The 144,179-nt window shown below is 40.1% G+C and overlaps 1 long non-coding RNA gene across 5 annotated transcripts; it reads right to left on the bottom strand.

Annotated features, from left to right (window-relative positions):
* Positions 1-51,933: 51,933 nt before the first annotated feature.
* Positions 51,934-105,298, bottom strand: LOC108352794 (uncharacterized). Of its 5 annotated transcripts, XR_005493409.2 has the most exons (8): positions 105,196-105,274; positions 104,105-104,208; positions 102,663-102,891; positions 66,313-66,450; positions 59,920-60,068; positions 56,200-56,279; positions 54,183-54,342; positions 51,934-53,139 (listed from the first exon to the last, which is right to left on the bottom strand). It is a non-coding gene; the product is annotated as an uncharacterized LOC108352794 (long non-coding RNA). The 5 variants fall into 5 exon arrangements; XR_005493410.2 differs by lacking the exon at positions 54,183-54,342 and having other exon boundaries at positions 105,196-105,298; XR_005493412.2 differs by lacking the exon at positions 59,920-60,068.
* Between the last annotated feature and the right edge of the window lie 38,881 nt (positions 105,299-144,179).

Here is a 144,179-nt window from a genome sequence, read left to right as displayed (position 1 = left end):
CATGCACTACTATGTCCAGTGCCAAAATCCTCTTTAATAACATCTAATTGTAACAGATGTAACAGTTTCCTTAAAGTTTGGATTAATTTGAGGAGTTTGGCCTGAAGTCCCTGCAGGCTAAGTCATTTGCTGAATGTTTGTGTCAATCTGAGGCACTTCAGGCAAAATTTGAATTTCTAAAGGCAACAGAGTAAAGATCACTATGCAAGGTCTTCTAGAATTTCTGAGAAAGGACCTCAAAACCTCACTTTGATATGAATGTAACAAGGTTAATGACAAAAAGAAAAAGGAAGAAAAGAAAAATCAAAGTATTTTCTGGACAGAGGATTAAGATTTTCTTTTTCAAAAAAAAAAAAATCTAAGGAGTCAAGAATATTGAGTCTCAGCACTGACACCTGTAGCAGTATTGAGGGTTAAACCCAGGGCTTTGGGGTGCTAGACAAGCACGAGAATATGTGGTTGTTGTGTGTTAGTAACTTGGTCTGCTTCCTCATTTGTGTCCAAACTCCATTCAAACAGTGAAAGCAGTCATCACAGTGGTTTTGAAATTGAGTAACCTAGCACCCATTGTAAGAACATCATAGCCTCTTGCTTCCCAAAGCCCTATCGTAGGACAAAGGTCAGTTTCTGACCTCTGTAGATGTTCCTTGGAATGCTCTGGACAGGGCTCGTTTTGATTTGGCCTGACAGAATTCATTGCCTGAAAACATTCTTTTTCCTGGACATTGGTTGGAAAACACCCATTGGTAATCGTTTCTTGTCACGTCACCTTGACAGCTGTGGCAGAAGCCTGAGGAGCGAGAGGCTCCCAGACACTTTGCAAAGCCTGACCCTGTTTAGACGTGTTTGGGGAAGTATTGTGCACCATAGAGAGAACAAAATGCCGGAGAACAAAATTGTAGAATGGGACCAACCAGAGCAGTGACAAACATTTGCTGTCCCTGCTACACTAGAGAGTACGACAGGCTGATCATTGGAGCATAGGAGTTTGAAACCAGCCTGGGCAATATAGAAAATGCCTATGTCTAAACGAAGAGTGTAAGATTCTCACTTCCTGCTCACCTTAAGACTCTTCACGAACTGCGTTATGTTCAAACTAAGAGATGTGCTCCAGTGGCTCTGCGGGCTGCAGATGTGATATGGCACGCATTGGCTATCTGAGAGGTACATTGTTTTGAGCTATTTAGAAAATCTATATCCAGTTATGAAGTGACTAAGCTAAGTGTACAGAGACTGCAATGGCCACACATGAAAAAAGCATTTGAAACCTTGAAGAATTAGCTCAGGCTGGGAAACAAAACAGTGCCAATAGCAAGAAAATGGTGCACTAACAAACATGAAAATGGGCGGACAAGGAGGATCTGATGTCCTGTGGTGGAACCACGTGGTGGAAGGCAAGACCTGACTCCTGTAACTTGTTCTTTACATGTGGACCTAGTACGTACATGCCAACACCAGACCTAGTACCTGCATGCAAACCCCAGATGGGCAAATAAGTTTTTTTTAAAAAAGGAATTTTGTTATAGGAATTATCTTTCAATAAAAATTAATTAGGTAACATATTTCCTAGAATGTGACTTTCATGCACAGTGAAGAGCGAAGGTACTAGATGAGATATCATACCAAGAAGCTTACAAAATAGCAAGTCTCATCTGAAAAGACCAAGGCCCTAAGTACTGCAGCCATTGGAACATGGTCTGCCTCTGGGTTCCCAGCTCCTGCCCTCTGGCTTCCATTCGTCCCCTTTGCACATAGAGGCCTGCTGTGCCCAGGTCACTGGCCAGCTGGAGTGCCTGGGAAGAACAGAGCTGTCTGCCCTTGTCACTCATTGGATGTCTCTTCTTTCCACCAGGAAGTATGGCAATGTGAGTTGTACAGCCCGTCAGCCAGAAAGGAAGGGCCACACAGGGAGCCCCTGCTTCTCCAGACATGGCTCTGATGTCAAAGGCCCGAGCTGGAAAAGTCTACCAGCAGCTGGTCCTCAATTTCTTGACTTAATTTATATTATAGTGCTACAAAAGGCATGGAAAATTTCACATTGTGCAGACAATACAGCACCATATAAAGATGAACTTACTAATTTGAAATTTAATTTCTTTGCTATTCCTTGTACATGGTACTATGTTTCACCAGTACATTTCTGTACAGGGGTACAAGGCTCTCTGCACATATCAGTCTGTACCCCAGTGTAGCCCCTTTCTAAACCCTCCCCAATCTCATTAATTACCTCCCATTTCTTGAGTGCTTCCCCTCCTTTTGGTATAGATACAATCTTAAGTATTTATACAAAACCTAGAAGCCACTGCGACAGAAAACACAATCTTGGTCTTTCTGGCCTCACTTCGTTCATTTATTTATTTTTTTTCTTTTCTTTTTTTCGGAGCTGGGGACCGAACCCAGGGCCTTGTGCTTCCTAGGCAAGCGCTCTACCACTGAGCTAAATCCCCAACCCACTTCATTCATTTAAATGCGATTGCCAGCATTTGCACGCTCTTTTCCTACAAACGACATAAATTAATTCTCACTTTCAAGCATGCACACACGCGCACGCGTGCGCACACACACACACACACACACACACACACACACACACACGCGCGCGCACACACACACACACACACACACTGTGTTTTTCTCATTCATTCCTCTGTAGTTGGACACCGAGGTTATTTCTATAACTCACTGTGGTGAGGAGTGCTGTGAAAATTCACGGAAGCAAAGTATTTCTGTGATATGGATACTTGATTCACATTTCCTAGGGAGAGTCCCCAGAAAAGTCAGACTCGTGTTCAATGGCAGCTCTATTTTTAGATATTTTTGAAGAACTTCCATTCTGATTTCCATTATGATCAGGCTATTTGACATCTCCATTAGATACGTCCAAATGGTGAGCTTATTAGAAGACGACCCACAGTGAGCAAGCAGCTTCAAGAGTATGTGGGGTAGAATACACCGTTTACCAGCGAGTCGGGGCAGATCACGTAACACCGGATAGGATGTTCCATTCTTTACGTCACATGTTCCCGGAACACCTGATGAATGAGTGGTCTTTAGCATTCTGCACGTCCCTACTCTGCCTCACTAGGATCCAATTCCATGAGTGTGGGTGTGGGTTGGGGGTTTTATTTCCCTGAGCATTGGACACCTGCTTTCCCTTGCAAGGCTGCTGGCTGCTATGTGCTAAGAGCCTTTCTGCCTGGTGGGGATGGTCAATCTTCTGAACTTAAGCTCTGAATAACCCACAGTGAGGAGAACTGCAGCAGGGAAATCCATCCAAAGACTCTTGAAAATAAAACAGGACTTCAGGAGTAGAGAAAACAGAAAACAGTCATTTTGATACAGCGGCATAGCCAAGATAAACTACACTCTCTTCTCCATTGACGAGATTCCAATGTGTCCAGCAAGAAAATAGATTTCTTTTACATTAGTAGCCTGGAAATAAGGCTAGACATACAGTTCTGGCTATCATGTTATCCCAAGCATATGTAGCATTGTAAATAAAGTTAAGGTGGTGTCCCTCACTCAGCCTTGTAAAACAAGGCTGTCTTTTCTCAGACTTCAAGGCTCTGCTTCTGTTGCATTAAACCTTGTGATTCAAACAGGGATTTTTATTGGTTCCTACCAGAACAATCTGTGTTTGAAACAATTTCCTGGCTTGCATTATAAATTTTGTGGCTCTCTGCACAAGCAATTTGAGAAAAGCAAACTTTAATTAAGTCAGTTGACTGAAGAAATTGGACAGGTTTAAAGGGAAATGGTCCTTCTCTCTCTTTGGGGCCACGGGCTATGGTGTGTGAGCTTTCTGCTTTTGGATGTCCTCCTGGGTCTCTGGCTTGTTTCCTACACCAGAAGTTTGTTCAAAACAAAACAAGACACAGTGTAACATGTTCCTGATCAGTGAATGAAGTCCTATAAAAGCACACCATGCTGTTTCTTAATAAACGTATCTGTCAGTTTGTCTCTCTGTTCTTGTGTGGATACACGTACTCTTGATCTGTGGATGTAGCAATTCTATTCTTTAGTCACAGGACCAGGACAATGGAAATGGCTTTAGAGACACCTGGACCCTAAGCGTTGCTGTAGACTATAACCCATGTTTTAGCTTCTGTTCACTGCCAAGAAAGAAAGAAAGAAAGAAAGAAAGAAAGAAAGAAAGAAAGAAGGGAGGGAGGGAGGGAGGGAGGGAGGGAGGGAGGGAGGGAGGGAGGAAGGAAGGAAGGAAGGAAGGAAGGAAGGAAGAAAGAAAGAAAGAAAGAAAGAAAGAAAGAGGTTCTTTGAAGATGACCAAAGGATTACTAATCTATGGGTCTAATGATAAGTAATTTAGAAAGCAGATAGATATATCAATTTAGCAAAATATTAGCAATAGGTTCTTCTCTTGGGTTTGTGATTTCTCTTGCCCTGAGTACTTGGTCAGGTTTACAATAATGGGCCTAAGTTCTTTTCTGTTGAGGAGGCTGTCAATATAATTAGACAGCTGTTATTTATGCCCCTAAATATTTGTGCTTCAGCGGGCACATCCTGCCAGGCAGGTCATACTGTAGCTACCAAAATTCATAGGGCTCTACCAGCCTACCTTTTACTTTCTGGCACTGTGAGAGCTAGCCAGCAAGGGGGGGGGGGGCTTCCAGAACAGTACCAGCTTGATCTCTTCAAGTGACTGAAATGTGCTGTCTTCAGCAATATGATCTTATCATCAAGTTCTCAAGAAGAGTAGCAATAGCCCGTATTGTTTAAAGGGGTCGCTGGTTATATCATGTCAGTTTAGGCTACAATTTTTAAGACGTTTTCTCTGCCAAACATTGTGTTCCTTAAAAAGTCAGGGAAATACTACAAGCCACTCATTCTGTGTCCTCTGTAGGTGAGATATTCACTCTGGCTAACCCTGAGTGAGTCATGACTCACATGTGATTTTTGAAAGACAAACAGGACTGATGCTTTTAGGACTAATAGACCTAGTCACAGCCAGCTGGGAAGGTCCTTGGCCCCCAACAACAGCCAATGTTCTTCTGAGTGGCTTTTTGTTTCAGAATAGAAGTTTCCTGTATATTAGCCAACACATTCTTAGCTTGTTAGTTTTACTCATGCCTGGGTATTTGGGTCAGTACACAGAAGCCCTTCTCTCCCATGGCTTCCAGGAACTAACTGGAGTCCATAGGCCAGTCACGTGAATTTAGAATGCTGGAAAAGACAGGTAAAGTGCCCAACATCACCCTGAAAAGGACTACGAGGAATGCCAGTATGATCCTCAGTATAACTCTAAAGAAACCTGGAAGCTAGAGAAGAAAGTAAACCTCAGTAATAAACAAAAGCATGGTGAATGAACGCAACTGAGAAGGACATGTTAAACCTTGCAGAATGTACCTAAAGTGTCTGAGGAGCACGTACACAGCACATGTCACAAAAAAGAAAGATTCACAACTGTGTTCTCAGAACCTGTTATTGAGAAGGCAGGCAAATGAGATCAAGTTCGATAAAATAAAAGAGGACGCCCCCCTAAATAAAGCTGAAAGCATCTGAGTACAAAAGTTACCAAGATAAGAAACAAACACAAAAGAAGGATCGATGGAGTGAAGTTACTTTGAGAAGACCAAACTACTACCAAACTCTTGTCAGAATTGGTGACGTAGAGGGCTGAGACCTGTGGTAGTTATTTTTATCTATCGACATGCGTCGCTCATGAAACCCAGGGATCTGGCCAAACATCATATAACATGCCTCTGTGTAGATACTGTTAGATAAAAACTATTGAAAGAGTAAACGTGAGTGAACCATGCCAGGTGGGTTGCATCAAATCAGATGAGGGCCTTAAAGGAAGGAGAGGGAGGCTGTTGAAGGACAGAATGTTGTAGGGCGCTCTGACATCCTCTACTGTGTGGTCTCCAGTCTCTGGTACCCTGTGGATTTCAGAATATCCAGACTGCAGATATTCAGCCAGTTTCTTAATAAACCAGACTGTTCTTTTCCTTTTCTCTCCCTTTCTATCTGTGTCTACGTATTTCTTAAGTTTTGACTTTATGAACACTTTTGTTTTTCACTGCACATACACATATATCCTATTAATTCTCTTTCTTTAGAGATCACAGGTACCAACCCTTAGAAATTCTTCCAAATACGAGTTATGTCAGGTATAATATATGTAATATGTATTCCAGGATAAAGAAGAAATATAAGATACATTAAAAAATTATTTGCCAGCCTTTACACAAATAACAGAATGACATTTTAAAAAGAAAAGTATCTCTCTTCTAATTATAGGCTTAAAAAATTTTAATTACAATTGTGGGATGGTAAAACCATGCCAGGAAGCTTGGTAAAGTAGAGTATGTGGAGACTCGAAGACTCTGTGGGTGCACACCTGAAATTCAGGCAATTCCCTGCTCCCTGCCAGATTCCTGGCCTGGAACACATGCCATATTCCTCATATAAGGAAATGTGCCTGTGGTCACATAGGCCCAGAACAAAGGTCTACATGCCCATGAGGTACCTAGAGGCCCTGAGAGCTTAGCCAATAAGCTTCCCTTCCCAGACATTTCTCCCTGAAAAAGATATGTAATCTCAGGCCCTCCCAGAGCAGTGGGTACGGTTAAGAATGCATCCATTTTCTGCCACGAACAGCCAATAAACAGCTTATGTCTGTGGACTGTCTTTTTCATCTACCACCACCAGGAGGAATGTGCAGAAGGCCTAGAGAGCCACAGCTAAATCTCCCACAGAAGGCTTCTCCTCACTTGCAGCCTTCCTTCTCTGAGTTAAGGACAATCACCACTGGGACAAGCCAGAGCTCCCCTTTCCCCCAGCCCTTGGGCCCCTAACTCTCTTCTTGTCTCTTCCTTGACTCCCAGAGGTGCCTGGATGTCCAAGAGTCAGAAAACCCCATGACCCTGGCCTTGTCACAGGCCTAGGGACTCCTGTATACAATAGAATTATTGTAACTCAGTAAAGATTATTATAAATGAAAATACAGCAACAAATATTTATGGAACTCAATTAGGCAAAGTTGCCCTACAAATGAATTTAAAATACCCCAAATCAGGGTTGAAATGATGGCTCTGTTGTTAAGAATGCTTGCTGTTCATGCAGAAGACCTGGATTTGGTTCCCAGACCCACATAAAGGTTCATGATCACTTGTAATTCTACTTCTTCTGGTTCCCACAGGCACCAGGCATGTACACGGTACACATACATGTATTCAGACACACATACCACACACACAAATAATAATAATAATAACAACAATAATAATAAACCATAATAATGAAAAATACCTCTGAATAGTTTCTTGACAAGACAAGGACTTACAGCTACCCACAGAACACTGACAGCTCTACAGTATAGGTAAATTCACTATACAACTTGTTGGTGGAAAATCTGAGTCATGGAACACCAGATGTAGGTTATAAATGTTCCAACCATTTGGAAAATGAAAGGCAGAACTCTAAAAATATAACCTTTTAAATGTGACAGCTTCAATGCTTCCTGTTACTATGATAAACCATTATGGCCCAAAGCAACTTGGGCCTTCCCATGGGCTAATCTGGCTTATACTTTCAGGTCCCACAGTCCATTACTGAAGAAATTCAGGTGAGGAACTGAATGCAAGAACTTGGAGGTAGAACTGAAATGGTGGCCATGGAGAAAAGCTGCTCACTGGCTTGCTTTCCATGACTTGATCAGCCTGCTTTCTCATACAACTCAGCACTGTATGCCCATGGATGACACTGCCAACGGTGGTCCAATCCCTTTCACATCAGCCATTGACCAAGAAAATGCCCTCACATACTTGCCTACAGGCCATCCTGATGGACACAATTTCCCCATTGAGGCCTTATCTCAGCTGACAATAGCTAGGGTCAAGTTTGCAAAATTTTAACAAGTTCAGTCGCTAAATAGATAAAGAAAATGAGGTCCGTGAAATAATATTCATAAGTAAAAGAATGCAGGTTATATATATATGTATATATATATATACATATATACACACACAGGTATGTATATATATATATACATATATACACACACACATATACAAACACACACATATATGTATATATACACACACATACATATATCTATATATCCTGCAGAATCTTGAAATCATTACTCGAAGTGAAAAAAGATGTAATTCCACTCATATGAGCAAATGACCTCAGCAGAGGAATCATTTCCATCAGATTAGACTGTAGCCATGTCTGGGAAAACATCACAGCCCCTGGTAGGTTGGTCTGCACTGTATGAGAAAGCTAGCTGGGTATAAGCCTGTGACTAAGCCAGTGAAAAGCATCCCTCCATGGGTTCTGCTCTGAGTCCCGGCCCTCGCTTTCCTCAGTGATGGATTGTGACTTGGAAATATAAGATGAAATAAGTCCTTTGGGATCCAGGTTGGTTTTGATCATGGCGTTTATCATAGCAACAGAAATCAGAGTAAAGCATGGATCCTTGTCTCGTTATTTCTCCTCTAAGTGTTAAGTAATAAAACTGTGAAAATGTGTAGCAATGTGGACAAGAGGCACGTGTGAGTGTGATCAGAGTATTGTTCAGAGGAATTTAAGCTGTTAGCAAATCACTTTAGATTGTTAGATGTGTACGTTGTGTTATATTGATATTCATGTAAAGAAAAGGACAACCACATGTAAAAGTTAGAGTGAAGAAGTCACAAAACTGTGAAAAAACACCCATCATGAAAAGTCTGTCATGTAGTCACTTCATGTATAGCAAGAGCCATTGCAGGAGAATGGTGATTAATTTAAAGAACATTCAATTTTTCTGTTATGAGAAAGTGATGACTGCCTGAAGTGGAATAACAAATTAACCATGGACTTTTCATGGATATATTTTAATCTAAATATGTCATCTACATTTGTAAATCTTCTTTTCTGAATCCCCATATTCCCCAACTCTATATTTTTTCTCTTTAGTTTGCTGATCCAGCCATGTAATTCAATATCTGTTATTGACAAATGTTTTATCTTTTAAAACAACTAAAATAAAGTATTAATGATATCTTCAAAATTTTAACAAATAAAAATGGAGGGTCAAGTGTTTCATTCATTTCAACTTGAAGGTCTACTGGCTCTGCAGATGCCTAGCATCAGCCTGTAATAAATTTGACATGCAAATCGAAAGAGTTTAATTTATTTGACCAGCTGTATTTCAATGTCAGAGAGAGAGAGCGAGAGCGAGAGCGAAAGAGAGAGAGAGAGAGAGAGAGAGAGAGAGAGAGAGAGAGAGAGAGAGTTTTAGAGAGAGGGGGTATATTCCAGCTAGTTATAACACGGGAAAAACATTACTAATAATACTTCATGTGAAACCACGTAACTTTTCCTTTCCTGTTATATTGTGTGTGAGGCTTCAATGATAATTTTTAATGTATAGCATATATTTTTAAATAGGCATTTTATTTGTTATTTATTGGGTGGCCATTACCCGTGGGTGCATTCATTTCTATTGATAAGCTCAGTTCTAGGTACTAAAGGAGTCATAAGTGTAGATTGCATATTATAGAGGAAGCAATAATAGTCATAAAAATTAAGCAAGTTGCCTAAGAGCTCATAGTGAGTTGATCACCCAAGTCCATGGTAGAGTCAGAGTTGTAAGGTCTATGGCAGCTGCACAGCTTCTCCATGTAAGAAACCATCATGGAGTATGAAAGGATAGTAGCATAGGGAAGTTGGCCAACTTCCAACTAGAATGGTCATGGTTGTCCTCGACAGACTAGAATGGAGGGCGTTCAACACACCTTGGACAGAGAAGACTAAGCAATGTGCTTCTTGTAACTGAGGCACAGAAACAGATCATGAACTTGGAAGGCCAAGTCAGCCACCTGCACATTCCAGTTTTCCTGTCTATTTCCCTGCCTGTGGGACACCTCAGATGTAAATGTTCACGACCTGAGGTTACTTGTACTTGAGCCCACTTACATTGCTCTTGAGTTATGGCTAGAAGTGACAAAGCAAATCATGCTGCTCTTTCTGGAGAATGCCACACGAGGAATATGCAATAAGTTGAGCATAGACCTTATTGGAAAGTTAAACCTTCCAAACTTCCTATTAGCTTTAATGTGTTCAAGATAAGTGGGGAAGCAGTTAGTATATTTCAGGATTAATAAAGAGCTTTAGGAATAAAGACGTTAGCTAGTATCCTCAAATGAAAAAACTATAATTTTATATAACTATTTAGATTTGATTTGATAAACCTGAGTTACCCCTTAGTTAAAAAATAACCAAAATAGATAAAGGAAAGAAGAGCAAGTTTGGTCCTATTACAACTGTGTTTAGCCGAATATCATATTCTCTAAAATGAGCACATCATGGTGCTGGATCCCAAAGAATTCTGGAGGAAGGGGGGAAGGAGATGCTATACATATTGTTAATATGCAGGATTTTGAGAGTTAGAGATGCACTTGAATTGTCCACTGAATCCTGTCAAATCAAAAGACCCTCACAGAGCAGAGAAGCCTCCGAGCAGCTGTGATCCAAGGAGAAGTGACTGAAAAGCAAGGCCAGAGAACTACTGTTGTTGGCCTCAGCCACTGAGGAAAGAACTACAAACCTGAACTTGTGATTGGTCTCTCGAATCTGGAGGAGGAAATGATGCAAATTCTTACTAGTCTTTCCAGAAAGGAAACTCTGATTTAACCCACTGAGAGAGACCCACATCTGACTTCCTTAGGGCAGTGAAATAAATCAGTTCATGGGGCCTTATGATTTATAAGACCACAGAAAGGAAGGGCATCAGACAGAGGATCCTACCTCCAGGATCTTTTCTGCATCCTTTAAAGTGAAGAGCAAATACACCAAGCATTGGCTGAGATTGTCACAGGGCTTGAGGGTTCATTGACAGATAGCTAGATGGGATCTAATTCAGTTATGTTAAATGCTTAATAAGCACCATCAGCACCCTATGCCCACAGAGCTCTCATCTTACATAAGAGCCTAGTCAACTGTAGGGATCAGAGGAGTTAGAAGACAGATCTACTGAGGCAAAGATGTGTTCAACAGTCTGCCCAGAGAACTATGTGTACAGAAAAACACATGAAGCCTGTGGTCAGCCGAGAGTCAACAGAAACAAACAAACAAAACCAAAACCGCACTTACTCTGTTTCTTTATAAACAGAAGACACTTACCTTTGGCTGTATCACCAACCAAATTTTCAAGGCCAAATATCAGTCCATAAATAGTGACCTTCATTTTGATCCCTGTGCATTGTGGTTCAGGTTCTGCCTCTCCTCTCGGGCTATTCAGACACCAATGGTACACCAGCTCATGGGGGACTGGGCAAAGTCCGGAATGGTTGAGGTCCATGATCTGGAGTGCTGCATGCCAGGCCAGGAGGGGTCAAGCAGAGTCTGTAAAGGACAGGATCCTGGTCAGGGTTGGGGAAAGAGAGAGAAAGACTTCTCCTAGGATCTTAATGTTACAGCTCTTTTAGGCGAAGGCCTTTTCCAGTAATCTTCAATGAAACAGCTCTCTGAGAAAATAGCATTTGTATATACCTTTACTCAGGGTGGGCTTACATGTATATGCTGTTAGGGTGAACCAAGGGCTATATAGTTTTAGAGAAAAGGGTGAGAATATCCAGAATGGGCAAAAGCAATTGGCTGAAGGCTATGGCTACTGAGATGCCTCATTAGCATGGGGAAGAATTCCAAATGCTGGATGCCGTGACTGACTGCTTGTGACTACCTGGTTGGGAGGTTACGTGCTCTGCCAATACATGCATGGAAACAGGGAGGGAGTTAGTCCTCCTGCTGGTCTTAGGATGAGACTCTAAATCTTAACTTTCTAGGGTCTGGACATGGTCCACCTAGTCAAGTCCATGCTGGTTCCTCTGGTGGCAGAGTCCATGTGCCCCACAGTGCAGATGCAACCGTCATCCAGTTAGGTCAGAAGCCCAGGTTAACAACAGTGATAAATGATTTAAATGAGAATCAGGAGGGCATAGAATTGACATTGCTTAAAGAAAGTATTGTCATGGGTGATCATGCTCTACAGAAAAGCAGCCTCACTCGTATAAGCAGAGACTCAATGCTGTGAAGCCCAAGTTCCTGTGATTTATAATCTCTTCTCCGCACCCAGGATCCTGTAGGAAATCTCCTACAATGGGACTGCATGTGAGTGATAGCCCGGAATGAGATTGTAACTGAGGGCTGCAGAGTTGGGCATGGCTGGGTGGAAGATAGATTCAGAGAAGCTAACAGATCCATGTTGGAACATCCAGATGTGCCTTGAATTTGGAACTCAAGTCCAAGAAGAGTAAGATGGACAGGAGAGTTTGGGGTCTGGAGTTGGACCCCATAGACAGATTGCACATGGTTTTAAGGGCACATATACTCTATAGGCTGATGACACCTATGAATTCCAAAATAGACCCTGTCGTAGGAGTAGAATTCCTAATAAAAAGTGGTCTTTACCCTGAAGAGCCATATGCACCAGGCCTGTGGGCTACGTCCTTTGCAATTTGCAGCTGAGCATGACTAGAGACATTAGGGTTTAGTGGCATTACCCTTTTAGACAAGATTTCCTTGATCCATTACCCACATGTGGCATTCTGTTCTTCCATGAGCTGTACTTCCGTGGTGGCCTGTCTTATATTTACCATGATTTATTTATGTGTCTAAATCTCTCCCAAGGGCAGGGACTATGCCTAATCCATCCTGTTTTCCGAGGCTAACCACAAAGACAAATGAGATAAACTCAGTTGAAGTGAGTGATTGAAGTGACGTCACTTTTCAGTTGATGGACTACTCTGGTTTCTAGTTGGGACGCAAGTAAGTACAGATCACTGTTCTCTACCAACAGCAGTATTTAGTCGAAAATTCAGGACATGCTTGTGTGGTTGCTTCTGCCTTGAAATGGCCCCTGTATTAGGTTATTGGTTTGACTGGAGTGGCTAAGAACTTATAAGCAAATTGTGCAGAATTATGAGTTAGTTGCAAGCCCAATTAACAGGTCCCATTCATTGTTTTCCTAATTTGTGTCTCCTCTATTTTGGTGAAGTTTTGGTACATGCTGTCTCTTGAGTTTTTAGAGGTTTTATTTGTAGAACTCTAATATTTGGGGTGGTCTGTTTTCTTGTTTCTAGGCATCCCCCAGGGACAGTATGAGCAGAAATATATAAAAACAAAAAGCACATTTTGGTTGAGAGTTAGGAAACTTTGCAGGAATCCTCAGGCTCGAAGCCTGAGAACATTCTGTGTTCCTACAAATAAGGTCAAGAAGTCACTCGCGTGTGAGGGCATTCAGTTTCCGGGGATACCAATGATGCTTTCAGCGAGTCTCTGACATGCATCTCCAGGTAATCATAAAACTTGAGTTTTCATAGGACTGTTTTCTGAATTAAGATAGATTCAGTCTCTGAAGATAGTTTAAATACCTGATGGAGAGTGACACAATCAGATCATTTCTCTGAGGCCCAGTTCTCTTTGTCCATCTATAAAATGCAAGTTATAAAACTGAACTGTGGAAGCAGAACCTGATATGGCCAACATGATACTGACAGCAAAGAAGAAAATGGGAGGACTACTCTAGCCTACTGCAAAGCTACAGTCATCAACACAACGTTGCATCTGTGAAAAATGTAGACCAGTAAATAGTTCAGGGTAGAAGAGTAGAGAGCTCTGAAACAGAATAGGCCCACAGAACCACAGGCAACTGATTTCTAATAAAGGAGCAAATGCGGCTAGAACAACTATATATATACATCATCAGAGGACCCATGGGCTGGTTTCTCTCCAGGAAATTCTTCTCCATGATTATTTACATTGGCGGTGCTCAACCTTTGTTCTAATGCTGCGACCCTGTCATACAGTTCTTCCTGTTGTGGTGATCCCCAACTGTAACACTATTTTCATTGTTATTTTTTAACTATAATTTTGCTACTATTATGAATCATAATGTAAATATTTGTGTTTTGGATGGTCTTGGGAGAGACCATTTGTGAAAGAGTCGAGAATCACTTATGTAAATCATTGGCTAGTATATGGATAGGAATTTGTAGTTTCATTTATATGCATTTATATCTGTGATCACTTCCTGCCAATTTTGTAAGACGAATGAGATCTGCCTGCCCCTACCTTTTGTACAGTGCCATTTGCCTGAGGATTTATTTTGCATAGGTAAAAGGGATGTTCAGTGATCCAAGGAGAGGGACAATGAGGGGACTAATGGGAAAGAGATTGGAGAAGGAGCAGATGGCAGCCCAGTGTATGGGAGATAGCACTCCTAATGTAAAGGATGTGTTTGGCTGGCTGGCAGGGAAGAAGAATGAGCTTATTGGGGCTCCTGGTATGGAAAGCATTCTTTCCAGGGGATGGCTTTGCAAGATGAAGTCATCAACCTTTGGGGTGTGTGCATAGCATATACTTCTATGGATTGCCTTCATGCTCACTACTAAGGGACGGGGCCAATTTTTTCCTTCATTACGAGATACAGATTGCCATGTTTTAATCTTTCTAGTGGCACCTCTTTTGGGTAGAATATCCAAAGAAGGAAGTTTTCCTCACTCTTTTTCTGAAGGAAAAGATCTCATTATATATACTTGCTTCCCCCCGACCCCCAAACCTACAAGGAATATTAGAAATTCATACAAAGGATTCTAGGGTTGGACTTTGGAGAAATGTCTGTGAAGGGTGATTTTGCAGATGCATTTCACCAGCATTATCCCAAAGGACTGTGTTCTGACAGCAGATAAAAAGTGGGCCAGGCAGGTCTGAAAGGAAGCAGAAGCCAGATAGGGGTGAAAATGTGCTCTAGCAAACAGAGGTTCAGGAACCATCTGCACAAGGACGCAGGATTCAGTACCTTCTCTTGGACTTATACATATGTAAGCCATAGTTGTTATCTTTGTGGAGAGATAATTACCAAGGCCTCTAGCTGGTTTTGATTGACTTATTTGCTCTTTTGTTCTTATGATATTAACTGTTGAACTTCTGAAGAGTTTGTATTTATTTATTTTTTATTTTCTTTTATTGGATATTTTCTTTATTTATATTTCAAATGTTATTCCCTTTCCGGGTTTCCCCTCTGAAAACCCCCATCTGATCCCCCATCTCCTGCTTCCCTCATCGGCCCACCCACTCCCTCCCACCTCCCTGCCCTAACGTTCCCTTACACTGCAGCATTGAACCTTCACAAGACCTCAAGAGTCTCTCTTGCCATTGTTGTCTGACAAGGCCCAATCTCTGCTAGGTATGCAGCTGGAGCCATGGGTTACTCCATATGTGCTCTTTGTTTGGTGACTGAATCTCTTGGTAGCTCTGGGAATGTCTGGTTGGTTGATATTGTTGTTCTTCCTATGGGGTTGCAATCCCCCTCAGTTAACTCAGTCCTTTCTCTAACTCTTCCGCTGGGGACCCCATTCTCAGTTTAATGGTTGACTATGAGCCTCCCCCTCTCTGTTTTCCAGCTCTGGCACAGCCTCTCCAGAGCAGCTTTATCAGGCTCCTGTCAGAACGCATTTCTTGGCATCCACAATATTGTCTGAGTTTGGTGTCTGTATATGCAACGGATCTCCCATGTGGGGCAGTCTCTGGATGGCCTTTCCCTCTGTTTCTGCTTCACACTTTGTCCCCTATTCTAAGGAGGACCGAAGCATCCACACTTTGGTCTTCTTCTTTTTGAGCTTCATGTGATCTGTAAATTGTATCTTGGGTATTCTGAGCTTTTGGGCTAATATCCACTTATCGGTGAGTACATATCATGTATGTTCTTTTGTGATTGGGTTACCTCACTCAGGATGATATTTTCTAGTTCCATCCATTTGCCTAAGAATTTCATGAAGTCATTGTTTTTAATAGCATCTTCTGTAGCCATTTCTCTGTTGAAGGACATCTGGGTACTTTCCAGCTTCTGGCTATAATAAATAAGGCTTCTGTGAACATAGTGGAGGATGTGCCCTTGTTATATGTTGGAACATCTTTTGGGTGTATGCCCAGGAGTAGTATAGCTGTGTGCTCAGGTCCAATTTTCTATGTCCTATGTCCAATTTTCTGAGGATCCTCCAGACTGATTTCCGGAGTGGTTGTACCAGCTTGCAATGCTACCAACAATGGAGGAGTGTTCCTCTTTCTCCACATCCTAGCCAGCATCTGTCACCTGAGTTTTTGATCTTAGACACTCTGACTGGTGTGAAGTAGAATCTCAGGGTTGTTTTGATTTGCATTTCCCTGATGACTAAGGATGTTGAACATTTCTTTAGGTGCTTCTCAGCCATTTGATATTTCTCAGTTGAGAATTCTTCGTTTAGCTTTGTAACCCATTTTTTATAGAGCTATTTGATTCTCTGGAGTCTACTTTCTTGAATTCTTTGTGTATACTGGAAATTAACCTTTTATCGAATGTAGGATTGGTAATGATCTTTTCCCATTCTGTTGGTTGCCATTTTGTCCTATTCATAGTGTCCTTTGCCTTACAGAAGCTTTGCAAATTTATGAGGTCCCATTTGTTGATTCCTGATCTTAGAGCATAAGCCATTGGTGGTGTGTTCAGGAAAATTTCCCCTGTGCCTATGTGTTTGGGGCAATTCCTCACTTTCTCTTCTATTAGTTTCAGTATATCTGGTTTTATGTGGTCTCTGATCCACTTGTACTTGAGCTTTTTCAAGGGGATAAGAATGGGTCAATTTGCATTCTTCTACATACTGACCATTTATTGAACCAGCACCATTTATTGAAAATGCTGTCTTCTTTTCCATTGAATAGTTTTAGCTCCTTTGTCAAAGATCAAGTGACCATAGGTGTGTGGGTTCTTTTCTGAGTCTTCAATTCTATTCCACTGATCTATCTGCCTGTCTCTGTACCAATACCATGAAGTTTTTTTTTTTTAATCACAATTGCTTTTTATACCGTTTGAGGTGTAATGGTGATTTCCCCCAGAAGTTTTTTTAATTGTTGAGAATAGTTTTTGCTATACTAGGTGTTTCTTTATTCCAAATTAATTTGTAAATTGCTTTTTCTAAGTCTATGAAGAATTGAGTTTGTGTTTTTATGAGGATTGCATTGAATCTATAGAATGCTTTTGGCAAAATGGCCATTTTTACTATATGCCAGTTCATGAGCATGGGAAGTCTTTCCATCTTCTGAGATCTTCTTCAATTTATTTCTTCAGAGACTTGAAGTTTTTGTCATACAGATCTTTCACTTGCTTTGTTAGAGTCATACCAAGGTATTTTATTTGTGACTATTGTGAAGGGTGTCATTTCCCTATTTTCTTTCTCAGCCTGTTTATCCCTTGAATAGAGCAAAGCTACTGATTTGTTTGAGTTAATTTTATATCCAGCCACTTTGCTGAAATAGAAGCAAAGTGACATTTTTGAAGTAGCATGAAATCATTTTATGGTTGGGGATCACCACAACATGAAGAACTGTATTAAATGGTGGTGGCATCAGGAAGCCTGAGAACCACTGATATAAAAGAGTAAAGCTGGGGGAAATCCCACATCTCAATCTCAAAACATATTACAAAGCTGCACAATTTAAAACATAAAAATGTTGCTATAAGTCCCAGGTATGTGGCTTCCAAATCTTACCTCTAAAGCACACACCTTTGTATGTGATGTGAGGCCACCTGATTACACATTGTTTTTCTTCATTTTGGCTGTCATACCCACAAGAGTACCACTGATTATAAATCAAAGTAACAAAGACCTCCTTCATGTGTCCTGATAGAAATACTATAGTCTGAGGTTATGTATTTAATTACTTAATTCATTTTGGGATTGTGTGTGTGTGTGTGTGTGTGTGTGTAACACGCGCTTGTTGTTGGATAAGGGTCTATTTTAATTCTTTTATACAGGGAGTTAAGAACTTTTCATTGAAAAGGCTTTACTATAGTCTTGCCATACTTGTCAAAGATGAATTAGTCTGTTGTACAGACTTGTACTTCTGGACTCTTCATTCTGTTCTGTTGAGTGGGGAGGGGGAGGAAAGAGGAGAGAGAGGGGGAAGAGAGAAAAGGGAGGAAAGGAATAGGAGAGAGGAAAGAGAAAAGTGAGAGGAGAGAGAAAGAAAGGAGGGAGGGAGAGAAAGTGGAGTGACACCTTAGCCTTACACTGTTTCAAACATTGTAGCTTTGTAAGACATTTTGAGATAAAAAAGTAGGATTCCCCTTACCTCTTTCAATTTATATTTATACAATTGTTTTAACTATTCATGGTCTTGCCCTTTTGTTTTTCTATTTTTGTGAAAAACGTTATCAAGGGACTGCATTGAATCTGTCCCAAGGCAATACAAATCAAACGCAAATTTAGAGCATTTTAGACCTGTTAGCATAATTTTCATGAGGAAAAAAACTATTATGAAGAAGTTGCACTGGACTCCATTCTGATAGTTGGTGATGACTAGGGTTATGAAATGATCCAGCTGATACAGAAAGCAACATGAAAATTGAACAAAACATGACATAGGATTCTGTGAACCAGCAATAACACTTCTGGGAATTTGTTCAAAACACTTGAAATCAGGATATTGATATTTATGTAAGTGTATTCATGGAGACATTATTAAAAGTAGCGAGGATATGAAGATATTTCCAAAGCCTGACCCTGGACAAATGGATAAGAATACTGTCTATTCACTCCACAATCATGTTCACACCTGATCACACTGTGTTGTACACTTCAAATTTATCCACAATGTGGATATCATATTAAATGTCAGTGACATGATTAAGTAATCCTTGGTGTAAAGTTTGGAGTATAGAGTGCAAACTGTGATATTCTTACTAACATAGAACTGAGGCTGTTTTACTCGAACAGTGTGTATGGAAACATATATAGCAGTTAGTAACTGACTGTAGATGACAGCCACTGACCTACTAAGGGAAATGAGGAAAGTCATGCATGGGGAACACTTAAGAAACATCTAGGCAGAGACTGGTGGATAGACGTAACAGCCAAACTCTGATTCATTCTGGCTTAATGGGGGGCCAAAGCTACCTGAGAATTTTTTATATGAATTCGTTTTGAAAAGATGCGTAAATGACAGTCATTGCAAAGGTTCTAAAGAGATGGAGTAGCACAGATCTTTTTCAAATCATTTATATAGTCAAATGTATGAGGCAATTACCATAGAGTGTCTTTCATGAAAAAATAAAAGTTCATTGTATGTAAGCTTAGAGGAGAGGTCTGTCTTTAAACATGCTAGGATCAGAGACAGTGCCCAATATATGACCTTAGTCTACTGGAGAATATGTCAAACACTGTTTATTGGTCACTTAAGCCAATTCTCACAATATTCCTCTGAAACTGAATGTGTGGTTTTTATTATTAAAGACAAAAGCCTGTATGAGTAGCTTTAATAACGTATCTGTTACTATACCTTGAATGTATGTCTCCAAAATGTTGTGGGATGAATCCCCAAATTTACATGTTTATAATAGTTGAGGATGAGCCCTTGGAAGGTGATTGAAATTAGACAAGGCCTTAAGATTGGAATTAGACAGGGCCGTAAAACCAGGACCCTTTTGTTGGTGTCAGTGTAAGAAGAACAGAGGTCAAAGTCAATATATTTGTCCAACCCATCTATTGTCTTGTTATGTCCTCTGACATGCTATGATACAGGAACAATACTTCATGAAATGCCAAACAGATGCAGACAGCATGGTCTTCCCAGTCTTCAGAATTATAGCTAAATGAACTTCTGGTATTCATAGTCTCAGTTAGTGTATTATAGCATAGTAGCTTATTATGATTATCGCATATTGTTATATTATAACTACTCTCAGTTATCATGCTATGACAATAGGAAAAAAAAACCACTACTCAAGGTGGAGGCCTAGGTGACACGTCTGCAGCAAAGAGCCAGGTCAGCTTGGATAACCTAGGATTCTTCTAGATCCAGGATTAGACCTGTTGGGTCCCAGAAATTCCTTTTCCCAAAGGCTGCATTTAGACAAAAGCCAGCTTTTCCTCAGGGACTTTGGAAGTTAGTCCCTACTTGTTAAAAGGAGTCATTCCTCTGGTCTCTGACAAAAGGGACAGGATGCCTGGCTCTTCCTATAACTGGTGCCTGTGGTGCCTATTAGCGTATGGCGGCTATGCTAGCTTCTAGGCACTCTCAGTCTCTGCCTGTTACAAAGTACCTGTTAGAGAGTCATCCTGGCCGTCATACCCTGCTTCACTACCCTAAACTTTTTCATCCTCTGAGCTTCACCAACCCTTTCCTCAGCTTCTGATTCCTATATAACCCAGCCATTGTGGCTTCATACTCTTGTTTCTCTTTGCCCTCTTAGTCTTCTTTGCCCCCTGTCTTTTCTCTTCCTCTTTCAGGCTCCCATCCTCTCCTCTCATGGTCAGGTTTATTCTGCTGGCCATGTTCAGTCTGCCAGTTGTCTCTGGCTATTCTCTTCCTCATGTCTACAATAAAACTTTCCTCTCAACAATACCTGGGAACAGTCTCTTTTTTGTGTGTTTTATGAAGTATGGTAGTGTAGTGTGGTGGGAGGGAGCATCTCAGTGGACCCTGCTAAGGTGTTCCCCCTGAGGAGTCAGCCACGGACTGATCTAATATGAAGAAATTTATTGGTGGAGGGGAAAGGGACCAGGGAAAGGGGTAGAGCCAGAGAAAGGAGAGAGAGAGAGAGAGAGAGAGAGAGAGAGAGAGAGAGAGAGAGAGAACAGCCATGGACACATGGGGGAGGGAGGGAAGGAAGGAGAAAGAGAGAAATAGACAGAGATGGAGATAAACAAAGACACAAAGAGACAGAGACAGAGAGGAACAGAGGCACAGAGAGACAGAGACAGAAGCAGAGATGAACAATCCTTATATGCAAGCCAGGCTTATACCTGGAAGGTGGCTTTGCATGCTGTTGCTAGGAAACTGTTGGGAGGAGCCTAGAGGAGCTGCTAACGGTCATAACATCATTTTAATTCAATAGCATATTCCCAGAGAATCTTGGAAGGAAGACAATAGACTCGCCAGTGTCTGGCTAGTGTCAAAACGCCTATGTATCATGAGAGAGATTAGGGTGAGCCAGTCTGACATACCATGGTCTTGTGCTGTAGTTGGTGAATGTGGCTATGTCAGAGCAAACCGCAGGACACTTAGGATCAGCAGAGTGCAGTATGGACTGGTTAACAGGTCATCTGGAGACCTATTCATGATTCCTGACACAGCTAGTAAACCCAGGACCTAGACACTCGATCTGCTAGAGTCATAGCAGCTGAAAGCAGAGATTAGCCTTTGCCCCATTTCAGTTAGAGTTATGGCCCCCTAGCTCCCAAACTGCTAACAAATTGGGAAGCAAATAGTACATATTTTAATGAAGTTTTATTGTGATTTATTTAAAGGTCAGGTGATTCAAGAAGCCAAGAACCTCTCCAAAGGAAGAAACTATGAAATTCCTGGAGTTTGAATCCATAGCACCTCACAGAGGGACAGAGGGCCAGAAGCACTTGATTGCAAACTGCTTGACTAGATGAGGAGGTAACCCCAGGCCCTCATAAGAATGTCTGCCGTGACCCTGCTAGCCTGTAGGCACTGTTTTCAGAAAGCACAATTGTCCTTCTTTAAGAAATTGGCTTTTCTGACATTGAATACATTGTTCTTTGGAAAGATTTCAAATCTAACTCTGGATCCATATTCTTAGTAGTTCAGGACAGAGCTGTGTTTCCTGAGATATCCCAGGAGGAAGGGCATGTCAAGACCGAATGCTCTGGAGGGAACCACAGAGAGGCGAGGGCTTCCAGACATGCAGGTGGGTTGATGTTTATAAGACAAAGCTTTCTGCCAGTGTTGGAGAGCAGATTGGAGACCAGTTTCATTTGGGAGTTTTATTTATTTATTTTGTTGTTGTTCTCAAGTAAAAATGAAATGACAACATATTTTTTCAAAAAATATTTTCCAATATTTATGACTTTTTCCCTATATCCTCGGAAAAAAAGATAAATTTAAGCCCACTTTTTTGTTTTGGAATTTAAGATGATTTATATTCTGTAGTGTGTAATAATAACCTGTGAATTTATTATTAATTAATTATAATATAATATTAATTTATTATAAAAATTTATTATTAATAAAAAATGAGTTTTTCCTGGAAAATATGTGTGTTGTTTAGTTTATATTCATAACGGAGAGCTATAATTCTTTTAAAAGTATTTAAAAGAATCTGGAGAGTAGATATATATTGTATTCGAGATGAAATAAGCATCAGGCACCCAAAGCCAATCTCTTCACTTGGCAGATGGAAGCTACAGTTAGGAGTGTTGAGCCCCTCACCAAGGAAGACTAGAGAAACAATGGCAGAGACAAGGGGAAGCAAGGTCTCCCCACCTAGAAGCTGAGGACTCTTCTGTGGGATGCACAGAATAAGCTTAAAGCTCATTTTTCAGTAATTGTAATACTCTTACTATGTATTAAAAAATTGGGAATTGATTCAGTTTATTTTCTAAATATAGGTTAAGATTTTTTTCCATCTGGTTTCTCTTTTTCTAATGCTGAATTCTGTCCCAATTCCTGCCATATGATTATTGCATTTCTCCATGGAAAAAGAAGAGTTTTAACCATCAAGTTAATAAGATGGTTCACGTTCCAGAGAAGTCAGTTTCCTTCCCAGCCCTCTTTGTCACCAATGGGCTTATGAACAGAGTAGTTATGGTGGCAGGGATGCAAATTATACATGGACTAAGTAGGTGGACTTTCAGTCATTGAAACAAATTTGGCTATAGCAATGACTGGGTACCCAATCTATGAGAAGCAGAAGTGAATGCTAAACCTCAGTATAGCTTTATTCTCTAGGGTGATTAGCTAGCCAACTGATAGTACATTGATTATACTCCACTATGAAGGAGACAGTGTTTTGTTCTTAAATTACAGATGTACTAGATACGTAATGCTTTTCCCAAATCTACCACCCAATCCTACAAATATTTTGCCACTTGGAATTGTAGTTCATGTAACCTTACTTTCTGACCAGAGAGCTCACTTCACAGCAATGAAATGTAACAGTGGGTGCCTAAACTTTGAATTCACAATCTTATCATGCTCATTACCATTGGCCAAGATTTTCTAATTTGAGTATATACTCTGATTTAGCATCCAATATATAAGCTTCAGAAGTCCAGGAATCAGGGGTTGGGAATAGGAGGGACCTACCCACCATTACCTCTAGTTTATCTTAGTAAACTTTGGCCAGCCTGCTCCTGTGATCCAAATCTATGACAACATGCAAATTTTAGTTTCCCGAAGAAGAAATCTCTCACCAGGAGATGCAACATATTCTTTTGAATCAAGTGTTAAAACTGGCACTCAGCCAGTTTGGAGTCCGTATGTCCAAGGAAGTTAGTATTGTCTTGGCTAGGCTACCTGATCCAGGCCACCAAGAGGTGCCACTTCCCAGTGGAGCCAAAGAAGAGTGTGTCTGGTATCCAGGTTATCCCTTCCTGAGGTTCTTATTATCTTCTTCCCAGCTTAAGGTAAGTAAAAAAGTACAACTCCATTCAGACGGGACCATGATTGGCCAGAGTCTTAATGAATAAAGGTTTAAGTCATCTTCTGGCTGAAGGGCTCCTTGAAGGCAATTTTTTTTTAAAAGGCAGTTCCCAGTACCAGCTGCAAACTTGTAGAAATGAGAGCTATAGCTGTCATTAAGTGTCTGTTGTTATTTTATTATAAACACATCTTTGTTATCACCCTACAATCTGTATGGGAAACAAATATCTTTGCTCTACTCATCATATAAGACACTTTGGCTTATTTTCATTCTACTCAGCACTGTGAGTTTTACTTTATGACATTTAAGCTGTGGAATAGATATCAAGTGAGACTCTCTCAACATCTTCTCCTCTTGGGGTGGGCTTACTGTGTTTTCTGCCCTGTTCAGGACAGCTGTAACACACTAAGGGAGATTATGACCATATTATTATCCAGAGGTCAATTTTAAGAAGTGGACAACCTTTTGTGACACTGCAGTATGATGCTGTCATCTACAAGTGAGTTGGCGCCCCCTTCATAGCTATTCTGGGATTTAGGTAAGTGACCTGCAGATGGAGCCAGGTGTGGTGTTACCCAGCTATACTATACTTGTATTCAGGAGCCAAAGGAAGGGGGATTATGGTCCAGGCTAGCCTGAACTACAGTCTCACAAAACCAAGTGACAGAAAAGAAAAACCAAGAAGAAATGAATGAAATAGTTAGTTGACATGCATTGACTGAAATTTAGTGACTAGATGAACAGGTCAGTGTTGGAAAGGAACAAACCTTGGTTCCCTTGACAGAGACAAAAGTGAGAATCATGTAGAGAAGGGCAAGCAGATGTGAGCATACACACACACACACACACACACACACACACACACACACACACACACACGCATGCGCACACACACACACACACACACACACACACACACACTGAGTGATTTCACTGAGTAAAATTCTCTAAAGGTCAAACTAACCTACATCCATGATGAAACTAGTGACTGGTGGTTGCCTGTGGCACTGGATGGAGGTAGGAAAGGACATTAAATAGGACCAGGGACTCTTCAAGGCCATGTGGATCTGGGAACTGGCCAAATAGCAGTTTCACTGAGGCATGTTTGTGTCTAAGTTCATGCAGTTGCATATTCTCGACTAGTGCATTATAAAGAATGCATAGGTAGAACCTTCCAAACTGGTAGGGTCAGTTGCACAGCAGGAAAAGAGAGTCCCAGAGTGGCTTAAATGCAAAGAAATTCATGTCTGTCAACCAATGTTGTGTCTCAAGATGATATGAATCATATGAATGCCTTCCTCAGATATGTGGTCCATTTTCTCACTTTGACTCCAGGTAGCTTTGCTACCCACAGGGGCTCCTGTCCCTCTGATCAACACGGCCATGCCTCAGGCTAAGGACAAGAGGAAAGTAAATGACAGAGGATTCACTCTCATCAGAGTGCAGTCTGTAGTTGGCCTTCTAGAAGCTCATCTTGCACTTCAATGCTGCTAGCTTGAATTCGTCACAGCAGTGACCATCTCCAAGGCAGACTGGTGGGCTGGGTAGCAATTGCAATGGAAGAGCAGGATACATTTCAGAGGACGAAGAGAAGACAGGCGAAGAGTTGAGTAACCATCTGTGGCCACAGTTAAATACTTTGGTGAATACCTTACAAGCACACTTACATGTGATGCTAAGAAAACTGGAGATCCAGGAGGAAAAAGGGAAACTGAACCCTTATATTATACATAAAAATCAGTTCAGAATCAATCAAATATCTAACATAAGCCCTGGAACTTCTAATATCTTAGAAGACAACGTAAAGAAAGCACTGTGGCATTCTTTGACAATTATGTTTTCTAGTAGATTTTTGAAATTTATTCTTTAATCATTTTTACAGCCCAGACTTTAGCCCACTCCTGGTCCACTCTCCAACTGTTCCACATACCATACCTCCTTCGCCTGTCTCCAAGAGGATGTCCCCACTCTGCCCCCACCCCACTAGACTCCCCACTCCCTGGTGTCCCAAGTCTCCCAAGGGTTAGGTGCATCTTCTCTGACTGAACCTAGACCAGACAGTCCTCTGCTGTATATGTGTTGGGGGCCTCATATCAGCTGGTGTGTGCTGCCTGGTTGGTGGCTCAGTGTCTGAGAGATCCTGGAGATCCAGGTTAGCTGAGACTGCTGGTCTTCCTGTAAGGTCACCCTCCACCTCAGCTTCTTCCATCGTCTTCCCAATTCAACCACAGGGGTCACGAGCTTCTGTCCATTGGTTGGGTGTAAATATCTCATCTGACTTTCAGCTGCTTGCTATGTCCTTCAGAGGGCAGTCATGCTAGGCCCCTGTTGGTTAGCACACTATAGCTCAGTGTAGGTGTCAGGCCTTGGGGCCTCCCCCTGAACTGGATCCCAATTTGGGCCTGTCACTACATGTCCTTTTCCTCAACACTTCTCCATTTTTGGAGTTCTCCCTACAGTTCTCTCAGATAGGAACAACTCTGGGTCAGAGTTTTTGACTGTGGGAGAGATGGCTCAGTTGTTAGGAGCACTGACTGCTCTTCCAGAGGTCCTGAGTCCGATTCCCAACAACCACATGGTGGCTCACAACCATCTGTAATGTGATCTGATGCCCTCTTCTGGTGTGTCTGAAGACAGCTACAGAATTCATATACATAAAATAATAAGTAAATAAATAGGTAAATAAAAAATAAATAAATTCAATAATACTGAAAGTAAAAGCAAGAGAAAAACAATAGATGAATTAGATTTCACTCAGGCTAAAAACTGTGCTGAAGTATATCAACAGAATGAAGGGGGGGCATACTTACAAAGGATTAAAATCCAGAATATAGCTCCTATAACTTATCACCACTAGCAAAGGGGTGCAAAGAGCTTGAAAACCCATTTTGTCAAAGACATACACGCCCAGAGTTATCTGAGAGGAGGGAGCTTCAATTGAGAAAAGGTCTTCATAAGATTGGCTGTAGTCAGATAAGCTTGCTAGGCATTTTCTTATTTAGAGATTGATGGAGGAGGGCCCAGTCCCATTGTGGGGGCTGCCATGCCTAGGCTGGTAATCCCCCATGACTGAGCAAACCATGAGGAGCAAGCCAGCACGTAGAATCTCTCTATAGACTCTGCAGAAGCTCCTGCCACCAGGCTCCTGGCCCGTTTGAGTTCCTGTCCTGACTTCCTTCCGTCATAAGCTGTGATATGGAAGTGTACACCGAACAAACTCTTTCCTCCATAAATGGCTTTTGTTTATGGCGCTTCATCACGGCAGTCTTGACTAAGACACAATGGTACTGCTTTTAGCTTTGAAATCTTGACTCTACCTTGGTAATTTAAATGCCCTTGGATCTTGAGATTATCTGCATATGAGAATGGAATCCCTGGTCTATGTCTTCAAGACACAAGCGTGAAGGGTGTTTTTTCTTGGAGACAACATAGGCCTGTACATGAAAAGGAAACACAATGGGGAAAAAGGCCATTTATCCTTTGAGAGTCAAATTTTACCTCTGAAGGTGAGCACAGTGACATCTTCTCTCCCTCTGTTTTTCTGAGGCATAAAATTTCTCACCTCAGTGAAGGAGACAGATGGCTTGTGTTCCTGCTTCAACGCTGGATGGATTGTCCCATGTCTGTGGTCATGTGTCTACGGAATGTGCACAAAATGCAGTTTGAGTTCTGAAATCAAGTCAAACATTGATAAAGCTGTGGGGGTGTCAATGAAAACTTCTGCTTAAAGCCCTGGGTATGGTGGAAGATGCCCAGTAGTGGAGAAGACACCTATGCCTCAGAAGCTGACCTCCCAGAGAGGACAGGAGGAAGTACTGTCAGTGACATGTGCAGTCTTTAACTTCTCTCAGGCCAGGCACCCCACACAGGAGCCCACAGGTAGCATTTAGCTCATAGCCCTGGATTCCCCTCTCACCAAGTTCCTCCTTATCATCCCAGCGTGGACCATACAGCATGGACAGGTAATCATGCCTGCTGTGTTTGTTTGAGATCATAGGCCATGGGCCATAAGTAGACCATAGGGTTTGTTTATGTACCTGTTTGGATTATTGCCTTCAGAAGAAAATGCCAAAAATCTCAGAACATCAAAACTGATTTATCTATTGTGGATGGAGAGCATCCTTTGATCACAGATCTTTGTTTTAATGTAGAGCTCTTCAATATTGCAGAAGAACATTAGTTTCTAAAATGTATTTTAGAAATGCAGTGTGAGCCTGTGTGACAGGGCAGTGCTGAGGAGAGCCTGGAGATGTTCATGCATTCCTGTGTGTCAGCAGCTGGATGCTTCTCATGTTTGACACAACTCAGTTCAGTTGAAACATTTGTGTTAAGAGTCTAGCATTAGTGTAAGTAAGAAACAGTCTGGAAAAAACTAGTTGATTTACAGTTTGGCATTTATATTTTCAACACAACAATATATATTTGCAATGCTACAAGGATCTGAAAGTGCTTTGCCTTAATTTTCCCAGCTATCAAATTGGCCTAAGTATAGTTTCTGTGAGTGTAGTACCTTAGAGAGTTTATATGTGAATGCACACTACCCAAGAACTTGAACACAATTCTGAGTGCATAATTGCCACTAAACATGTTGATCACATGTTTGAACCCAGAAAAATCACTTAGGGTAAAAACAATGTTATTAGTGTCTGGCTGGTGGAATTTCAATGCTGATTAAACTTCTAGAACTAATGTTTCCCCATCAGCTGGTCAGTCCATGAAATAGAAAATAGAACAGAAACTAGAAAACAACACCACCACCACCACCACCAACAACAACAACAAAAGCAGTAAAAGTGAGGAGTAAGAAAGAATGAGGTCATTTTGGCAAAATTGAAAGTCTTAGTTCATTCTTCTCAATGGCAATATAGAGTATAATGAAATTAACAAGCATCAGTGTTCTCTTGAATGCATGAGAGCATGAAATGTCAAGGGTCAAGGTTGATGTCATGGACATTCACTCCACAGGAGCGCTGTGAGGTAGAACTGAAGCTCTCAGCTAGAAAAGCTACTTTCTCTTTAATAATATCCAGGCTTTGAAGTTTTTGCTTGTTCCTAGTAAGACTGAATAAAAAGGAAGTTTACGATTTCCTTCCAAGAGGTTATAAAGTTCCTGAAGATAAATACAGCAACAACTATGTCATCTAATTACAGGATGTTGTAGTCATGGCAACGGGCCTGAGGGACTCATCCTGAATTAAGATTTTCTTGTGACATGTAGCGTGGGAAAACCTACATTTTGGGGCAATTGTTCACTAAATTCAATTTGAGGCTCAATGAAGAGTCTTTAAGCACCGTTGTAATTACAAGCAAGTAGTGTCATATTTGGGGGCACATCTGTTTTTAATTTCTATAACTTGGCCAGTAATCTGGAGGGCTCCAAGTGGGCCCAGAAAAGCTTTAGATATTCACATTGGTGGACACCTTTATCTCCTTTGATGAGCACAGATGGGGAACAAATCAGAGAAATGCCTTCTCTTCCAGGTGAGGTTAATCCCATGCAATATTTGGTAAATAAATAATTATGTTTTCATTCTTCAACCATACTTAAAGTATAATGCCCTGTACCTTGTCTGGCAACCCTACTTTGTGAGTGGAGATGGAGCAAAGAGTTCAGCCCAGGTGAATTATTCAACATGACAATCCAGGAGGATGATGCAGGACAATGGCTGTGCCATTTGCAGGACTCTCAACAACTACAAAGAGGACAGGAAAGGCACTCAAATTCAACTGGAAACCTGCTTGTACCTCTGTCTCTGTCTCTGTCACTCTATATCTATTCTCTATCTATCCATCCATCTGTTCATTCATCTATCCATCCATCTACTCATCCATCCATCTACTCATCCATCCATCTACTCATCCATCCATCTATCTATCTATCTATCTATCTATCTATCTATCTATCTATCTATCTATCTATCTATCTATCTATCTATGCACGTGTATGTGCACACATATTTACATGTTCATAATGGTTTGGGATGTGATAGGCAGTGTGAGTTACAGCAGACTCCAATAACCAAATCATGAAAAATGTATACTCTGGTGGTGACGGAGCTTCCAATTACAGACTCACTGTCAATCTTTACTGGATCTTTATATAAGCATAACCACAGCAGACCTTGATCTGGGTCTTGGTGATGGTTGATAGAAAAGGGAATCTACTTTCTGGACTCCCACTGTGAACTGTTTCTCACAAGTGTTCTATATAAATGAGCATGCCTAAGCTGTTACTGTGAGTGATGCTGACCAAAATTTACATCTCCTTCCCATGCGAGTTAGTGGTGTTTAGCCAGAGGATTACATCATCAGTTCCTGATACTAGCAGACTTGAGGCTTTGCCGAACATCTGAGCCATGGGGAGTTCCTATCCCCATGAGATTCGTGTCAAGACTTTCATCAGGCAGACTTCTGGCCCACTCTGAAATGGCCCTGCTATACTCAAAACAATGTGGAGCCTACATATTGGAGAATCTCACCACCTGCACCAGCTTTTACTGAGTCCATAATGGAAGAGCTTGTCCTGTCCTTGGACTTGCAGAGACTAATTCAACAATTCTTAGAACAAGGACTGGTACATGGAAAGATCTTAGAACTTTGTGTCCCTTTGGCAGGACCCAGCATTCTTTCTAGTCAGGGTATAAGAGCCAAACAAGATCACTGTCATACAGTTCTCCTCTTAGATGAGTTTCCTCATGCCCTTTGTTTTTGTTTTTGTTTTCTGTGGGTGCGGGTCACTTGAGTTATAAGTGGTTCTAGAATATTCACACAATTTTTTATTTAGTTTCAGCTGAGGCTCAGGTTACCACAGATTCAAAGTTTCTCAGGTAAATAACATCCATTGGAGGTGACAGGATTGTAGGGGTAAGGTTCGTTTGAGAATAGTTTTGCCTTGATATGCCCTGAGATGGAAATGGTACCCTAACAGTCAGTCCCCACACATTGCACTGAGAAGACCTGATATCTCCCAGAGCTTAACCTCCTGTTCTACCCACTGATGTAAAAAGCCACATGGAAACACATGGGATAAGGTAACTTTAGCTGATATCTCTCTTTGCAGAGGTTTTTGAGTTTATTTCCTGGTTAGAGTTTTAAGACATTTAGGGGGACACTTGCATAGAAAAGGCATGAGTGGAGGACTCACTGTTTTGGGTTGATGATGCTTTGAGATTTAGATTCCCTAGGTCGGTGAGCACATGCTATAGATTTTGAAGTTGTGAGTGTAGTAGACCCATTTGGGGTTCCTGGGTTTCTTTACATCATCAAGATATTCCTTCCATAAGATGGTAGATGGTATGGTTTCACAGGCAATCACATGTTTCCTGGAGACAGTTTGCTTTTAGGTCTGCTGAAGACTCAAGGTCAAAGAAGGAATGGAATGCTGTGACAGTATAACTATGACGCAGTTCCATTGTACTGCATAACTTGAGTCAAATGAAGCCTGTCTGGGATGCTGGTGTGGTCTCGGTATGGTTTGTGCTTCAAATGCTCAACACTAGAATCTTGTTTTCCAATAATCTGTGGTTACAGCGGGGATTTATGGGGAATGATGTCCTCAGAACGGGATATGGTAGTTCTAATGGGACACTGAGTTTTTATGAGAGGTTATTATTGAAGGGTAAGCATACCCTACCACCACGTCCTGCCTCATTGTGTGAAATTTCCCTTCCATGTGCCCTATCACCTCCATGATGATATCCACCATGGCTTCCTGTTCAGATTAGAGCTAAGGCCAGGGCCATGCTTTTGAGTCTTCAGAACTATGAAATAAGTAAGTGTGTGTGTGTGTGTGTGTTGTTTTCAGATATGTACAGATATCTCAAGGTCTGTATGTATAGGCCAGTTGTTGATACATACTCACTACCTTCTTCGTTTGAAACAGGGTATCTTATTGAACTTAAAGATAATGCATTAACTAGACTGACAATCCAATGAAACCACCAAATCCTCTTGTTTCCTCCTCCCAGTGCTAGAATTACACTACCATGATGAGCTTTTTATATGGCTGTTAGGGATGAACTTGGTCCTCGTGCTGGCTCAGTAAGCACTATATCCACTGGGCTATCTCCCAAGCTCAAACCTCTTCTCTTGATAAAGTTACCTACCTTGGTTATTTCATTATAGTAACACAAAGACAGCATCTTTCAAAAACAAGGGTCTTAACAATATAAATGGGATTCCTAGACAGCATTCTGTTTACTTTGGCTTTGTTTATGGGCAAAAACATTTTTATAGAGATGGTTAGGTATTAATACCTTGTAACTTATAGCATGTTTTTAGCAGAAGGGACCATTCACATTTAGCTAGTTCACACTACACACATGTTTATAGCTGATACAAAACATATGCCTTAAATATTTAAGGCAACTCTAGGTACTCAGTTTTGAAAGCAACCCTATTCACTAGATGAGCACAAACCCAGAGCACATAATGGCTTACCAGACAAATGAAGCACAAAAGTGCACCCACAAATGCGTTGTTAAAATATTGGCTTAACTTGACTATATAAAAATCAATCCCACATCTGAGTATTTGAACTATAGACATGCTGTATGCAATGGAATTTTTCTCAGCCATAAAGGGAAACAAAGTTATTTTGTTTGCAGGAAAGTGGATGCAGCTGGAAATAATCACAGTGAGTCAAGAGAAATCTGGGAGACAAATATATGTGTTTTTCTCTTTATGTTTCCTATATTTTAAGTTTTTATTGTAACTTAGGTGTATGTGTGCATCTATGTGAGTATATGCATCTGTGTGTGCAGTGTACATAGGGACTAGAAGAGAACATTGGATCCCCTAGAGCTGGAGTTACAAAGGTTGTTGGGAACTGCATGAAATGGATGCTAGAAACAATTTCACCATTCTTTACCACTAAGGTAACTTTCCAGGCACAAGATTTTACATAGGAACATAAAATCATTCAACTATCTAGAGGGAGATGGGGAGTTATAGGAGCAGGAAGGAGCACTGATAGGAATATGTGATAGTGGGTAGGAGGGGTTATTAGGTATATTAGGTACTAATCACTGTGACAAAATGCTTGGCAAAACCTATGTGTAGGAGGAAGGACTTATTGTGTAAGAAGAGCTTCTCATTGATACCTTTGAGGATTTAAGACGACAACCCATCATAGCAGTAAAGCCATGGTAAAGGACCCTAGTTCTTACTGAAGCATAAGAGCTGTTAGGAGGCTTGACCTGGTAGAAAGTAGGTAGGTTATGAGGACCCTAAGGGCTTTTGACAGCTTTACACCCACCGCCTCAGGTCAAGATTAGGCCAAGTACCAGTTTCCTGACTCCAGTCAAGGCTAGGCCAAGTTCCATTCTCTACACACAGTTGTTGGGATGAGCAGGGACATTCTTAAAAATCTGCAGAATGTGCCAACATAGTCACCTGACGCTCTTGTCCTAGCTAGAGCTCGAAGGCATATAAGTTTAAACTGAAAACTTGTTGATGTAACCTGTAGCTCTAAAAGTATAAAAACTGTTTGCTATAGCCATTCGGATTGCCTTCCAGTCACTTGCCATGAGGGGCTGATTGAAGGTCGACCCTGACGCACTGGAAAATAAACCTCTCACATTTGCATTGAATTCCATTCTCGTGCCTCACTTGGGAGCTCTCCTGGTAGTTAAGACTCACTTCAAGCCTTACAGTCGCTGGAGAAGTAGGAAATAGCTAGTCACATTGTGTCCCCAGACAGGAAAAGGAGATATGAAGGTTGGTCCCCCCCCCCCCCGAGGTTGGTCTTTTTCATTCAGTTTTGCACTGCTTATATTTAGGGTAGGTCCTCACCTCTCAATTATCCCAGGCTAGACAATTTCTTGGAGTGTGTGTGTGTATCTAAAAGTTTGTAATGATAGGTAGTTTCAGTGCTCATTGTATTAAGAATCTCAATATACTCCACGCTTTTGAAATAAACATCATTAATTTACCATATTTTAGGTAAATTGGCCACCTGCTTTGCAACCATGGATTCACTTCCACCTACGTGTAACTGAATATGTATTTATAAAATCATATAAAATTCCTTTAGCCGGTAATAATGGCAATACCTCATAAATGTGACTGAACTACCACAATTCCCCTGAGTCCATGTCTTCCTGACCCTCCAGAACACTTGATTTACTTCCTCTGACGATCCTTGGTAACAAAGTGTTGGGGAATACCCATCAATAGCTCAATGGGAGGTTCCCCATCTTGAGCCAGACAATGTCTTCTTCCAAGGTCTGTTGTGCGAACTTGGTTTTATTTCCTGAAGCCTGGCAGCTCCATTTCTAATTGTAAGATCATCAATCGACCAAGTTATGTTATTTGGGGATGCAAAGGTTATTTTGATAGAATCATCTATAGAAAGATCCTTTCCCTGTCTAGAATACAATTTACATCAGAACAAAAAATAGAGATGTGCGTGATCCTCTTACTCTGGTTGGCTTTTCTAGTGATTCTTAGCGTTAATCAATGAGACCCCCCCCCCTACTTTATTTTGTGTCATTACAGATTCATAGATGCTTACCTGGTCGATGCATTTTAATGGTTTACAGCCATTAAATTTTTTATTACTCAAATCACCCCATTTTTCATACATGGGTCTCTTTAAACTGTTTCTTCTATTTTTTTGATCCACATACATTGAATAACTATTACCAGTTCTGGAACACACACACACACACACACACACACACACACACACACACACACACAGAAACACATAGACACAGACAGACAGACAGACACACACACATATGAGTGGGAGAGAGAGAGAGAGAGAGAGAGAGAGAGAGAGAGAGAGAGAGAGAGGATGTAGGGATTATATGGCGCTCAGGAGTAACCCTAGGCCTGGGCATTCTGTCAGTCACCATGGAGGACACATCTCAGGAAAGACCCCTACTCTTGGGCATTGGGACAATTGGTTACCAGTTTTTACCTCTTTTTGGCTCATGCTTCCTCCTAAGGCCCCTGTAGGCTCTCCTTTCCTCTGGCTGGAAGAGATTATTATGCATTACAAGGGATGGATCAGCCCCAGATGCAGCTGTCTTTCTGTGTTGGTGAGGAGTGTGGGGGTTGGTACCCACAATATCTGCTAGAAAATGTTTTTATTTCACATGCTAACTATGCTTTTTCTCCAAAATATGTTGTCAAGCATCACCAAACTCTAGAAGCATTACATATGAATTAAGATATTTATCCATTATCCAGTAATGAATTTTAATGAATGCCCATTGTTTATGTGATGCATGTGACCTTTTTACAATTCTTATACTTGTTTTATTTTCTATGATTGAGATAAGTCCTGGAAAATTTTATTGTTACTATTTTTCCATAAATAGAAATGACCTTCTACTCTGTTGTTGCCTTGTTAGGTAGATAGACCTAGGGAACTCAGGGTTTCAGAGAGAATCAACATTTTTAAAATGTGTATGTAATTCATTGCTTGTCTTATAAATTATAATTTTGATTATGTTTTCAGTAGATTGGCATGATAGCACACAGAGAAATTCTTCGCTTACTTTCTTCCACTATATTTATAATATCAGAACCATGAATTTAACTCTGTACACAGTCCATGACATCAAGTCACATGTGAGACACAGGATGTTTCAGGCTGTAAAGACACACTTCTCTTCCTTTAGTTGTGCCACTGTGCCCTTCCCACAGGATCCCTTCTCCTTAGTTTTGCATTTTACAAATACTATAGCAAGGGAATCACATGTCATGCAACTCTTTTCTCTTAGTATGGTGCCCCGGAGCACTGCCTATATTTTCAATGATCTCATTTACAGTAATTTATTCTTCGTGCAACAGGCTTGCTTACAGAGTTGGCGGCTTTGACTAGCATTGCCTATTTGCCTGTCTTTTTACTCTTAAAATACGAGCGTTCTTTACATAACCTAAATATAAGAAATTAGCCAGGTGTCTGGCTTGCAAACATTTTCTCCCTTTTGTAGCTTGCAAAAAATCGCGTTTTGCAATTTTCCAGGACAAGGTTAGACTTACAGCAAAGCCACAGAGGCAGTAATGGGTGTTCTTCTGCTTCCTGCTTGCGTTTGCTTCTTGTTAGCATCTATGCTATGATGACACATTTGTCTGTCACATGAATGAACTGACACATTAATGAAAACCAAGACATTATTACTATTTTATATGCACCATGAAGCCCCTCACCTGCTCCAAATTCCAAGCGGTAAGCTATATTATATTTAGTGATCATGGTTCCTTAGGCTCCTCTTGGCTATGACCTTCCTTGCTTCTCATGGCCGTTATAATTCGGAAGAGAATGAGCCAGGTATTTTATAGGATGTTTCTCTGTTGGAATTTATTTTGCTTGATTTTTGTTAGCTGGAGGATGTGGGCTTTGGAAGAAAGATTGTGTAGCTAACATATCATTTTGGTTGTTTCATCTTAAGTATTATATTGTAATCTACTAACTATGGAGTTAGATCAGTATCCACAAACAGAACACACAACCTCCTTCAAGACTCCACTCACTCCGAACACCATCTTCAAGCTTGGGGTATTCAGATCATGTTACTTATGATAGGAGGCTCACTAACTCCAGAAGTTCAGCGACTTGTTAGAATGACTCAGAGCTTAGGAACGTTACAGGTTTATTAAAAAGGTATCAAACTGGGAACAGTGAATGGAAGTGACAGGGTGGCATTCGATGGGTTCTAGATGTGAAGCCTCTTGTCTTAGGACTGGCCTCCCTCTGGACATTGGTGTGGGTCACCAACCAGCAACTTTTCCTAGTGTTTCTGGTGTAGAGATTTGGCTCAAGGTGTCAGTTCCTAGGAACAACTGACTCTATCATGGAACGGGGATCGAACTTATCTCCAGCTTCCCATAATTCCCTGAGCTTGGAATGAAGCCAAATATCCAGGAGCCCTAACCTTCTGACCTCCAGCTGAGATTGTGGACATAGCCTAGCTCCCACACTGCAACTCTCTGGGGCCTACCCTGAGGCTCGTCATTAGAAGGAGCCCAGGGATCCACAGAGGAACCAATCATGAATTACAGCGTCAGTAGACTCTCTAATGAATTGGAAGATGCTTTCCAAGAACCATGAATAAAAGCTAGCCAAGTTCCCTAGAAGGAGACATAAAGTCCAGTGATTAGTGTTGGAGAGCAGAGTACTCCCATGTTGACAGCTACAGCACTGTACAGAACAATATGATCCAAACACTTCAGCACTCTGTGTACTCAGCAGCACTCTTCACCCCCAACACCTCCATGGACTTCGGGACAGCACTGGTCACTCACTGTGATGCAATGCAGTTACAGCTTTTCAGACTGCCACACCTTTGGAGTTGTACACTTCGGGCCCTTTCAGAACAGTTTTCATTTTGTAGCACATACTTAAAATCAACCCATGCTTCATGGCTTGACAACTCACTTTTTTTTTTGTTAGACGATAATATTGTATTGCATAGAGATAAAGTTTATAGTTTATATGACTCTCTGAACATATAGAGGGTGAAATACATAGTTTATCTCATAGTGACGTACAGTTTACAGAGAGAGAGATAGAGTTTACAGTTTTGCCCACTGACTGAATCTAGGATGCTTCCAGTTATTAGAGATTTGAACCCAGACTTAAGTTTTGGAAAGGATCTATGATTTAGGTCAGTTGAACAATTATGAAGCAGCTTTGTGTCTAATTCCTACGCTATGACTCTAGGTAAGTCTGTCACAATGTACTAACATAAGTTCTAAGGTCTTGGACTGGTTCCACGTCTGGCATCTGAGAGAAAGAACTGAGGTTCTCATTCGGGAGCAGCAGAAGCTTCTAGTTTTATAGCAGAAGCATTCATGTTTGATTGGCAGTTCTGTTATGACAAATGCTGTTACACCTTTTTCTCTATGCTTATCTGCCTCCATGGTATCTTCTATTCTGGTGTCTAGTGAGACCTTGGCTCCCTTTTAAATTGTTTGCTTAGTGTATTAATGTGTGAGTTTTAAAGAATCTTTTTGTATTTCTGATGCAATCTTTTATTAGATAAATCTGGTAAATTTTCTCAGTCTATGCCTTAATAAAACAAACATTTCAGTTCTTTCTTAGGGCAACTAAAACTTCTTGTTTGAATTCCTCCTCCTATGATTCTTCTGGCACAGGGTCTCACTGTACAGCCCAGCCCAAGCTTGAAGTCCAGATCATTCCACCACTGTCTCCTGAGGGCTGGGACTGTGGGTTCATACCATCAGGATGGTCTTGTTTCTTGTTTTTATAAAGTTTAAATTATTATTTTTTCTTTCATGGATCACACATTTTCATATTTTATTCAAAATTCATTTTCCAGCTCTGTGTATCCCAGAAGATTTAGTTTTTATATTTTGTATTTTGCATTGTGGTCAGTTTGAGTTAATGTTTTGTGGAAGTTAAAATGTTCATGCTCTGATTTGTACAGATTTGATATACATGTCTGTTAATTTTTCTATACAGGTATCTGGCTATTTTAATATTCATGAGAGAGACTTTGAATTCCTTGCTTCAATATTGGCTTGTCTCTCTCTTCTGCAGTCTTCTCAGGATTTACCTAATGTCTTGAAACCATGTATGTGTATGTTAGGGAACCCTGCACCTTATTGGAAAATAGCACATTTTACTGTTGTATAATGGCTTTGTAAGGTCAGAGAAAGTCCTCCAACAGCTCTTTCAATCCCTTCTCTAATTCTTCCAGTGGGGGTCCCACTCTCAGTTCAATGGTTTGCTGCTAGCATTCGCCTCTGAATTTGACATGCTCTGACTCTGTCTCTCAGGAGAGATCCATATCGACTCCTGTCAGCATGCACTTCTTAGCCACCTTTTAAGGAGGAGTGAAGCATCCACACTTTGGTCAACCTTCTTTGTGAGCTTCATGTGGTCTGTGGATTGTGTCTTGGATAATTTGAGCTTTTGGGCTAATATCTACTTATCAGTGAGTGCATACCAAGTGTGTTTTTCTGTGATTGGGTTACCTCACTCAGGATGATATTTTCTAGTTCAATCCATGCCTATGAATTTCATGAAGTCATTGTTTTTGATAGCTGAGTAGTACTCCAGTATGTAGATGTACCACATTTTCTGTATTCAGTCCTCTGTTGAAGGGTATCTAGGTTCTTTCTAGTTTCTGGCTATTATAAATAAGACTGCTATAAACATAGTGGAGCATGTGTCTTTGTTGTATGTTGGAGCATCTTTTGGGTATATGCCAAGAAATTATATAGCTGGGTCCTTAGGTAGTGGAATGTCCAATTTTCTGAGGAACCACCAGACTGATTTCCAAAGTGGTTATACCTGTTTGCAATCCCACCAACAATGGAGGAGTGTTGCTCTTTCTCCACATCCTCGCCAGCATCTGTTATCACTTGAATTTTTGAACTTAGCCATTCTGACTGGTGTGAGGTGGGATCTCAGGGTTGTTTCGATTTGCATTTCCCTGATGACTAAGGATGTGGAGCATTTCTTTAGGTACTTCTCAGCCATTCGATATTCCCCAGCTGAGAATTTTTTGTTTAGCTCTGTACCCCATTTTTTTTAAAAGGGTCATTTGGCTCTCTGGAGTCTAACTTCTTGAGTTCTTTGTATATTTTGGATATTAGCCCTCTATCAGATGTAGGATTGGTAAAGATCTTTTCCCAATCTACTGGTTGCCATTTTGTCCTAATGACAGTGTCCTTTGTGACAAATGGTTTAGTAGCAAGCGAATGTGGTGCTTTTAATAAAAATGGCCCCCATAGACTCATAGAATTGAAGACTTGGGAATTGCTCTATTTAGACAATTAGAAAGAATAGTCCTGTTGTAGGAAGTTTATCAGTGGGTGTGGGCTTGCAGGTTCTGAAAGCCCATTCCAAGCCCAGCATTTCCCTCTTCCTGCTGCCTAGAGATCTGGAGGTAAACCTTGCAACTCCTCTCCAGCACCTTGTTGGTGTGCATGTGGTCATGCTTCTGCTGGGATAAGATCTTTGAAATGGTAATCAAGCCCCGAATAAATACACTGACATAAGTATTGTCATGGTTATGGTATTTCTTCACAGCCATAGAACACTGTCTATGTTTCTTCTTTGACTATGAGAAAAGTTTTCTGAGTTTCTTCAATGTGTCTCCAAGGTGGCTACATTATAGGCCTTCTTTCTTGCCAGTTCACTAAACATTGCTCACTGTAAATAAAAGGCCCCATATGCCCACCTTAAACTGAAGCCCTTGTAGAAGCCCATGACTGATTTTCCTTGTTCAATTCCAAAACACACTTTAGGTGAATAAAGTTTCCTCTTTACCTTTTTATCTTTAATCTGACTATTGAGTTTTAAGATGGTTTTCTGGTAGGCAGCACATTATAATTGATTATTTTTTAAAAAGTCTTCAGGATGAAGACAGAGACAGAGGGAGGAAGTGTGTGTGTGTGTGTGTGTGTGTGTGTGTGTGAGAGAGAGAGAGAGAGAGAGAGAGAGAGAGAGAGAGAGAGAGAGAGAGAAAGATCATGACATTTGAGCTCTATCCTTCAGGAAGAATAGGGTAAACTATGTCTATATTGTCTTCTAGGAGTGGAAATGTATCATTTAATATCATTATCTTGTTGCATTTACATGTATGAAAACTTTCTTTGTATGGACTGTTTTTATTTACATGTTTTTTGTTTTGCATTTATGGAGAATCATATAACAGATGTTGTCCAATCCTAGACAATGACTCCTTCTTCCAACGTCCTTCACAGAGAAGACCAGGTATCACTATGTTAGCCCCTGTAGGAACAGCCCGCAACTCAGAAGGAATGGGAATAAAGGGTGGGTACAGTAGCTTCCTTACTGGCTCCTTACATGATGGTGTTTTTAGAGATGTTCTGTGTAAATGGCCCAAGGGCCAGCTAGCATTCAGCCAGCCTTGCCTGCCTGCAGTATTAGCATTAGTAGGCTACCGGCACTCTGTCTGGGTGTCTTTCCCACTTACCATCCCCTCCATGTCCCATGTGTGGTCTTTCAAAGATAGCATTCAACTTAAGTTCACACCCCACAGTCAGGTACTCACAGAGGTCCATTTGTGGGGCAAGCCACATCACTGCAGACGTGTCTCTAACCAATGTGTTCGTAACATCCCATCCCCATCTTTCATTGTCCACTGTTGTACTGAGAAAGCACTGGAACTAGTGAACACATCTACTTGGCTGCATCCAAGCTCTTTTAATTTTACCTAGCACCTTTCAGTTAATTGACATAATGACTCATCTCATTCCCCTTTTACTTTTTATTAATTCCCCCTTTAAAAACCATCAGTCCATCCACTGTTACACAATCTTTATCAACTGACATGGTAGTCTTGATGCTACTATTAAACATACTTGACCTTCACGGCAGGTTGGTTTTTTTTTTTGTTTGTTTGTTTGTTTGTTTGTTTTCAGTTACCTCTTGATCCCGAATCCTTCAGGTTGTTTCCATTCAGACAACTAAGCATCATTAGCTGCAGCAGGTACAGAGCCAGTGTGAAGGGAAAGACTAGTCCCTTGCACTCTTCTGTGCTGGGCTCATAGAATCTGAGGGCAGATGCAGCACTGTTTGACAAACCACCAGTCACCAGCAGAAAAATCACCGAACAGACTTGGTTACATCGAACCTGGTGGATATGAGCCCGTCCCTTTTCCTTTCACGTAAGGTATCAGGCAGTCCAGGCTGGCTTCAAATTTACTATGTAACCATGGATGAACTTCTGATTTGGCCTCCTGAGTATTAGGATTTCAGTGATATGATGCTGGGCAAGCTTGGTTCTGTGTGGTGTTGAAGATCTAATCCAGGGGTCCACACATACTAGGCAAACAGGCTACCAGGTAAGCCTATCCTCTAGAGTCCTTTCCTTTTCTTTTATAAGAAAATAAAAGTGGAAAAATAGTAAACACTTCTGCTTCAGAGTGTGTGTGTGTGTGTCCATGCATCTGTCCATATATGTGTTTGTCCATGTATGTATGTCTATGTTTCTATGTACATATATGTCACTCTCCCTCTCTCTCTCTCTCTCCCTCTCTCTCTCTCTCTCTCTCACACACACACACATACACTTCCTCCCTCTGTTTGTCTTCATCCTGAAGACTTTTTAAAAAATAATCAGTTATATGCTGCCTACCAGAAATCCTGAGTGAATCCTGAAAATGTTTCCTTTTCCTTTTTAAAAAAGATTCTGTTTAAAGGTCCATTTTCATAAATGAATGAAGGAATATTTATTTTATATATATAAATGTATGTATATATTGTATTTTTATTTTACATAATATATGTACATATTCATATATACATGTATATATACACACATACACACAAATATACACATATGTGTGTGTGTGTGTGTGTGTGTGTGTGTGTAAAATCAAAATAATACATGAGTACCACCAGTTTTCCTACCAGAGGATAAGTCCTAGTCTTAGTAGTAATTGCAGCCCAAGCCATCTGCATTCATGTATACCTGCAAGCCCGTTGGCACAGCGTTGGGTACTTGGAGCCTAGGGCAGCACATTTTCCTTTAACATCCAGAGCAAAATGAGTTCTCCCACATGCACAAGTTTCCTCTTATAATCTGGTTAAAGCTAGGCTTGAGGACAGTCATCTTTACCATCTAGGCCATGAAGAGCAAGTCAGCTCCTGGCAGAACCTGAGAGCTGCCTATCTTTGGTTATGTGTAATTTAAATACGTTAAGTTTTTATCTTAGGACTTTTTTTATCCTAGGGAGAGATTTAAGAGATATACCTAATCTGCTTTCCTTTCCCTCATGCTTAACGCAGTGCCAGAGTCTCAACAGCTATGTACGTGTGACTAAACTAACAGGTATTTTCAGAGGTAATGTTCTGTGACATTCTGCTTGAATTGATTTACAAGACTACATATTCCAGGTCTTGGAGTCTCATCACTGAATAGTTTTGGCTATACAGAGATGCTTTCTGCTTGTTTCTGAAAACTGGAAGTTTTTTCTTGTGCATCTACTTACCCACAGACACTTGGCCAATAGGACAGAGTTGCCCTCAGAGCAAACTCAACGGCATAGCTCTCCTGGGGCCCAAATGTGATCCAAATAGGACACTGGCCTCCAAGAACTATGTTTGTAGATCTTGCTGTTGATCTGTGTGGTCAGAAAGTCAATCTATCTCCTGTCTTTTACTTAGGGTGAAACTAACTGATCCCTAATCACAGCCCTTTCTACCACATTTCTCCCCCTCCATGACAGGAAATTTCTACATAGTGATCACACAGCTAGGCCCGCAGGTACCTGGGCACTCCAGTTCTATTGAAGAACCAGGGAACTCTGGATAGCCCATCTTAACCCTTCCTTCCTGATCAGTATAGGTGATCTCACCCTGTAGTCCCAGCTTCCCCAATTTGGGATCATCTTTAATATTAATTAGCATAACTAAGCTTCAGTCAGTTGCCCAACATCATGAGCAGCCTGGTTTTCTTATGCTCTTTCTGAGGGATACATCCATTAATTAACAGTCGCCTGTGGTTGTCTTGAGATGAGGACCGAGGGGTGGGACTAGTGAAAGGGGCTGTCCCAATTTGCCTGGAGAAGCCAAGTGGAAGTTGGGATACAGATCTCCCAACTTTTAACAGGAATGATTGGTCATCTCTGAGCTAAGAGAGATACTCCCAGTCTTTTGCCCATTAAGTCTGACTATACTAGAGTTAAATATGACTATATCAGGGGGTTATTCCTGAGGTTGCCCTATCAGGCAACACCACAGTTGCAGTTTTCTTCCTAAATGACATAATTACATTGGGTACATTGATTTTAATTCACTCTATCTTCCCAGATCTTAATTTTCTCTTTTTCTCTGTGGCCTTGGCCTTCTCCTCTTTGCTTTCATTTTATCTCCATCTCTGTTTCTTTAGCTGGTCACTGGGACCACATATCCCAGGACACATGAAAGCCAACCTCAGGTTTTACATAGCTATACATGTATAAATTGAGTAAGCAGGTATTTCTTAATTTGACCTTTCAAGCAGACAAGAAATGTCTTGGGCCACTGGTGGGTATCAAAGGTGTCATTTGCTGTATTTTTAAAGCCATTGTCCAGAAATCCTTGAAAAAAATGCAGGTTGAATAACTATCATGAAATTTTTAAGAGTTGAAAACAAACAACAGCCATCACATAGAGTTTTGACATTTAGACTCAGCTCCTGGTGAAGTTAATTTATGGGAGTTACTCATCAGTCCGAGGCTGCCTTTCCAAATGGGTTGAGGGCCAAAGGGCTGCGAAACTGGGAACACAAGAGACTAGAACAAGTTCCTCAGTCCAGGACAGGAACAGTACAACCAACATCAAAGCACACAGTCCAGGCTATGCAGTATCAATGCAGAAGATGCCTATAGCTGGGCACAGTGGCAGGTCAGCCTCTGAGCCCACAGAGTGTGGGGAAAGATGAGATGAGATGAGGCGCCACCAACACATGGTTTGCCTCTGCTGTGTGTAGCATATTCTTGGGTCAAGCAGTTTAAAGGGTAAAGAATGAGAAATGAAGGGAGGAGGAAAGAGAGGAGGGAAAGAGGAGGAGAAGAGGAGGAGACATGAGGAAGATTTTTAAAAATGGACCAATAAGAGTGAGTACAAAGATGAGAAGCAGAGGTGCCTAGAGGGGCATTCCTCTTACTTTATAGGTCTTTGTGAATGGAAACCCAGTCTCCATTCATAGGAGTCTTCCCATCTTTACTGTTCCCGCTCTCTCACGTGTCCTTTGGGTTACTCTGAGTGCGCTGGCTCCCCAAACACGATACAGCCTGTGTTTGTTCACAGTGTGCTTGCCCCATTCTTGCCATTCCCGGAAGCTTCTGGTCCACGTTCTTTCTTGCATTCTGCTCCTTGGTTTCCTCCATCCATCTAGTGGATGTTACTTCTATACTCCTAATCTTCTTCTCTTCCTGTCCTCACATCTTTCTAACAACAAAGGGCAACTCTAGTGTAGATATATATATTTTTAAAAGCTATTGAACTAAGCCTGTACTTGACACACACATGGTATTTTAGTTTGGATTTTCTTGTCCCCACCAAAGGAGGCACAGTCCCCAGCACTGTCCTTGGATAAGGGATTGAATATGTTACCATGGCTCCTCACTGTCCTGCACACATTTCTTTACTATGTTAACACGTATGATAAAAGCATGTGCTGTGAGTCTTTAATCTGGATGTATTTTTTATAAGAGAAATTGCTACATTTAGGAAATGACCTAAAGGAAAAATCATGACAACTTTTGTATAGCAACAGAATTATTTGAGAAACAAAAATGTGTTTTATATATCATGAACATGTCCCAGGAAATATGGACTACTCTAAGTACATAATAATTATTATAATTATAATTATATTATATTTTAATATAATAATTTTAATAATGATAATAAATAAATTATATTTATTAAATAATAATTATGTTAGTGTTGATCAAATTAGGACTTATTCTGATTTCTTAGACAATAAATAAATAAATAAAAATAAATTACTTCTCCCCAAGATAACATTCTGTAATCCTTTGGCCTTTATGTCAGAACAGTTTTTTCTGACATACATGATAGGATGAAGATTGTGGTTGATTGTCTATTCGCAGGCTTTCTGTTCCATTGAATAAATAGGATTACTGACTCTTCCCAAGCTAGTATAAACACTGAATTGCTACAGACCTTGAGATTTACAATGCTAGGTGCCCCAAGATATATATACTCCAGCCTGCTGGTGGTTTTAGGGAGTGGAAAAAATGATGAAACAATTGTGAGTAAAGAGTAAATGTGAATTGGACACACTACTGAATATTTGGGAAGAAATGAGACACCAAACCCAGGAGATCACTCTGCCAGATCAGAGTGGTCAGATGTACCCTGGGGAGAAGATGTGTGCTGGGTTGAGTTAGAGAGTATTGGGAATGTGTGGCGTGAATAACCACAGGAAAATGGGCAACGTGGGGGAGAAATTAAAACTAGAAGAGGAAGGGAAATAACAACAGTGACCTCAGGAGAAGAAGCTGGCATTGTTTCAAGAACCTCTACAAAGACTCCATGATGTCAAGTCTTCCTGGGGAAAACAGGGACAGGAAAACACTCAGAGAGCTGTTTGTTTATGGCGATGCCATAGGTTATAAGGAGGGTAGAACAGACGGAGATTCACAACTAGAGCAACACAAAACTGTAACTAACCTCAGCCCCTGAAGTAAATGCTCTGCCTCTTCCTGAGAAGCCTCAAAGGCCTGGAGTTGAGAAACAAGCTAGGGGAACAAAATTAAAGAGACATGCCTATCCAGTGGCCCACTGCTGACCAAGCATCATAGATCAGGAGACATAGGTATGACGTTCAGAATGTACAAGTTCAGGCTGGCGAGTAGAGCCTCGTAGAAGAGCTCCTGGTGACAATCCTGATCCTCTTTGTCATGGTGCAGACCATGCATTTATAGATTAAGATAATGGTGTCAATATGGAAGATGTATTTTTAAGAGAATAGAATGATTCACCACACGATGCATGACAGTCATTGAAAGCTAATAAATCATCCGGAACAAGTTTGAAGCACAGTCAACATTTTTCCCTCCAGGACACTTCCGAACATCCCTCCCCAGTGAGCTTCTTTTCTTTATACTAGGATTCTTTGACACTTCATTGGAAGTTCTTCTACTAGTGAGTAGGGGAAGAAAACCAAATGAGTAGTTCAATCTGGCCTAATCCTTATTACGGGTTATGTAAGAACATTTGAGGCTATCTAGTAGGCAAGAAGATTCAGTTTCCTTGTAGTGCCCCATCTCCATTGCCCGCTAAATTTTTTTTACAGAAAAAGAAAGTAGAGTAGGATCCTTAGGTGACTGGAAAGATAGGAAGATTCTAAAACTGAGAAACTACTGCAGTACAATTGTTGTACCAGGATCCATTATAATCCATCACATAGAGGAAGCATTAGCGACTTAAAAGGGGCTGCATTATTTATGGCTGGTCATCATTTGGCCACTAAGTATGACTTGACCTTCCTTCTGCAAGTAAGAGCTATAAACTCTTGAGGCCTCCCAACAATCCTTGACCCTGCTAGCCTACTACCAGCTGATACGACCTCTAGAAGACCCACTGGTGTCCACATCATTCTCAAAGATAGGAGCTGATGTGCAAAGTCATTGACCTTCACCAGAGTATTTTGTGCCTTCCTATAGTAGATACTAGTTAAGAATTCCACCTAAGGAAAAGCATACACCCTGCTTCAGCCAAACATGGACTTCAGAATTGGGTGTCCTGCCCTGGATGCCCCCAGTAGCCCACTCATCTTCTGAGGGCTGGTGATTGATTATCTCTAGAGAAAATGAAGACCATGAACACCTCTCTATGATTTGGCTTTTATCTGTGTCTTGACCTGATAGTTCTTCATTATCTTGTTAGCATTATATTACCTATAAAAAACATTTGAAGAATAGCTTCCTCTATTTTTTCAGTGGACAGATTTATAAAGATTATGTAGTCATACAACACTAGAAAAATTCCTATTTTGTAATTAACATTTATAATGTTAGGAACAATTAGTTATTAACTGATAATCCATGCAGTCAAAAATACTAAAAAGACAGTCCTGAGTTTTTAATATTTTAAATGTGTAATGTTAAAGTAATCTAATTGCATCATTAAAATAAGGTAACCTCTAGGGAAAGACAGGATAATTAGCAAAAGTTGAATGCATGTTTTAGGCATGGTATTTCTGGAATGGGGACAGAAGTGTGAATATCCCCTTCCCAATATCTAACAAGATAGTAAAAAGTAGCAAGGACCAACATTCAAAAAAATTTGGAATTTCCAGGCTTTGCATACCTTTAATGCAATTGCCTTTAAGTCCAGCACTCATGGGGTAGAAACTGGCAGCTCTTTGTATTCCAGGACAGTCAGGTATACAGAGTGAGTTCCAGGACAGCCAGGGCTAAATAGAGAAACTCTGCCTCCAAAACATAATAATAATAATAAAATAATAATTTTAATGATTGAATAATGAGTATTGCATTATAAAATAATAAAAGTATTAAGCAATAACTGTTATTAAATAATAATTTTAATAACGTTTATTATAAATATTATATAGTATATATTATGTAATGTGATATAATAATATAATATGCAATATTATATAATCGATCATTATTATTATTATTGAAATTGCAAACAATAGTCTAAATCTGGTAATTATTGCTCAAGGCTAACAGTAAGAACATGACGTGTCCTCTGGCGCAAGGTGCAGTCATCTGAAGGCCAGTGTTTTGTGGTGAACAGCAATGAAGAAGTGCGCATGCTCAGCTAAAGCCATTCTATGCCACTGGAGCTTCTGGTGCCATCTGGACAAGTGAATTTAGATTATTTGTAAATGTGTGCTGCAAATCCAAGGGAGGGTGTGGACAATAACTGCCGTGACAAGTTATAGGAAGCATAAAATCACTCAGAACTAAGAATGGAAGACTGAAAGAGAAGAGAGCGAAGGAAAGAAAAAAAGGCAAGAGGTTTGAAAGATGCCCTCCACTTGTCCCAGTCTTGCCAATCATGGTGTGGATGGCCTAAATGAAAGGTTAAAAGAGACAGGAAGGGGATGAGAAGACTGCGTGTGTGGAAAGAAAAGCTCACCTTAAATACAAAGGTGCTATTTAGTTGAAGTCAGGAGGAGGAGGATTACAACTCACAGCTAGTTTTTAGCATTCTTAAAGGTCTAAGTCCTAATGCAAAGAATCGGCACAAGGAGTAGGCAAAACCAACCCAAATCCCGGCCAGACTGTAGAGCATCTAACAGGTGCAACGCAGCTGAAACAAATAGAACATTTGCAGCTGAGGACCTCTTAGGAGCTCACAAGTCATGGAGGTAATAGATCAGTAATGATGGATTTGAGAAGAGCCCTAACTAGGAATCAATTTGATCTAACCAACAATCAGCAGACATGCTGTTTAAAAATCGCTCTGGCCCCAGGGTACAAAAACATTGTAGCATTCACGTAAGGACTAAGGAGGTCAAATTTATTGGAATGAATCGAGCAAAATACTTACCAAATCTATACAGAGAAAGCTAATCCTTTTCTTAAATATTGATAACATGTGACAACCAGTAACATTGAAAGAGAGAGAGGAGAAGAGGAGAGAGAGAGAGGGAGAGAGGGAGAGAGGAGAGAAGAGGAGAGAGAGAAGAAAAAGAGAGAGAGAAGAAAAGAGAAGAGAAGGGATAAGTTTGGTTCTGTTACAAACAAAATCAACCCTATTCTATAAAAGAAAGTATTGAGAGAAAAAAAAAGAATTTACAAAGAAGCCTTTGTAGCACACATACCTTATAAGGGGCTGGTATTTGTACTATACAAAGAGTCCTTCAAACCAAAAGTAATAGAAAAGATGATCTAAACTCCAGGAAACACCAGAGCAGATTACCCAACGAGAAAGCCTTGCAGCTGTCAAAAACATTGATTTTCAATTTGTCTCTAGGAAATGGCAAATTAAAACAATGGTGTGAACCTTGTCCACATTTACTGTGATGAGGAAAAGTACTCAAAGCTCTGACATTAGTAATTTCTGCCAGAGCCACTGGCTCTGCAGTCACTTGGACAGACAACATGGCAGGTCTTACAGAGCTGGTCATATTCAAGGCATGCGACTCACCTTTGTGTGCCCAGGGATTTGACTCCACTGACCCGAGAACTTACCTGCAAGCAGACCATAGGCGTGCAATTATTTACAACAGGGGAAAGCAAGCAACACGCTGTTCTTTGGGTCAAGAAACCAAAGTGTGTCCAAACAATACAATCTTCTTTCATGTGGTACTGGGAAATGCAGTATGGAGCCACAAACGACCATGAATGAAGGTTAAATTTTTACTTTTGAAATAAGAAATGGCAGTTTCAGAAAGCTAAATGACACGTGATCTCTATTGTACAGCATCTTGACAGAATGAAAGGCTAAAGCAACGTTATCAACGCAGGGGTTCCCCTGGCTCCCAGAGATGCATAGAACAATCATTTTTGGTAAAGTAGAGCTCTTGGATCTATTATTTGTGATGTGGTAATGATGGACACATCACAATACACATTTGTCAATGTTGATAGAACCCTACAACCCCAAGAAAGCATTGCACTGCCCACAGTTTAAGGAATAGTTTCAGTGTTTTATGGATTCTAGAACTGTAGGTGAACTATGACAAGATAATATAATTGGATTATAATTTTATTTAAAAAATGGCCTGAAATAATCTTAATGATACTGGAAAGTGGAGAAAAGGCTTTTGATCTGGGTTTCTGGAGATGAAGGCAGGTTGCAACATTAGGGAGACACTCCATAGTACACGCATCTCAGGGGACCAGAATTTAGCAATTTTAAGACCTTTGGGCATGTGTCCTAGTAAATACACTGTAGCTTTTGGGAGCCAGCCTTGAGAGGGACTTACCTCACTAGGCAAAGGAGGAAGCTACTGTGTACTTGTGGCAATGAATTAGGGCTGTTGGTGTCACCAATAACACCGCTCAACTTAATGTAAATAAAGACATTTACATAGAGAAATTTATGTAGATGTGCTTTTGTAGGAGTTCAGATTCTCATATTCCTGCATCTCAATTCTTGTACTATTTTCTCCAATACAGACAATGTTGCTGCCTGGAGAAATAACCAACTCTAGAACTCAGGGAGAAAGTCTTTAAGAAAAGCCAGAAGCAGAAGCAGTTTGTGTGAATGGAAGGGAAGACCGTGTTTCAAAATACAATGACCCATCCTGACTTGGACATGTTAAATATACACAGTAGCCAGAAAGGGACCACTGGTCAGTGGAACACTTGACCAAGAGAGTAAGCAGGTATTGCTATAACCAAAATATAAGACATATCAAATAAATACCTCTGTTCAAACTGGTTGCATCATAAGTTACAAAAAGGGAGAGGGGTTATAAAAGACCAATCAGAAAAATTCTGAACTCTAGGTTTAGACAGTCCAGCCTCAGGGGCAGGTGTGTTCTCTACTCTCTAAGGGCAAGCTGTGTAGGACTGACTTCCTTCTAAACTACAGTTTGTAAAGGAGGTAAGCATTGGCTTAGCATGTACAGGGCTCTGTGTTGGATTCCTAACACCCAAACCACACACAAATACATGCATGCACATACACACACACACACACACACACACACACACACACATACAAACATACATGCATACTGAAATTCATAAGTAATTGCCTTAAGTGTTCAGTTGAACACTTCTCATATTCAACAATAAACTTTACTATTGTCCATGGAGACATGAAGAACAATAAACTCAATGTAAAATAAATAATTTTATTTTACACAAATCCCTGCCTTCTCTCCCATTCTGTCCATTTCTCCTCCCAGTTCCTTACTCACCCTTCCAGGGCTTGCTCTTTCCCTCCATCTTCCTCCCCTCCACCACTCTCCCTCTTTATCTAGCTCCCTCTTCTTCCAGGAGGACATCCAACACTACACTGCTAAGCACTCTTCACACCCCTAGATGACGTTCAGGGGCATCAGCACAATTCGCTCTCAGCAACCCTGTGTCCTAAAATTCAGTAACATACTCTGCTTTTCTGTCAGACAAATGCTATTTTTATGTCTGTCAGTTGGTTGGTTGGTTTTCAAACAAGGAAGCTAAAAGAAAGCATGGAAAAATAGCCTTGCCAACTCTTCCAGAAAGTGTCAGAGGCTACTCCAATGCCTGAAGCTGGCCTGTAGGCATGTGAGCTGGCCAAGACACCAGCTGCACCTCCCACGGAGACACTGGTGTGGGTCCTGCTCCATGTGGTCTCATATTTTTGTTGTGGCATCCCTGTGTCCCTGAGGTATCATTATAGTAGCGTACTTTATCTTCTTTTATTTTTATATACTTTTCTTTTTGACCCAGCCTTTATTTTTCTTATATGTATCCATCTTTGGTAGCTTCTTTCCATTTCCCTGTCTTCTATTGTCCTCCCATGCTTGCTTAGCACATCCTTTGCTCTTCTTGTGACTACTTTTTAGTTTCATAGCATACACACGCATTCTTGTATGCTACGCACACACACACACACACACACACACACACGCACAATTGCAATCTGTACACAAATGAGAATATGCAAGATTTGTAGTTTTGAGTCTAGGTCACATTGCCTAACACAATAATTTCTAGACTCACTCATTTTCCTTTACTATCATAATCCCATGTTTTACAGCTGAATAAATTCCACCATGCATGGGTACCATATGTGTCCAGACATTTGTTGATGGACATCAAGGCCGGTTCCATTTCCTTGCTATAGAGCAGAAATAAACACAGATGTGTAAATGCCTCTCTGGCAAGACATGAAGCCTTTTGGGCATATGCTCATGGATGGTGTCACTGACTTACACAGTATGTCTAATCAGCCATCTAACTGGGGTGAGATGGGATTTTAGAGTACTTCCCATTTGTATTTTCTGGATGGTTGAGAATGTTGAATGCTGGTAGAAATAGTTCTTGGCTGTTTGTGTTTCTTCTTTTATTTTAATTTATTTTTAGAATACCTGCAGAGATAGAGATATGTGTGTGTGTATGTGTGTGTGTGTGTGTGTGTGTGTGTGAGAGAGAGAGAGAGAGAGAGAGAGAGAGAGAGAGAGAGAATGAAGTATGTGGAGAGTGTGTGTTTATGTGTGAGTATGAATATGTATGTGTACATATGTATTGAGAGACAGAGAGAGAGTATGTATCTTACACATATGCGAAAATTATTTGCTTGGTCAAGGTAACACAGATAAAACACAAAGGAGCCCACATTTCTATTTGGTTCTGATTCACCCCAAAGCTCATGCATCTTATCATGCTTCCTTCTCCAGTCAGGTACCAACATTACTCCAAATAATTGCACATATCTGACTTTATAGCTGATAGGCTCACAACATATGATGATAGTGATAGGTAAAAGAAATCTATGAACTGTTTTGCCCTATGTGGTTGAAGGTGACCATCCATCAAGGTTTTGGACTTCAGATATTGCAATTCAAGAGATCAAACTTCAAGATGACTTATAAGTCCTTGACTTTAGATGAATAATTTATATTAGGAACATTTATAGGGTCTGATTCACACATCTCAGTCTAAATTCACTACATGTGATAAGCAATCTCCTAACAGTGGGACACTAATCCCTTCCTTGAACAAAGAATAGTGTGTGTGTGTGTGTGTGTGTGTGTGTGTGTGTGTGTAATTATTATTATTACCTATAGTGATTGACGTGAATAGTAGATCTCCAGTAATAAATGTTTCTATATAACCTAATCTTTGTGCCTTTAAATACAGGCCATTATGGGGGAGGGGTTGTCTTTGAGATCAATGGAGCCTTTCTCAGTTTCTTTGTAAGCTTAGCTCAGGAGGTTAAGGTACAGGAAAAGCTAATAGCTACCCAAGTCCTCTGAGCTAGTAACTTCTAATGACTTTCAAATCCCTGTCTTACAAATTTGAAAGAATGAAGTGGGAACTTCTAGTGTGAGAGCAAAGATATGACTTGGGAAAACAAGACAAGTTGGAATTGGTGAAAAACGTTAAAAAATACATTCTGTAAAAGACACTTGTTATGAAAGATCATGTTTTATTTATCTTTATGTGCATGCACATGAGAGTATGTGTATATGCCATCTGTACAGTACAAGTGTAAGGCCAAAAGGGGACATTGGATCCTCTGGAATTAGAGTTCCAGACTGATACTAAGAATGGAAGCTAGGTTCTTTGGAAGAATAATTGGTGTGATTTACTGCTGAACCATCTATCCAGACCTGAAAAGAATTAAGGAGCAAAATGAGAAACATCCGGAATAATATTTACACACCCAATAAAATATCCTGAGAATTCCCCACCCTAACAACAAAAAGCAAGTTATCCAAGTAAAACTGAACAAATACTGAGCTGACACTTCACTTAAAAATGTGTAGCAAATGGATGGAACTAGAATACTATACTCTGAACAAGGTAAACCTCTCCAGAATGACAAGTGACACAGGAACAGGTCATGATTTTAAGTAGAGTGCATGGAAGGAGTTAAGGAGAGGGAGGCATTTGGGGAAGCAGAGGGGAAGGTGGAAATTATGCAAATACAGTAATCATGTATGCAAATGCCAACAAAACCATAACTCTAAATTTTAAAAAACACTAGAGGCAGGCCTGCTGCCCCTGGGTTGGGGATCCCATGTGGGACAGAGCCGATTGGAGCCATGAGCAGGTAGCTGAGGCCTTCACATCCCAACCACTGAGGCTTGTGCCATCTGCCACATTAGTTTGAATCTGACTCGTCAATTTGAACCCCCACTTCCTCCCTCAGATTCTGAACATCAAAAAGCAGAGTGTCTGCCTGATGTACTTGAGGAACTCAGTGACGTTGGACAACCCAAATAACAAAAGCAATGAAGTAGTCTCTAGCAGAAGAGGATGTGTAAAAAAAATATTTAATGAACTAGTCATGGCAAGTACACACCTCTAACATAGCCACTGAGGCAGAAAGTTCATAAATCCAAGGCCAATTTGAGCTGCCTAGGAAGATATTGTCTCAAAGAAAAACCAACAAGTTCTCTAGGCTAGATAGTTTATGAAAGACTCACAGGGAAGGCATTGGAAGCTCTAGCAGAGTTCTTTGAAAACCTTGTAGACAAGACTTATGCTCTTGAGGACTATAGTTCTCCTTTGGGTGCAGTGTACTAATAATTAAGCTAGGCAGAGGTCTGGGAACCTATGTGATCCACAAGCAGTCCCCAAACAAGCAAATTTGGTTTTTTTTTCTCTCCAGGTATGTTCAGAAGTCAAAATCTGTAAGAGGTAAAGTCACCTAGAATGTAGTGCTGGGGACTATTTAAGAGGATGTCCATCATTGGCTTTGCCATGACTTTATAGATGCCTGCCTCAGCAGAAAGGCTCCCTTGTAGTTGAACCCTTCTCTCTATTGAAAACTTTGTTGCTCTCATTAGGCATCAGGATGTTGACAGGACCTAGAGCAAAAGGAACTTTTCAGAACCTGGACCAGACAGTTTTTTCTCTATTATGTCATCCCGCCACCCCTCCCAAAAAAAAAAAAGAGAAACCACTGGCTTGCCTTTGAAACAATTATTTTTGGTAGACACACAGAGCTCTGCCTCCCACTATATAACATAGCATGTGTGGAGGAAGACATCTAGAGACAGCCAGAGACCTGTCTGCTACTACATAGCTAGGGACACATGCCATGCCATGTAGTGCAGGAGGGTGAAGATGTTCATAGACATTCCCACTGTCATGCCACATGGGCAGATTGTACATACTTAGATACCCGCTTGGCATCAGGCTATCACCAGGACAGATGAAGTTACCCAGAGGCCTGCTAGCTGCTTAACTAGCCTGTATAGCAGAGGCCACTACAATGTGAAAGTATGTAATGGACCAAGACCACAGTGAAATTCCAACCCATGCTGCCGCTGAGGACCATGTCTGGGTCAATGTCCATGGCTGATATTAGAAGTAGAGACCATGGGAATGCTCATGGTCTGGGCAGCGACCATGTGGATATCCAGAGTCTGGGTAGAACTGGAGCCGCTCCTCACTGGCTGCTATATTCTGGAGAGCTAACCACATCTCTCATTACTAATGATGTTTAGGGACATGGGCCCTGCACCTTGTCTGGCCTTGACAGCCCAGTAGAGCTGACTCTGGGGACATGGGTGCAGGTGAGTCAGCTGAGACAGGATAGCTGACTTTGTTTCTTGTTGATGGCAGCATTGTGTGACTGAGTTGGAACAATGCTGGAATGCTCACCCTGATGGTTTGGATAACGGAGAACACGGAGGTTTAACAGCTCAGCTTCCACCCAGGCCAGGATCCAGGGCTTTGAGTTGGCTTAACCCAACATCTACATCATCTGTGAACTATATTGGTGCGCGTGAAAAGTCAATCCTGGTGATCCAAAGCTGCAGGATCTCCATGACACAGGGCAGCAACAGGATGATCAGGAGGAGTCCGATAAGGATCCAATATTGATGGTGTCACAAAAGCCAGAGACTTCGAATCAGACCAATGGCTCATTGCAACGAGTATTTGCAATTGAGGATGTGTGGACAGAGGGGAGTACTGTGGAACACAGTGTGACACACTACAGCTTCCACAAAGTTTTTCTATGCTTTGTTGTGTGTGTGTGTGTGTGTGTGTGTGTGTGTGTGTGTGTGTGTGTGTGTAAGGGCAGAGGGTGGATATGAATGGACAGGTGGATGAGTGGGATTGGGTTGCATGATGTGAAACTCACAAAGAATCAAGAAAAAAGTTTTTAAAAAATTAGAAGAATTATTTTCACTTATTTTCATTCATATGAAACACAGAAGGGCTATTAATAGAAACAAGACTTTTTATAGCTCACATTCAAAGCTATTTTATCCCAAATTAAGCTCTATTGTATCTGAAGTAATTGTAATGTCCATCTGAATCTTCATTTCAACATAGACTGTGTAATACAATACCTGTCATGGTAAAGAAATATTAGTTGAAACAAAAAGACACACAGAGGACAAGTGACACATGAAAAGTTGACAAACCGCAGCTGGACACTGGCAAAATCCAATCCACCTAATCCCCACCAGAAGGATTAAAATGAAAACAAGCAAACAGGAAACCCCAAATTCTGACCATGATACAGAGGAACAAAAACTCCCATCCATGGGTGGTAGCAGTGGGAATACTCAGCTGTTTTCGAGGGCTGTGTATAAAGCTGGCCACAGGACAGAGCAATGCCTTATTTGCCCAATTATGCTGCAGGAGCATATGTATTTCTCTTTGCAGCAGGTATGCTGACAACCATCCAACAGAATGTAATCAGGACTTACCCAATGAGTAACGTGGAACGGCTGGGCTTAGTAAATCTTGTGCTCTTTGCTCTCCTGGTCTTTCATGGTCTAGGAATTTCCTGAGACAAGGAAAGTTCATAAGCCTAGAGACTTACTATAAAGAGTAAGTCTAGAGACTTAACCAAACCATAAACTCTGTTTCATTAAGAAAAGAAAATGTTTCAAGTTAGCATATTGAAGATTATTTTTTGAAAGTTTCTTTTACAAAGCTATGACTGGTGTAGGATACTGCTTGATCATGTCCGAAGATCAATTTAGCAGTTTCTTAAGCTGAGCATGACCACTAACTAAAATGGCAGCCTACAGACATCATACACTAGACTGCTTTTCCTTTACCATCAGTCTGACACCACCAGTCATGTGTTTTGCAGGGCCTTTGAAGTCACAACTTGTTCCTCACCCTCAACCTTACCTGTCCAGAATCTCTGTCAGCATGAGAAAAAAAAAAACCTTTCAATGGTTCTTCTGAGACTTAATTTTGACCAATCTATCCAGAGGTTTGCTGTTTGATAAAAGCTCCAGAGTCCTGTTGGTCAGCATTCAGTGTTTCAGTGTTGTCTTAGTTTGGGTTTTACTGCTATGAACAGACACTATGACCAATGCAAGTCTTATAAGGGACAACATTTAATTGGGGCTGGCTTATAGGTTCAGAGGTTCCATTCATTATCATCAAGATGAGAATATGGCAGCATCCAGGCCGGCCTGGTACAGGAGGAGCTGAGAGTTCTATATCTTCATCTGAAGGCTGCTAGCAGAATACTAACTTCCAGGCAGCAAGGATGAGGGTCTTAAATCCCACACCCACAGTGGCATGAGCACTAAAAAAGGCTACACCTACTCCAAAAGGGCCAACTTTCTAATAATGCCACTCCCTGGGCTGAGCATATATAGACCATTCCACTCCCTGGTTCTTACAGGCTTGTCCAAACAAATGAGTCTATAGGGGCCATACCTAAACATAGCATAATACAAAATACATTTAGTTCAACTTCAAAGGTCCCCATATTCTATTGCAGTCTCAACAATGTTAAAAGTCCGAAGTCCAATGCCTCTTCTGATATTCATCCAATCATTTAACTGTAATTCCCAAAGCAAGACAGGAAACCAGCTGGACAAACTTCAAACTCTGCATCTCCATGTCTGATTTCAATGTGGTCTTCGGAACATCACCTCCCTTTTCATCTTTGTTGACTGCAACAAACTTCTTTCTCCTGGGCTAGTTACTCTCCCTGTTAACAGTTTCCTCAGCAGATAGCCCACTGCTCTGGCATGTTAAACATCTTGGGATGTCTAAGTCAAATTTAATATTATAGCTTCTTGTTTCAATGTCTGCACTCCACATGTGATATTCTGGGCTCTTCCAAAAGGCTGGCGTCACTTCTCCAGCTCTGCCCTCTGTAGCACTCTAAGCTTAGGTCGATCCATTCCACTGCTGCTGCTGTTCTTGGTGGTCATACCATGGTACTGGCATCTCCAATACAGTGGGATCTTCTGTTGCAACTAGGCTTCACCCACAGCCTCTCATAGGCTCTCTTCATAGTGCCAAGCCTCAAATCCTTTTCATGACCCCTTCAGTCCTGGGCCATCAATTGCAACTGAGGCTGCACCTTCACCAATGGCCTTCTATAGTCTCTCACAGAACCAAGCATCGGTTGTTCTTCATGACCCCGTCATGCCTTCAAAACCAGTACCACCTGGAAGACTCTTACACATTACCAAGTACGGCTGCAGCAGGAGGAATGGCCTTGGCTATCTCTGGAACACAGCTTCTTTGTGCTCTCAGAAAACACTTCCCAGAAGATTTTATCTCAGCGATGCTGGTCTCTTCTTAATCACCACTAATTTCTTAGCTCCAGCTGACCAGCATCAATTGTCCCATTAGTCCCTTTTATTCTGGATTCTAAAGCCAGAGCCATGTGATCAAAGCTGCCAAGTTCTGCTGCTTGTAGGAGCTGGAACATGGCCCCCTTGTCCTATTACATTATCACTAGCTTTCTGTTTTTCAACTCCTTGACTGCCTAAGCTTGACTGTTCTAGAACTCGCTCTGTAGACTGACTTTGAACTCAGAGATCTGCTTGGTTTTATCTCCCAGGATTAAAGGGGTTTACCACCATGCCTAGATCTAAACTTAGCTAGGTAGGATACTGACCCAAAGTCACTACTTCCTTAATTCAATTTAATATCCTTTAACAGAGAATTCAGTTCTATCACTTCCAGGTGCACCTTTAATACTCCAAGCACACATTTTTTATTTTTCCTTTCTTAGCTTGCTATGCATGTTAAAAATACTCTTCATGAGGTTTACCCATAGAACAAAGTCTATGTTGGACTTTTCTGAGACTTCCTTTGTCAATGTAATCAGTCTGGGTCTCTTCATTCTAGACTCAGGCAGATTTCTTTGGACAATGGCAAAAAGCAGCCACATTCTTCACCAAAATATCACAAGAACAGTCTCTCAGGCACATACTAAAATTCTTCTCCTCAGAAACCTCTAGAATCCAGCTTCCACAGTTCAAATCACCCTCAGAAACAAAGTCTTCCTCATTCCTACTAGGATGGCCTATTAAGCCCTATTAAAAGCATTTCACTGCTTTCCAAATCCAAACGCCTCAAATCCACATTCTTCCAAACAAAAACATGGAAAGGCCTATCACAGCAATACTCCTGGTACCAATTAGTTTTGGGTTTTATTGCTGTGAACAGACACCATGACTAAGGCAAGTCTTATAAGGGACAACATTTAATTGGGGCTGACTTACAGGTTCAGAGGTTCAGTCCATTATCATCAAGGTGGGAACATGACAGCATCCAGGCAGGCATGGTGCAGGAGGAGCTCAGAGTTCTACATCTTCATCTAAAGACTGCTAGGAGAAGATTGGCTTCTACCCACAGTGACACATCTACTCCAACAGAGACTCACCTTCTATTTGTGGCTCTTTAGACCACATGTATGCCTATACATCATGTGTGAGCCTTCGTGTAGGCCAGAAGAGGGCATCAGATCTTCCAGAAGTAGAGTTACAGCTCTGAGCTACCATGTAGGTACTAGGAATTGAACCCAGGTCCTCTGGAGGAGCAGACTGTGCTCCTAACCACTGATCCCTATCTCTAGCCCCTGATTTCCTTTATTTTTTTTTAAACTGCACCACACAGTTGATGTGTCTGGAAATCTCTTAATTTAATCAATATTTAAACTGCTCACACCTAATGAAAGTATTAAAACACTTATATTAAAACCAATGGTGATGCTATGTGTTGTTTTTTATCCTGTTTTTAGCTATACAGTTTTGAAACGTGTCTAAGCCTCAAATCTATACCTCATCAGAATATCTCATCCTGGCTGGAAGTTTCTTGCTGTCCCTTCTGAAGCAACTCTCTTCAGTGTCCTCACTACACAACAAGTAATCTGCTTTTTATTACCATGGAATAGCCTAGTCTTTTCTAGAACTCTAGTTAAATATAGTATGACAATATGTGTTTTTGCCCTGGCTTTTTGTCACTTTCAATCCATCTAAATTTCCTTGTTTGGAAACCATCTCAAAGTTGCATAAAAATTGCAAAACTGTGCAAAGTAATTTTTTCCTAAACCACGTAAAACAAGTTTCTGACCGCTTAAGTGTATATTTCCTACTAAATTAGTTAGTGATGCTCACAAAGCTAGAGAAGGCGCTGCTTTCTATAAACATTAATTTTCTTACTTGCACAAGGAGCGGCACTGTCAAGGTGATAAAACTGACATCCTCATTGTATCTATGGATTCATTACATCCCAACTGGATTTTCAGCCAGTGGCCTCTTTATGTGGAATGCAGAATCAGAATTTAGCCTCTGTCTTTGTTCTCTGCAACCTTTAGAAATTTGAAGATTACAGAAGAAAAGCATGTCACTTGTAGTCTGTCCCTTGAGTACATTCTTTAAGATCTGATGTAAGTTGTGCTTTGTTTGCAGAACAATCTAAACATTGATACTGTATTCTCTTCCTGCCACATGGCTTGGGTGTACATGGCTGTATGGCGGGGTTAATTTTCTTAACCTTGCGTAAGCCACCAATGACTCTTTATGATACGAATTGTTTGAGGGTGGAACGGGTAAGGGGGCAAGTTTCCTTTTCAATTGTGCAAGTATTCCATTCCTCAATAAATGTTCAATTTGTTTATTCAATCACTTATCTACTCATGTAAACTATAGATTTATGGACCATTCATTGGATGATTATTACTACATTTACCTTAGTGCTCAATTGTCCCTGTTTCTCAATGGCAACCCTTTCAACTTAACCCTTTCAGTGCTTAAACACATTCTCCCTCTCAGTACAGCAAAAGCCCCAGGCCTATATTTTATCTCACTTAACCAAGCTGATCAGGATTACGTATGCTCACCCCTGTGCTTTCCCTCGATCATCACACAGTTTACATTGTGTGAAGGTATTAATTCGAAGCTAAAATCTCAGTGCTGTTTGGGTCTCTGATAACCGAGATCATCCTTTTTCCAAGTTTCTCTTCATGGACCAAGCATGAACACATATCTGTGAACACAGGCCCTGGCCTGTATCATTTCAATTCCTATCCAGATGTCTATGTCTTATGTATAAGGTGCTGAAGATGTGTTCTGCTTCAACCTGAAAGTGTGGGTCTTAAACTCATTGTCTTGCTTATCATGCCAACAATGACTAATCCCATGTATTCTCTCTGAATCTGTTTACTTACTCAAGTAAGCCTGCTTTCGGTAACTAATATGTCACCTTGTGGGATAATCATCATCCAAAGAGATGTGCATCTCACTTTCCTCATGTCGTGAACCAAGTGAGATTGAATCACTTAAGGGATAGCCATGTCATCAAGGTTAGTCCCTGATATCGTGCAACAAAGTATGGGCCCACTAGTAAAAAATGACTACTCTCTCTTGTGTCTCCTACGGCATGTGTGTGCTCTTAAAGTGGTACAAGGGAAGAATTCTACAGCTGGCCCCATTGGGATACCATTCTATTGTGATAGATGTCTAGTGTCTGAAGCACAAGCATTGTCAATCTTCCGTTCCTGGAATCCCATTTGAGTACCACCATCACATATCAGGCTAGCTCCCAAGGCAGACTCTTTTCATACCCTATTTGGGCTTAAAAGAATGACTTCTTTATCTTACTGCACCTTGATTCTCTCCTTTGAACCTGCACCATGGATCTCCTGGTTGTTATTCCCACCCTACTTGGGTTCACATAGTCTGTATCAGACATGATCCCCACTCAATGAATACATGATTTTTCATTGCTAATTGGGAGCAAATATTTTATAGTATTTTATAGGGACACTATTTTTTAACTCTGCTTGGTTGATGACATCTTTTCTAGAACATTACAAACAATAGATGGTCCCTTATCTCTGCAGATCTTCTGAAATGTTGGTCCACGTACCAGCCAGAGCGTTCCAATTTTGGTTAGGCAGCAATGTTACATGGCAAACTGGTCCTCCACTGTGAGAGCTGCTTCCCCTTACTGACTTCTTAGAACAAGGTAAATCACATCACCTGAGTAGACCACTTCTTGCACTTTCTATGTTCCAAGTATCCCTACTCATCCTTGCCACAAACAGAAGATTTTTTTTTCCTGAGTGCCTTTTACCTCATTTGTTTCTGATACCCACTCCAGGTCTTTATGAATCTTGTCCTCTTCTATCAGAATGGATGCCTTTCTTGCTATCATATTTAGTATCTTTAAGTGATTCGTGAGGGGACTGATAAAAAAAATCTGTCCATTCTTTAAAGATTCCTGAATATAAGAAACCTTACTAAGGCTGAAATCACACATTGCACCTAACATAATAATAGTAGGAGATTTCAACATCCCACTCTCATCAATGGACAGATCATGGAAACAGAAATTAAACAGAGACATAGAGAAACTAACAGAAGTTATGAACCAAATGGATTTAACAGATTTTTATAGAACATTCCATCCTAAAACAAAAGGATATACCTTCTTCTCAGCACCTCATGGTACTTTCTCCAAAATTGACCATATAATCAGTCACAAAACAGGCCTCAACAGATACAGGAAGATAGAAATAATCCCATGTATCCTATGAGACCACCATGGGCTAAAGCTGGTCTTCAATAACAATAAAGAAAGAATGCCTACATATACATGGAAGTCGAACAGTGTTCTACTCAATGATAACCTGGTCAAGGAAGAAATAAAGAAAGAAATTAAAGACTTCTTAGACTTTAATGAAAATGAAGGTACAACACTTATGGGATACGATGAAAGCTGTGCTAAGAGGAAAACTCATAGCTCTGAGTGCCTGCAAAAAGAAACAAGAGAGAACATATGTTAGCAGCTTGACAGTATACCGAAAAGCTCTAGACAAAAAGAAATAAATAAACCCAAGAGGAGTAGAAGGCAAGTAATGATCAAACTCAGGGCTGAAATCAACCAAGTAGAAACAAAAAAGGACTATACAAAGAATAAACAAAACCAGGAGCTGATTCTTTGAGAAAATCAACAAGATAGACAAATCCTTAGCCAGACTAATCAGAGGTCACAGAGTGTATCCAAATTTAAAAAATCAGAAATGAAAAGGGAGACACAACAATAGAATCTGAAGAAATTTTTAAAAAATCATCAGATCCTACAACAAAAGCCTATATTCAACAAAACTGGAAAATCTGGAGGAAATGGACAATTTTCTAGACAGATATCAGGTACCAAAGTTAAATCAGGAACAAATGAACCATCTAAACAACCCTATAACTCCTAAAGAAATAGAAGCAGTTATTAAAAATCTCCCAACCAAAAAGAGCATAGGACCAGATGGAATTAGTGCAGAATTCTATCAGACCTTCATAGAAGACCTCATACCAGTACTGTCCAAACTATTCCAAAAAATAAAAACAGACAGAACACTGCCAAATTCCTTCTATGAAGCCACAATCACTCTTATACTGAAACCACATGAAGACCCAACAAAGAAAGAGAACTTCAGACCAATTTCCCTTATGAATATTGATGCAAAAATACTCAATAAAATTCTGCAAACCGAATCCAAGATCACATCAAAATGATCATCCCTTATGATCAAGTAGACTTCATCCCAGGGATGCAGGGATGGTTTAATATACGGAAATCCATCAACATAATCAACTATATAAACAAAGTCAAAGATAAGAACGACATGATCATTTCATTAGACACTGAGAAAGCATTTGAGAAAATTCAACACCCCTTCATGATAAAAGTCCTGAAAAGATCAGGAATTCAAGGTCCATACCTAAATGTAGTAAAAGCAATATACAGCAAACCAGTAGCTAACATCAAACTAAAAGGAGAGAAATTTGAAGCAATCTGACTAAAATCAGGGACTAGACAAGGCTGCCCACTCTCTCCCTACTTATTCAGCATAGTACTTGAAGTACTAGCCAGAGCAATCAGACAATGAAAGGAGGTCAAAGAGATACAAATTGGAAGGGAAGAAGTCAAAATATCACTATTTGCAGATGATATGATAGTATATTTAAGTGTCCCCAAAAGTTCCACCAGAGAACTAGTAAACCTGATAACTTCAGCAAAGTGTCTGAGTAGAAAATTAACTCAAACAAATTGGTAGCCTTCCTCTACTCAAAGGATAAACAGGCTGAGAAAGAAATTAGGGAATTGATACCATTCACAATTGTCCTGAACAGTATAAAATACTTTGGTGTGACTTTAACCAAGCAAGTGAAAGATCTGTATGAGGAGAACTTCAAGTCTCTGAAGAAAGAAATTGAAGAAGAAATCAGAAGATGGAAAGACCTCCCATGCTCATGGGTTGGCAGGATAAATATAGTAAAAATGGTCATTTTGCCAAAAACAATCTACAGATTCAACACAATCCCGATCAAAATTCATATTCAATTCTTCATAGAGATAGAGCAATTTGCAAATTCATTTGGAATAACAAAAAATACAGGATAGAGAAAACTATATTCAACAATAAAAGAACTTCTGGGGGAATCACCATCCCTGACTTTAAGCATTATTACAGAGCAGTAGTGGTAAAAACTGTATGGTATTGGTACAGAGACAGGCAGGTAGATCAGTGGAACAGAATTGAAGACCCAGGAATGAGCCCACATACCTATGGTCACTTGATCTTTGACAAAGGAGCTAAAACCATCCGATGAAAGAAAGATAGCATTTTCAACAAATGGTGCTGGTTCAACTGGAGGTCAGCATGTAGAAGAATGCAAATCGATCCATTCATAATGCCCTGTAGAAAGCTTAAATCCAAGTGGATCAAGGACTTCTACATGAAACCAGACAATCAAACTAATAGAAGAAAAAGTGGGGAAGCATCTGGAACACATGGGCAATGGAGAAAATTTCCTGAACAAAACACCAATGGCTTATTCTGTAAGATCAAGAATCAACAAATGGGACCTCATAAAACTGCAAAGCTTCTGTAAGGCAAAAGACACTGTCATTAGGACAAAACAACAACCAACAGATTTGGAAAAGATCTTTACCAAACCTACATCTGATAGAGGGTTAATATCCAAAATATACAAAGAACTCAAGAAGTTAGACTCTAGAGAGCCAAGTAACCCTATTAAATATGGGGTATAGAGCTAAACAAACATTCTCAGCTGAGGAATATTGAATAGCTGAGAAGCACCTAAAGAAATGTTCAACATCCTTAGTCATCAGGGGACAGCAGATGCTGATGAGGATGTGGAGAAAGAGGAACACTCCTCCATTGTTGGTGGGATTGCAGACTGGTACAACCATTCTGGAAATCAGTCTGGAGGTTCCTCAGAAAACTAGACATTGCACTAACTGAAGACCCAGCTATACCTCTCCTGGGCATATACCCAAAAGATGCTCCAACATACAACAAAGACACAGGCTCCACTATGTTCATCGCAGCCTTACTTATAATAGCCAGAAGCTGGAAAGAACCCAGATGTCCTTCAACAGAAGAATGGATTAAAAAATGTGGTACATCTATACAATGGAGTACTACTCAGCTATTAAAAACAATGACTTCATGAAATTCATATGTAAATGGAATGAACTGGAAAATATCAACCTTAGTGAGTTAACCCAATCACAGAAAAACACACTTGGTATGCATTCATTAACAAGTGGATATTAGCCCAAAAGCTCGAATTATCCAAGATGCAATTCACAGACCACAGGAAGGTCAAGGAGGATGAACAAAATGCAGATGCTCCCACCCCTTCTTAAAAGGGGAAAATATCCATAGGGGGGGATATGGAAGCAAATTTTAGAGCAGAGACTGAAGGAACAGCTATCCAGAGCCTGCCCCACATGTGTCCCAAATATATATATACCCACCAAAACTAGATAATATTGAGGAAGCTAAAAATTGCATGCTGAAAGGGACTGGATATAGACGTCTCCTGAGAGACACAGCCAGAGCATGTCCAATACAAAGGCCAACGCTATCAACAAACCACCGAACTGAGAACAGGACCCCCTTTAGCAGAATTAGAGGAAGGACTAAAAGAGCTGAAGGGGTTTGCAACCCCATATGAACAACAATACCAACCAGTCAGAGCTTCTAGGGACTAAACCACTACCCAAAGACTATACATGGATTGACCCGGAGCTCCAACTGCAATTGTAGCAGAGAATAGCCTTGTTTGGGCACCAGTGGAAGGGGAAGTCCTTGCTCCTGCCAAGGTTGGACCCCCAGTGCAGGGGAATGGTGGGGGATTAGGGGGTTTATGAGTGGAACACCCGTATGGAGGAGGGGGAGGGAATGGGGACTTATGGACAGTAAACTGGGAAAAAGAATAACATTTGAAATGTAAGTAAAGAAATATATCTAATAAAAGCATTTATTTATTTATATGTGAGTGTATTGTGGCATACCATATTCTTCAGACACACCAGAACAGTGCATTGGATCCCACTACAGATGGTTGTGAGCCACCATGTGGTTGCTGGGATTTGAACTCAGAACCTCTGGAAGAGAAGTGAGTGCTCTAAATGACTGAGCCATTTCTATAGCCCCTGTCCATTATTTTTTTTAAAAGCATCTACAGTTTGGCAACAGCACTTTATGGTTGATGTTTCTTTAATGGGAAAGAAATACCTACCTTTGAATCTGAGATACAAGCACAAGGACAGCATGTTCCTACTTCCTGCTCCTGAGTGAAACTTGTGGGTGAAGCACAGAAAGATCGGCTTCCTAGGACTTATTTCCACATACTAGTTCTTCTTTCAGTGGAGCTATTCTGAGAAAAATAAATCTGTAGTAAATGATTCAGTAAAAAAAATTAAATGTACATTATTTAGAGGTTTCCTAGTCTTTACTATTTTTAGATGGAACAAATCTTACTTTTTCCAGGAGAAACTGTTTTGAAAGGAAATCCTTGTCAATTCTATGTGATTTGGGGAGCTTTAATGAAACTTTTGTTTTATGACTTCAGTGAATGTTATATTTTATAAACAAGTAACATTTTATGGCTTAAAATTTAATAGACTTAAAATAGCACTTCAATAGGCCTTATGACTACTTAATTTATAAGTCAGTAGTGTGCACTAATCAGTCATTTTAGTATATTGCAAACATATACACATGCACACATATACACACATGCACACACACACATATACACTAACACCACAAAATAATTATTATTGTATACAACAAAAAAAGAAATGAAATGGCCATATAATTTCCTAGTTCTTCTCAATAATTCTAAGGACAAACTGACCTTTGTCACGTACTATCTGATGTACAGAGTGACTAAGAAACAATTGATGGAATCAACTATTATGACATAGTTACATTAGCCAAATAAAAATTTGCACTTCTGTCTTTCGAAAGAACTAGTTTAATTCTTTTACTTTTACTTTTCTGTCTGCTAGTCTATCTGGGGAGAGCCTTCTGTCCCATAGAGTTTTCTTATCAGGTGTTGATTCTTTCCTCTATCGGCATAGGAATAATCTACCTGCCCATGTCTGGACTCTGCCTTATATGTCAAACAAGGCTATGGGGGAGGGAGGACTTGGTACATTCATATGTCCCGTTGCATGGAACTTTACATCTGAACCAAGTCTGGAACATTGATGTCTCCCATTGCCTGGAAATTTAGATTTGAACCAGAGTCCTTCGAACTCTGAGGCTTATTGAGAAATCCCTCAGTGTATGGGCCTGACCAATGATACCTACAAAGACAATTGTGTGGATTCTGTTCTCCTCCTCTGTGTAGAGGGTTCCATTTGTCTTTCTTTAGATCGTGTTGAACATTGAAAATAGAGTACCCAATTGTTGAGCCTTTAAGATCTCAGGTCCCCCCGTTGAAGGAATCAGAGAAAGAACTGGAAGAGCTTGAAGGGGCTCGAGACCCCATATGTACAACAATGTCAAGCAACCAGAGCTTCCAGGTACTAAGCCACTTCCTAAAGACTATACATGGACTGACCCTGGACTCTGACCCCATAGGTAGCAATGAATATCCTAGTAAGAGCACCAGTGGAAGGGGAAGCCCTGGGTCCTGCTAAGACTGAACCCCCAGTGAACTAGACTGTTGGGGGGAGGGCGGCAATGGGGGGAGGGTTGGGAGGGGAACACCCATAAGGAAGGGGAGGGGAGAGGGGGATGTTTGCCCGGATACCGGGAAAGGGAATAACACTCGAAATACTCAAGTTAATAAAAAAAAAAAAGATCTCAGGTCCCATTTGTACCTAAATACTACTGCAGATAGATGTTGGAGTTGACACAGAAAAAAATGTTGACCAGGAAGAGTTCATCCTTTTGGGGGTAAGGGATCAGTTAATGAATGTCCTGAAAGTCTTAGTTTTTTGAGAACTAGGGAAGGATTGTCTTTCCTTCATTATCATTCTGATCTTGACATAGTTAGCAGGTTTGATAATATAAATGTTCTTTTCTACAACGAGGGTTTCTATCATGTTTAAGGGCCAGCCTCGGCTTGGAGAAGTGTTCTAAGAGAACAGAAGTTGTTTGGGAGCAGTGAAAGAAACGACCCAAAGTCCAAATCATGGGCTACAAGCTGTCAGCCTATGTTCTGCTTGAGATAGCTTTCCAGATTTCTCTCTCTATGTTCTGCTTATGACAGCTTTTTAGACTGCTCTCTGTGTTCTGCTCTGCTTGAGACAGCCTTCTCTTGCTCTTCTAAGTACTCCCTGGATAGCTCATTCATTGCAGCCCAAAAGCCCAGTGTTTTATTTACATATCAATTTAGTCATTACCCCAGGTTCCCTTTTGATTATCTCTGGAACAAGCATCACATGACCCCAGCCCCTTAATTTGTATGAAGAGACAGCAAGCACAAGCACAGACAATGCCCTGAAATTAGTATTCCTTCCTAGCCTGGGCCTGGACCTAAACTCCTGTTCCAGGCTCACCTTAAACTCAGTAATCTACCTGCCTTTGTAAGCATAAACAAAAAAAGTTAGTTGGGTGGGATCTTGCCTTGCAACTACCACTCCCTAAATTTCTTTATTTCCTTTCTTAGTATCTCCCTGACAAACTGGTTCATAGTACAGCTGCCTATGTTCCTTTAAATGTGTGAAGCTCCTTGTATAATTCATACTGCATGCTTATATTTTGTATAGTTGAGAAGTTATATATTTTCCAACTCATATTTTCAGAATTCTTTCCCACAGCCTTAAGTGCTGTCCTGAAGGTCACCATATTCTACCATTTGTTGAGACATAGACATACCTTCACCTCTTAGACTCATGCTATCTCTGATTATCATAGAGTCATTAACTTGACTGAGAGGACATTCCTAAAAAGAGGAACTCAAAAATATAAAACTATGTATATTATTATACAAACAAGCCTTACACCCATAGCAACCATCAACGTTTGTGGATGCTCACACCATGCTGGCTCTATTCCAGGGGCAGGAAATCACGTCATACTGTTCCTTACAAATGGTCAAGCAGGACTCTAGCATCTAGCTATCATTATCTTTATATCAATTTGAGCTTGGATATTACAGTCCCAGGTTCTCTGATCTATGTAAATCTTCCAGATAAGTAAGATTTTCATGCTTTCTCATGTTCTTCTAGATCATCTTTTTTTCCCCTGCAGATACTTTCCTCAGATACACCTTGAATGGTCTGGATGAAGCATAGGTCCTTCCACATAAGAGTATAAGCTAATATCTGAAAGTTTCTGGCAAAAGGGAACAGGAATTCAATTGTCACATCTTGTGATGAAAGTGCATAGGCATAGGAGTGGAATAGAGACAGGGAGATCTACTCCTATGCTTAAAAGGCATTTCAAAATAATCCCTTTGATTCTTATGATATGGATTTGGATGTTGTTGTAGATTAAGTTTTGGCCCAAACTCACCATATTGCTCAATTATAGCACTGGTTTGAGTCTTCAGTGGGATTATGGCACTGTATACCTCAGGGTCAGCCCAGCAGCAGTGGATCTGCATAGGCTTCTTAGTTGAAACGCTAGCCTTTCTACCTGCCTCTTCTACTTTGTATCAATAAGACCAGATTCTAAGTTTTCTGTTCACACTGTTTAGTTTATTATGACCACCGTGTTATTTCTGCCCTGGAATCTCTTGGCATACCTTAGCTGAGGCCAGTGTCTCACTTCATAATTACAAAATATGCATCCACCCCATATTTAAACTAAAGCTGGGAGCTGTCACTCTAATATGTTTTTGACATTCCCAGGAAGAGTTGAAAATGGGTCACTCAGTTTGCATTTTCCTTTTCTGTGTGTGGTTATCCTGTGGCAGATTACTGTCTATCATCAGGATAGAACATTTCATACAAAGATGTCATGTGCCTTTCCAATCCCAAAACCATCATGTCCACACGACTAGACATCCTTCAGCTCTTTGTTGTTGTTGTATAGGCACTCAGATTTTTCTACAGACTTCCAGATGAGACTATAGATTTTTTTCAGGACTTAATGCAGCTCCAGTTCTTTGAGGAAATACATTCTACTTTGAGTCAAGAGTTAGATGTATGATGAGATTTTCAAAATTTGATAAAATTAGTTCATCTTAGTTGAACAAATCATGTGAAATTATGTTTCTTGAATTCATTGATTTTGGAGATAGCTTTGGCTTGACACACTAAAAATCACCTTTGAGAAAACTGTGAACAAGTTCATGGAAAAACATAATATCTAGATTTTGGAAGGCAGTTGCCGAAGACCATCACAAAGAGAATCATAAAGGCAAATGAAAATTATGAGACTTTTTGCCCTGTCATAAACAACCCTATTTTAATAATGTCCAGTTGTTGCTTACAGAAAATAAAGGCTATTCTGTGGTAGGGCTGGGTGCCCATGCAGGCACTTGCCCAGCACTTAACACAGACAGGACAAGTTGTTCTACTTTGTTTCATTTAAATTGATTCTTTCACTTCAGTGAATAAAGGAAAAATAAGACCAGGGCAGAGTGTGTGAGCAGCTTATTAACAATGCAGGCCTGGGTGATTGTGGGAAAGAGCGATGACAGCAGAGCTTTGTGTCCTTTCAAGATGCACCACAAGAGCACAGGATACTGTGGATGCTTCCAAGGGGCTATTAGTGTCACAACACAGCATCATGTGAGTGTGAAGCTTCTGTTGGAGGAAACATTTTAGGACTGAGATAGGCGTAGACAAGTCATCAACTTCACTTTGGGATGAACTGTATTTCTTTCTTCAGTTCTATTAGTTTTATCATGCTATGTCTGAGTTAGAAAGAAGAGAGAGAAGTAAAAGGGGTTCTGTTTTTGTTAATCTAATGACAAAATATAGGATATGAAACTTACTATATAGCTCTCAGTGGGATTTCTGTCAAATACTTACATGGTAGAACCAGTGAATATAAAGCCATGCAGAATCTTAACCCTTTCATCACCCTTTGCTGTGAGACTTTTTAACACACATACACACACACACACACACACACAGAAACACACACATCCACACATCTACTCATATGCTAATGCATTCAAATACATACTTAGAGACACATGCCTACCCAAATACTCACAATGCACTCACATATATACTCAAATACACACACAAGTTCACATTCATGCTACAGCACACATATGTACACACATATGCACACATATATAACTACACAATCACACAATATTCCCACACTCATATACACATGCATTCACATACATATACACCCTTACATATACACTCTCATACCTACTCACACGCTCACGCATACACTCTAAATATATACTCAAATAACACACATACACACACTCATACCACACAGACACACACATGAACACCTTATAACAAGAGTAAATATTAATACAACTCCCTCTCTTCCTGTTTTTCCACAGGGACAAGGTGATTTTTCTAAACCTCACTGCCATTATCCTCAGCTAGACTTCATGCAAGATCTCTTAAGACCAAACGCTTCTTCTTGAGCCTTGGAAATCTCACCATTAGTTTCAATCAGACAAAGGCTTCCTGAGCTGTTGTCAGTGGTGGGTCAGACCTATTATTGTGAGCACTCACACTGCCTGTGATTTCACAATCTCAGAAGCATTTCTGTTTCTAGACAACCTAATAAGCAACAGCCTTAAGAAAACTCAGCTTTCTCTAATGGAGTCTCACTGGATCAAACACTCCAGGGTAGGCCTCATGCCCAGGACTAGTTGATCAATACAAAATGAGCTCATTGGTACTTTCTGTGGACTTTTGGTTTCATTTTACTTTGTTTTAAGTATTTTTGGTCTCACTCATCTTTTGTTTGTTTCTTTTGGGTTTCATGTTCTGTTTGAGGGGCAAAACTTTTGTTTCTTGCTTTTTTGTTTTTGTTTTGAGAGATAGAAGGAAAGAAAGAGAGAATAAGATGGACAAGGAGAAAGGGGAAGAGAGAGCGAGAGAGCGAGAGCGAGAGCGAGAGAGAGAGAGATTGAACATAAAAGTTGGGCAGGTAGGGAGATGGCAAGGCTCTGGAAGGAGTTTGGAGAAGGAAAACATGAGCAACATATATTGTATGAAATGTTTAATAAAAAGAAAAGTAAATGTTCTGTGCTGGTGTGGAGACTAGCTAGGGAAATGGCACAGAGGTTAAGAGCGTTTGCTTGCCTTTTCAGAGGATGCAAATTCAGTTCCCAGCACCTATATTGGGCCACTCGCAACCACTGTAACTTTAGCTTTAGGGAATTTGACACCATTTTCTGATTTCCATAGGTATTGACACACATATGGTATGTGTGCACTCACACCTGTATATACAGATGCACACACACACACATACATAGGAGCATACATGCACACACACACACACACACACACACACACACACACACACACAGACAAGTGCACTGTGCTGGAGAGATGGCTCAACAGTTAAAAGCATTTGCTGATCCTACAGAAGATCCAACTTCAGTTCTCAACACACATGTCAGGCAACTCACAACCATTTGCAACTCCTCCTGTAACTCGTACTAGGAATCCGATGCTTCTTTTGGCATTTGAAGGTGCACACAGGGACAACTTCAGTCTAAAACAATGTACTCATTTAAATTAACGCCAGAAATGGCAATAGTCCAGGCTATGGAGATGCCGGTTATGTTTTTTTGATCATTTTACACTAGATGTATCTAATGAATTTATACATAGTACCAGACAGCCCAGAAGTAAGGACAAGTATTATGTCTATTAAATAATAAGAACTAAATGTCCTTGCTACTCCCAGACTGCCTCTGATCACATCTATAACATGCCATGTACCTAAACATGTGGTGGAGAACAGGAGACATTTGCCTGTGTTCATATCGTTATGATTACTTCACCCATTGAAGGGTTGTGGGCCATCACTGCACTGGTCCATGCTGAAAACCACCCTCTGCTTCTTCAAAACATGATTCAAATCAGTTTTGTCTCTTCCTGTCTTTGTAGATGTTACTTAGACTTCTCTTGTCCTTAATCTTTAACTGTTCACTGAGAAGTGACCAGTGGTGTATCTGTGGGGGACCAGGATACCTCCTTGGCTCAGCTAGGTAAGACACAGCACCTCACACAGTGAGGTTCCCTGCTTACAGACAGGCAGCAGAAACTATGGAAGCCTAAGCTGGACAAGCTCAGGAAAGCTGTGGAAACAGAGGAGCTGTGACAGGGTTGGAGATGGTGTCTTCTGTGTGTGGTGCTCCTTCACAGCTGGGTGTGGGACCCTAAGAAGCAGGGCCTTTTGGATTCCAACCCAGAATCCTCTGGGTCATTTGACTACAGTTTTAATGGAAGGCTTGCTTCTGGGGAGAGATAACTGAGCCTGCAGTTGTGATTGGTTTCCCATCACAGGATGCTGCTCTCTTCACATCCTTTGGTGTGTTCAAAGCCTCCAGGGACCTCTTTTAGTAGTCTCATAACACTATGTCACAACCTTTCTCATCTGTCTTCCATTTTTTCTTGTAAAGTTTATAACTAGCCTAGCCAGAGTGTGGCATCTTAGCATGTATATCCCTGTCATCCATGTGCCCACCCTGAATTCTGTACCTGACATCTTTAATTTTGTGGCACCACCTTCCCCTAACTATTTACTCTAGTTCTCATAAAAGAAACCACAAAACAGTCAAAGGCCTTTTGTTATTGTAAAGCAAAGACAGAGAAAATGAAAAGTAAAACAAACCCCAAACTAACCCTGAGTGTGGAGATCAATAATTCATCATAGAAAAACACTCCTGATTTTCTGAGATCAATTATCCTTCTGGAGCCTCTGCGGCCCTTCCCCTAAATGGATTTTGTCTCATGAGCTCAGTTTTGCTTGTACATTGCTTTATTTTACTTGAATAACAAAGGAAGTGTCATTTTATGTGTGCGTTCTTTTATTTAATATTATACTGATGAGTCCCATCTAAATTATCCCACATCCAAGCAGTTTGTTCCCTCGTTCTGTGCTGGGGACTCTCCCTTTGTCTGAGTATACCACAATGCTTTCCTTCCCTCTATAAATGTCTATAGACATCTGGGTTGTTTCTGAAGTTGGGCTCTTACAAATAATGCTTTAATTAACATTTGTTTATGTGTCTCTTGATGCAGATGTGATGTGTTTCTCTTGGGCACATGCCTACCGGAAGTAGAGTTCCTGGGTCTTAGTTAAGGTTTACTTCTAAATTTAGTAGTGATTGCCAAACTCCTTTCTAAAGACACAGTGTTAATTCTCATCCCCCTCAAAGTTTATCACTCTCTTAAAAACCCGTTTTTTCTCTATTTGATGTTCTTTTATTGCTTATAGTTTATACTGTGGCAATTTTCAATTGTAGGCTCACATTTTAAGAGTTGCAAAGAAATTCACAAAGTAGGTGTAGCTTTTTTTAAAAAAAAATTAAATTAATTTTAGAAGTTTAATATATGTGTGATATGCTTACATATCCTTCCTCAAATTCATGGACACTCTTTCTTTTTCTATAGCACATACACATATGTATGTTATTCACATGGCTGTGCTGTTGAGATTCCAATGGGTACAACCTCCCCTGTATCCTTTCATTCTGTCTCTAAAGAGCTTAAATTCAAGGAGAGAATTTTCTAGGAGCTATGCCTTTGTGTGTAAACTGGTTAGGTTTTCTGAGCTGGATTTTATTATTGCTGTTTACTATATAGCCAAGAGTTTATGTGAGACACAATTTTAAGGGTATTTTGTGTATTTAAGAATGAGGCCTTTTTCTCTGTGAGACTTTGCTCGTTTTGATCTGACAATGTTCTCATGGCCCCAGATGATGCAATTGTCTGTTCTTCCACTTTCATTCATCTAATACTGACAAATGTGTGGTTTTGTTTGACGTTCTGTTTGCATTCTTTTTGTCACCTGCCTATTGTTTCTTCTCCTAAGGGAGAAACCCAAACTTTGGGGAAAACAACTGTAAGCCTATCTTTTCCAGATTTGTTTTCCCTGTACTTTTTGTTGTTATGTAGTTATGTCTTCTATGGAAAATTAACACATTTTTAAAGACAATTGCTCTTAAAATCTGTGGTGGTTTGAAAATGGTTGGCCCAAGGAGAATGAAATTACAGAAGCAACATAGTTTATAAGAGACCTGAAGGACATAAAATATCTTGGTATAACTCTAACCAAGCAGGTGAAAGAGCTGTATGACAAGAACTTCAAGTCTCTGAAGAAAGAAATTGAGGAAGACATCAGAAGATTGAAAAAAATCTTCCATACTCATGGATTAGTAGGGTTAACATAGTGAAAATGGACATCTTACCAAAAGCATCTACAGACTTAATGGAATCCCCACCAAAATTCCAACACAATATTTTATGGGCCTTGAAAGAACAATTCTAAGCTTCATTTGGAAAAACAAAAAACCCTGAATAGCCAAATTTTTCTTGAACAATAAAAGAATTTTAGGAGAAATCACCATCCCTGACCTAAAGGTGTACTACAGAGCAATAGTGATAAAAAACTACATGGTACTGATAAAAACAGACAGGTTGATCAATAAAATCTAATTAAAGACCCAGAAATAAACCCACAAACCTATGGGCACTTGATTTTTGAGAAAGAAGCCAAAACCATACAACAGAAAAAAGAAAGAATCTTCAAAAAGTGGTGCCAGTCTAATTGGATGTTTACATGTAGAAGAATGAAAATAGATCCATATTTATCACCCTACAGAAAACTCAAGTCCAAGTGGATCAAGGACATCAACATAAAACCAGATATACTATATTTTATAGAGAAGAAAGTGGGGGAATACCTTTTAATTCATTGGTATAGGAGACAATTTCCTAAATAAAAGACCAATGGCTCAGGCTCTAAGATCAACAATCAATAAATGGGAACTAATGAAACTGCAAAGCTTGTGTAAGGCTATAGACACTGTCAACAGGACAAATCAGCAGCCTACAGACTGGAAAAGGAACTTCACTAACCCTACATCTGACCAAGGGCTAATATCCAAATTTTACAAAGAAATCAAGAAGTTAGACACCAATAACCCAAATCACCCAATTAAAAATTGTGTACCAAGCTAAACAGAGAACCCTCAACAATGGAATCTCTAATGGCTGAGAAGAGCTTAAAGAAATGTTCAAAGTCCTTAGTCATCAGGGAAATGCAAATCAAAGTAACTCTGAGGTTCCATCCTATACCTATCAGGATGGCTAAGGTAAAAACCCTCAATAGATTACTAGCAAGGATGTGAAGCAAAGAGAATGGTTCTTTCTTGCTGGTGAGAGTGCAAACTTGTACAACCACTGTGGAAATCAATTTGGTGGTTTCTCAGAATACTGGGAATAGTTCTACCTCAAGACCCAGCTATACCACTATTCGGCATATATTCAAAAACTGATCCAACATCCCACAAAGACACTTGGTCAACTATGTTCATAGCTTTGTTCGTAGTAGCCAAAAAAGAACCTAGATGTCTCTCAACTGAAGAATGAATAAAGAAAATGTGGCTTCCTGGTTGCTCCGCCCCTTCCTGGTTGCTGCCGCCGCAGAGAGCTCATGGGCAGCACCCTGTGAGGGAACTTGAGCCTCGGGACCACAGGTAAGACCAACTTTTCTGCTGCAAGTGACCTGACTGGTGAACTCAGGACACACAGAGGCAGAATTCCTCTAGGACCGGGCACTTCCTGTGTTTACCGGGAGTCCCACACCCGAGGATCCCGGCCCGCAGCAGCTCTCTGCTCCCAGACCCCGTGGGAGAGAGACCTCACCGCCTGGTCAGGTGGGCACTCCTGAGGCTGCAGAGCGGAAGAGACCACCAACACTGCTCACCCCTGCCCACATCCCTGGCCCAAGAGGAAACTGTATAAGGCCTCTGGGTTCCCGCAGAGGAGGGCCCAGGAGCGGCAGGACCTCTGCACCTGAGACACCGCCATAATCTGAAGGAACAGACCGGATAAACAGTTCTCTGCACCCAAATCCCGTGGGAGGGAGAGCTAAACCTTCAGAGAGGCAGACGCGCCTGGGAAACCAGAAGAGACTGCACTCTGCACACATCTCGGACACCAGAGGAAAACACCAAACACCACCTGGAACCCTGGTGCACGGAAACTCCCGGAAAGGGCGGCGCAGATCTTCCTGGTTGCTGCCACTGCAGAGAGCTCGTGGGCAGCACCCCGCGAGCAAACTTGAGCCTTGGGACCACAGCTAAGACCAACTTTTCTGCTGTAAGTGACCTGCCTGGTGAACTCAAGACACAGGCCCACAGGAACAGCTGAAGACCTGTAGAGAGGAAAAACTACACGCCCGAAAGCAGAACACTTTGTCCCCATAACTGGCTGAAAGAAAACAGGAAAACAGGTCTACAGCACTCCTGACACACAGGCTTATAGGACAGTCTAGCCACTGTCAGAAATAGAAGAACAAAGTAACACTAGAGATAATCTGATGGCAAGAGGCAAGCCTAGGAACCCAAGCAACAGAAACCAAGACTACATGGCATCATCGGAGCCCAATTCTCCCACCAAAACAAACATGGAATATCCAAACACACCAGAAAAGCAAGATCTAGTTTCAAAATCATATTTGATCATGATGCTAGAGGACTTCAAGAAAGACGTGAAGAACTCCCTTAGAGAATAAGTAGAAGCCTACAGAGAGAAGTCATAAAAATGCCTGAAAGAATTCCAGGAAAACACAATCAAACAGTTGAAGGAATTACAAATGGAAATAGAAGCAATCAAGAAAGAAAACATGGAAACAACCCTGGATATAGAAAACCAAAAGAAGAGACAAGGAGCTGTAGATACGAGCTTCACCAACAGAATACAAGAGATGGAAGAGAGAATCTCAGGAGCAGAAGATTCCATAGAAATCATTGACTCAACTGTCAAAGATAATGTAAAGCGAAAAAAGCTACTGGTCCAAAACATACAGGTAATCCAGGACTCAATGAGAAGATCAAACCTAAGGATAATAGGTATAGAAGAGAGTGAAGACTCCCAGCTCAAAGGACCAGTAAATATCTTCAACAAAATCATAGAAGAAAACTTCCCTAACCTAAAAAAAGAGATACCCATAGGCATACAAGAAGCCTACAGAACTCCAAATAGATTGGACCAGAAAAGAAACACCTCCCGTCACATAATAGTCAAAACACCAAACGCACAAAATAAAGAAAGAATATTAAAAGCAGTAAGGGAAAAAGGTCAAGTAACATATAAAGGCAGACCTATCAGAATCACACCAGACTTTTCGCCAGAAACTATGAAGGCCAGAAGATCCTGGACAGATGTCATACAGACCCTAAGAGAACACAAATGCCAGCCCAGGTTACTGTATCCTGCAAAACTCTCAATAAACATAGATGGAGAAACCAAGATATTCCCTGAGAAAACCAAATTTACACAATATCTTTCTACAAATCCAGCACTACAAAGGATAATAAATGGTAAAGCCCAACATAAGGAGGCAAGCTATACCCTAGAAGAAGCAAGAAACTAATCATCTTGGCAACAAAACAAAGAGAAGAAAAGCACACAAACATAACCTCACATCCAAATATGAATAGAACAGGAAGCAATAATCACTATTCCTTAATATCTCTCAACAACAATGGCCTCAACTCCCCAATAAAAAGACATAGATTAACAAACTGGATACGCAACGAGGACCCTGCATTCTGCTGCCTACAGGAAACACACCTCAGAGACAAAGACAGACACTACCTCAGAGTGAAAGGCTGGAAAACAACTTTCCAAGCAAATGGTCGGAAGAAGCAAGCTGGAGTAGCCATTCTAATATCAAATAAAATCAATTTTCAACTAAAAGTCATCAAAAAAGATAAGGAAGAACACTTCATATTCATCAAAGGAAAAATCCACCAAGATGAACTCTCAATCCTAAATATCTATGCCCCAAATACAAGGGCACCTACACACATAAAAGAAACCCTACTAAAGCTCAAAACACACATTGCACCTCACACAATAATAGTAGGAGATTTCAACACCCCACTCTCATCAATGGACAGATCATGGAAACAGAAATTAAACAGAGACGTAGACAGACTAAGAGAAGTCATGAGCCAAATGGACTTAACAGATATTTATAGAACATTCTATCCTAAGCAAAAGGATATATCTTCTTCTCAGCTCCTCATGGTACTTTCTCCAAAATTGATCATATAATTGGTCAAAAAACGGGCCTCAACATGTGCAGAAAGATAGAAATAATCCCATGCGTGTTATCAGACCACCACGGCCTAAAACTGGTCTTCATTAACAATAAGGGAAGAATGCCCACATATACGTGGAAATTGAACAATGCTCTACTCAATGATAACCTGGTCAAGGAAGAAATAAAGAAAGAAATTAAAGACTTTTTAGAATTTAATGAAAATGAAGGTACAACATACCCAAACATATGGGACACAATGAAAGCTGTGCTAAGAGGAAAACTCATAGCGCTGAGTGCCTGCAGAAAGAAACAGGAAAGAGCATATGTCAGCAGCTTGACAGCACACCTAAAAGCTCTAGAACAAAAAGAAGCAAATACACCCAGGAGGAGTAGAAGGCAGGAAATAATCAAACTCAGAGCTGAAATCAACCAAGTAGAAACAAAAAGGACCATAGAAAGAATCAACGGAACCAAAAGTTGGTTCTTTGAGAAAATCAACAAGAGAGATAAACCCTTAGCCAGACTAACGAGAGGACACAGAGAGTGTGTCCAAATTAACAAAATCAGAAATGAAAAGGGAGACATAACTACAGATTCAGAGGAAATTCAAAAAATCATCAGATCTTACTATAAAAGCCTATATTCAACAAAACTTGAAAATCTGCAGGAAATGGACAATTTCCTAGACAGATACCAGGTATCAAAGTTAAATCAGGAACAGATAAACCAGTTAAACAACCCCATAACTCCTAAGGAAATAGAAGCAGTCATTAAAGGTCTCCCAACCAAAAAGAGCCCAGTTCCAGACGGGTTTAGTGCAGAATTCTATCAGACCTTCATAGAAGACCTCATACCAATATTATCCAAACTATTCCACAAAATTGAAACAGATGGAGCACTACCGAATTCCTTCTATGAAGCCACAATTACTCTTATACCTAAACCACACAAAGACCCAACAAAGAAAGAAAACTTCAGACCAATTTCCCTTATGAATATCGACGCAAAAATACTCAATAAAATTCTGGCAAACTGAATCCAAGAGCACGTCAAAACAATCATCCACCATGATCAAGTAGGCTTCATCCCAGGCATGCAGGGATGGTTTAATATACGAAAAACCATCAACATGATCCATTATATAAACAAACTGAAAGAACAAAACCACATGATCATTTCATTAGATGCTGAGAAAGCATTTGACAAAATTCAACACCCCTTCATGATAAAAGTCCTGGAAAGAATAGGAATTCAAAGCCCATACCTAAACATAGTAAAAGCCATATACAGCAAACCAGTTGCTAACATTAAACTAAATGGAGAGAAACTTGAAGCAATCCCACTAAAATCAGGGACTAGACAAGGCTGCCCACTCTCTCCCTACTTATTCAATATAGTTCTTGAAGTTCTATCCAGAGCAATCAGACAACAAAAGGAGGTCAAGGGGATACAGATCGGAAAAGAAGAAGTCAAAATATCACTATTTGCAGATGATATGATATTTATATTTAAGTGATCCCAAAAGTTCCACCAGAGAACTACTAAAGCTGATAAACAACTTCAGCAAAGTGGCTGGGTATAAAATTAACTCAAATAAATCAGTAGCCTTCCTCTACACAAAAGAGAAACAAGCCGAGAAAGAAATTAGGGAAACAACACCCTTCATAATAGACCCAAATAATATAAAGTACCTCGGTGTGACTTTAACCAAGCAAGTAAAAGATTTGTACAACAAGAACTTCAAGACTCTGAAGAAAGAAATTGAAGAAGACCTCAGAAGATGGAAAGATCTCCCATGCTCATGGATTGGCAGGATTAATATAGTAAAAATGGCCATTTTACCAAAAGCGATCTACAGATTCAATGCAATCCCCATCAAAATACCAATCCAGTTCTTCAAAGAGTTAGACAGAACTATTTGCAAATTCATCTGGAATAACAAAAAACCCAGGATAGCTAAAACTATCCTCAACAATAAAAGGACTTCAGGGGGAATCACTATCCCTGAACTCAAGCAGTATTACAGAGCAATAGTGATAAAAACTGCATGGTATTGGTACAGAGACAGACAGATAGACCAATGGAATAGAATTGAAGACCCAGAAATGAACCCACACACCTATGGGCACTTGATTTTTGACAAAGGAGCCAAAACCATCCAATGGAAAAAAGATAGCATTTTCAGCAAATGGTGCTGGTTCAACTGGAGGTCAACATGTAGAAGAATGCAAATCAATCCATGCTTATCACCCTGTACAAAGCTTAAGTCCAAGTGGATCAAGGACCTCCACATCAAACCAGACACACTCAAACTAATAGAAGAAAAACTAGGGAAGCATCTGGAACACATGGGCACTGGAAAACATTTCCTGAACAAAACACCAATGGCTTATGCTCTAAGATCAAGAATCGACAAATGGGATCTCATAAAACTGCAAAGCTTCTGTAAGGCAAAGGACACTGTGGTTAGGACAAAATGGCAACCAACAGATTGGGAAAAGATCTTTACCAATCCTACAACAGATAGAGGCCTTATATCCAAAATATACAAAGAACTCAAGAAGTTAGACCGCAGGGAGACAAATAACCCTATTAAAAAATGGGGTTCAGAGCTAAACAAAGAATTCACAGCTGAGGAATGCCGAATGGCTGAGAAACACCTAAAGAAATGTTCAACATCTTAGCCATAAGGGAATTGCAAATCAAAACAACCCTGAGATTTCACCTCATACCAGTGAGAATGGCTAAGATCAAAAACTCAGGTGACAGCAGATGCTGGCGAGGATGTGGAGAAAGAGGAACACTCCTCCATTGTTGGTGGGATTGCAGACTGATACAATCATTCTGGAAATCAGTCTGGAGGTTCCTCAGAAAATTGGACACTGTACTACCTGAGGATCCAGCTATACCTCTCTTGGGCATATACCCAAAAGATGCCCCAACATATAAAAAAGACATGTGCTCCACTATGTTCATCGCAGCCTTATTTATAATAGCCAGAAGCTGGAAAGAACCCAGATGCCCTTCAACAGAGGAATGGATACAGAAAATGTGGTACATCTACACAATGGAATATTACTCAGCTATCAAAAACAATGACTTTATGAAATTTGTAGGCAAGTGGTTGGAACTGGAAAATATCATCCTGAGTGAGCTAACCCAATCACAGAAAGAAACACATGGTATGCACTCATTGATAAGTGGCTATTAGCCCAAATGCTTGAATTACCCTAGATGCCTAGAACAAATGAAACTCAAGACGTATGATCAAAATGTGAATGCTTCACTCCTTCTTTAAAAGGGGAACAAGAATACCCTTGGCAGGGAAGATAGAGGCAAAGATTAAAACAGAGACTGAAGGAACACCCATTCAGAGTCTGCCCCACATGTGGCCCATACATATACAGCCACCCAATTAGAAAAGATGGATGAAGCAAAGAAGTGCAGACCGACAGGAGCCGGATGTAGATCGCTCCTGAGAGACACAGCCAGAATACAGCAAATACAGAGGCGAATGCCAGCAGCAAACCACTGAATTGAGAATAGGACCCCCGTTGAAGGAATCAGAGAAAGAACTGGAAGAGCTTGAAGGGGCTCAAGACCCCATATGTACAACAATGCCAAGCAACCAGAGCTTCCAGGGACTAAGCCACTACCCAAAGAGTATACATGGACTGACCCTGGACTCTGACCTCATAGGTAGCAATGAATATCCTAGTAAGAGCACCAGTGGAAGGGGAAGCCCTGGGACCTGCTAAGACTGAACCCCCAGTGAACTAGACTGTTGGGGGGAGGGCGGCAATGGGGGGAGGGTTGGGAGGGGAACACCCATCAGGAAGGGGAGGGGGGAGGGGAATGTTTGCCCAGAAACCGGGAAAGGGTATAACACTCGAAATGTATATAAGAAATACTCAAGTTAATAAAAAAAATGTGGTACATCTACACAATGGAATATTATTCAGCTATTAAAAACAAGGACATCATGAATTTTGCAGGCTAATGGATGGCACTTGAGAATATTATCTTTAGTGAGGTAACCCAATGCCAGAATTCATGGTCCATCTCTAGCTTTTCTAGCACTGTGTCTACGTAGATGCTGCTATGCTTCCCACGATAGTGGACTGAACCTGTGATCCTGTAAGCCAGCCCCATTTAAATGTCCTATTGTCTCTTAACAGCAATGGAACTCCCAATTAAGATAATACTCATTCAATTAAGAGCAACAATATGGTTTTACTGCAGATGATATCCAAAAATATAGTGACCATTTAATTCATCAGAAATATAAGCATACTTTAGATTTTATTTTCATATTAAAATAGGACCTTGTAAAGAAACCATCTACAAAACAAAGGAAGCTTCTTAGAAGAATCTGATTCCTGCTGTTTTATGAGATAATTGACTAAGTTCAGACTACAATGTTCTCTGTTATTTGTCAGTCAATTGGATGGATATGCACTATATATAAAATGCTATGAAGAGATTCATAGAATGTGTGTTAGAAGCATCACATCTTGCAATACTAAGGAAATGGTCAAATGAAGTTATTAATCAGCCCTGATGTACAAAGAACTTACATGCCCTATCTCCCTCTCCTTACCCAAGAAAATAAAATTGAATGTCCTAGGGACATGAGCAAAGATGAAAACAGTCTTAAAGTTATAGGATGAAGCTAAGAACTGCATGCTGATAGGAGCCTGATATAGTGGTCTCCTGAGAAGCACAGCCAGAGTATGTCAAATACAGAGGCAAATGTTAGCAGCAAACCATTGAACTGAGACTTGTATCCCCATTAGAGTTAGAGAAAGGATTGAAGGAGCTGAAGGGGCTTGCAATCCCATAAGAACAACAATACCAACCAACCAGAGCTCCCAGGGACCAAACCACTATTCAAAGACTATACATGGTTAGACCTATGGCTCCAGCTGCATATGTAGCAGACGATGGCCTTGTTAGGCACCAATGGAAGGAGAAGCCTTTGGTCTTGCCAAGGCTGAAGCCCCCAGTGCAGGGGATTGTGGGGGTGGGCAGGAAGTGGGAATGGTTTGGGAGGGGGAACACACAAAAAAGTTCTAGAATGTTTTCCATTTCTTTAGATCAAGGATAATGACCAGTGACAAAGAAGCGTGATATAACTATAAATGGATATATTCTTCGAAAAGATAGAAAATCTTCAGCATATAAATATATATGTAAATGTTTATATTATGAAAATATTGTAGGTAGTCTAAAATCAGAATATTTATGGTTATCTAACTAACCTTTGGAATTGATATCAGAATATGTATCATTAAAGCTGATGTCAACATTTGAAAGGTCAACTAGGTCATGATCTGCCAAGTAAAGTCAATTTGGATAGAAAGGTTGTTAGACCCTCCAACTAACAAGAGCTAGCTAGTTTTGACCTATATCATGATGTGATACATTCCCCCAGATAGCAAATGTCCTGGCATAGCAACAAACCTCCACAGTGTGGAAGACAGAGTTCAACAAGATCCTCAGATCACAATGAAACTAACTGAAAATACAGTCCCATGAAGGAAACTGGAAACAAGCAAATACTTTGAGACTCAATGGCAGGTTATCAAATGACAGGAGTCAGAGAAATCTCAACAAGCAAGGTTGTTTTAAACTAGCTGAAAACAAAAATACAATTTATCCAAATTGGTTGAATTTAGCAAAAGCAATGAGCAGAAGCTAAGCAGTTAGAGTTTGCGAGTCATAAATTAATCTGTATAAGGAAGGAAGAACGAGCTATGTTTAGAGTTCTATCTACTATGTAAATGCAAGCGATTTCAAACTAAAGCAAGCAAAAAGAAAATAAATGATGGAAGCTAGAGCTCATGTCTGTGAGAATGAAAACAGTTCATTAATTAAGGGAATGGGAATTCAGAATCTGACTCTTGGAAATGATTGCAAAAATGACTATCCATGTAGTCCAGCCAGCTTAGAAAACTCAAATTATCAGCAGAAGAATAAAAAGGAAGCTAGTATTCCTGCTCTCATGGCACAGGAATCAAAAATAAGCAAACAATTGTGGAACTGGATAATTTTAAATGAAATAGACCAATCCCATGAGAGGTACAAACTCCAAAATTCACTCAAGGAAATAGAGAATATAAAACGGTCAATATCTGTGAAAGAAATGGGATGAATAGTTGGACTCTCCAAAGGGGGGGTAGTGGCATTTCCTTGGTTGATCTCACCAAACTAGAGGAAATTGAAATTCTCGCTCTGAAAACTATGCCCTTGATAGAACGAAACAAAACAATGTTGGAAAAAAAGAATTACAAATAAGGGCCAGTGAGATGCTCAGAAGGTAAAAGCGCTTACCCCCAAACCTGATGACTCAAATTCCACCCCAGAATTCACACGATAAAAGCAGAGATCAACTCTTGCACATTGTCCTCTGACTTCCACATGTGTATTGTACATCTACACACGCACACACACAAATGTAAAAGAATTATAAGTAAATGTATTAGGACTCCTAAAATTCAATAATTGTAAAAGTAAAAATCATTTCAAAACCTGGGCAAAAATATGCAAACTCACCCTACAAGCATGTGCATCACTGGGGAAACATTGAGAGACCTTTACAAGCTATCTGTAGGTTCATCCAGTGGCCTTGAACTTTGCACAAAAGTAAAATCTGTCACTACATGGAAAAGAAATGCTGCCTGTAACAAACAGATTTGCTTGGGAGAAGAGTTTATACACTCTTTGCAAAGGTAGCTAGAATGATCCTTGTATTAGTTTAAATCATGCCTGGCTTAGTTTAGACACTAGTATAAAAAGGTAAAAATCTCTCTCTCTCTCCATATATATATATATATATATATATATATATATATATATTTATGTATATCAATCTATGCATATATATTTTCTCAGTCTTCAGATGTGAATGATTGGAGGCAATAGGGCCTTAGCAGCAAGAAGTACAACTGGAGCCTACATTTTAATCTCTGATTCAGAAATTCATAATTCTATAACTCAGGCAGGAACTAGAGATGATGATCCTGGAGCAGCTTGTAGTGCCAGGAAATAAGGAAGTTATCCAAGGCAGACTAACAGAAAAGAATTTCCCCATCAATGACATTGTGATAGATGGCCACAGAAGCTCCCAAAGAAGCTTCCAACTGAACAAAATTGGGATAGTTTGACCACAAAAATGTAGTATTATTTTATAACCCCAATTATAAAAATAAATACAAATGAGTTAATATTAATTCGTTCAAGAAATAATGAATCGAGAGAGAAATTCACAGAGTATATTTTGGCTTGGATACTCAATTTCCTCATAGGCCCATGTGCTGATAATTTGGTTGCCATGCTGTAGTGTTACTAGGTGTCCTGAGAAGGGCAATGTGACCCTAGTCACTTTCCTTACTGGCTGTCACGAAGTGGACAGGGTGATACTTGATCCAATGCCTTACACCAGTGACTTTCAACCTGTGGGTCTCAATCTCTGTGGCGTAACAACATATCAGTTATTCTCCACATCATATAATTACATAATGATTTATAACAGTAGCAAGATTACAGTTATGAAGTAACACCAAGATAATTCTATGGTTGGGGGAGAGACTGTATTAAATGGTTACAGCATTAGAATGTCTGCCCTGCACCAAGGATGCTCTGCCTTCACAAAATGTGAAAGCAACGGGCAATTTATCATGGAATGAAACCTCCAAAGCAAAAACCAATATAACATCCCCCCATCCCCATGAATTCATTACTTCATGTCTTTTGTCATAGTGGACAGAAAGTTGATTAACAGAGGAAGAGAGACAATTGTCTAATGAAGAACTATGTGCAACTTGTAGACACTATACATTATGTATAGATATTACCATTAAGAAAAAGAAGCATAATCTTAAATTATGACATCTTAGATGAGGGCTGACATAAAGAGAATAACAAAAAAAGAATATTATGGGAAGAAGAGATCAAAGAATAACTTTTCGTGGGAAAGAACCCTGAAATGGTATCTTCTAGATGACCAAGGACAGTAGCAACAGACATGTAGGGTCTTGTGCACTTGATACAACATGTGAGCATAAGTTCACCTTTATGCTTTTTGTCCTCGAAATTCATTAGTAGCAACATGATAAAAACAGCACACAAATATTTCAGAAGTTTTTCAATGTAAAATAATTGCCCAGTATGTCTCTTTGATGGGAAGGTTATCAAAATACAAAGAGTTTGAGATATTGTCAGAGGCAAAAGGAGCCTAAACAGGCATAGCGGAGATAGATAACTTAGTAACTTTCACAAGTCCCTGGATTAGAAAAGGGATATTAGCAAAAAAAACCTAAGGTATTCAGTATCAACTTTAGTACACAATAGCACATCCATACAAAGTTATTAATTACAACAAACATGTCATTTAAATACAAGACAAGAATGGTAGCAAGAAACTTGTTTACAGCTGTTAGGTTGGAGTAAACTTTAACTGTAGTTTCTAATAAAGTCATATGTACTGTTCTCCAGGAATGGATATGAAAAGACTCGACAGAGATGTTGGGTGTCACAAGTGAAACCTACCTTAAAATGGTTTTTAAAGCTAATTGAAGAAGGGTCCCTAAAGTAAATTGAAGAACTCCTCAAATCTTCTGGCTAAGAACTTAGAACACCAATGACTGTTGCAAAAGACAGATAAAAAAGGGCTAAAAGCACAACTGGATGACCTTGAGAAAGGGCTATTTTCAGATGGCCTGGATGGACAGCAAAGAAATCAAACCAACCCCTTAAATAAAAATGGATTGACAATAAATAATTTTATACATTAAAAAAGAACCCTTAACACAGTTAAAAAAAAGAAAAAAAAAGAAACTTCTCTGTGCTTACATGTGGCTCCAAATGTTGGGACCTATCTTTCTATGTTGCCTACAAGTCTATCATCTTCTACAATAAATCTATCATTTTTAAAATGTGAAAATGTGAGGTTTTTTTTAAACAGATCTTGCTGTGCTGTCCACCTTGGTCTGGAACTCCTGTGTTCAAGGAATCCTCGTGCCTTAGCCTCCTATGTTTCTAGGCAGGAAACATGACATTCAGTGAGCAAAAGGAATGGGAGACCTTAGGAATATTGATGAGTCTGCTGCTGTGCGTGTCTGTTTAGATGTCTTCATCAAGTTGAACCTTGACGATGGGCAGAGTGGTGCTTTCCTTTTTAACTAGCTTTCTTTCATTGTCTTCAAAAAATAGAAAGGTCACCTGTCACATAATTTTGTGATCCCCAAACACTTCACTGTATGCTAGCCAGAAAGGAACAAGGGTAATGGCAGGATATTTCTGTGCCACAAAATAGAATGATGAGACCAGAACATGGGCAAGGAACATTGGAGGAGAAAACTGACCTTTTTATCTAATGTATAAGAAATAATTTGTGGTAGCACCTCTCTGCTCGTGAGTGACTTCTGTATTCTCTTCTTATAGAATGCCAGTGATTTTGCGCCATATTAGAATAAGAGCAAGATGCTAGCCTTAAAGAAATGACATTCTTTGAGTTAGCTGGCGATGCTCCCTTGTCTGTGTTGACATGACCATGGGGCAGAATTCCCTCCAGTTGGGTGATTGTTAATCTGTCTGATCTTCAAGAATCCTGAGAGTTTCTCTGAACCTCAGTACCACCTTCTCTCATCTATTAATCCAACTTGGTCATGAAGAAACTATGCTATGTGTCAGAGTCATAAGAGGGATCATTATATCAGAAAGTATAGCAATGACTCCTATGTAGATGTCCAAATAAGTATCCTCTAATATCATCCCATTATGTTTTAATACATTTTAGAAATACATTTGTATCTCTAAATAAATATTTCTGCCTGACCTAGTAATCAAATGCAACAGTCTGGACTGTGTTGCTAATGATGAGTAGAAACTAAATGAATAACTGAAATGGTCTTCAGAGCATGGCCAACAGCGCTGCTAGACAGTGGGTCATCTTTGGGCTGCAGAATCCAACCCTGGAGGTACTTTGGCAAGTTGTATCATTTAAAGGCTATTTCCTGTTAGTCCTCTGGGGATCTTTTCTACCCATTCCTTTGAGCCTGGGAACTTCTGTTTCTTAGCAACAGATCATTACTACTTGTCCCCTGAAATTAGATTCATTAGACTGTTTTCCTTCAATATCTGTTTCAGGATACTGAGGAGAAAAAGTCTGTAATCAGGATGTGTCCTAGTTAGTTTTGGCTGTCAACTTGACATCACCTACGGTTACATGAGTAAGAGAGCTCTCTCTGAGGAATTGGCCTGGATCAGTTTAACCTGTGGGTATATCTATGAGGGATTGTTATGATTATTAGTTTACTGAGGAACAGGACTCAACCTATCTTAAGTTGCTTACACATGAGGTTCTGGATCTGTGGCTTAGTCTGCAAGCAGCCTGCCTCTATCATTTCTGCCTCAGGTTCCTGCTTGAGTTTCTGCCCTGACTGCACTCATTGATAGTCTGTGACCCAGAAGTACAACCCTAATAAATCATTTCCACCCCAAGTTGCTTTTGACCAGAGAGTGCTTTTTACCAGAACAACAGAAAAGAAAATTCAGCAGGCTATTTCTGAACTGTGTGTTTGAACAGCCAGATTGCCTGGTGCTCTGCCTGGTGGACAGTAGAGGTAGGAAGTACACAGTAGGGCATCAGTTGTCTTGGGCCTCATCTTATTTGCTCCTGAGGCTCCCATCTATCTTTCCTCCAACCCACTTTTTTCCCCTCGAGACCTATCCCTATGTCTTAGGAACCCCAAAGTTTGCTTCTCTTTCTGTCTTTCAAGTTTTCTTCTGGCCGCACCTTTGCATTTTCAGACACCCACGGCAGCTTGTTTCGGCTTCACTCACAGCAAAGACACACGTTAATGTGTCTTGGAGAGGACAGTGAGGGTTGACTCAGCCCTATCTTACTGGAAGTGCGCACCATGCTTCCACTTACTTCTAGTTAGCTGCACCCCTTTAGCCACATTTATGACTGCTGTGCTTCCCTGCCTAGACACCAAGCACTCATCTGTTATTTAGTAGGTGCCCTTCAAATGCGTTGCCAGAATCAGACCATTGCCTGTTTGCCTGGAGGAGCATACTTCACTCTTTCAATTTTTGCTACTGAATTCTGTATTCAGCAGTGATGTCTGGCTCTCTACTTGGAGCTTGGTGCTTTCATGCTTTCATTTCTTGTCTCACCTTTGGTACCCTCCCTGGTCTCTCAGTGCGCTTCTCTCTCTCTCTCTCTCTCTCTCTCTCTCTCTCTCTCTCTCTCTAGTTAGAGTTGACATTTAGAATCTCTTTTGTCAGAATTTCATCGATGTTGAAGTCCACTGTAAATCGCTTGACTGATCACACATTTGTGAGATGCAACGGTTAGAAACCAAAAGGCAAAGGAGCATAAATGGGCACAGCTATGTTTGAGGGTCAGGGTGTGAGGTGGACAAGTCCCAGGTTCCTCCAGTCAGGGACCCCATTCAGATTCTTTAAGAACCTCTCTAAAGCCTGACTGGGAAACACCATTTGTTTTGTTTAGTAAATGAAGACTCAGGAGGTGATCAGGTATTTTCATCCATATGCATCCTTGTCAGCAAGGGGACTGGCATGCCTTTAGGTTGAACCTAAGACTCCCAATAGAGTCCCCTGCATGGGCTCCAGTTAACAGAGGCCAGGGCAGAGGGAAATGAATTACTTCCAGGAGTCTATTTGGCTTTTGTTTCCTGGTTCTAATTAGAGATGGGGAAAAATTAGAGAAGGTGTTAGTTATTACTGAAGACCTGGTTATATGGGGCTATATTTATAAGGAATGCTGTCCTGGACCTTGCTCTGTAGACCAGGTTGGTGTCGAACTCACAGACATCATCCTGCCTTTTTCTCCTGAGTGCTTAAATTAAAGGTATGCACCACAAAGCCTAGCTTTTTTTAAAATTATTTTTATTTTATATGCATCAATGTTTTGCTTGCATATGTGTCTGTGTAAGGGTGCTAGGTTCCCTGGAACTGGAGTTACAGACAGTGGAGAGCTTTCGTGTGAATGCTGAGAACTGAAAGGGGCTCCTCTGGAAAAGCAGACAGTGCTCTTAATCACTGAGCCACCTCTCCAGCCCCCAGAGTACTTGTCTTTTTAGCATGGGTCGTTGGGAACAGTGTTCTCATTTCCTGCAAGAGTGGCAGGCATCCTATAAAGGTTACTGCAGAGAATAGGCTGGCTTCCAGGGCTGACTGTCAAGACTATAGGTCAGAATTCTATTTTTAATATACGTTTTCCTTATTCATATTCAGTCCCATATGTTTGTATAACGGAGACAGAGAGAGACACAAAGAGAGACACAGAGAGACTGAGAGTGACACAAAGAGAGACACAGAGAGAGACACACGCAGAGAGAGAGAGAGAGAGAGAGAGAGAGAGAGAGAGAGAGAGCTTATGTGCTTATACACACAGAAAAGTAGAGAATGATGGGGATGGAAAAGGAGAAGGGTAGGAAAGAAAAGGGAGGTACAGGAAGAAGAAAGAAGAAAGAGGGGGAGGAAGAAGAAGAGGAGGAGGAGGAGGAATAAAGGAAGAGGAGGGGGGAATGGAGTAAAGGAAGGGAATAGAGCTAAGGAGATAGAAAGCAAACACAGGCTACTCTGGAGGCCTGTACAGGGGAAACACCTCCACGCATTTATTTGGCTTGCATTGCTTTTACCAGCCCAATGTCAAGCAAGAGTAGGGCCTAGATCCTGGAGAAGCCTAATTGAAGAAGGAAGAGAATCCATCCCAATATTTTGTCTTTCTCAACAAGTTTTTTTTTTCCCCTTGCACATGTTCAGTGATTTAACTTTAAAAATCTGTCCCCAGCACCTGGAACAGTTTTGGGTAGGAAAAGACACCATGCCCAGTGTTCCACTTTCAGAGGAAGCCCCCCAGCACTGTTACACATGGAAGCATTTCAATGTCTAAACATAGCTGCGTGTTATTATTTACACATGGCGTGGCCCTGGGGGGACGCTGTGCACACAGATTGTCTTGTGAAACAATCGATGTTGCCTCAGGCTTCTGAAGTTCATCCACATTTATTTTGCTGCCACAAAGTTAGAAGGGGGGGGAACCCCGTAAATAATGGAATCCCTTGCAAAATTCTCTGGTACTTTGACAATTCCATTGTAGAGTGTTTTCCTCTTTCTACCTCACTAATTATAAGGATTCTTCCATCACGGGAGAGCCTCAGTGGTATATGTTTAGGTGCTTCCTTTAAAAAGTAATAAACATAGTAAGAAATGAGAATTTTGTCATTCATTAAAAAAAAGCTATTGAGCAATTCAGTGACTAAAATATATTGGTAACATCCAATTTTTGGTACTATTTCTTTAACTTTTAACTCACAAAAAACAAATTATCATTGAGGAAGGCCAGAAAAGTCATTTCAAATCTGCATGTTGATTACAATTTAAAGATAAATGAAAGTATTCTTCAAACTGGGATTTTTTTTTTGAAGTGGGATTGATTCCCATTGTGAACAATAAAATCCATACATCATGATGTTGAGGTATTTAAGCTGTATACACTCGCCGAAACTACTTCCAAGCCAACTGTAATTTGAAGGGCCAAATATTTGTCTTTTCTTCCCTCCTTACGGATGTGTACATTCATAATATACATAAAACAGATGGAAAAGGAAAATAAATATTGAGTTCCCTGCAATGTCTCATCTTCAAAAGTCCCCGAAGGCTGACACCAGCTTGGGCTAGTTATTTTTATTTTAGGAGCCCAAACCTTACTTTGATGCCATCAGCTGGCCAGGACTCTTATCAAAAGATCCCCTTGGGTGGAATGATATTGATAAGTCAGATATCTGCCCTCAGCTTTCAATGCAGACCATGGGCCTTGAGAACTCTTTCTGAACCAATTGTGTTGTAGAAGGATCAAACTTAGCATTTATAAACCATTTAACTGGGCAGTGGCTAGAAAAGTCAGTGTCCCATAGAATTACCAGGGACAAGATTAGGGAACAGGGGAAGGGGGGTCATTGGTAAAGAGCAAAAAGAAACAGCTCAAGGGCATGGTGCTGAGAAATGTGTTCTATAGAAATTCCTGTCTATGAACTGGGGGTGTCTTAGGACTCCAGGGTGCATAGATCCATGTTTATCATGCCTGTGGAAATCTACACAGAAGTCCCACAACCCAGACTGACACTTGTCCTGGAATGCTTCTGAGTGGTCGGGAACAAAGCAAAGTTTTATGCCCGATAGCTATTGAAACTCCAAGAACAGAAAGAAACCCAGGGAGTAGCCACCTACTGGTTCCCTCATGGAGGGCACCAGGGAAGGACAGGCCAGCAGCTGTGCTTAGATCAGCAGTGCCAACAGACAAGCTGCTCTACTGCAGCCAGAGAGCAGAGAATGACGATGCTGTCAGGCAAGTTGGAAGAAACCATTGCATAAAGATGTAGGATGTAGGGCAGAGCTGATCTAGGTTCTGACAGATCAACTTCCTGCCCAGAGGTAGCCCATAGCACATGCAGACACATTATGAGCTGTGCCCAGAGGCAGACACTTCACACTCAAGCACATGATGAGCTGAGGGAAAAGTGACCTATGAGCACTAAAAGCCTTCTTCTGAGTCTTACGAATTCCACTTCTTGAAAACAAACAAAACCAGGGAAGGACATGGAGAAGAACCTAAGAAAAAGGAGGTCCAGTAACACGCCTAAAGTGGGATCCAGCTCAAGGGGAGGCCCCAAGACCTGACAACATTACTGAGGCTATGGGGCATTCACAAAAGGGACCTATCATGACTGCCCTCCAAAAGATTCAACAAGGAGCTGAAAGAGTCAGATGCTGATATTTGCACCCAACCAATGAATAGAAGCGGCTGACCCCTGTGGTTGAATTAGGGAAAAGTTGGAGGAAGCTGAGGAGGAGGGCAACCCTGTAGGTGGAAGGACCAGTACTTAAGCCTCAAGAGATTGGAAGCCCCAGGAAGGTTAGAGGTCTGGTGGGGTGAATGGGTACATCCTTGTGGAGACATTGAGGGGCAGCAAGGAGAGGGAATGGAATGTGGAACTGTCGGGGGTGTGGACTGAGAGGGGAGTAAAATCTGAAGTATGAAAATAAATAAATAAATAAATAAATAGTAAATAAATAAATAAATAAAATCACTATTAAAAAAAACCCATCATTTGGAACTGCTCTAACTATGGTGTAGCCTCCTGCGCTTTCCTGTAGTGACCTTCCCTTATTGTCCCCCTAACTCCACCCCGAGAACAGTCTGTGCCTAATGTCTTCTTTCCAGAAGATTAAGGACCCACCCTCCTTTACATTCAACACGAGGTTGTTTCACATTTAACAGAATCTCAGCGATGCTCTCTGAGACATGAAGAGCATTCACTGGGACATTGTGTTTGCTTGGCGCAGCTCATGTTAGATGGTCCCCTGGCTGTAGAGGTGCACGTGAAAAACGCATAAGCTACACATGGTGAAGAATGAGGAACAAGGGCTCCATAAAGAATAGCCCAGAAAGTAGAACACTCAGACATAGGCAGACGGGTTGACTGGAAAAAAAAAAAAGTAATTCCAACACAGTTGATTACATGAGTTAGGTCCTAAAGACAAAGGTAACTTAAGTGAAATAATAGATTCAGTTTGAATGCTTTGTTCAAAAAACAAAAACAAACAAACAAAAAATGACATTCCTCAATTTTTATTTGTTTTAATTCATTATATCTTCTGCTCTTTCTTAATCTATTGGATGTTGACTATGTTGTAGTCTATAAAGAGATCAAACATGGTAGCTGTTTTTTTAAAATGTAAATTCTAGCAGAAAGATAATGAAAGAATTAACATATGAAAATCTCTTCATACTATGCACATAAATGCCAAGACTCATGGCATTATATATATATATATATATATGTATATGTATATACACATTTCAGTTAATAGAGTAATTTTAATTTAGGTAGACAGTCATCCTGATGTCTATCAAGCTAGATCTCAGAGAGAGGAAAATTAACCTAGAGCCATGCCAGTTAAAAGCCAAGTTTATGAGCATCCTTGGAGGTATGCTAAGCTCACTTCTGAGGTACAGTTAGAAGCAATTAGGGCAAAAAGGAAGCCTTGCAATGGAAACAGAGACAGAGAGTTAACCAAAGAATCGGGGCAACAGTGTTTAGCAAAACAGCATAAAGACTGTGTATACAATGTTATCATTATCTAGGATAACAATTTCATGTGGGGATATTTAGTCATAAAGATAGTATTGGGGGCTTAACCCCAACAGTTTCAAATGATCTATAAATATGTACTAGAATGTAAATGGGAAAACTCCAGAAAGAGACCAATGCTTATGAAAAAGTTAAGAAGCCGATTTATGACCAAATTGCTTTTAAAATTGTGGTAAGATTAATTTAAAGATTGATACACAAATTGATTAATATCTGAATATGAAGATAAAGTTGAGATTAGAAATTTCATGGGAAGTAGACAACCGCTTATGAATGGCACAGGGCAGAAATTCTGAATGCCTCACAAGGCTCAGCCAAGTCTCATTCTTCCAGCAAACAGGCATTAGCTAAGAAGACACTTGCAGACCAGATCCATAAGAGTGAATGGAGACTGTAAAATCAATAGCCTTTGTAGATGAGGGCAAATGATTTGCTTTCATAAGGGCTTGTGTGTTGGTGTAACTTTAGAGAATGATTTAGAAACAGCCAGAAAAGTCGAGAAGGTGCTCATGGTAAGCTGAGTGCTTGTACACTTGTATACTCCACACACCCCTTATTAAATCCTATGCTTATAGCAGCATTAATATGAAATATAGCATTTACTGTAATAGGAAAACTGGGGGACAACACAAATGCTGTTGATGGAGAATGATTATATGTCCAGTATTAGACAAACCACAGGGTTCTTGAATTCCTCATGACATTCGCCTCTTTGGACCAGGGCCATGTGGTTTAAAAGTACATCTTCTTGGGACAGAGAGCCAGGAGCTTGAAAGGAGATACTGGATGCCCACAAATGGAGCCAGCTTCTGCTGGGGCCTGAGGCTCTGTCTTCTTCGGTCCACCTGGAATGGTTTAAGTTTGGTAAAAGTGGGCGGGGGATACCGTTAGGACGGGGAAGAGAGACTATGGGCTCAGTTCAGGACTTGTTGTCCTTGGCAAGCCCGTGTATCTTGGGAAGATTTCCAACAGGGAAGTCAGATATGTGAACTTGGAGTGCTACAGAAGAGGCTGACAAAATTTCAGTGTGGAACGGCTTGTATACAAGCGGTGGTAGGGGACATAATGCTCGTCATCACATAGGAAGGAGTTGCAGGTGAATTAACTTTCATGTGCGTGCCTGGAGAGGAGAGGCTCAGAGACTTCTGACAGGCCTTTCAGTTCTACCCTTTTAGGCACAAGCTACAAAGACTTAATCGCCTTCCATCGGTCTCCTTCCTATCATGCTACATGAATGTCTGACCACTGCTGGCCAAGAGCAATGATATGCTCAGATTTCACGAGGCCGAACAAGCTTTGAAAAACTGATAGCAGCAGTGGGGCTGTGCTCACTTCTTTCCCTCCCACACTGCACACCAGCCACACCCTCAAAGCCACAGAAGGAGGTTGGTGATTCCAAGAAGCGAGGAAAAAATGATATAAGAGGACTAGGCTGCTTTTGAATAAATTAAAACTCATTCTTTGCATTTTTGACTGGATAGATTATTGTTAATTAGGAAGCAGAGAAAACTAATGAAGACTTTCATTCCAAAACAGATTCCCCAAAGGATCAGTGTCCTAGTTCCTAGCACTAACAGAAAATGACAGGCAAATTCATTTGTCTGCGTGAATTGAGATGTTTCCATATGAATGTGTAGGGCAGTGTGCAATAAAGGTCACATCAGTAACAGTGCCAGTTGGGTGTGTCTGTGTCAATGACTATGAGAAAATAAAACTTTTGACATCTTCCTACAAGGCAGCACATCACTAAGCCATACTTTGAACTATGACTTCCTAGCGTTACTGATGTTAATTAATCAAATGCAAAGTATGAAACCTTTGCCAACATGGGAAGCTGCTAGCTGAATCTCATTGTGTTTATTACTTACTAATAGCATATAGTATTTTAATTTATTCCTGTACATTGCCTCCTTACCCAAAGTCAGTTGCCTTAAACTATTGTCTTTCTGATTTTAAGGACAGAATGTAAATATTTCTGGCAATTGCATCACTTACGGAAGACTACAGTGCTGGCAACTGTCTGGAGGCAGGACCATAACTCAAATCCAAGCACCGCTCACCCCATGAATTAAATCCTCCTAAAAGTCTCCGAATGTCATTCGCTGACAACTCCATTGAGTTGAAGGTTTTGAAAATCATACCAAATGCCACATGAACTCCTTGGCGTCATCACGTGGCGTAATCAACCTTTAACTTAGGAACCAGCTGTATGGAGAATCACATTTGAGAGTGACTCTCAAATATAAAGTTAACTCTCAAATACAAATTTCTTAGGAAACAAATGTTTTAAATAAAAGTTGGGTGGCCAGGGGAACTTAGCTTCATATCTCATCTACTATTAGATTTTAGATCTAGATTTAAAATCTAGAAAATGAGGAAAAGATGAGGGAGGTCATATTTAAGAAATCGTTGACTGAAACCAGAAGAATCACTACAGGGCAACAAGGCTGATGTGATACCTGGTGTTATCTGGACTCCTTGCATTCTCCTGTTAATTATGTTCCCACAAGAACCTGTTCAGCTGAGTGTCCACAAGCATGTAAGATACTGAGGGATCCTGTCCCCAGATAGTTCTGATTAGTAAATAAAGATGCAAACAGCCAATGGCTGGGCAGGGAAGACAGAGTTGTCCTAGGCTAAGGACAGAGAGGAAGGAGAGAAGGAGATCCGCCATGCAAGGAGGACAGGAGAGCTGCCATTCCTGAAAAGAATGGAGGACTAGGAGGCATAGACATCATCTGAAGGAACCAGGAGAGTGTGGCCCAGCTGGGCACCATCCTGGGTCCAGAGCAGACAGGATAGAATGTAGGATTTAGTAAGTAATAATTCAGGATTATTGGTGGGGTGGATTAATTGCATGGAGGCTAGGAGGTGGCTCAGCCACTGAGCTGATTAAGGCATATCAAAATATAAAGGCTGTGTGTACATCTTTCATTTGGGACCCCAGAGCATTGGAGCAGGTAGCAAGGAATGTGCTACAAGGGGTTATTTAATTTTTTAATACTACACTTATCTTACCACCCTATGTGCTATGCCTAGAGGAATGGTGGTGGGTAAGGGAGAACTCAATGAGGAAAGGGCAACAAATGGGACAGCCCAGGTCTGAGGCCCTGGGGATTGCTTCCAAGCTGAGTTTTACAACATCTAGCCAGGTCTCCTGGAATAAGTACATTTCTCTCCCTAGACTTTATTAGTTTGCTATCATTGGATATACTCATTAGATTGAAAATTCAGATTATGCAAATAATATGACTTAGACCTTAATGTGTATCCATCTTTCTTCCTGATTTCTAGCGAATAATAATGGGACTCTGAATTGTAGGGCAAGACTCAACATGGCCATGGTCTAAGTTTGATCATGTATGGTCATGTATTTTCATATTTGTACAAATTTGTGTGATTCTGTTTAATATAGCCTCTCTGTCTTGTTTGTGTTCTCTTTGAAGCATGTAAGTACCTTCAACAGGAGAAGTATTCAGCATTTCATGATCATTTGTTGTGGCCTTGGCTACCAAAAGTCAGAACACAGAACAAATGTCAGTATTAGGTGCCAGGAATCTGTCTTTCCCAAGGACATTTTGGGAAACAGCCACAGGAACATCCCCTCCTTCCTGCCGCCTCAGAAGTCAGGATAAGGAGGGGCTGTTATTTAAGGCAAGTGTCCTAACTTAAATGCTTTTAAATATCTTAAGGCTTTTTAAAAAGCTTTGTTGCAATTTAATAAAATGATACACATTTTTTATTTCTATTTGATGTTTCTATCTGTGGTACCTCTCTGTGTGTCCTTTCCTTTTGTTTATTTATTATAACAAGGACACTCAACCTGAGCCCCGCTTTCATATTTTAAGTGTATCATACTGCATTACTAGCTAATGGTACCATGTTGTATGCCTGACCTCTAGCATTCTCACTGAGTTTCTGTATGATCCATCCAAAAAGTTGAAATCAGGATCTTGAATATAGAGCTATAAGCCTGTGTCCATTACAATGTTGTTTACAACAGCCATGCTATGACTATGTATAGATGGGTAGATTAGAAATATCTGTCCATCTAGTGTGCTGGTGCATGCCTGCAATCTCAGCATTCTGGAGGCTGAGGCAGGAGATCATTTGAGATCATCATGACCTACATATGGAGACTGTTTTCAAGCAATCAAGAAAGCAGCAAAGCACACAATAGAGACCCTAGAGCAGCGTATACCTATACAACAGAGGGTGATCCAGCCTTTAAAGTGTATGTACCTTCCTACCACCAGTGTTTAGATGGGTGACTGGAGGACACAATGTGTAGTCCATCACATTTAATTCCATTAAAAATACCATCTTTGGATGAAGGCACCTTGAGTCGCAGTATATCTGAGCCTAGTGTCTGGTTGTAACACAAGAAAGAGACACATCCTGAGATAGCCAGTGTCAAACTCTTCATTGTAGTTTGTGGATAAATTTAGGCATTCACATTTGCAAACATTCCAGAGAAAGCTCCTGATAGAGCTTGCTCTGTCATTCATCCCTACACTAGCTGTGCTGGTGCAGTTGGGTCAATACAGAAGAAATTGACTTCATTCAGATATATGAGTATTTATAAAGTGCCTGTTGGTAAGTTCTATTATTGAAATTGCTTGTTTTAATTTCATTTTTATCTTAATAGATGTTAATCTAAATAAAATATGCAAGACAGTGGGGCTCTGAAGATGCATACATTGTGATTCTTAGTATCAAATTAAAACATAGACATGTTCATAGTTACTCAAACAAGGGTCCCAGTTATAAAAAAAAATACACAAGACACCTGGTTCAATTTGGATCTCACATATGCTACAGATGTCTTATACAACCATTATGGAAGACCACAAAGAGTGAAAATACATAAACAATTGGTTATGTGATACCCAGCCCCAATTGGTATAGATACAAATCTACACCCCAGGCTCAGACACATTCTAGAAGAAAGCAAGGGAGAGAAAACTATAAGGGCCAGAGGAACAGGAAGTCTGCTTAGAGAGTTCCTCTCCTAGAAATTTCAGGAAGCTACACTTGGAAAGTCTCAACATCATGGCTGCCTAAGCAAGGTCTGAGTAGGGTCAATATCAGTTGCTATGCTAATGTGGAAGGGGGAAATTTCACAGGCCCGAACCCTAGAGAAAGAATTACACGTAATTAGGAATTCTGAGAGTGGGAGAAATAATCTTCCCCAGGAACCACCCCATGACCCTGTGATACACACACACACACACACACACACACACACACACACACACACACACAGAGAGAGAGAGAGAGAGAGAGAGAGAGAGAGAGAGAGAGAGAGAGAGAGAGAGAACACAGGCGATATATATGAGAGAAAGCAGTTGGGTTATACGTGGGAGGGGCAGGAGGAAAGAGAGGGAGAAATGATATGTTTATATTTTAATTTCAAAAAATTTATTAAAAGAGTGACCTGCTTCTATTTATTATTAGTGTTACATGATACATAGTTTGTTTCTTGTTTGATATCTGGCATCTTGTACTCTATCTGCCAACTTTGAGTGCAGGACTACAAATGGATTCAGCTTTTTTCAAATACTTTGTTTGAATGAAAACCAAGGCTCCAAGCCCATTTATGCTAAAATTTTGTCCCAGCCTATTTCTCTTTAGAATTAAAATGTATCAAAGCATGTCATGAGCATAGCAAGACAAAAGGCTTGATCTCCAAAGGATGCCTCAGTGGCCTGTGTCCTTGGCCTCCTCCCTGACGCTAGGCTCTGCTTAGGATTTCGTTCTTTCCTCACTTTGTCTATGAGGTCAACATCTTTCCCATTCAAAGTTAATTCCAGATGTCCTTTGATTTCCCCCTTAAACTATGAAATAATATTGCTTTTTTTCCATTATTCTTTGATGATTACATCAAAACCTGTAGGTCTTCTAAAAATGAAGGATCCAGTCCAATGGGTGTGTTGGCCCTGGCTGTGCCAGGTCCTGTGTGCTAGAAATGTTTTCCTGAGAGGAATTGGTGTGCATACCCCTGGAGTGAGTACATGCGATCAATGTCCCTGCTGTCCTGGACAATAAGGTTACCCTGTCCAGCATGTTAGACTATGATTGAGCTTGAGTTCTGTAAACAAGAGTATTAACACCGAAAACCTGACTTTCTCTAAGTGTAAATTGAGGGGTTTGTTTGTTTGGTTGGTTTTGTGTTGTTTTTGTTTTGTTTTGTTTTAAATTTTAGTGCAGTTTTACTTAAATAAATGAAAAATTCACAAGTCAGGTCATCCATTGTTTATCATCTTTCCTCCCAGCATAGACTTCAAATGCCTCGGAGTCTCCTGCTTTTGCTGGTGACACAGATAAATCTACTTCATGTTTCGGACAGCAATGCCATTTGGCTAGCAGTGCATACCAGTTCCACTCATTGTTGCCTATCCACTGGCCTAACCTTCTCTTCTAGATTGTGTCTCCAGTTCAGGACCAACATGATGAACATCTTCCTTTGTTTGTGTTATTGATGTTTCTTTTGTGTCTTTCTCCCTCCTCTAAGAAGTGGTTATTACCCATCTGTTCTCTATGAAGTGCTATGCTCAATTATGGCTTAAGCTGTATCCAGGAATGAAAGTGTAATTTATGAAATAGTGCTAAGATCACAATCTGAGTGTTGAGTTCCATAAGTATTTAATTTACTCCTTGGAACAAGCTAGGAAAGGTTATATATCAGAATTGTCCTTTGATAAGACTAAGGTCATTGCCTACAAAGTCATCTTCATCAGCATCAGAATGAGAGGCTGAGGGACTGATTCAAGGACCTGCTGAGAGCACAAACTAGTGGGACAGCTGGACACAAAAATGATGTTTCAAAAGGAGGGAAAGAAAAATAGAACATCAAAAGAAAAAGAATTGTTGTAATTCCTTTTAATGTTTCCACCAGAGTCTCCATTGACTAGTCCAAGAGGACAGAGAAACAGGGGAGGAAGGGAGGGACAAATGCCGTGTCTCCTCCCTGGCTTGTCAGGGTTACTGCATGAATCTCATCAGAAGGGCAAGGCTTGGGGAGGCCCAGGGCATCTATCAAGAGCTGGTCTTTTTCCTTACACTTTTCAGCCTCCCGGCTAACTTGATCAGTGATCTTGATCTTTACCTCAGTCTTTTCTTACCACACATAATGTTGACCACCAAAGTTTGTCATGCATGCCCTCTTTTCTGAATGGAAGAGACAGAAATACACCATAAACACGAAACAGCAGTCACTCACTGTTAGGCTCAGAGCTGTAGACAGTGTTGAAGGGTGCCAATTCCTGGGTGTTCACTGTGCCCTCAGGCACCTGCATCTTGCATGGTTTCCCCATACTGGAAAGCATGTGACATGTGATAAGAGTGTCTTCTACTTCCGCTGGTTCCTGCCCACTTCAGGGTTCCCAGGATGTCCTCTTTCCTCCTTCCATTGGATATTTCTTGGTTCCGTGTGGCAGTTTCTGAGATCCCTGTTGACGAGAGGAATAATGAACAACTCAAAGGTGGGTATAAAGTGACAAATACAAATACGTGTCCCCTAGTGTCTCCATCACTTTTGCCTTATCCTCACACTATTCTTTCCATTATTTTTATCATCTTTAACTTTTAAACAACCCAAGCAGTCCATATTTTAGACGAGAAGATTGGGATTTAGTGAAAATGTGTGATTGAGAAAAAGGGGGCTATGACCCAGACACTGCTTGACTTAAGAGCCTTCCTAACTGCAGTAAATGACTCTCCCTTGATCTGAGTGCCTAAACCAAAAATCTCTAACATGGCAATATTATTTTTAAATTATAGTACCATCTATTTCCCTCTTCCTAAGATAAGAGTTTCCTTCTCACTGATATTTAAACCAACATGAACCCATTTACTTATTTAATAGTAAAGTTCTTATTGTAATGAAAGGAATATTATGACTAGGAATACAGTCATCCACTCACGAATGGCAAAGCATGTATTAGAGTTATAGAAGAGAACTGATAGAATGAATATATATTCATATATATGTATTCAGATATAAATGTGTAATTATATACACATGTGTACATATATACATTGTATATACATACACACATATATTAATGTATATATGTATATGATGTGTACATACACACATGTATACATCTTATACATATATATGCATACATGTAGTTTTATATGCATATATGAGTTTTATTAGAATGGCTTATAGGGTATAGTCTAAAAAGCCCAACAATGACTGTTTACCAATGAAAGGTCCAATAATCTAGTAGTTGTCAGTTCACAGGTCTGGATGATGTTTCAGCTTGTCCTCAGGATACATCAGAATCCTGAAGAAGGCTCTAATGCCGGTGAAGAAATATACTTGCCGGGGAGAGCAAGAGCAAGCAGGCAGAGAGCAAGCCTCCTCCTTTCATGTACTTATCCAGGGAGCCAGCAGAAGGCTCTTCGTTCATACATCTCCCATAGGGGTTTAAGAAAGCGAAGCAATGGCTTTATCCATTTTAGGCCCTGTTAGGATTCAGTAGTATACTGGGAAACATACTTAAGTAGAAAGTGCATTTCCTCCTGTTTGTTAAGTCGGTCTATTTCTTTCTATGCAGCATCTTTGGCTGCCAAGGAGATCATAAGTCATTGTCTTCCCAAGAGTTACAGCAGAGATGGTCAACAGATTTGAAAGCCTGCTCATAAAGTGCTTACCTTCTGCCTGGGACTCTTTGACTTCAAAAGGTCATTTCTACATGCAGAGTAAGTGTGGAATTAGAACAGTAAGGCTTCTCTGACTCATACCTGGCTCCGTACCTCTGAATGGAAAACATGGAAAATTACTAAGAGGTTCAATATAAAACCCTAATTTAGTCAAAGCTGAGATCGTAACATTTGTGGAGCTTTATTAAGCTCCAACAGAGATCTGTCAGCTTACAATTTTTAGCTTAAATACACAGAATTTAGATATTATCATATTTTTGCATAAGCATACGGAATGAGATGCCTTGGAACACTGGGTATCTTCAAAGAGATTCAAGATCTTGTAACCCAATTCCATCTTGCAATTAGATACACAGGCAGAGTTATTTCAAGAAGAGCCCCAGATCATGGTTTCATGAAGTCAACAAAATGGAAACGTGAGCCTTCACTACTGAATCTGATCTTCTCTAAATCTTGTCTTTCAACCGCTTGTTTTCTCCAAGAGTTCCTTAGATGCTGAAAGTTTTCATTAATTCTGGCTGATTCTCTTCAACTTTGTCTCATCAGGATGATTCATTTCACTGTGACCCATATCCCAGTAGTGAATTCTAGCCCTTTTCTCCAGTGTTCATTGTTCCTAGTTCACACTGGCATGCAGGACTTCTCATCAACACAAAGCCCACGGTAGCCAATCCCATAATTACACATCTCTCTCCAGAGGATGAAGTTGATATTTTAAAACTTTACTTCCTAACTTAATTTTTGAAAAATATATTTAATTAAATTATGAATAATTATTTTATTTCCCCCTTCCCTTTATCCCCTCCAACTCCTCCCACACCTTTCCCCTTCGCTACTTCTCCAACTCACGGCTTTTTTTAATTATTCCACCCTCTTTCTCTTTCTCTGTCACACATGCACATATGCACGCACATATGCGCGCACATATGCGCACACATATGCGCGCGCGCACACACACGCACACACACACACACACACACACACGGGGGGGGGGTGGCAAGACAGATATAAAAAGTATAATATATTCTCCTGAGTCCATTCTGTTGTTTATGTGTATGAATTTCATGAATGATTACGAATACCCAATTAGAAGGTTCATTTCTGGAAGGGACTAACTCTCCCTCACTCAAGCAGTCATTATTTGTCTATGATCCCCCTCCCCCACCCTTCTGCCTTACTGTGCCTATTGATGATGTCATTGTCCATATCTTGTTTAGTCAGCAAGTTCTAAGAGACACATTCTCATCCTGGACTTCTGGCTCTAACAATCTTTCTGTCCCCTCCTCCATTCTGTTCCCTGAGCCATGGATTCAAAAGCCATGCTGCAGATGTATTCATTGAATCATGGGGATCCACTGATGCGGGGATCCCATCTGCTCTCAGTTGTTGTTTTCTGTTTGCTAGAAAGAGAAGCTATTTCCATGGGGTGATGAAAGTAACAGTCATCTGCGGGTATAAAGATGTTTTAGAATGCCTTATTCTGAATAACTTTGATCTTAAGTAGACGCCCTACTGACCTTGGGGACCTGTGACTAGGGACTGTGAGTAGAATATTCACTATGTTCCAGTCTGTGAATGAACATTCAAAATGGGAAGCTATTACAGTTTGTCCACTAATGAGTAGGATACATGTCAATACATATGTGTGCATACAGGAATATCATTGAGCCCCAGAAATATTGTTGTTCTTCAGTATTCATGTATTTAACGTGGATTAAATAAACACGGGATGCTATGTTAAAATATGCTAGGCATGGAGTGTCAAATATTCAAATTATTCTTCTAACAAATGGATGCTACAGGATATTTGATCACACCATGAACCCTGAGATTGTGTTATCTACTGAAAAACCTGTGTCTATTTCTGGTATGGCTCAGCCATTAGCACAGACCTTTAACCTCCCCAAAATGAAGGTAAAGTTAATTTGTAAAAGGACGCACCTTTGTTTGAAAGTGATATGTAATTGAGTGGCAAAGTGATGAATCAGAAAAAGATTTGCTAGGATATGCCCAACTCTCACGAGAAGAGAATGGAAAGGAAAGCAACGTAAGAAAGCAGTGAAGAAAAAAAAGGAGGAGCTTTCCCAGGAGAGTTTTACAGAGACAAGTTGAAGAGGGAACAAGCTAGACACAGGTGAAGACAGAACAAGCCAGAGAATGCAAAGGAGCTAGAAGGTTAGAACAGATTGATAGAGTTAGTTTGACGATAAGCAGAGCAATTCAGGAGAAGCCCAGGGAAGCCAGATTAAATCAGTCAGCTTGAAGAGGAGTTTTAAGCCAGAACAGCTAGAGTTCAGAAAGAACCAGAAAGAGTGAACTTATCCAGCAGTAAGTTTCAGAGGCTGAAAACTTTCTAAGATTGTTCAAGGGCTAGAAGCTTCCAGGACTAGGCCTACATTAGTAGACTGAGGCAATAAGCCTCTGAGACAATTATTTCAGACAAAAGTTCCATTTACATATAGAATATAAAGATCACCCTCACTGAAGCAGAAAGAAGGGACTAGGGAGTGAGAAATGGGAAAACGTTGACCAAAAACATAACATTTAAGTTATAAGATGGACAAGTTCTTGAGATCTACTCTACATCATGGTGATAGTGGTTACTAACACTATATCATACATTTGAAATTTGCTATGAGTAGATCTTAGTATTTTCACCACACCCAAACACAAACGCATGTGTCTAAATTAGTCTAAATTAGTTTGTGTCTAAATTAGTTTGATTGTGAAAATCATTTTACAATGTACATATGGTATCAAATAATCACTCAAATTTAAGTATACGCATTTCTTATTTTTCAACTGTACCCTAGTAAGGTATGGAGAAGGAAAAAGAAGAATGGTAGCTGATAAAGTGTGAACTGGGGTAGATGTAGAACTGACACACAGGCACATGATATTGAAAAGGCACATTCGAATAACCTTATGGGAAATGGCGGAGCATAGAGACACTCCAAGAAGACAAGCAGAGCAGGGGAAAAAGAAAAAAACGGGTTCAGATACCAAAGACCTATTCTCTTGATTTGCAGCAGAAGTATGGTAAAACAGATGTTATACCTTTGCAATTTCACTGACCAAAATTGAGTTCCTGATATATTTCTGAAATGAGCCAGCCATGTCCCAAAGTCAAGGGCTTCAATGTTGAGCTTTGAGGGAAAACTAGCGAAGGACTTAAAAGCAATTCCAAAAACAGTAAACATGGTTGTGCGACATGAACCTACATATACCTTTCATGCATACATAGTTTTTGCACCAACATGAACACCTACACCAGAGTCATAAGATCTAAAATATTGCCATTGCATGTTTGGAATACTTTGCCAATAACAGTTATAATCCAAATGAGAATGCTGCAATTGTCCTATATACAGTAATTCTTTACATCTCCTAATGTGCTGAAATTCTCCTAATGAGAATCCTAATGAGATTAAGTACAATTTGGAGTTAGAACTTGTATAAGGAATGAATTTGAGGAGATTAAGGCATTGGTCCCAACTCTAATGGAGCAGACACTACAGCTAAGGTATGTGGTAAGTGCCTTTGGGGTCATGTTCATGACTCACAGGGGCATCAGCTGGAGCCAGTTCATCCTGTGTGAGGTTAGGTCCAAGGACCAAGTCATTGGATGGAACCTGAGGAGCGGCCTCACTTGGGTGATGCACCTGGTCAGTACTGTATAAGCGACGGTTGTATTCTAAGAACATTCTGCTGGAGAAGGCCGGCAGTTCAGAGTGTGTACTGTGAGCAGAGTGGTGGCTGTGTGGGTAGAGAAATTCATCCAGAGAGAAGGTTGCTCTGGTCCACTGGAAAATTCAAAGAAATGATTATGTTGAGAAGTTTAGACTTTATTGACTGGCCTTTTTAATCTCTTTCTGTGACCACCCCCCACCCCCAGTGAATCATGAACGTGTTAGTAGGCCATAACAAGGATTTAAGAATAGAGTGATTACAGTAGGACAGAAAAGGCTAGAATTGTGAATATCAGAGTAGTAATCTGGAGACAGCAAGCCTATAAGCCTATGACTTTTCTTAGCGTGTATGAATGTGTGAGAGGAGGCATTTGGAAGTCACTCAGGCAGCCAGTGGTACCCTGTTAGATTCAAAGGGCCATGCCAGACTCACATTAGGAAGAACCCCTGGTAGAAAATAGCAGAGACATAGAAGATGGTTTAGGGTAACACTGAGTTGAAAACAGATGGAAAAACCCAGTGAAATCTTTGTGCTATTCAACTAGAGAGGCCATTTGTGCATGCCGTGGCTGGTTCTGGCCTGACCTGAGGCCCTGCAGAAGCCACTGGGGAGTAAGTCAAGATTCTAAACACCAGCCGTACCGAGACTTCATTCAAGTCTGTATGACCATCATGGGTGAGCCCATTTTAAAACATCTTTCCCCCTAAAGGAGTGTTCCAGATGATGTCTCTCTTTCATTAACAGAATTTGGGGTTTTGCTTAAGAGACATATTTATTCATCAAGGAAGTAAAAGACCATGATGGCTGCATTCAAGACTCCAAATTACTCCATGTGAATAGCTCAGATTATATTGATAAGTCATACATCATTACTAACTCGGTGGGAATTCCAGTGAGGTCACAGTTCTGATGTGAGAAATTGTGACACTCACATTCAGTATGCACAATACTGACCTCTACAAAATGATTAGTGTGAGCTGGATATTTGAAAAAGAATGAAGAGAAACAAACAATTTTTTGATTGAATTTAAAAAACTGTACTTTAAGGCGACAATAAAGACATAAAGGAAAGTAGGTCTGTTGTGGAGGGAGACCTAGAGAGGAAGACAGCTGCCTTCTGTTCAGTGTGACTTGAAGGTTCCTTAAGTTGGTGTTAGAGCAGACATCTGAGAGAGACACTAAGCCTTCTTGGGGAAATGTGGCTCAGAAGAAGACAAAAGCAAGCAGAAGACCCTGAGGGAGGTGCTGCAAGGGAGGCTGGGAAACCTACAGCAAAGGCTAGATGCTGGATGAGATGAGGCCACGAAGACATAAAAAGTGCAGCTGTGGGGTTGGGGATTTAGCTCAGTGGTAGAGCGCTTGCCTAGGAAGCTCAAGGCCCTGGGTTCGGTCCCCAGCTCCGAAAAAAAAAAAAGAACCAAAAAAAGTGCAGCTGTAGCCATCGGTGAGTTGCACTCCTCAGTTAGCTGTACTTAGCATATGGGGAGAGTATGAGGCCATATTCTTCTAACTCCAAGATCTATGGTTTTCATTCATTCTTTATACTACTAGCACAGTACTTCTACTACTACATGAATATTACTAATACTATCGAAATAGGTCTTAGTTTTCCAGATCCAGGGCTGGGTGTGGAAAATCAAAGCTTTCTCTAATAGGAAAGAACGTCATGCAGGCATACATTTTCCACGCAAGTTCAGAAAGGCAGATCTGACATTTAATCCTTAAAACCACAATAATCTAACACAGTTGTATTCATATTTCCACGGGAACCATACAAAATTGTATACAAATCTCCTGAGTCCAAATAGAAGTTCTTGGTAACAAACTCTACTTTGGGAACTTAGGAGGAATCAGACAATATTTATTCGACAAAGATAAGGACAGGACTGGTTACTGGTTTCATGAAACCTCCTTGGGAATGTTGTTTTGCACTTGGCATGTGGACTCACAGTGTGGTTTAGATCTTCTGGGAACCATTGCTTTCAAATGATGTACAATTGGGGAAGGTGGGATTGCAGAAAGCCACAGTTGTTAACACCAAGTCACCTTGACCTTGACCTAACCAAGAAAAAACAGAACACACCAAAATCTTTGGTTGAAGGAGACTTTGGCAAGCCCTACATCCCCAGCTTTGAAAGCTGCAGAAAGCCCACCCTGTTTGAGGGGATACTTTAATGAGAAAGAGGTTTCTCTCTGGGTCAAAAGCTAGTCACTTTGACTTCCTGTCCTTTTGAATTCTCCATCATGAACGATTTTTACTGAGGGCCTTTTGGGGAGTTGGATGGAAGTGTGGGAAGAGTAAAGCTTGCATAAGACCTTAAGTTCTGGCCTCTGGGGACCAGCTTCATTGCCTTTGGCATGCTGCTAAGACCCTGGCTTCCAGGCTCACAGAAAACATTCGTTATCACACACTTGTTGGCTCCAGTTATGTGCATAGTTCATAGTTTGCACTCAGTATAACCCAGTTAATATTGCCCAGGGTAGTGCTATTATTCTTTTTCCCAGTCCAGGGAAGGGGGTTAGGTATGGGGAAAGAGAAAGACAAGCACATGAGTTTGATGCATCCTCTCAAACATGGAGGCCATGTTTAAGTGTTCACTGGGTCTGCTGTATCTCATCATTCATTCCCAGGATTTAGACAAGCTCAGTTGTGATCATTAAACTTGACCCATGAAGTAGTCAACAAGCAGTGAGATCACTCAACATGACAAAAGTAAGCACAGTTACCAAGTCCTTAACATCCTCTTGTTGAGAAGCTAGGTGTCTATACAGTGGCCCATTTTTTAAAACAGGTAACAGAGATGGCTCTGAGTATAAAAGGTATGACAGAGAAAGATTTTGACCTCCTGGGATGTAAGGACTTAAGTCTTCTGCATCTGAGAGTGGGTGTCACTTAAGTGTAAACAAGATATTCCCCGCCATAGCCTGGTCAGTTTCCCAGGAAAGGTACTGTACATGTGATTGCACAGATGATCACCAGCTCACAACAAGCCCCCTGTTTCCAACTTTGACTTGTGGAGGTGACTGAGGGTCCATGTTGACAGGTCAATATGATTGAACTCAGACAAAGGAGGCACACCACCCTATGCACAGCTCATGAAGGCATCCAAAATTTATGTTGCAAACAATAGTGAGGGGAAGGTGTAGACCAGTACTTTCCTGAGGTTTTGATGTAGGAATGGCTGAGGAGTGTGGATATTTTAGCACCAACTTGAGTGAATGATGTCATTAATGAAGTGTTTTCTCTTGCCTGGTGACTGGGCCTAAAATGGTCCAGGGTGGTATTGAAGTCCGACAGAAAATGGCCAGGGGCATAGGAAAAGTGTATCCAGGCATTTTAGATTATCATGAGAGAGGTTGGTGTTTTGATTGATATTTTGTGATGAATGGGTTTCAAAAATACACCCAGAATCTATAAAAGAGAAGAGAGATAGATGAAATTTTGGAAGAAGATATTCTCAGTTTGGCATTTGAATTGCTAAGATGTCTACTTGATACCTAGATGGAGTAGCAGCAGATGTGTAGGCTTTCTAGTTAGGTCTAACTTCTGTCTAAAATTCTCAGTCTAGAGGGAACTAGAGGCCAGGGTAAGTGTGATTTTTAGGGGTGCTACATTGATACCATAGTAAGGCTACCAGAATTCCTGAGAGGTTGCGATGTTAGGACTTCCCTGCCTTGTTCCACTCTGTTAATCCTACCCCATGTTTGAGGTCCATCTCCTCACATGGCAGCTTCCTCTTCTCTTCCTTATCCTTCTTCTTCTCTTGTCCTTCTCTCTTTACTCCCTGATTCCCCCAACCAGGTAACATCAAACCCTGCCTACCTCTAATCACTCCAGTAATTGACTGTACCATTTTTATTTAACCAAAATTTTTAAATTAAGGAACAAGATTTACCCCCCCCCCAAAAAAAGCTGGTAAATGTGAGGATTCATTTATAGGCAATTAGACCTTCAGGTATAGAATTTAGCATTACAATACAAGCAACAGACCAAGCCTCAACAATCCCCCCTTTCTATCTAAATAAAATGGTTCTTTTTCTTATAATAAACAGCATGCCATAGAGCAATTATTAAATAGTTATGAAAATTATTAGGTAAGAGTTACATTCAAAAAGTCTAGTCTATTTGTATTTGGCAATTCAAATAAAGTATTCTATCATCTATCCTATCTTGGTGAGTTCAGAGTTCTGTATCTAAATCAATTTCTATCCTTACTTACATTATCAACTGAAAAACATCTTCTTAGACTTAGGAAGCCTTGTTAAACTCTAAACAATGTAAGATTATAGTAAGGCTATAACTATTTAGTCTTCAACCCCATCACAGACCTGAGAAGAAAAACGTATTACCTAAATATGTAGGAGGTTCAGGCAAGCACTTACAAAATTACAGAAATGTTAGCCATTGTCTGCCTGGACAGCTACCCAGTGTTCTAACACAATAGAACATCATCTTAAGCCTTCTGGCCTAGAATCTCTGACAGACCATTTGTGGAGCAGGGATTATGAAAGACTTGCTTAACTTTTCTTGGGAGAGCTTGGCAGTCAATTTCCCTGTGTCTGCTTATCCTTTCTGGACAGCATTAGGTCTGCAGATGAAGTTAGGCCATTTTCTTTGCCTGGTGCCTAGTTTGCACCAAATGAAGCCGTCTTCAAACGGAAGCATCTTTGATGCTCCTCATCTTCTTAGAAGTAGAGTGGGGGTGCTGCCAGGAGCAGATCTGTCTCATTGCAGAAAAATTCTTCAGTTTAAGAAAACATCTTTAAATGCCATATTCTGAGTTTCTGAGGTTTTTGAATTTTTGAATAAATATTTATTAATAGTATATTTGAGCAAGCAAAAATTACCTATTACCAGTTCAACCCAGAATGCATATTTCTGTGATGATCTAGACTAGTTTATGATATGACCATGAGCTTGACTCTCTATTAACTTTGTATTTCTTAACAATCCCTAATAGTTTGCAATAGAAATTATTAAAAAGACTGGGACTCAACCTATAGCATAGATATAACACCTGTATAAGAGTTGAAACCTACATACATTATGTTGTAACAAAAATTTAACCTTAAATTTTGTATCAATATACAAATATTTCTACCAATGAAACCTTAAACCTGTATTAATATAAAATAATCCATATCAATGTAAAATAACCTTATTTCAGAATAACAATAGATCTAAGTTGAAGAGTAGCTTCAATAATCTACTATTTATTCTAGCATTTCCATATGAAAATTCTATATTATCCCCTTTTCTTCTCAACCCTCTTGCCAGTGTCTAAAAAAGAAAGGACAGAGGAAAGGAAAGATAGAAATCTCTGAGTCTAAGCTCCCTATTTCATTTCCTCCTGTCCAAGACTATAATTATTTATAATCATTCCATAGAAAGGCAACATGTCTATAACTCTTTAAGTGACCAAAAGCATCTACCCAAACTTAAAGAGTGGGGCAATGGTCTTTATGTAATTGCTTCCTGCTGATTTTTAAATAGGATTCCTTTTTCAGGGACTCAAAAGAATTAGAAACGTTGTACATATTTCAATTCTCCAAACTCTATAAAATGAAACACACAATCTATTGTGTGGCATTGCTTTAAGTTAGCATCGACAATCATGATTACTCTTAAAGTCTAGCTGTAATATTTGTTGTCCAGTTTCTATGTGCTGAGAAAGTTCAAGACTTAAGGGGAATCCTGATTGGATCATTCTATAGACCTGGATGAACTGAGGTCATCAGGGGTCAGCAGCCCTTCCTAAAGCTGTTTTAGAAGCATCTCTTGAGGAAACAGCATCAGAACAATCTGAGGCAGGATTAGAGATCCTAGCACCCTTGATGGTAGATCTGGTCAGGGTTGCTTTCATGGCCTTTCATTCTGCAACAAACAAATATTTACAACATATGAAGTTCTATAAGGACATTTATGTAGAATGCACAGTGTGCACAGATAAAGATGATCATCTGTTCCTTGTTTGAGCAAGGGAAAGACAACTGCCTTTCTTTAGAAGTTAGTTTGATCATATAATCAAACTGCAATATAGATCTCTGTTCATGTCATATTAAAGGATGGCATACAATCAAAAGTTATGAAAATTTAGCCAACAAGACTTTTTGGCCATGCAAGCTGATGTTTCAGCTGGAGACATGTTCTTTTTTCTTTTTTTTTTTTCTTTTTTTTTTTGTTTCAACTAGTCTTATAGCTGTTCTCAAGTATGGGATTCCCACACACAAGTTACTTGTTTTGGTCTTGATTTGTTTCATGTCTGTGGCCGAGATCTTCAGGGGTTCTCCTTCTGTAAATCTGATTTTTATCTGTTTGGATGGAATCCATAGCTTTTTCTTTTCTGCAGAAGGCAATGCAAAATATCTTACCCAACATAACATACATCCTTTCCTTCCATTTTCAAACTAGGACTTTGATAGGCTGATCTAACTCAGCCGTCCTTTCTAAAATCCAGTGTATCTTAGCAGTTGTGTTATTTGTCTCATTGACTTTTAAAAAACTCTAAAGTCAACAAGGCACATTTTAATCTATCTTTGGGAGATCTCATATCCCCTTTCTGTTCTGTGAGCATTTCTTTCCAAGTCTAGTTAGATCTTTTTATAACAGCTAGACCTATAGGACTATAATGTATATCTATAACAGGTTTTATGGCATAAGGTCTAAAATATTGTTGCATTCTGATGGATATGTACGCTTGCGCATCATCAGATTTAATTTGCAAAGGCGCCTTAAAGTTAGTCATTATCTCTAATAAATGTGTAATCTCAAGTCCTTCAGAACTCAAGGCAAAAGCCCATAGGAACTCTGAACATGTATCAACTGTACAATGCATCAACATGTATACATATTTCAAATTTTCAAAGTCTATAAAATGGAACACATTTCATTGTGTGGCATTGCTTTAAGTTAGTATGAATAAGCAGAATCCAGATTCTTATTTTAGTATATTGTATCTCTATGGACTGCCATCCCAATTTCTTAAGCCTCTATAAAAGCTTCCTGTCTGGAACTACATTTTAGATGTCATTGTAAGTTCCAGATTGGATTTCTTTGAGATTTTCCTATTTTGATTTAAAGATTGTTAACTTCTGTTTTATGGTTGCCAATCTAGTATTTAATTTCTTAGTCTCTTCTTTCTCCAAGTCTGTGTTATTCTTATCTCTCCCAAAGAGGACATACAAAACTGTAATCACTAAAAAAACAGCCATTAGTATGCTGATAAGCAAAGCAAGATCATTTGGAATCCAGATGTGTAGTGTTATTGTGCTTCCTTCCATTACAAATATAGAAAATATTTTCCCTTTTTAATCTCAAAACGTATCCCCAAGGACTTAATTTCTTACATTTAAATTAAATATCTATTTTAATGAAGTTTTTATACCTAGGTTCCCTCCTCTTTTATTGTTCTTTAAATTCAATACCTTATCAGTTTAAATTATTGGGACTCCATAGTTTAAACTTTATGGTGTTAGGCTAGGCCCAGCTGTTCAGATAGCTCAAGTCTCTTGTCTCTGCCTTTTTTCCAGTCCTGGCCAAGCCTCTACAACCTGCCCTGTTTCTGTGATGTTTCAGGTCTTTGTCTGAGGGCATCCACCAGGAGTCTTTGGCTCATGGATCCTGAGCTAGTACCTCTAATGAGACTCCTGGCTGGGAACTAAGTGGACCCAGACTAGACTGCTGTTGTTCTCCAGGGGCCTCAGCATGAGGTCCTCTTTCTGCCAAGGACCTCTGCTTTCTGCCATGCAGAGTGCAGGCTTCCAGAATAGCTAGTAGCTCATGGGAGAACTGCGGGCTGTGTCTATCTTAGCAGCTGTGGGTTCATGGGCACTACAGTGTTAGCATCAAACCTGCATTTTGGGAAGGGCTGTGCCTCTCTACCTAGTAACTTGTCTTAGATTAGTCTGGTTCTATGTCCCACATTGGGCACCAAAATGTAGTAGTGATAAGAACTGAGTACTTTCCTTGATACCAGAAACAGAACAAAAGGAAATTTGATAACCTCTTCAAGTCAAAACCAGTTCAGAATGCCCATACAGCCATTAAGGCAAGATAAGTAAAAATGCATCCATATTTTGGAAGAGAAAAATTATCTATTTTGAGGAAAGACTGAGCAAAGTTTGGATACAAAGTCATTTCGACTGCAATAGAATTCGAACCAATGGAATTGGGAGTAGAATCTATTCAGAGAAACCCCCAAAAGAATAAAATAACTGGGATTGTGACATACACTTATAATCTCAGCTCCTCAAGAGAGTCTGAGGCATGGAAACTGCAATTGCAAGCCAGCCAGGGAAAATGTTAAATTTTAGACATTTTATTTATTTACTTATTTATTTATTATGTGTGTACATGTGTGTATGTATCCCTGTGTGTGTGATGGGTGTTTTGTTTTACCCTTTGCATCTTCTCTGCACTTTCTACATGTTTCTCAACATGCTTTATTTGTACAAGTACAAAATCACCCCTGACGAAATGTTTTCTTCCTGAATCCTCTCAATCAGGCAAGTTACCAATGCAATTCTTGTTTCTGTCTCCTAAAGCTGACAAATTATAGCCATGGCTTTGCTGAAGGCAGCCTGGGATGCTAAAGCTGGGACTCCTTCAGTATGAGAAGAGTCCACATCACTGCTCTCAAATGTGCTAGCGCAAGGACATGTAAAACAGGTCCAGAGGAGACGAGACCTAGAGATATAAAAGTAACAGTGAAGATAACAAATGTCATTTAATTAAAGGAATGAATGTTAAGCTGACAGTAAGCTACACATCAATCAACAAAGATTGGGTTACATAACAGAAGAATCAGCCATATATTTAAATGCAACACTAAAATGTATAGAAAGAATCTATCATATTATGGAAATATGTCCAAGGTATGTTAAGTAAAAATCATGCCTATGTAAAAGCATGTTGAACACATATAAAACACTATGTTTATAGTTACATCACAAATTCCTAACTTTTATATGAAACTTATGAATGGTATATGAGTGAATTAGGGTTGTACATTTGGCTACATACCAAATTAAATGATTGTCATTTATGTTTTATATATTTCATATAACCAAGAAATATGTTTTATAGCCTTGGGTTGATGAAAATAAAAGCTTTGCTTTCCCACTCAACATCATCTTCTAGAATCTTTATCTAACTCATTTTCTTAGTAGTTCTGAAATCATAAAGATAATCAAGTTGTCAGGAATTTTCACATTTATTACAAGTTTTATTGAATTATCCAGAAACATCATAACATTGCAAGTTCAGTTATCTGCACCTTAGTGAAACCAGGCTAGAGAAAACATCATGAAATGAGGAGTGATGTAATCAATAACTCTGAAAAATTCAGTCACAAAGATCCAGATAAATAGAAGCTTTCATTTTTTGTTCCCTTGCTTGTGATATGGCAATGCCTTTAACCTCTGTTTTGGAGCACAATGAAAGGAAATTTCATCAATTATGTATGTAATAGCTCATCCAGATGAACTAGCTTGTCACATTCGTTACAGAAGCATATATGGAGATAAGTTGACTGATCCTAGAACTGCCTATGATAGCTATTGGAGCAACAGTGTTTGTCTTTCTTTGGCTATAGAAATGCCCAAAAGTCTGTTTGATATTGAAGTTTTAACAAGAAGGCTGATATATTCATATGTATGCTTTCTCAGAGGCTTTTTAGGTTTTCCCCCATGTTTTACATTAAGCTCAATGTCAGGGACCTCAGTTATCTCTTTATACCTGTACATAGCTTATGACAGATAAATAGAGATAAATGAAAATTTTTAAGTTGAGCCCATTAAATCGACTAATCTTGGGAGCTCTGGATTGCAAGTTTGGATAGAACAGCACTGTTTTATTAAGACTTTTGCTTGAATTGAAAGCATCACAAGAATCACTCTTGGCCTGGAGAGATGGATCAGAGTGTGCAGTTATCCAGCAATCTGTGGTCAATCTCTGGCACTCGCATGGTGAGAGGAGAAAACCAACTTCTGAAAGTCATTCTCCGCTCTGCATATGGACATCACAGTGTCTTCTCTCTCTCCTTCACCCTTACTTTTCCCCCCTCCTCTCTCTTTCTCTCTCTCCCTCCCCTGTCTCTCTCCCTCCCATCTATGTAAATAAATGAGTAAACATCTGGATAAATGTAAAAAATAGTCATACTTGTTGCTCTCTTGGCATGTGTCCTGCATATATTAGCCAGACTTGTCAGGGACCAGTAAAGTATTGAAATACCCAAGAATCACGCAAGAATTTAAAGTTCATAGAAATCTGCTAAGTTTCAGGCAATCCATTTCTTAGAAGATCATTTCGTTTCTCATCCGATAAAATGCCTCATTGAGCAGCATTACATTTAGTCCTAGATCTCCTGGACTCCTGTACTGTTGTATGTGAGAAGGTTCATGAGTGGCCCATCTAATAATTGAGTGCACTAGTGTTGAGTGTGAAGGAGTTTGTTCTCGGATAGTATAAAGATTAGAGGTATTACTAACACCTGGCACATCTGTAGCAGAGCTCTGGCACTGTGCATGGTAGCATTGGTTATCCATAGGGAAGAACTCCAGAGATGGAAAATCTAAAGCCTTTATTGCTGTTGCATAGAGATAACCATTATACCCAATTCAGAGAAGACAATGCCCAAACAATAAGTGAGAGGAGAATTAAAACTGGATATATAATTTATCCTTTGGCCCAGGACCTCTCTACAGAACCCAATACATCAAATGCTACTTCTTCCCTACAAATATCACCTTCTGGGGCAAACAAAAAAGCAAAGTTCATCTGTCCAAACATGTTAATTGCTGACAGTTGTTTTACTGACAACTTACTTTCACATGAGCAATTTTTGTATATGTATATGTGTGTGCTTGCGTGTGTGTGTGCATAATTTATTTATTTTTACTTATTCACTTTATATCCTCCCCACTGCCCTCCTCCTGGTCACCCCTCACCAAATTCTTTACCCAGTTCTCCTCCTCTTTTTCTATGCTGATGAGGGTGACCCTGGGTATCCCACCAAACCCGGCACTTCACTGAGGCCAGACAAGACAGCCCAGCTAGAAGAACATATCGCACATGTAAGCAACAACCTTTGGGATAGCCCCTGCTCCAGTTGTTGAGGGACTCACATGAAGACCAAACTGCATATCTGTTACATATGTGAGGGGAAGCCTAGGTCCAGCCTGTGTATGTTCTTTGGTTCGTGGTTCAGTCTCGTTGACTCTGTTGGTCTTCCTGTGGAGTTTCTATCCTCTCTAGGCCACAATCTTCCCTCCTGTTCTTCCATAAGAGTCCCGGAGCTCCTTGTTTGGCATGAGTATATTCCTCTGGATGAGTCAGTTGGTGGTGGTTTCTCTCAGAAGACAACTATGCTAGACTCACGTCTGCAAGCATAACAGAGTATCATTGATAGTATCAGGGACTGGTATTTAAACATGGCATGGGTTTCAAGTTGGGTGGATAATTGGTTGCCTGTTCCCTCAGTCTCTGCTCCATCCCCAATCCCTGAAGTTCTTGTAGGCAGGATAAATTTTGGATCAAAACTTTTGTGGGTGGATTGGTGTCCCTATCTCTCCACTGAGGTTCATGCCTGGCTACAAGAGGCAGTCTTTCCAGTTCCATATCCCAGTGCTAAGACACTACCATTGATTCTTGGGTGCCTCCCGTATTCAGGTCTCCATCTCTTCCTGGAGATAGCCCCTACCTCCTCCTCCTCCCATCCATTGCAGATTTTCATTCTCATGGCCATCTGGCCATCCTCCATTGGTCCTCCTTGCACACAACCTTAAACCCTCCTCCCTTCCCAATCCCCTCTCCCCACCCAGTTCCCTCTTTCCATCTGCCTTCTACTACTGTTCCATTTCCCCTCAAAGTGAGGCTCAAGCATTCATGCTTGTCCAGCCTCCCTGGGTCTGTGGAGTGTAGCACACTAAAGATATTATGGTTAATATCTACTTGTAAGTGAATACATACCATTCATGTCCTTTTGGGACTGGGTTACCTCACTCATACCTGAGCACTTCTGACCTGAACAAAAATGGAATGAGTTTCAATTGTTTTTATTGAAGGGTCAAATCATTAACTTCATATGTACCTACATATTATACTTTAGTCAACAGAATGAGACTTTCCTGAAAGCAAATATAATAATTTGGTGAAAGCAAAATATTAGGTCAATAAGGAATACAAAGAATTCCAAGACAGTAAAGAAAGGAAGGAAAGAGAAAGAAAAGAGGGGGAAGAGGGGTGATTAATGAGTTGTTTAGAATAGCTGTAATATTTGCAAGAGAAATTGAATCGTCATGAGACAAATATAAAGTAAAATTAAGTATCAAGACTAAAACAATGCTTATGGAACTGTAGTGTGTAATAGAGTTTTGGTTCTGATTGATGTTTTGAATTTAAGTTTTGTGAGCTCTCTCTTTGTATTAGCTATGAAGAGCTTCCAAGCCCTGAAGCTGTGGCTGTGTCACCATAATAGCAGGAATGAAGATGTTCTAAAGAGACTGCTTTACCCTCTCCCTTTGTCTCTTTGACTATTTAGACAGTGGACATTTTAATTTCCCTAGGAATTCCATGCTGGATGAAGGAAAAGTCTTCTCCTGGTGCTAGCCAGGAGCAAAACATCGCGTGAGAAGAGGTTCCACGTTTCTGACAACTGAGATCACCATTTAGGAGAATGAATTATGGGTCAGTCATAGGCAGGATCACACTGCAACTAGACTTCTTAGTTATGCATATCTCTAGCTTCTGTTTAAGTTTAAACATCATGTCAGGGATGTGAAGATGAGTTTGAGGTATGGCTGGGTGGGTTGCTCTTCTCACAAAGCAGCTACTTTGGATAGATCATCCTTCTTCAGGCATGGTGTCCTGATGCCCCCACCAGTGAGATGAGACCTTGATTCGGAAACCCCAAATAGCAGGTAGGTGATGACACTCAATAAAACTAATGTGGATGAACAGGTGCCCTCTGCCAAGTCCACAAAGAAAAAAAATATGAGATCTGGATCCTGAACTATCAAGATCACATTTTCACGTTGACTCTGAGCATGAATGGCAGAGGTGGGGCAGGTCTCTGGAATGCAGACATATGCTATGGTAACTTAGAAGAGGTGACGCTGGTTACTAAGAGTCCATTGTCCATTAAGAGGCAATGACTCCAAAGTACACATATATGGATTCACATGTGTGTATTAATATTTCACTAGCATCTAGTATCTTCTCACTATACAGTAATATACCTATTACTATTGTTATAGGTAAGTAGAAAGTATAATTAGCTCTCTCTCTCTCTCTCTCTCTCTCTCTCTCTCTGTGTGTGTGTGTGTGTGTGTGTGTGTTTCTCTATGGCTCTCTGTCTCTCTGTCTCTGTCTCTGTCTCTCTCTCTCTCTTTCTCTCTCTCTCTGTCTCTCTCTCTCTCTCTCTCACACACACACACACACACACACACACACACACACACACACACAATTTGGGTTCTTTGAAGAGAGAGGGAAGGGTCTCACTTCCTGGAGAATAAAACTGTTCTATGCCTTTCTCATCATGTTGCTCATGCTCCTTTCCAGGGAGGATACAGACAGAATCCTGACAAAACGTTTGAGCAATTTGCTGATGGGCTTTGTAAAACTAAAATCTATTTCTGGGAAGCAGCTTTGCCCTTCCCAGCCTAAAGCAAGGCTTCTTAGAATAAGACATTGACATTCAAATACCTCATGGCTCTTCTAACCCTTTGAGCAAACACTTCTCTATGCCACTTTCTTTTAATCAATGTTGCATCTTCTTTCACCTTTTTTATGGCCCTCTTAAGCTGGTATGAAATGAAAATGTTGTGCATTCTTGTGATCAAAACATTGACAGGTTATTTCTGATTTCCCTGTGTCTAACTAACCTCCTCTTTTCTTCGTTAAGTTTTGAAAAAAAAACTTAGATTGGAGCAAAATAAGCAGGTTTGTCAACACCAGAGTGGAGAAATCCCTCTGGTGACTTTTCGTCCATCTTCCATTTGCTGCTAATTGTGGCTTCCTTTCCAAGGCTGGGGAGAACTCTCTGGAGAAGAGAGTTTCATGGCTTTAAAGTAGAACGTGGGAAAAGGGAATCATTAATCTCACTAACTTCTAAGCGAAGTTTAGCATTTCGATCTTTAAAAAATATCTGTGACTTTTTCACCACTGAAATTGCACCTATTTTCCCATTAGTACAATAGTGCTGTGTTTTTTGTTGTCTGTGCTTAAAACTGTTATTCTGAAAGAGAGCCCTAGATTCAGTCAGTCCAACAAGTAGCCAAAGTTAACAAGAGCCATAGTTAACCTGTAAGCCCCACCTGCCCAAGGACAAGGTAACTTTCTGGAAGGTAGCTCTTGGGAGCTGTAGTTCTTGGGAAGTAACAAACCACGTGCTTCACTCTCCTAAACAAGTTTGTTTGAACCAACTACACTGGATGTGCTTGATCACATATAGACAGGAGGAACTTAGGAATAAAATAGGTCAGGATGTATGCTTGCTCCTCATTGGGCCTCATAGGAAGTGCGATAAATTATGGGTTTTTAAGCCCCTGCAAAACATGACTCATGGCCACTCTCTGGGAACCCAGGGCTGGACCTGGCTAGAGTCCTTTTGTTTCTGACCAGCATGTAATTAAGGTTTGCTTCAGATTTGCCTCAAAATTGTAGAATTGTTCTTTCAGGAATCTCAGGATTAACAATAGCCTTCAGAGCAATGATCACAAGAAACAAAAAACAAAAAACAAAATTTCAAAGGAAGCTGAGGACCACAAGTGAACACAGAGGTGTACAGTGGTATCCATGCAGTCCAGCCATTCAGGAGACATATGTGAGGCATGAATCCAGTTCATTATTGTAAGACCAACCCTGTGTAAAAAGAAAACAAAACAAAAACCAAATAAACAACAAAAACAAAATTCTATGCTTTTTGTATATTTCCATGTTATCAACAGAAAATAAGATGTTTCAACCATACCTCAGAAACTTAACTCACACAGAAGCCTGTCAAACTTTGGGCTTTATGTATGCAAAAGTAGGCATTAAAATAGAATAGGAAATAAAATAATATTAATTCTGTACAGACTCTTACTTTCCAGGAAACCCACTTCAGTGTGCAGAACATTTAATTGGAAAGGGGACTTGAGAATGTCTTGTGGCATAGGACTTGAGGCCCACATTATCCATATGTCATTGTTTGTTGGTTTGAACCTTTGTCTGTCCTTGAATATTTTCAGTTTCCAAAAGAATTGAGGTTAAGGGAGAGAAAGATCAAAACATAACCATACATTACAGAATATTTATTTAATAAACAGTTCTGGCCCTACTACTAACCGTGTAAGAGTCACTCCAGGAGCACTATGGAAGAAACTGTATGACCCCAGCCCCTACATGGATAGGATCAGAAGCCTGGTTTCTTCACCCAGAATCCTTCCCATGCCACATTTCAGGATAAGACATTGCTACCAGGCTTCAGGCAAAGCTTGTGGGATGACTTTGTATGTTTGACCTTAGCATCTCATTTCCCAGGACCAGAAAACAACAAACATGGAGAGATAAATTCCTTAGAAAAATTTTTCTCAGTTACTGACTGATGACTGAGAGCCAAAGCTCACCAGCTCAGCCTGCTGGGCAGCTGCAGTTTGTGGGAAAACGGCAGTGCAGCCTGGAACCCAGGAATCTGAATGTACCTAGGTCAGCCGCTTGCTCCGGTATGTTGTAACCTTAGAGGACTGAGAAGACAGAAAAGAGAAACAAAATGAGAAGCATCCCTCCTCTCAAGAGCAGATGTTCTATCCCTAGATATGGAATTTTTGTTTCACTCTTTTCCTCTTCCTCCCCTCAACACAAGTTTATATCTAAGAGTGGTACCTTGTCACCCAGGTTCCCTTTGGCCCATTGCTCTGGACACTTGGAATGCTCTCTAGGTCCCTTATTCCAACGTGAGTCCCAAATCGTTTTATCTCAATGTATTACAAGTTCAATGTGAGTTCTGATTTTCATATCCATTTCTGATACTTTGTAATTACTCTCTCCATCTGTATTGCTGAAATAGAAACTCTTTTGTATGTTCTAGCATGTCCCTGGTTCTTTCCTATAAAATTCTACATACATGTCTTCTGGGGTAGGAAGGGAACTTGAAGCCCTTCCTTGAATAATAGTAATTGTGTTTCTTCCATTGACACTTGGAACAAACAACAAATAAAACCATGGTTTTTGTTTGTTTATTTGTTATGTTTTTTCCCCATAACAATCACAGGAAGTGTGCCCATGGCATATTTTTTTCAGTATACTTTTCCATCTTCACCCTCTTGAGTTAACAGAAGAAATGCCATTCTTTATAAACTGAAGTCTGTCTAGGATTAAATCAGCCAGGTCTATGAAACTGATATGGAAGAAATTGTCTAAAACTTTTTAAGAAACTTTACAGTAGGAGCTCTAAGAGATTTACTTGTACTTAAAACTCTATTTGCTTCTGAAAATAAAGTTGGAAAGTTGTCCTGCCTCCCTTCCTTTTATTCTTTCTTCAGATGAAGGATTGAGAGTTTATTTGTGTGATTTTTTTAAAAATCAGACCTGTCCAACTCTATGATCACTACATCAAACTGGATCAGGTTGATGTAGATGGCTGCAAATGATTGACTAGGAAGCCAGTTAAATTGTCTGGTGGAAGGAGACCAGCAAACAGGTACTAAACCAGTTACCCTAAAGTCTGGAGATGTTACCTCCTTTTGGTCAGAGTGAAACATGATCCAGGTGCCTGAAGGAGGGAAATTTGCAAAGTTACTCTTTACCTGGAGTCAGACAGATCTTTGAAATTTTTCAAAAATGCCTTTATCTCCTGTCCTATCTCTTCTGCCATTGAGAGTGAAACGGGCAACCCAACTACTGTTTTAAACTTAAATTGTGTGGTGGTTTGAATGTGCTTGGCCCAAGGAGTGGCAGTATTAGGAAGTGTGACTTGTTAGAGTAGGTGTGACCTTGTTGGAGGAAGTGCGTCACTGTGGGGGTAGGCTTTCAGACTTTCTTCCTAGTTTCCTGGAAGTCAGTCTTCTGTTTGCCTTTGGAACAGGATGTAGAACTCTCAGTTCCTCCAGCACCATGCCTATCTGGGTCCTGCTATGCTCCCCACTTGATGATATGGACTGAACCTTTGAATCTGTAAGCCAGCCCCAATTAAATGTTGTCCTTTACAAAAGCTTCCTTGGTCAAGGTTTCTCTTCACAGCAATGAATCCCAACTAAGACAAATTGTATGGTGGTTAAGTGTCTCCTCTTTCACCCTCTAGAAGCTCTCTGACAGATCTCAGACTGAACACAGTTACTTGGAGCTGCGACTGTGGAATTCCTTCTTGTGTTCTTGACTTTCATAAGTGGGCCTACTCACTGAGATCATAGAAACTGCTTCCTCCTTCACCCATGATAAGTAGTTAAAGTATGTATTTAAAGAAAAAGATGTCATGTTTCACATTTAGTCTATTGGATGTGTTCATTCCAAAGGCGCTTGTGCCTGATGGCAAACAGGCTCACCCCAAATAAAAAGTCACCATGTGGCTTGTTGCCATCTGGGCTGACAAACTCACCAGAATGGAAGTAAGTATGTGGCTGGCTACCTCTTAACTGGTGACATCATCAAGCTGTAATATCTGCTCAAATTTAAAGTAGCATTATAAATTAATTACTAGAAATAGCAAACTGGTGCAATTGACCCTTCGAGGGTTCAATAACCATACTTGGAAACCTATGCTGATATTGTCAGAGGAATTAAAAGAGAGGGCATTCTCTCTCTTGTCCTCTAAGGCCACCTAAGTCCCAGGGAACTGTGGTATGCAAATATCTTATAACTATATAAAGTCACCTGTTCTCTTGTTGAGGGAGGCTATGGAGATGCCATTGAGTAGACTCTAATTAGTGTCCAACAAGAAGAGAAAAATTCTACATACTTCCAAAAGAAGTCATGGCCAAACAATGCCTTTTGACTTATCCTGAGATGGATTCACTGTAATCCCAAGTCCAAGTATGTCCTGAGGACCAGCCTCTTAACTGGCCTTGACAATAAAACTAAAGTAATTGATTTGGGCTACCTATATGGTCTTACATATCCAGAGGAAAGTATAACCAGGATTTAAATGATCCACATGTTTCTTTATCACTTGACCACAAAAAAATAGACTTGACCACAAAAAAATCTGTTTCTTACTAATGAGTCTTTTCTTCATATCACTATCCTTTTCTCAAAGAATACAATGACATCATGCATCTAAAACAATCACATTCCTTGGTTAAAGGAGGTTGTTGTCAAGATGCTAAGATGCTAAGATCTGTGATGACTTCAACAAACTGAATTTGGATTTCACTCAGGTTTGGCCTCTATTGACCAACAACACAGGACAGATGGATACATGGGCAGAGACATCTCCTGCTATTAAGGTACTGCCAATAGGTATTCTACAGGATTCTGGTAAAAAAAAATAAGTTCTAGTGCACAATTCAGTCAGCTACAAAATCATATTTCAACCATGATGCTAAAAAATTTTCCTCAATAAATTTGTTTCTTAGTGTTCTCTCCATGAGGTTAGAGTAAAAGAAAGTCAATGACTGATGAAAGGCATCTTGAAATCTTAAACCAGAAAAAATAGCCGTGAATTGACAGAGAAATTATCAATCTCAATGATACCTATGCCAAAATGTGCCAAGAATTCTTTAGATTTTTTTTGTCTTTTCTCTTCTTCTAATAAGGGTAACACATCCCCAGTTATTATTCTTACTGTGCCCTTTGTAGGAATTATAAGATTACTAAGAGTCTCACTTTGTATGTTACAGATGTGACCTCATTCAAATGACAATCTCCTAAGAGCCACACCAAATGTTTATCTTATGCTCCGGATCATTGCCATTGGTTAAGTTTTATTCTGGCCCCTTAGACAGACAGTCCCTATATTTTTACTCTTGCATTCCCTCATCAACCTTTTCTCAGCTTAAAGCAGCCAAGAGCCATTGGAGCTCTCAAAACCATAACAGCATTTCAGGTGACCTCTTAAAGGGAAGAATAAGAGAGGGGAGATAGACTACCTAGTAATGGAAACTGATAAGGAGAGGGACCCTGGAAGTTAATAAAGGTGGTGAATTTCCAAGACCTGATGCTTCCTCATTCTCCTGACTTGGGACAAAAACCTGGCAACTTAAAGCAAAGACCTTGTGGGCTTGCTTCTCATACCAGCAGGCCCCCTGCTGATGGATTAGCTCAACAGGCTCAAGGCCAGATCAGAATGTATTGCCCAACAGTTGCTAGCCAATTAAGCATTCTACCTTCCTTTAAACTGATCACCCTTCATTTAAAAACCCCAGGGCTTGTAAAGAGTCTGAATGTTTTGGCTTTTAGATCCCCAGAGGGCTTTGCAGAGGGTCTTTTGTCTTTGTGCCTGTTGTGTGCCTGTGTTTCATCACCCATCAATAAACACCTTCCTTCAACTGCTGCTGTCCATGGTGTCTGAGATTTCTCCACTATTTGAGCTGGAGATTTTTCCTGCCTTTTAATCTTTAACTGACAAAGAAAAGACTCAATAAAGACCCTTTGCCTGTGTCAATAGTCTCATGGTTATGTATTCATAGGAAGTTTCTTAGGCCACACTTCAATCCAGTGTCAAAGTTGTTATAATTAATGGATTTGTCTAAGATGTGGTAGAAGATTTTCTACAAGTATGATCACAGGAAATGAAGTCACATAGCATGGTGGGGTTTTAATTCTCTGGATCCCAAGATTGACATTATGAAAGTTGATAGACAGTTTTCATTTCAGGAATCAGATCTCTTCTTGCTGGAACTATTTTCTATTTATTCTCTGATGAATAGTCTCCCTTCGAAACCTTCCTGCAAAATTTAGCTTAAGAGCTCAAGAGATAGCTATCTAATTAAGAGCTTTTGCTAGGAAGATCTGAGTTCACTTCCCAGATCCGTAACTCCAATTCCAGGGCATCCAACACAATCTTCTAACCAACCCCATTCCCCTGAACACACAGCACATAGACACGTACATGTGTTGAGGTTTTGGTTTTGTTTTTGCTGTTTACTGTAATGCTAAGTGCTGGCCCCAATATCTGGAGTCCAGAAGTAGCTTCTGGAAACCCACCCCAGTTAATTCTGAATAGTAAATAAAGATGCCAGCATTCAATAGCTGGGGAGAAGAGACATAGGTCTGCTTTAGGTTCCCTGGGCTAGAGACCATGAGGCAGACTCAGAGCCAAAGAACAAAGGTGGGTGCGGGAGGGAGAAGGAAGCTGCCATGGAAAAGGGTCAAGAGAATGTGGCCCAGAGGGCTGCTAATTTGGGTCAAGAGCAGCCAAAATAGAACATAGAAATTGGTAAGTAGTAACTCAGAGTTATCAGTAGGAAAGTGGATTCTAACAGCATGGAGGTTAGGCAGTTGCCCACCTACTGTGCCGCTTAAGGCATATTAAAATATAAGGCTGTAATGTGTCTTTCATTTGGGAACATCAGTGGTCAACAGCAGAAAGAAACCCCGTGTCAGGATTTATCAAATTAGATTAAACTAGATACAAGCACATAAACAATAAAATAAATATCAAAAAGAGATTTAACAACTGTTATTGCTATATCAAGGAATATTACATATGACAAACTTTGGTATACTGTGGGACTCCTCTTCATGTCTTCTTGTGCTAAAAGTGAACTTTCTCAGGATTTGATGCCGAAGCCTAAATATTAAAGACATTAGTTAAAGCAAAAGTTATGATGCAGGCTAGCTTTAGATGCTATGCTGAAAATGCCTAGTATTGTACGGGAGGCTCGTGGTTACATACTTGGGTCTGTTAACACAAGTGGCCAGTCAGCAAACAAGATAAAGCTCACAGTTTAATATCACTGAACTGCTCTCTAAACAAGCTTTCTATTTATACACAGCACTAAGCTCCTCTGGGGCTAGGCATTTATCTTACAGTCAGTGTTTCCAACTGTCTGCTGCAGCCGCATCCACTGTCTGATGAGAGGAGCTGCCTAAGATGTATTAGAGGAAAAATGTTTGTCTGTGATATCCATCAGCAGCTAAAAGAACGCTGAGTCGTGAGTCATGAGGAATGTTTGAGATGAATCATGGACAATGTAAGTAGCAAAAGTTGCGTTATACCAAAAGAAGCCTTCTATTTAGAAACACAGTCTTGATTCGAGACTGTTTTATAATTCTTCATAATTATGAATTATCAACTCACGGTCCTCACTATACCTGTCAATGCACAGGAAGCTTTCTCAATTTCCCAGGAGCCTTTATTTACACACCTCAGCAGGAATGAATCTTCCTCTCTCTTGATGCCACTGGCAACAAGAAGATTTTAACAAAAGGGCCTTGCCAGTTGTTTTATACTTCTCAGTGACAAAATGATATAATGATAAGATATCTTAGCCTAGAGCACATCTAGAGAAAAATCTATGGGACCTCTCCAGAATCATTTTATCAACTCAAAGAGACATCTTTGGTTAAGTTCTCACTAGTATGCAAATGGAGCTCTGATAAAGCTATTCCTTCTGTTATGGTAGCCACTGACAGTCTGCCCAACAACTGCCAGCAAAAGTGGTGTGAGCATGAAGGTTCCTCTATAACTGGGACTAGGAAAGAAGAACTTTTTAGTATGCTTCTGCTTCTCAGAGAAGATACGTGCCATGTCCTGAGAACATGTCCACTCCCCACATACCACAGCCACCCTCAGGGCCTTTCCACCTGTGGTAGTTTGAATATGCTTGGCCCAGGGAGTGCTTTTTGCCATTGTCCGAAGAGTCTGTCTGAGGGTGAGGTAAAGATCTTTAGATTAATTGCTTTGACAAAGGACGTTCCAAAACAGCCTAGTACAAATTACGTTGTGTATTTACTAAAGTTCACTATTATGAAAAGAATAAAGCTGAGAAAGGAAAAATATAAAATGTTGCTTCAAGAATAAAAGGGCACCAGGAAGTGAAATGGAGCTGAACCCTATGTTCAAGGAGATAGACAGATTAAGGGAGTGGCAACTTTTGGGTAAGATCCCACCCAGCTAAGTTTAGGTCCAAACATGGTGGTACATGCCTTTAATTCCAGGAGACAGAGGCAAAGTAATTTTGGACTTCAAGGCTAGCCTGGTACTGAGCAAGTTCCAAGTAGAGAAAAGCTTAAGTCCAGGTGTGGTGGTACACACATTTATTCCCAGCATTCAGGAGATGAGCCATTCTGATTTCTGAGTTCAAGGTCAATCCAAAAAGCAAGTTCCAGGACAGCCAACTGTAGGCAGAAGGAAATTTAGAAAAGAAAAAACTAGTAATAGAATAAGGGGACCATGTTGTAGCTCCTCCAAGCAGCAGGACTAGGCAGGTTTGGCCATGTGACTCTGTCTTTAGAGTTCAGAAAGCAGCAAATACTGGGAAAATTGATGCTGGTTACCTAGAGCTAAGAAATTAGTAGTAATTAAGAGGAGATCACCATCATTGAGGTGAAAACACTTCTGGGAGCACAAAGAATTTGTGTTCCAGGGATAGCCAAGGTTGTACTTGTGCTGCAGCTTGGGACAGCTGGACTTGGTAATGTATAAGAAACACATAGGTGGTATTGGTCTCGAAGGCACATAGGGGTGAATGAAAGCAGATAAAGCTTGGCACTGTGAGAGGCCATAGAAGGCCATTGGTGAAGATGCAGCCTCAGTTGCAGTTGATGTGCAAAGGGGTCATGCAGAAACGTTGAGGCTTGGCTCCATAAAGAACCTATGAGAGGCTATTGGTGAAGCTTAGTTGCAGTGGAAGACCCCAGTGTATTAGACATAACAGTACCATGGGATGATCACCAAGAACAGCAGCAACAGTGGAATAGAGTCAACCAGAGCCTAGAGTGCTACAGAAGACAGAGCTGTAGATGTGATGCCAGCCCTTTGGAGAAGCCCAGAAGATCATATGTGGATCCCAGACATTAGAACAAGAAGCAGTAAGGTTGAAGTTGCCACGGAGACCCCCGAGATGTTTGAGATGCCAATGCCATGGGATATCTGCTGTGGAAAACTGCAAACAGGGAATGGAGCCACGCCAGGAGAAAGAAGTTTATTGCAGTCAACAAAGATTTAAAAAAAAGGAGATGGAACTCTGAAGACTGCTTTAATATCAGACATGGAGATGTAGACTTTGAAGTTCGCCCAGCTGTTTTCCTACCTTGCTTTGGGGATTACAGTTAAGTGATTGGGTGAATCTCAGAAAAGACTTTGAGGTCTAAACTTTTAGCATTGTTGAGATTGCTACAGACTATCAGTACTTTGGAAATTAAACTGAGTGTATTTTTTATTATGCTATGGATAGATATGGCCCCCATAGACTCACATGTTTAAATAAACCTATGAGTACCAAGGAGTAGAATGTGGTGGTTTGAATATGCTTGGCCCAGGGAATGGCACTATCAAGGAAGTGTGGCCCTATTGCAGTAGGTGTGACCTTGGTGAAGTGTGTTATTGTGGGCATGGCTTTTGAGATTCTGGTCTTAGCTTCCTGGAAGCCAGTCTTTTCCTATCAGCCATCAGATGAAAATACAAAACTCTCACCTTCTCCTGTACCATGCCTGCCTAGAAGCTGCCATGCTCTCACCTTGATGATAATGGACTGAAACTCTGAACCTGTAAGCCAGCCCCAATTAAATGTTGTACTTAAAAGAATTGCCTTGGCCATGCTGTCTGTTTATAGCAGTAAAATCCTAATTAATACATCCTCAAACTCTAAAGGCTACCTTGGACAAACCCAGTCACAGACTGCTCTAGGGAATGGCCAACTAAACCAATTCTCTGCCTCTTTGGCCCACAAATTTAAGTAGTTGAAGTGACTTATACCCACTGTAAATCTCATCATTTCTACTTTTTCAGATGGCCTGGCTCACAGGACGAAGGAAGGCTAGACTATGGGTACGAGTCAATGGACAGTCACCTTTATTCACCTGCTAGACACTTGGTCTCTGTTCTACCTTGCTGCAAGACCATTTGCTTCTGTTGGTAAGTTATGAAAAGAAGATAGACCAGGGACAAAGTTGTATAAAATTGGAATATATATTTTTGCCAGCAATTACTTCATGTATTAATTTTAATAAACATGCATACAATCAATGTGAACATAACAATTATATGACTGCAATGGAGAAGAACCATGGCAGAGGGCAGGACTATCAGAAGCAGATCTGTCGTTTACTGGTAGTACAGCCTTACAGAGCCTGCTAGGTATGGCTTTCCATATCTGCACTGGTGGCAATAATATGATTCCCAACCCCCAGAAGTTGGTGGGAAGGTTAGAAACACAGACCTGGTACAAATTAAGTGCCAAACAGCATGGACTGTAATTTTCCTTTAAAATTGTTATACAAAACACAAAGCCTTTGAGACTAAACAAAAATACTATGAAACTTTGAGCTTCCCCACACAGGAGCCTAGAGGAGAAAAATCAGAGTGTTAGGTTGTTCTGGATTCTCAGTTAAAGTTTCTTAGGAAAATGAGCTTCCCTTAACAAAACAAACACAGTGTTGGAAGAAAACGCAGAGCTGTCCAACATATAATTCTACTTCTCTTGGTCCACGATCGAAACTGCAGAGTTCATGTAAACTGTTCACATAGCAGTTCTTCAGGCAGAAGCAGGCTTCTTGTTTCTTCCCCACTGCTCTTCAGCCCTGTCTTGACCCATGAAGAATACTGTGAGGTGAAAAAATTAAGGGAACCCACAGTGAGCATACAACTTAGCACTCCAGCAAGATGTACATTGTCAATCTCTTAGCCACAGATAATATTTTAACAGTTTTTTTCCTCCAAGAAGCAAACATATCGCTTATTATTTTTAAAGAATTATCTATTTATTTTATGTATGTGAGTACACTGTAGGTGTCTTCAGACACACCAGAAGAGGGCATCAGTTACCATTACAAATGTTTGCAAGCTACTATGTCATTGCTAGGATCTGTGGTCATAACCTTTGGAAGAACACTTAGTGCTCTTAACTGCTGAGCCATCTCTCCAGTCCCACATTGCTTATTTTTAGTAACATCATCTACCTATAACTAATAGGAATTATTTGTGTGAAAGAGAAGGAGCAAAAAAAAAAAAGAACATGTATGTACCTGCATTCACATGTATGTAATTGGTTAGAAACTACACTGGCAAGTCATGAACAACTAGTCATCACAGCTCAAGTTTAATGTTATCAATTACATCACTTTAGGCAAATTTGATTTTGCCAACATGACATCATCAAATCACAGCTAGTAAAAGCATCTGCCTGTAACTAACAGGGATTGTTTGTGTGAAAGAGAAGGGAAGGAGCAGAAAAGATTGTGTAAACACAGACTTGAACAGCAAGCAAAGCAGTCAGTGGTTCACCTTGTCCTGGTGGCTATAAGTGCTAACATGGAAAGCAGAACAGCATTTCATCAGACATATCTGTGGATGCAAGGACCCCTGGATACCCTCAGACCTGGTGGTGTCTGCTGAGATGCTAATGAGCCCCAAGACACAGCATCTCTCAGGGACATTTGTTCATGATATCATTTTAAGGTTATGACATAGAATAGTCATTTAAGAGTTACTCTTGCTCAACTCATATTGGAGAGAAGATTCATTTATTCCTTGAAGGTGGGCGACAGCCAGGAGGAGAGGAGAGCCTTGCTCTGGGAAGAATTGAGAAAGCAATGGACAGCTTTTATCTACTTCCTGACCCAAGAAGCCAGTCCTTTATAGACCTGAATCCAGGATAAGAACTTTGATGTTCTGAGAAATCTTTATATCTGCCCTGCTTTCCCAGTAGTTCCTGACCAACTAGAACACCCACAGCACTAAGATGAAAGGACCGAGTCCCTTTCCTGTTGCTCAGTATACCAAATGAATTAATTTCTAGAATGTTCTTTATCAATATCATGAGATCCCTAGGAGAACAAAAAGTTTGATTTGTATACAGGTATAAAACAGAAGGAAACTAATTTTTTAATGAATGCACAAATAATCTTTTTTTTAAAAAATATTTATTTTATGTGAATACACTGTCACTCTCTTCATACATACTAGAAGAGGGCATCTGATTCCATTACAGAGGGTTATGAGCCACCATGTGGTTGCTGGGAATTGAACTCAGGTCCTCAGTGCTCTTAAGCACTGAGCCATCTCCCTAGCACACAAATGCTCTTTTATACACAAATGATTTTCACTAGGACCAAAGCTGTCAACTTGTATTCATAACATGTTTGTGATGGCTCCATTGTTCACAATGAAGTGTGTCTCAGTGGTCATGGGAGATTTGCCAACATTATTGGAATAGAGGTTAAAAATAATATCAGTCACCATGGGCAAGACTGAGGAAGAGAGGTGTGCCTACATGCTATGCCATTCTAAAAGCACAGGCTTAGTGTTGAAAGACAATCCCTTCAACTTCAGGCTGATGGCCCGGGCAGTGCTTTGGCTAGGCCTTATGGCTGGTGGTTCAAGTAACAATAGATGTAATATTCTTTCAAAGTAGCGATCACAGTGAGGATCTGGGTTCTTCTGGAATTCACTCTTTTCCTTTACTGTACCACTGTGACAATGTACTGGATTTGTCGGGTCACTGCCTGTGCACCTCAGAACAAAAGGATACAGTAACAGACAGACAAAAGAATAAAGATGAGTGGAAACTAGGGTTGGCAAGCTCTATTGTTTAAACCTCGATTAGTAAAAAAATTTTTACCTCCAATATGTAATTATTGAGATTATAAAACATTCCTCACTGTGAAAGAGTGGGTATCTTTGGGACCCCAATTGTTGAGTTATGAACAAAGAAACTGAAGCACACCAATGAGATGCACACACTTGTATGATAACACACATTGATTTAGCTTTTGCATTTATCCCCCACCCTGATTGCATTTTCCTAATCTACTTAATCTCCGTGCTTCATGTTCACTTCAAAGACTACCTATTGTGCCATGTGTTTTTACATGTGCACCCACAAAATTTTGAAGAGGAACTTTTATTGTGTATTTAATGTTTTCTATTTCTCATACTTGCTACTGTTTAATATACTTCAATGGGTATATTAAAGCTACTCTTTAATAACCATGCACGTTCATTGAGCATGACCTCTCAACTTTTCTGACCAGGTTATTTGGTAGGATCCACATTGTGTAGTGCTTTTGCAATGACAGCACCATGGAGTAGGTCCTCATGTTACCTTGGGTGCAGCTCAGGATACTGAAACAGGCACCTGAGAAACCTTCCTGAGATCTCACTGCTACAAAGGCCTTTGTGGTAATTTAAATGAGAAATGTTTTCCCTGGGATTCAGGGGTTGGTCCCAGGTTGGTAGCACTTTTTTATGGAGGTTATGGAGATTTTAGGATGGTTGCCTTACAAGCAGTAAGTCACTGGCTTTGTAAGTTTATAGCTTTGCCCCATTTCTGGTTTTTTCTCTGCTTTGGTTGCTGCATGTGATCTCTCACCTTTCTGCCACAGCTGTCTCCTACCATGTTTCCCAGATATCATATAGTTCATAGGTCTTCTATGCTGGACTTTTCCCTTACTAATAAAATGTATGCTTTGCCCATGTCTTGGAAACTCGTTTATGAGAAGCTTTCAAATTATCCTCTAGCATGTCTTCGCCAGCAACAAGTCAACGTTTCTGTTGTTTTTGTTAACCTCATCTGCATTCAGGGTTCTTGGTTATTGAGAATTTTGTCATTCTAAATAGTGAGAGGAGTTTTCTCATTATGAACTTAACTTATAACTCAGTCTACCAATGCAGTTCTCCAATGACATATTGGGATATGGGCATTGGCATATTGGCATATGGGCATTTTTTTTTTTACAAACTCAATTGCTGTTCGTAAGCCCTTTTTGTTAATAAGTCTTCATGTAGTTTTCCTTACCATTAAGAACTCTGTGGTCACTCGTTAACACAGAGGATCATAATTGGTCAGAGTGTGGAGAGTAAGTATGCCATATACTCAGTAAACTGCATTACTTAGGAACTAACTGCAGCTGTGGTTACCTGCATAAGATCTGTACAAGGTCAAGCCAACCCAGCCAGTCAACATTCCTCTAGGAATCGGTAATTGGACTCAGTGTGATACATAATAAGACAGGGTGAGGCACAGGATGTAAAGGTGGAAAAGGGGTGTGTTGGGGCAGCAGAAGGTGGGTTAATGATAAATATCTTGATGACTAATTGTGTACATGAGTGAAATTGTCAAAGAATAAATAAAAGGTGGTCTTAAAAGATAACTTAAAAATGATTGTTTTAAATGAAATGAAAAAGAATTGAGGTCTGTACATTGTGTCTACACAGACATTTTGGAGATATCTACTCCTTCTAGGTGGCTTGTCTTTTCCTTCTCTTGAAAACATCAAAAGTTGAGGTTTTCCTTTTACTGTAGTCAACCTTATCCATTTTTCTTCCACATACCATGTTTTAGGTATTGCATTTAACCAGCTACCAATCAAAACAGCAACATTTATTTTTTTCCAACTTTATCTTCTAAAAGTCTTATAAGTGTAAATGTATTCTGAACAAATTTTGGTAAAGGTATAGGGCACATATTTAAACTCATTGTATGGCATGTGCATTATTTCCAGATTTGTTTGTTGAAAGGACACTCTTTCTGCTTTTATTAAAGATATACTTATCAGATGTGGGGGACAGGGATCTTTTTAGACACTCTAGTTGGTTCTGTTTATCTTGCCCACTTTTGCCCAATATCATTGTTTTATCCACTGTTATTTTGCTGTTAGTCATAAAGTAGGCGAGCATCATCAGTCTTCCTGTTTTGTAATTTAGAATCATAGAGGCCATCCTGAGTATTTGCCTTTCCATATTGTTAACCTTGGAATCTTTTGACACCTAAGTGTGTGCACATATGCACTCATCTTTTTGATTTAGACAGGAACTGTACTGAATCTATAGACCAAACAGAAGGAACTTATATCTCAACTGTGAGTCTTCCTGTCTAACATGAACTACTTCTCCCTTTATGGTGATTTTTATTTCAGAAGTTTCTGTGGTGTTTTCAGATCTTATTAACACTACTTACTATTATCGTTTCCATTTTAATGACTTGTCTTCTTTGGCATGTTGAAGACAGTGTTTTGATCTGTTTACTTTACTGAAGACAAGCGAATAGACAACATCTGACAATACTTCTGTCTTTAGACCCCAGGAAAATATCGGGAGACTCTGAAGCTGCACATAGTCTTTCAGATCATTATGTAAATATGTGCAGAAGAAAAGCAAACCTATCAGAATGGTAGTCAATGAGAGAATTTGTTCTTTCTTACAGAACTCTACTTATTTTCTGCATGTGCATGAGTTGTGATGTGTGTGTGTGTGTGTGTGTGTGTGTTCTTGTGACTGCTCAAATATGCTGTTGATTTTTATATTGAAATTTTGAGCTCCTGAATTTAATTTGTCTTCATACTGGTCATGAGTTAATATGGAGTTCTGAATTTCATTATAATTTTGTTAATATTGTCCTATAGCAGCTGCTGCTTCTTCTTCTTCTTCTTCTTCTTCTTCTTCTTCTTCTTCTTCTTCTTCTTCTTCTTCTTCTTCTTCTTCCTCTTCTTCTTCTTCTTTCTTCTTCTTCTTCTTTCTTCTTCTTCTTCCTCCTCTTCTTCTTCTTCTTCTTCTTCTTCTTCTTCTTCTTCTTCTTCTTCTTCTTCTTCTTCTTCTTCTTCTTCTTCTTCTTCTTCTTCTTCTTCCTGCTGCTGCTGCTGCTGCTGCTGCTGCTGCTGCTACTGAAGCACATATTTGGAAGAATTGATTTGTAGCTGTTAAATTCACACAGTTTTCATAAGAGATAGTTCCTATCTACTTCTTTCTGTATCCAGTTCAGTGTGTGTGTGTGTGTGTGTGTGTGTGTGTGTGTGTGTGTGTACTTTTCAATTTGGAATTGGAACTTTTTAGCTCAATTTCCTCTTTTTTTCAATTGATAAAGTGTAATTTGCTCATCTAGACACAAAATTCTGTACATACCCATCCCTTAAAAATATTCACAATAACCTGTATTTATGCACAGAGAGGAATCATAACATTTTCTGCCACGTTCTCCAACTCCTTGTCAACACTTCTGTCCCTTGCTCCCTTCTTTCTTATCCAATAACAGGCCTTGTTTTATCTTGTCTGCCTTCACCTGCATAATGACATCAACCTACACTTCACCCTTTCTGTCTAATTAAAAAAACCCTCTTCTTTCAAATTTAAGCTGAGCACAGCTATTATTATTTTGTAACTTATGAAGCATCAAATACACCTAATACCCAGTCCAACATTTTATCAGTTAAACAAAACATTTACTTATCTATTCTAGCTTAAGAATGACTTAAAATCTTTTATGTCCTGGCTAGCTTGTATATTATCTGATAACCATCCAATTAAATATGTATTCTCAAAGTTAAACAGCTTAGGTAGGCTATGAGACTATAACTAGTTTCAACCCTGTCAGAAATCTGAGAATGACCAATATATCTGTAAATATAGGAAGCCTAACACAACTTCCTGCTGTGAGACAGGTTAAAGAGATAATTGTCTATGTGTACAGTCCCCTATTAGTAACATGTGAGAGCAAGTCTTTAGCCTTCTGGTTTAGGATCATCTGACAGACTTTTGAAATGCAGAATTTCGAAGGGCTGATCATTCTGGTTTGGCAGAAATTGTCACTTGACTAGTCTGCAATGTGTCCTTTTCTGGACAGTATTTAGTCATAGACTAAATAGGCAATTTCTGCCTAGTGGCTACCTAGCCACAATGGAGGTGGAGATGTTCACTTTCTTCTTTGAATCCACCCAAGTGGAGCTGTTAGGAGCAGACATGTCTCAACAAGTCATAAATAACAATAACTGTCCCATTCTGTGGATTTTTGACATTTTTGAAAACCATCTAGCTATATAAAGTAATCTGGACTGTTGTCTGTTAATTATTCTCAGGTATTTCTCATGAGAATGCTTTGAAAATACCCTAACAGTAAACTATGAGCCATGGATTTGTTACTTGGCCCTTAATTCCTGTGTTTAATCATCTCAGATTAGTTTGCACTGGCATTAATAGAAAGACTGGGCCCAAGCCTTGTACTTTTAAAGTCTTTGTAACAATAGAGGAAATTTATGTCAATGTAAATCTTAACTTGTATCAAATAAATTTTATACCAATGTAAAAATTATAACTTTAGCTTACTAACAAAGATATGGGTTTTTACCAAATGAGATTATGTCTGTACAATCAATTCTAGCTAATTCCTCCCTGTTAAATTACGACCATTTCTAAATTCTCTAGCAAGACAACCTTATAATAACTACTTTTAGCCTCCCAAAGTTTAGGGAGTCCGGGCAATGACTCTTCAATGACTTCTTCAAGCTGTATGTGGGTGTTGGGATATCCTCAGGAAGGTAGGGAAGTGCTTGTTGTAGCCTGATGTCTGTCTTGACTGGACCTGGCTGAAAGTCCCAGCTGAGATCAGGAATCCAAGCAGGCCAGGTCAGCATTCTGATGATGAGCTTCACCAAGCTGCACATTCTGTAATACATAAATCTTAAAACGAAAGTTTAGTATCAAGATATCTTTTTATTTGAATCCCTTGAATTTAGTTTCTCAGGAGGTCTACCTTTATCAAATCTAATCAATATAACTCTGGAAGGTGTCCAAAGCCTAATCACCATTTTTAAAAACACAAAGACAAAAACTTTCTCTCCAAATACCATGTTCGGTAGTCTGTAACCAGAAAAGCTTGTATCTTGCTTTCTCTTCCAGAGAAATAATATAACCACAAAACCATACCCATTATGAAAATTAAAACAATTTTAAAAAAAGAAGCAAGTTAAACACTACTGTATGAGCCTGTTTAGGCTTCTTTAATCTATCATGCCAGGAAATTAACCCCAAATTCCCATGGAGCCCACGTTAAGAGAATATGAGCCTCCTGCTGTGGTAATTTTAAAAATAATCACAAACCCTAACTAGCCAGCATCGATGAGCCATATGGCATTAGTGGGATAATTCATAAAACAAATTAGTCACCTTTTTATTAATACTAATACCAACAAGAAGTAAGAATGTCAAACTAAGATTTTAGCCTAAAATACATCTGTTAAGCTCTCTACATAGAGTGTCAGACTTTTATTCATTAATAACTTCTATAATATATGTCTGTATTCACTATGTCTGGTGTACAGACTTCTATTTTATAATAACTTTTATAACTGGCAAATATCATCACTCTCTATTCAGAATCAGTGACTAATCTTCCCTATCTAAGTTCTGAACCATGGGTGAAAATCCCCATGTGATTTAAATAAACTCTGTACTCTCGCCTTCTCACTGTAAAAACAAATTTCATCACGTTTCCATTGATACCTGTCATTAAGAAGCAGGCAACTTGTCAAACCAGGATTTTAATCCAAACTTCCCATGGAGCCCATGTTAGAGAGAATCCAAGTATCCTGTAGACCAAACTATTGCCATCTATCTGTTAAGTTCTCTTCAATTTCCTCTTTTTATCCAGTTCTGGACTTTAGAACTTAGAATGCAGCTGCTTACAGTTAAAATTGGTATTCTTACCTCAATTAACTTGATCAAAATAACTCCTCCCATATGTGCACCAAAAACTATCCCAATCCAGACAATTTCTCACGAGTATGCCTGGAGGCTTATTTCTTAGGTGATTTCAATCCTGTCAAGTTAATCAAATTAACCACCACAGAAGCTAAGAACAGAAATCAAACTAAAACCTCTACCTTGAACCAATTCTAGCACTAATAAGATGTTCCCACTCTGGTAACACGGTGTTTTCTACCAATCAAATAGTGAGTATATAAAACAAGCCATGATAACAAAAATATCAGGTAGTATTTATACCTACTAGATAGGTCAAGACACCCCAGTATCAATGATGGCATGGAGGTACAGAAGAAGCCATTTATGTCCCCCAGAAGCTTGCCACCATGTCTGAGCACTTGATAATGCCACATAAGGAAGATAATAACAGAAGACACCATTTAAAAATTATTAAATTCCTCATCTTGCTTTCTCAAAATGGCATAATATCACCACAAGAGAATTCCTTCTGTGATTATCTCTGAATCATAGGTGTATGTCATTTACAATTTTTTAAGGTGACAGCAGTAATAATTTTAAGGCAATGATTTTAATAAATTCACATATTTACTTAAAAATGGCTAAAGCATCATATAAATGATAATTTAAGAGAAGCACATAGCAAGTCACTCTACTACCAATTGGAATATATATATGTATATTAAAGCTCTTGCTTTGGAAATGTATCTCACAATTCAAAAGTTCTGAATTACTTCATAAAAAGTGTCAGGAGAGAGGAAGAGAGGTGTTTATATAAAGTTAATGATGAAATTCTGAGTGATTTTAACAACATAACAAAGTTAATTCCTGCAGCTGAGGATGGAGCCTAGACTTCCTGTGATAGTTCTAAGTTTGCTTCTTCATTCTGGATTTAGCAGGATCTGTGTTTGTTATTTCAAATTACGGCTAAATAGGCCAATTCCCACAAGTCCCTCCTTTTGTGCGCCTTACATCAGACACTCTCAAGATATAGGAAAGAGGTCATTAATCTACAGGGACAAATAAATGGTGCAGAACAACCCCAACACTATCCTAGGGTTATTTGACTTGCTGTATAGCCTATGAGTGTGGATGCCAAAGTCATGCATTATATGCCAATGTTAAAGGACTTTTCAGAGAGTCTCAAGAAGGTCTTCAGATCCACTCGGGTTGCGGGACTAGCCTGAGATTTTCCTGTCAACCACCAGGGGCACTCTCTTGCCATTCGCCTTTCAGGTAGCCTTTTGAGTTCTCTTGAGTCAGCACTGATAATACAACTCTACAACTCTGTCCATGGTTAGGAGATGAGAGATTGTTGTCTTTTTGATGTGATTATGCTTAGAAGAGTCAGAGAAGGACCCACAGATATGTGGCACTCACATAAAATCTAAAAGATAAAGCAAGGAGTAGGGGTGGTTCCCAAAAGAGAATTAGACATATGACCCCATATGTTAGAGACAGTAGCCAAGACTCACAGGACCATCAAAGCACAGGACCTGGGACTGGAGAGATGGTTCAGGCTATTACCAGCACTTGTTGCGGGAGAGGGCTTTTTTTCAGTTCCCAGCACCCATGTTAGACAGCTGATAGCTGCCATTGACTCTAATTCCAGGGCTTCTGATGCCCTCTTCTGGCCTTTGTGAGTAATTACATGTACGTGATACACAGGGAAGCCCAGGGCAAACACACACACACACACACACACACACACACACACACACACACGCACGCACGCACGCACGCACGCACGCGCACGCACGCACACACGCACGCACTTAAACAACAACACCTGAGTGTAGCCCAAAAGTGTCGTGAAAGACAGATTTGGAAAAAGGCACTGCTCAGTTTAGTCAACAGGAAATCAAAGTCCTTAGTCACGGAAATCTTCCCTAAGGCACTGATCAGTTATTTAAACACTGGGTACCCACTCTTAATAGATAACCCAACACTCATGCATATATAGACAACACTAAGTGGACATGATGGGTTAAAAAGCACATTAAGTTAGGAGGGGAAACCAGTGGGAGAATAGAAGAGATTTTAAAGGACGATAGGGAAATTTGATCAAAACACATTTTACGCATGTATAAACTTCTCAAACAAACAAACCAACCAACATGACCAGAAATGTATTCTGGAACTCTTCACAGTAGAGGACGACTAATTTTTTTACAGAATGAGCAAACTGAAACAGACATCCAATACAATTTGAACTTCACTTAAATTAGGCGTACTTAGCAAAAGGACATCTAATTAAGTATGCTATGCCACAGGTAGACTAACATGACTTATTACATGTCTGAAACCTGAATGCAACTGGACACCCTGGCAATCTTGTGACCTTGGTATTCTAGGTCATGGAATTGAGCCCAGCAAGCATCAGTGATAGAAGCATAAAGCTCACCACTGATCGTTTGGTCTTCAAACTATTTCCTAATGAGATTCAGATTAAGAGAAAAAACAGAGGTGGAAATACACCCTGTATGTCTTGTAGAAAGAATGTATCGTGTCTGTATGGGTGTGGCACCTGTCAATACCAAATCTTATGGCCTATAGCTTTGGCAGGAAGTAGAAGGTGGGACATTTGGTAGGCAGAAAGGGTTCTGGGATACTGCCAGGCAGAAGATTAGACAGGGAATATATGATGAGACAGATGCATGGTTCCTGAGCACAGGCAACCAGCCATGGTGGCAAAATTTAGATCGGAATAAATGGGTTATTTTAAGTTATGATCAAGTCAGAGATAAGCCTAGCTACATGACCAAAGTATTTGTAAATATATTTTGAGTTTGAGTGTTATTTCTGGGAATATGGGGCTGGGAGGAAAAATCACCTAAGTTTTACAACAGCTTCTGTGAAAGAACTGAGTGGAGAGGAAACTTTCCAAAATGACCTAGGAGAGAGCAGAAGCTGTCTGGATTCATCAGTTCCTGCTCTTGGCCACCACTTAACCTACTCCTCAAAAGTCACCTATGACCCTAGTTGCTTGTCTTTACATTGCTCACTGAGTACTCATTCAGAAAAGCAATAGATGCAATGAACTGGTCACTACAGGTTAAAAATTAAAACTGTTCCTGTGACTTTAGGCAACTTGTTTAACGGATCCAATCATCAGTCCCCTATACTTGGTATTGATTGGCTCATTGTTCCTGATTTGTTTGTAAAGTTGTGAAGTTCCTGCCCCTTAGTCTTTCCTCTGCATCATTCTAGTGCCTCAACTACAAAGTTTAGAAAGCTGAACTAATTGTTGTACTAAATTTTGTAGTTGAGTCTGACCTCGGTGTGTTTACCTTCAAGGTGAGCCAAAGTTGACTTAAATGGATGGGTTTACTCTTTCATGCATGGAGTGGACCAACAAGATTTGAGGGTTATTAAAACTTCTAGAGGGGAGGAAGTCCAATAGCGGCTGACATCCATCTGTTCCTGGAGAGAAGAGCCTGTCTAAAGTTGTAGCCACCAATGACACTGATAGAAGGCAGAAAGTCTTATGAACAGTAAACTTTTGGGAGTTGTAGATCTGGATTTAGTTCAAATGATGATTTACTTCTAAGCAATTGGTTCTCAGAGCTGATAACTCTCTAGATTTTGTCCCATTCACTGAATTAATAGCCTTTCAGACATAAGGCTGATCGATCATATTTGGTTTGCATTTCTTTTGTTCTCAAAAATAAAGAAGATACTGCATTAAAGAACTTTTTTGAATAAATCATTTTCTCAGCTTTATTGGGATCTAACTAACATAGAAGAAACTGGATATGCTTTGTATATATAATTTAATTTTTTTTTGGATATACACATACAGCTGT

The sequence above is a fragment of the Rattus norvegicus genome, chromosome 14 (assembly GCF_036323735.1).
Source record: "Rattus norvegicus strain BN/NHsdMcwi chromosome 14, GRCr8, whole genome shotgun sequence".
Lineage (NCBI taxonomy): Eukaryota > Metazoa > Chordata > Mammalia > Rodentia > Muridae > Rattus > Rattus norvegicus.
Note: the sequence above shows the minus strand (reverse complement) of the source record. Positions and strands in the feature narration are given on the sequence as shown.